The 119893-nt window shown below is 40.6% G+C and overlaps 4 protein-coding genes across 7 annotated transcripts; 2 read left to right on the top strand and 2 right to left on the bottom strand.

Moving 5' to 3' along the window:
- The first annotated feature begins 29182 nt into the window (after window positions 1-29182).
- On the top strand, window positions 29183-71789 carry DNMT1 (DNA methyltransferase 1). The gene is made up of 34 exons (XM_058170516.1): window positions 29183-29296; window positions 35423-35465; window positions 35606-35713; window positions 40276-40552; window positions 41359-41431; window positions 42645-42747; window positions 43492-43532; window positions 44857-44908; window positions 46536-46619; window positions 46702-46811; window positions 48241-48359; window positions 49897-49989; window positions 50418-50569; window positions 52009-52196; window positions 53753-53942; window positions 54371-54468; window positions 55267-55414; window positions 55877-55992; window positions 56403-56607; window positions 58129-58262; window positions 58820-58993; window positions 59509-59730; window positions 61187-61379; window positions 61815-61905; window positions 63038-63172; window positions 63373-63655; window positions 64713-64854; window positions 65731-65897; window positions 66146-66323; window positions 66938-67133; window positions 67813-67976; window positions 69766-69882; window positions 70756-70846; window positions 71285-71789. Exons 1-34 carry the CDS (start codon window positions 29250-29252, stop codon window positions 71320-71322), a joined length of 4572 nt encoding a protein of 1523 aa, XP_058026499.1. The 5' UTR covers window positions 29183-29249; the 3' UTR covers window positions 71323-71789.
- Window positions 71790-75146: 3357 nt separating this feature from the next.
- On the top strand, window positions 75147-87242 carry EIF3G (eukaryotic translation initiation factor 3 subunit G). 2 transcript variants are annotated; one of them, XM_058172449.1, is made up of 11 exons: window positions 75147-75257; window positions 78142-78188; window positions 81961-82065; window positions 82173-82261; window positions 82655-82714; window positions 85037-85141; window positions 85447-85636; window positions 85713-85820; window positions 85954-86090; window positions 86237-86343; window positions 87130-87242. In XM_058172449.1, the coding sequence occupies exons 1-11, from the start codon at window positions 75238-75240 to the stop codon at window positions 87143-87145; spliced, it is 984 nt and encodes a 327-aa protein (XP_058028432.1). In that variant the 5' UTR covers window positions 75147-75237; the 3' UTR covers window positions 87146-87242. The 2 variants fall into 2 exon arrangements, with proteins under 2 accessions (XP_058028432.1, XP_058028433.1); XM_058172450.1 differs by lacking the exon at window positions 75147-75257 and adding an exon at window positions 75516-75764.
- Window positions 87243-96102: 8860 nt separating this feature from the next.
- Window positions 96103-105554, bottom strand: P2RY11 (purinergic receptor P2Y11). Its single transcript, XM_058171241.1, has 2 exons — window positions 105339-105554; window positions 96103-97875 (listed from the first exon to the last, which is right to left on the bottom strand). Exon 2 carries the CDS (start codon window positions 97821-97823, stop codon window positions 96879-96881), a length of 945 nt encoding a protein of 314 aa, XP_058027224.1. The 5' UTR covers window positions 97824-97875; window positions 105339-105554; the 3' UTR covers window positions 96103-96878.
- Window positions 105555-108432: 2878 nt separating this feature from the next.
- On the bottom strand, window positions 108433-119601 carry PPAN (peter pan homolog). Of its 3 annotated transcripts, none has more exons than XM_058171237.1 (12): window positions 119509-119601; window positions 118568-118738; window positions 117945-118046; window positions 116709-116759; window positions 116043-116213; window positions 113838-113914; window positions 112056-112163; window positions 111611-111734; window positions 111074-111152; window positions 109777-109906; window positions 109476-109636; window positions 108433-108928 (listed from the first exon to the last, which is right to left on the bottom strand). In XM_058171237.1, exons 1-12 carry the CDS (start codon window positions 119524-119526, stop codon window positions 108504-108506), a joined length of 1617 nt encoding a protein of 538 aa, XP_058027220.1. In that variant the 5' UTR covers window positions 119527-119601; the 3' UTR covers window positions 108433-108503. The 3 variants fall into 3 exon arrangements, with proteins under 3 accessions (XP_058027220.1, XP_058027221.1, XP_058027223.1); XM_058171238.1 differs by lacking the exon at window positions 119509-119601 and adding an exon at window positions 119122-119444; XM_058171240.1 differs by lacking the exon at window positions 119509-119601 and adding an exon at window positions 119135-119444.
- Between the last annotated feature and the right edge of the window lie 292 nt (window positions 119602-119893).

Below are 119893 nucleotides of genomic sequence, written 5' to 3'. Positions count from 1 at the left end.
CTTAATGGATATACGTGTGTATTAAAATGTTCGCGACTAAATTGGGCCCTTGTGCATTTTTCTCCTTGTGCACATTAAAGAAGATACGCTCATATGGAAAAGCAATAAGGAATGGAGGGAGGAATTAGTGGGTCTAACAGATGATCCTTTTTCTTTTATTTGCTTATTTTATTTTTAGACCATCGCATTCCACTGTTCAAAGCACTGAACAGTGAAAACCAAATACAATAAATAATTGTTGCAGGCAGTTTAAATATAATAAACATAGTATTTATGATACGAATATAAGTATTCTCCATCATTGGCTGCACCGCCAGCTAAGATTACTAAGAACATCCAGAAGCGCATGCTGGCTGAGGAATTCTTGGAGTTGTTTTTTTTTCTTTGACTAACCAACGTTGTAACCTTTGCTATTTTCTGACTTTATTTATTCATGACTGTAAAGTCTACAGTGGAGAATCAGATTATCAGACAACCCAACTACTACACTGAGAGGATTGTGGACACCTTTGAAGAACTGCATCACACGGATTCTGGATAGCCCAACCTGGTTTCCATCAACAGAACTGTCATTTTCCATCATGACATCCCACACTTTAAACTTCTTAAGTAAGCCTTCCCAAGGAAAGGAAAGCACAGTTCTCAGCAGGATTTTTACTTAGATCTCTCTAGGGAGATGTGGGCAGTAGGATGTTTTTAAATAGAAAGAGTGACTTTTGCAATCATTTTGTCCCCCTGGATATAATTGTGTTTAGCTCCCACAACCTGAGCCAGACAGGGTTTGTAAGGGAAAAATGCAGCATTCCATTTGCTAAGAGCACTTATAAGGAAGGCTGTTTCTTCCCTTTTGTTACCCTGAGGAAGGAATAGGATGGAATCAAGGAAGGCAAAGGCCCAGATATACACTGCAACAATAGGATTCATAAGCTAACAGTAGAGTACACTTTCCAATTTCTGGGAGTTAAAACCCACCCATCTTAAAACTGTGTTTCAAAAACACTGTGGAATCCTTGGTGCTCTCTGAGCTTGGTTGTTTTGTTGGAGACGTTTTATTATCCAACTACTGTAAGTAACATCTTCAGGGGCCACTGCTCTAGAAGGCTTGTCCCTCGGCTTGAGTCAGCAGAAGGCAACTTTCTCTGTTTCTGTAGCATAAAGCACAACAACAATTCCTCAATGAACCATTCAAACCATTCAAAAAGCAAAGCTGAACACTGACTAAAGGTATGTTTAACATAGTTATACAGTCACATATTTTTGTTGTGAGTACATCAGCTAAAATTCTCAGATTTTGAATGAATAAGGCCATCATAGGCATACACATAGGTACCAACTTATTTTCAAGAAATTCAGATGGAAAATAAAACAGTCTCCCTCTGGACATCTGTGCAAGAACAAATAGCCCTTTAAGTACCATGAACCAAAAAATTCTGACTTCTCAAGGTATTATTGGCACTCATAAGATTATACAACATTAGCATAATATGCTCCATATAACTGCAATGACCACATCCATATTTTTCAGCAATAACTACAGCAGGGGTGTCAAACTCGATTTCATTGAGGGTTGCATTAGGGTTGTGTTTGACTTGGGACGGATGGATGTGGACCAGGTGGGCGTGGCTATATCAATGTCACTCTTGTCAGCGCCTGAGATAGCCCATGCGCTCTGCCAGCAAAAACAGGCTCCCAAGCTCCATTTTCGGCTGCCACAGCCTCCTGTAACCCTCTGCCAGTGAAAACAGAAGTCACTGAAATTTTCATATTCTTTAAATACTGATGTAAGACAAGGACTACTTGCATATACCGAAAAAGAGAGAGAGGCAAAGTCATATTCTAGTTCCCCCCCATGATTTGGCTCATTTAATGTTGTTGTTGTTGGTTATGAAGTCGTGTCCGACCCATCGTGACCCCATGGACAGCGTTCCTCCAAGGCCTTCTTGTCCTCTACCATCCTCTGGTATCCCCTAATATTGTTAGGAATTTTTAAAAGGTGTCCTCTACTTACTTTCTTTTTTTTTCTTTTTTCTTTTTTGAATATTTTGAATTTTACACATATGATTTTCGGCCCCAGCCATTTTTTTCTGTTAGTGAACATTTTCACCCAATTTACACTGTAAGTAATTTTAATTACATCAGCACCCATTGTTTGCATATATAGCAACGATTCTGCAAAATTATATTTAACCACTAAGCAAACGTGCTGGATCATGAAGGACATCGTTATTAGTTTTCATTTTTTTAATTGTTTGTCAGAAAACTTTTCAATTTTGGGACCCCCTAAAATTTGTCTCCCTTAGGCCTACAACCTGTTTGATCTTAGCCTAGAGCCATCTTGCTTAAGAATAGAATAGAATAGAATAGAATAGAATAGAATAGAATAGAATAGAATAGAATTTTATTGGCCAAGTGTGATTGGACACACAAGGAATTTGTCTTGGTGCATATGTAGCCTATTTTTTTTAAAAAAGCAGGTAGCACAAGGCACCACAAGGTATATCAAACACAGAGTCCTCTACTGAGTGTCAAGTGTTCTGTTTTCTGCTCATAACAGCTCTATGACCTCTGACAAAGGAAGCAGTCAACTAGAAGCCTCTGGTTTCATGTAAGGCCAAGTAAGCTAGCTAGGTCAGCATAGAGGCTGCTCTGGGCAGGAGCCACAGTGCCTGATGCTCTGATTTCTGCACAGAGAGAAGTTTATGATTACTTAGTTTTGAAAAGGAATGGACCTTTCAAGAAGTAGGCTGGGAGGAGGCAGGCAAGTGAAGAAAACTTGTAGGGTGCCGTCACATGTCCCACCAAATCCAAAAGTTGTCCTGTTTCTTCACAACATGTATTTGCAAGTCTTCTCCCCAAGCTTACATTTCAAGGGTGGCCTTTGAATGCCCACAGAATTCTCCATTTTTGTTATGTTCAGACTTCCCAAATAATCATCTTCCAGACATCTTTACTGTTCAAAGCCAAGAGGTGCGCCTGGATTTTGTGAAGGTTCACATATTGCTTTGTTTGTGGTGAGGAAAAATTCTTGATTGATATTTCTCATGCAAGAAATCTTTGTGGGCTTCCCTTTTCCTTGCTGCAGAAGGCCAGCACATTTGGGGCCGCAATAATGGAGCAATCTTTGTGGAGAGAATATTGATTAAACGGGACAAATTTTGTAAACGACAGTCCAACTTTTGCAGGCTGCCTCCTTTCAGCCCTCTCCCATCTCCTCTGCCTGACTGTGATGCTTGCACAAGAGGTCTTCACTCTTCAGTGCAGGAAGGCTATGTTGAAAATCAAGCCCCAAAGACAAACATTCCTGGGAAAGCTAGAAGGGTCACTGGCTTCTTCCTGATTGCGCAGATGGCTTAGACCAGCAAGACAGCTTGTTTGTCTTTCTCTGAACAACATAGTGTTTTTGTTTCTTTGTTTTATCTGGGCAGGGAGGGGACGTTTACCTGTTCATATCCCCCTCCCCAAACACATGTACTAATAACTGATAATGTTTATAAAAACATTTCATCTCACTTTTCAATATGTAACTGCTGATATGATAAACATGTCACTTTTTAAACCACCGATGATATGTCCTTGTAGCACCCAAGATTTGATCCTTTTTTAAGCTGCTTGCATGGATCATTCTCCCTGCTTTTAGCCCTCCCCAGGTTCCAGAACTCTGAGACCCCAGCCAAGGAATCTACCACCCAAAACTTTCCTAGGTTTTAAAAGAAAAAAGAGAAGGTTTATTTTATTTAAGTCTGCTGCTCCTTAATATTACAGAAAAATCTGACATGTTACTATATATGGGCCATTTTGCTTCCACCTGATGACTTAACTGATCACCTCTTTCTTGTTCAACGAGTTTATGAAAACTGCATCTATGCTTCACAATTGGACAAATGTTGTTCTTGCTCTATTAAGCAAAGGGAAAAGTAACAAAAGTAAATGCAGCAATTACAGCAGGATCAGTTTGTTCAGTGTGCTTGAGAAGTATTTGGCAAAATTCTGGTGAACAAAGTATAAGATTGCAATGAATAAAATTTGGAAAGGGCAGGCAGGGTGGCTTCATGCCAGGCTATGGATGTCCAGACCCATTTTTGGTTTTCAGCAGATAATTGAAAAATGTGTGCATGTGAGAAAAGGTATGAATGCCTGCCAATTTAGAAAAAAATGTGTGGTATAAGTGAGTAGGATTGAATAATGAAATGTTTTGCATGAATATGAAACTTGATTGTGGAATACAATAAAGATAGTATATACATCAGAGTTTTATTGTTTATACTGTTTAAATGGCTCAGCATTGAGCAAAGAATATGACAAAGATGAGTAAAGTCTTAGTTATTTGTTTAAAGTATTTATAGAGAAATAAATAAGAAACTCGTGGAGACATTACCGGTCTAATGTTTGGGGACATCCACTTTTGTATACAAATGATACCCTGGTTTTGGCTGAAAACAAAATGATTTACAATAAATGATGAATAGATTGTATCATGAGCCTTGGTGGTGCAGTGGTTAGAATGCAGTAATGCAGGCTACTTCTGCTGACTGCCATCTGACTGCAATTTGGCAGGCTCAAGGTTGACTCAGCCTTCCATCCTTCCGAGGTTGGTAAAATGAGGACCCAGATTGTTGGGGGAATATGTGGACTTTGTAAACCGCTTAGAGAAGGCTGTAAAGCACTGTAAAGCGGTATATAAGTCTAAGTGCTATTGCTATTGCTATCATGCAGTGAGAATTTTTAAAAATAGTTCTACTTGACAAGGAAAATGGAATAAACAATTGTATGTTATATATGAACTGTAGCAAAAATAGTTAGAGTACTGAAACAATTTGTTTGTGTATTATGGTAGAATGTTTACTAAAGTTGGGAAAATAAAGAAATTTTAAGATGTGCAAATGTTGGTTGTTTATCCTTAACATTTCTTGCCAAAAACACCAACCAATGTTGTTGCCTGCACCCAGCAGTGATTTCCTCTATTTTGTAGCTTAGTCAGTTTTAATCTATTCTCTCTGTGATCTTTTTTGCAATTGAGGGAGGTATTGCCTTTGTCGTTAATTTCATTCTCTCCTCTTCCTGCCTGTCTAGTGCTTTTTGCACAGGGAGAAAACCAGGAGGTGGATCAAGGAAAAGGCTGACCAGCATCTTACATGGAAGAATTTAAACTCTAGCAAAGCCTCTAAAAGGAATGCTGTTCTCATATGAGACCCAAGCTCAATATTCCCAAACAAAAAATGGAGGGAGGGAGGGAATGAAACTGTTGCTGGCAAAATTCTCTTCTTTCCTGGTGTTAGCCCTCTAAGGATATCAATGTCACAGGAAGGCTAAAACTAGTTTTATTAAGATTGTATATAATAACTGCCTATCTCTAATTGTTTCAGCCTGAGTAGAACATTCTGGCAGAGTGGGTGCCCTCCATATCCCTTATATTGTTAAATATTGTCATTATGTAGGACCAAAGAGGGTGCCTTCTTATCATGGCTCCTGCCCTCTGGATATAGCACACACACACACAGACCCAGATATATGGATGGTACCCCCTCTCCTTGGGTTCTAGAAACCACTTAAGACCTGACTCTGGTCTCAGATGTGGGTTAATGCATTTGTGAGGGCCCTGTTGTGGTTGCCTGTTAATTGTTATGACTGTTTTAGTTTGGGCTGTGTCTCTTGTTTTATATTTTATATATAATTTATATTTGAACTCACTAGTGTACATATAGCTTTTGCCATCCTCCCTGCTCACTTTTAATTCTTATTGGACATTTTGTTGTTAGATTTTAATGATGTATCACTAAAACAATTCCAAGCATCCAAATGAGTGCATTCAATAAATATACCAGTTTTACTAACACCATCAAATCTAGCCCCAAATCTGGGGATCTCAGTTCTATGTAGTATTTCCTTGTTCTTTCAAGCAACTACAATAAAGTAGATCTTGCAGATCGGTCACCTCAAAGCAATGCTAAATGTTGTAGGCAGGGAGGAGGAGTTATGCAGGTCAAAGGCAATTTCTTCACTTCATAGACCTTACCAGGCATGCTGGCTTTCAATCCCATTAGCTGCATGTTGCAAGAAGTCAAAAAACAGCAAGCCACCAAAGAGGTCGTCCCCTTTCAGTTTCACTAATTGCTTCATTTCATAATATGACTGGACTGCTTCCTATTTTAGTCTGCTCGGTGGCTGCTCCATTGCTCAGTGGGGTGAAAAATGGGGATGGAGAAAGAATGACTCATGAATGGAGAGCTGCCAATGTCGGTGTGGCAGCACCTGATGCAAATGATCAGGAAATGTCTTTGCCTAGAAGAAAAATACTGTGCCTCCAAGTCAAACAGTTTGACTTCTTTGTTGGCAAAGCCCTCAAACATTCGGTGTTTCTACTGAGCCAGGGTTTTCAATTGTTGAACGTTCTGGCTTTGAATCAAAGGTTACGCTCTGCCAGCTCATTTCAAAACACAGAACTATATCAAAGAATTGGGCAAGTTAGACTAAGAAGGGTTCCAGCCAGAATAACCAGGTTTCGAGTTCTACCATGTGATTGCACCCATGGACGGGCTCAGTCCACAAGCACGTTCTTTGCTGCAAGCCTCACAAAAATGATCAAGAGCCACTGGAGAGCATGGTTGGACACGTGCCTCGTGTTCATTAGCCAGGAGCAATGTGCCAGTTGGATTTCCCTCAGGTCCCAGCGTGTCTAGGGTTGGCCCTACATCATCTCTTCTTGAAGCCAATGTAGTCATGAATGGTGGAGGCTGGTGCTATCATTAGTGATTCATCAGACAACTAAGAGAAAGGCAGTTGCTAGTTCACCAAACTGGGAGTAGCTGGGACCCAGATGACAGCAGCAGAAAAGGAGACACAGCTATGATACTGGCAGCTACTGTAGTTACTAGAGATGGGGGAGACAGGGCAGAGCTTGCTGGTCACTTACTAAGAAATATAGCTAGTTGGCTGAGGGAGAAATCTACAGCAATATGCCATAGCAATTCCATCAAATTAATCTCCTTGGAAGGTCTTCCGGACTCTGTTGAACATCTCCCATCATCTTTCACTATTGGCCATGCTGAGGCTGCTGGGAGGTATAGGTCAGGACTATCTGGTTCCTCATTCCGCACTCCAAGGCTGTTTTAAAGTGGGGTACTCAAGAACCCATCCTCATAAATCATGCAATTCTTTCTTACAGGAGAAAATAATGCTTTGATAAAATGCAGCTGCTTATAGTTCATCTCCATTGCTATTGGCTGGGCCTCTCTTAATCGTTCTGTGGAGGCTTATAAAGGCTATTCATATGCACATGCACATCCATCAGAAATGTCTGTGTCTTTCACATCTGAATTAGAGGCCAGATTCTGAAGAATAACTAGCCTTGTTTCTGCTAAACACATCACGAGTTTCAGTGGGGGCTGTTTCCCCCTGTCTTTCACTGGAGCAGTGAGAGAAATGGGCTTAATTCAAATCTGGATAAGGTCAAAAAAAGAAGAAATTGTTTCTTCCTTTGCTATATCTAATCTGGCTTTTAAAGATTGCCTTTTTAATACTTGGAAGTCCTATAAGGCATCATGTATCACTAACAGTACATACCAGATGTTTCTTTAAATTCTGTGACTTGGTTTTGGACTGTAAATAAATAAAATAAATACCACACATAAAACGCATCTGTAATAATCGAAATAATGACACATGTGCCATGATGTCATCACACCAATGTCACAATTATGTAACAACATCTGATGCAGGTGCATAAGTCTCGTTCTTTGTATCGCATCAGGATGTGTATGTCACAATTTTCCCCCTGAAGACACCCATGCCAGCCATTTGTTTAATATTTTTTTCCAAGTCTTTGGCATCCTCCAGCTGTGTTAGTCTACAACTTTCATCACTCCCATGCTATTAGGAGGATGAGTGGGAGCTAACACTTGCGGAAAATGACAGATTGGCTGTCTACAAATGAGTTCAGATAATTTAGATGAATTAAGTGGAAGCAGCAAGAAAAATGAAGCATTTGGCCAGAAAGGTTATAAAAAAGACATGCATCAAGCAGTGTGTCAAGGTTTCCCTCCCCCCCCACCAGATTTTAAATTGATTTTACAGCTTTAATTCACACACACAAAAACATGTAAATAGAAAAGAGAAACAAAAAACAAAAAAAATATTTTTTAAAAAAAATCAAACTATTTAAGCTCATTTAAGTTTGATGAAGGAGCAAGGGTGATTTGTGGTTATGGCAATAATCAAGATTTAGATTTCAGTTCTGACTCTGAATTAAGAGCTAGAATCAGGACCTTTGCTGGAATTTCCCTTTCATTCCTGGACATGTTTTCTGACTCACAAATCAAACCAGGAAGAATGTTTTTAGAGTAGTTTACTAAATAAAGCTTCACCATGTGAAATGACTTATCAGAGACTAAAAAGAAGATCTATGTAGTTCAGACAAAGACAGGGGAGTTGCCAGGTACTTTTTATTTCTGAAAAACCCATCCCTTTTGTCAATGGCAATTTGTACAGCTTCATTCTCTGTCAAGCCAGGACCATGTTGTGCTCATGCTGAGGGATGTGGCCTGAACAGGACATAACATTCTAAACCAGCACACTCTGGACAAAGAAACCTTCAGAGTGAAATAAACTGTAAAACAACAAAGGGGGAAAAATAAACATAAATAAAACAAAGACTGAGGATGGCAAATGCAACTGATAAACACTAGGGTGGAAAACACAAACTAGTATCTAATCCCCAAACCTGATATCTTCAGATATATAATGTGGCTTCCATCCTTCTCAACCAGAGGCCAGACTGCCTGGATTTTCCAATACATCTGATGGTGTCAGGTTAGGGAAGGCTAGTTTAACACTGATAAAAATGTCAAAGGCATTAAAGAAGAATACACTTTTCTGTGAACAAATTGTTCATAGATGCCCAGTGCATAATGTTGATGATACATAACATAACATAACATAACATCAGAGTTGGAAGGGACCTTGGAGGCCTTCTAGTCCAACCCCCTGCCCAGGCAGGAAACCCTACACCATCTCAGTCAGATGGTTATCCAACATTTTCTTAAAAATTTCCAGTGTTGGAGCATTCACAACTTCTGAAGGCAAGTTGTTCCACTTATTAATTGTTCTAACTGTCAGGAAATTTCTCCTTAGTTCTAAGTTGCTTCTTTCCTTGATCAGTTTCCACCCATTGCTTCTTGTTCTACCCTCAGGTGCTCTGGAGAACAGCCCAACTCCCACTTCTCTGTGGCAGCCCCTGAGATATTGGAACACTGCTATCATGTCTCCCCTGGTCCTTCTTTTTGTTAAACTAGACATACCCAGTTCCTGCAACCGTTCTTCATATGTTTTATCCTCCAGTCCCCTAATCATCTTTGTTGCTCTTCTCTGCACTCTTTCTAGAGTCTCAACATCTTTTTTACATCGTGGCGACCAAAACTGGATGCAATATTCCAAGTGTGGCCTTACCAAGGCATTATAAAGTGGTACTAGCACTTCACGTGATCTTGATTCTATCCCTCTGTTTATGCAGCCCAGAACTGTGTTGGCTTTTTTAACAGCTGCTGCACACTGCTGGCTCATATCTAGATGGTTATCCACTAGGACTCCAAGATCCCTCTCACAGGTACTACTATTGAGCAAGGTACCACATATACGGTACTGGTGCATTTTGTTTTTGGCCTAAATGTAGAACCTTACTTTTTTCACTGTTGAATTTCATTTTGTTAGATAGCGCCCAATGTTCAAGTCTGTCAAGATCTTTCTGTAACTTGAGCCTATCTTCTGGAGTGTTGGCTATTCCTGCCAGCTTGGTGTCATCTGCAAATTTGATGAGTTCCCCATCTATCCCCTCGTCCAAGTCATTGATGAAGATGTTGAAGAGTACTGGGCCTAAAACAGAGCCTTGGGGTACTCCACTGCATACTTCCCTCCATGTGGATGTAGTTCCGTTGAGGACTACACGTTGAGTGCGGTTGGTCAGCCAGTTACGAATCCATCTGGTGGTGGTGCTGTCTAACCCACATTTCTCTACTTTATCTAATAGTAGGTTATGGTCTACTTTATCAAATGCTTTACTGAAGTCCAAGTAAATTATATCAACAGCATTCCTCTGGTCTACTAATTTTGTCATTTTGTCAAAGAATGCGATAAGATTAGTCTGGCATGATCTGTTTTTGACAAACCCATGTTGGCTTTTGGTTATTACTTTGTTTGCTTCTAGGTGTTCGGTGATTCGTTGCTTGATTATCTTTTCCAGAATCTTCCCGGTATTGAGGTCAGACTGATAGGTCTGTAGTTTCCTGGATCTGTTTTTCCCTTTTTTGAAGATGGGAACTACATCAGCTCTTTTCCAGTCCTCTGGCAGCTCCCCTGTGCTCCAGGATCTTTGAAAGATATAGTTCAGTGGTTCTGAGATCACGTCTGCCAGTTCCTTCAGAACCTTGGGGTGTAATCCATCCGGTCCTGGTGATTTGAACTCGTCTAGGGTAGACAGGTGTTCACTTACCATTTTCTTCCCTATTTTAACTTGTGTTTCTAATCTGTTTTTGTAGTGCTGTTTTGATAGGTTGGATTGTTTTTCCTTTTGTGTAAAGACAGATGCAAAATATGCGTTAAGTCGATCTGCTTTCTCCCTGTTGCTTGTCATCTTCTTGCCACTTTCTCCCAGCAATGGGCCAATTGTTTCCTTGACTTTTTTCTTGTTTTTAACATGTTGGAAGAAGCTTTTTATTATTTTTACTTTTGTCGCTAGCCTTTGTTCATTGTGAGCCTTAGCTTTCCTCACTTCATCTTTACAGGCTCGGGCTGTTGCTGATATTCTGCCTTAGTTATTTGCCCCTCTTTCCACTTTTTATATTTGTCCTTTTGTCTTTCAATTTGTCAGATAGTTCTTTATGCATCCATGCTGGTTTCTTTTGTGATCTACTATTTTTCTTCTTCATTGGTATTGTGTTAGACTGTGCTTTTATAATCTCACTTTTCAAAATTTCCCAAGCTTCTTGAGTTGTTTTCCCCCTGAGGATTCTCATCCATTGAATCCTTCTCAAGATCTCTCTAAGTTTATTGAAATTAGCTCTCTTAAAGTCCAAGACTCTAGTTTGACTTTGTTCTACTACTTGTATTTGCTTAATGTTGAATTCCAATATTGCGTGGTCACTTGCCCCAAGGTTCCTGTAGCTTCAACACCTTCTATCATTTCATCTCTGTTAGTGAGAATTAAGTCCAATATGGCTGACCCCTTGTCGCCTTCTCTATTTTTGGGAAACAAAGTTGTCTGCTAGGTTTGTTAGGAACCTGTTGGATCTTCCACTTGGTGCAGAGTTTGTTTCCCAGTTGATGTCAGGGTAGTTAAAATCCCCATTACTACTGTGATGTGCTTCCTACATACCTTAGTTAGCTGACTAGCAAAAGTTCATCTACTTCCTCTGTTTGGTTGGGTGGCCTATAGTATAGACCTATGGCAATATCGTTTTCACCCTTTTATATTGACCCAAATACATTCAAGATGATTTTCATCATTGTTGTGCTCTATTTCTGTAGAGATGTAGTTATTTCTTATATATAGTGCAACTCCACCTCCTCTTTTATTTGGTCTATTTCTTTTAAATAATTTATATCCCTCTAGTTGTATGTTCCATTTGTCAGTTTCATCCCACCAAGTTTCCGTAATGGCAACAATATCATATCTACCCTCATTTACTTGGATTTCTAATTCACCCTGTTTATTCCTCATACTCTGTGCATTGGTGTATAGACATTTGAGTCCATTTGGATTGATCTTGTGTTTACTGTCTACATAACCTGTGTTGACTGCCCCTACTTTCATGCCACCTGTTGGTTTAGTGCACATGGTATGGCACTCACTGTTAGAGGACCTTTGACTGATGTTCACAGCAATTCCTTGAATTGATCTGTTATTCTAGCAGGCTTGGTCATTTTCAGAAGTATCTGATAAATAGGGCAGCAGCACAGAGGGGGGTAGTCAGACAGGGCCATGTCATGCATGTGACTGGAGCTAGGATTAACTGTATTTTTCTGTTTGGGGGCGTGGGGTGGCCTTTATAGTGTGCTAAGCCTAGAGTTTACAGAACAGTTTAATGTATTTCCTGTCTCAAAATAGAGGAAATGGATGTTCAGCAATCCAGTGAACAGGATTTCTAGCTGGGGGACAGATACAAAAAAGGGGGTTGCATGTAGCTAAGGCTTTGAGTTGCCCATAATTGTTTTAATAGGAAAAACTACAGCTTGAAAAATCCTCTTAATGGCCATATGGCGATTTCTCAAAGACAGAAATTTGAGAATTTCTGGGACTTGAAAATTGGATTCTGAGAATTGCTGGGAATTCAGGCTTGCTGGCAGTACCTGTAAAATCGCCCATAGTCCTGGGAGTCAGGCAGTATACAAATTAAATAAATTGTTGTTGTTGTTGTTGTTGTTGTTATCAACCTCTGCAACCCAATACACTTGGGGAAATCTTGGCCATTGCCATATCTCTCAGGAAACAGTCAAATGTGTGAAAGCTCTTATTTTATAAACGATAACCTGAACATTTACATTTAGCAAATGAACATTTGCAAATCCTCCATTCCTAAGACTTGCCCATGCAACCAGCCAAGTTCAAGTAGGTTTTATAAGAGAAAAGAAAAAACAAACCCTAATCAAGGCAAAGAAATCAATATGCTCTTTTCTCTCAGATTTTGTGGTTGGTTTCAGCAATAGCAAACCTCAAGCTTCTCTTTGATTTCCTATGCCATTTCTTAGCTCTAGTAAGCATCCTGCTTGGATGGAATTATACAAGGCCATAAAACTCCATGTAGTAAACTCTAAGACAGGGGTGTCCAAACTTGGTCCCTTTAAGACTTTTGGACTTCAACTCCCAGAGTCCCTCAGCCAGCAAAGCTGGCTGAGGAACTCTGGGAATTGAAGTCCAAAAGTCTTAAAGGGACCAAGTTTGGACACCCCTGCTCTAAGACGTTCCTCACTTTCCCTCCAAAAGCGGAGTGTTTCTCAAAAAGCACATTACCTCATAACTCTGCTAGAAATATATGCTGCTTGAATGTTTAGCAAATCAAGGTTTTAAGATCAAGTTAATAGCCCCATCTTGTGATGGCACAGCAGTATTGCAAGTTTTTCAATTCTGGAGCCCACATATACTGACTGCATTATATCTATCTATTGGACCTGATGGACTATGTGCATACTTCTTAAAAAAGCTTTCCACTGCAATAGCAGAACCTCTAAGCATAATTTTTGAAAAATCTTTCAGTGCCAGCTCCTTGCCCTACCAGTAGTCACAAGCAGTAGTGAAATGTAAAATTTGTTACTACCAGTTCTGTGGGTGTGGCTTGGTGGGGGGTAAAGTGACTGGGTGAGCATGGCCAACTTTTTTTTTTTTACTTTTAAAAGCATTTTTTCTACAACCTCTTCAGCTGAAGAGGTTTTAAAATGCTTTTAAAAGGCTCCTCTGGCGATCCCAGCTGAGCCGCGCAATCATCAGAGGGTTTTTTTTTTACTTCTAAAAGCATTTTTTCAGCCGAAGAAAAAATGCTTTTAAAAGTAAAAAAAAAAACCCTCTGATAATCATGCAGCTCAGCTGGACATGGAGGGGGCAGGGATTTTTGCTACCAGTTCTCTGAACTACCTGCTGCCATCACTACCAAATTGGGCGATCCAGTCCGAACCGGGAGCATTTCACCACTGGTCATCCCTATCTTCAAAAAGGGAGACCCTAGCCTAGTTGAAAATTACAGACCAATCTCTTTATGTTGCGTCACCTGCAAAGTCTTTTTCCTTCTCTACCTTCTTCGACTTTCCACGACCATCCTCCCCTTCTCTTATCTACATCCTCTCCTCCTTCCTCCCTACTCCTTTCTTCTCCCTCTTCTATCCCTCTTCCTTCCTTTCCTCTTCCTCTTCTTCTCTTTCCTACCTCCTTCTCTCTTCTACTTCCTTCTTTCCCATCATTCTGAAATGGTAGCCAGGCAGCTCCGATCTTATATTAATTATACATCTTCAATCATCTTTGTACATTAACTATCAATCCATTTTCTACCCTCATCCCCCCTCCCTTCCCCTTCCTCCCCACACCCCCTGGGACTTCCCAGAACCGAATACAGGGTATAAAACTAACAACAAAAATTAAAATATAACACAAATCATAATCCATAGTCACTCCTTAAAACCTCAACTCCCCTTCCAGAAACAAAGAAAATACATTTCTTCCAATCCATTATATATCAGACCATTCCACTCCTAGAGTTCTCAGAAATTTCCGATTGAGTTAGTGTTTGTTCTTGAATAAAGTACATAGTTTTTAAGATCCAGCCTTCATCAATCAATACCAAAACAACGTTCCATCTTCCAATATTCACCAAGGGTTCTTCTAAAATGTCTTTCTTCCTTAAGCAGTCTCTCAAGATTGCAGAAAATATGACTTCTGTAACAGAATCATCAGTGCTTGGAATACTTTACCTGACTCTGTGGTCTCTTCCCATAATCCTAAAATCTTCAACCAAAAACTGTCTACTATTGACCTCACCCCATTCCTAAGGGGACCATAAGGGGCATGCATAAGCGCACAAAACGTGCCTACCGTTCCTGTCCTATTGTTTTTCTTTTCTTCTTCCTATATACATATATATGCTTAATAGTTCATATTTCCAACTTAATTTCTTAAATTTTTCTGTCCAACCTTCAAGAGTAATCCATCTTTTCATATCTTTGATATCATTTATATACATCAAATAATATTACAAATATCCAATATATCAATTGTAATAATTAAAATCTTCACTTTACCTTGCTTATATCAAATAACATTATTAAAATTACACCTATAACTTATCCAAAATATATCTGTTATAACAATTAAATTCTAGTTAGCCATATAACAACATTACATCCATCTCTTAAATATAATATTTAATCCAAATTCCTAAATTTTACTATCTATCCTCCAAAGTTAAACAATATTCCATCTTCCTATTCCTTTATACTTCAAATATATCAAATTGTACCCCTAAAATTACACATTTATATCCAAAATAAATCATTTACAAAAATTAACCATAATCATATATAATAGAATTAAACATTCTCCTCCTTCTTCTGTCTTACATTTTCCACCATCTATTCACCATTCAACTTAACATCTATTGATAAAGGGTTCCCAATCTTTAATACATTAGTGTAGAAATCTCGTGCTTTAAAAACTGTATTGAGAAAATACTTTCTTCCTTTATAATTCACTGTTAAACCAGCTGGAACCTCCCATCTAAAATATATCTGATGTTTCTTAAGCTCATCCACTAAAAAGGCAAATTCTTTTCTCTTTCTTAACATTTTAGGAGGAATTTCCTTCATCATTATTATATCTTGTCCTAATATTTGAAATTTATTTTTATAAAATGCTTGCAAAATTCCATACCTAATCTTCTTATTTGTAAAATAAATAACCACATCTCTCGGTAAACACTTCTGCCTTGCCAACCAAGAATTAACACGATAAATTTTTTCAATATTAACTTCAAAATCTTCTGGTTCCACTCCCTCTATCTGAGCAAAGGCCTGAATAAAAATCTCTTTCAAATTTTCCGCTTTACATTTTCTCAAACCCCTTACCCTTATAGCATATTCCATTAATTTATATTGTAATATAACCCTTTCTTCATCTGCCCTATCTACCTTAACCTGAATATCATCTATTTTATTTTCTAAATTCAAATTAATTTGAACTTCGTCTATTTTCCTTTGCAAATCTACATTAATTTGGTTAAGTTCATCCAGTCTTTCTTCTGTCTGAATACTAGATAACAATAATGGGGTAATTGATTCCTTTAATTTTTTCATCTCCCTCCTCTGCTCTTCCACCATATCTTTAAAATCCAGTATTTCTTTCTCCATTTCATTAAATTTTTGATCTATTTCTGAAAGATGAGCCTCCATAAGCTCCTGTAAAAAATTCCTTAGACTTTCTTTAATATCTTCTTTTAATTTCCGTATCTGAACTGAAGAAATTTCCAATATTTTAGAAGTGGTTAAATCTCTTTGCTTGAAGGCCATTTTTAAACTAAGTAATACCAAGAAGAAGAAGAAAAGAAAAAAAAATTCAGTAAGCTTTTCTTCTTAAACACTGTAAGAAAAAGATAATAAAAAAAAGAGATTTTAAAAAAATCCATTTTTTAAAAAATATCTTGTTATATTCTTCTTAAAGGTTCCACGCCAGCAATTATAATAAGCATTTCCTTAGCTTTCGCTTAGCTTAGCTTTCACTTCCAATACACAAAACGCCATTTCCTTTCATCATCTCCAATCTTGAATATGAATACCTTCTCTGTCAGGGAGTTAAAATCATCTTACAATCAAATGCCAACGCTCCTGTTTTCAGCTCTGTCCGCATTAGCAGTCCTTCAGTAATCCATTTCAGTCACGGAGATGGACGCTGCGTTTTGTTCTGCCATTTGGCAGAAGCGTTCTGTATTCGGAGCTTTTTTCGGGCTATAGAAGGAGCGTTCCCAACAAGCCACCAGAAATCTTCCTGGGGCTTTCCTTGGGGGCTCTACTTCAGCCCGAATGCTCACCTCCCCCTCCTTGCCCGAGGGAAGAGATTTACAAGCTGCTTGACAGCAGATTAACGCTGTCTAAACAGCTCTACAGAATCACACAGAACTGGCAGTCTGAAATAGCCCGCCATTAACGAAGCGGAGCCACCGGAAGTCCCGCGTCACAGGCAAAGTCATGGAATCAATCATTAACCAATCTATTACCCTCCACCTAGAGACAAACAACCTACTCGCCAACAAACAATTTGGTTTCAGAAAAAAATGATCCTGTAATCTACAACTTACTACATTGCAAAAACATATGGACTACACATCTTGATCAGGGCAAAGCAACAGAAGCAATCTATATAGACTTCTGTAAAGCTTTTGATTCAATCATACACAACAAATTATCTGACAAGTTGATTCTGGCCAGGAGCTGACAGGAACTATATCTTGTCATGAAAACTCTATTAGTATAACGTATAAATGCAGCATGCTTATATCAGTAAATGCTTTTATACCAAATGCTGAAAGGGCTCTTGATCCAGCATGCTATAGAAATAAAGTGACCAGATTTCAGCGATGGCAAAGCGGGACACCATTGACGGGGGGGGCTGCGCATGCGCACTGAGTCTTGCCACCTGCCTGAAGGAGGAGGAGCGGCTGCTGCTTCTCCGCTTTTCCAGGCAGGCTTGGCTCTCCTCGGCTCTCCTCTCCGCTCTTCTCTTCCTCTCGGGTGAAGTCAAGCGGCGTGTCTCCTCCCTCTCGCACCCTCTTCTCCACCACTCCCCCTTCTCCGCCTCCTCCTCTTGCATTGCCACCTCCCATTTTCAGAATGGGAGTGAAACAAAAAAAAAATTGGGACTTTTTGGAATTGCTGTGGGACAAGGGACAAATTAAAAAGCGGGACTGTCCCGCCAAAAGCGGGACGTCTGGTCACTATATATAGAAAGCACAAACTTACACAATTTCTGTAAAATTTGCATTCCCTCTTTTCTGATTTTTTAAAACGTATCTTATGAGAAATCCCAAAATCATGGTGCTAATCATTAAAAGTGGAAGTCTAAAGCAAAGTATAAACTCCAAAGTTTAGAAATAATTCTTATGCTGTTTAATTTATTCCACTTATCTCAGTTTATCTGATAAACACTAATGTTTTGACAATTTTATTAGGTTTTTTTTTAATCCTGCCTTTATTACTTGATGAGTAAGTCAAGGCAGCACACATACGTTATTTTTATTTATCTTATTTATTTATTTTTGTCATAACAATATATGTAGGTATCATACAAAAATATTATATAATATATAAACACATATATGGGTAAATATAAGGAGCTATAAGCATATATGTATATAGGAAGAAGAAAATAAATATTCCTTCTCCCCCTTATTTTCCCCATAATAGTTCATAGTTCCATCAGTAATGAACAAAATGAATAAATCTGTTCTCATCTATCTCCATTAACAAATGTTCAAAATCTGGCCCTTTCCCTGCTTGCAATTTAATGCATAGCACCTTACCAGCCATTTTTGTAAAATTTGAGATCAGGAAATCTGTGCAGGTGTGACAAAAACATGCCTTTATCAGGCTGTGAGATGCAAACTCTCCTTCTTTACTCAAAACATGGAAGAATTAGAAGAGCCTTAAATTTCATCTGCCATTGTCCACCAAGTATTTTTCTGGATTATGTACCAGCTTCCCTATTGGGAGTTGCATTCATATTTTGCCTGTTTCATTTAGCTAGCTTTTAGGGACAGCAGCAGCATCTCAAAGGAGCAAGCCTCTGATATTTTTTTCTCCTAGTGAGCATTTCCACATGTATCAAAATATACCTGTCCAAATAACAGGTTGTTTGGCTCAATTCAGTTACTTTAAAACCTTATTTAAACACATGCTTATGATTTGGAGTCATCAGAAGATGAGCCATATTATCTTGTTCTTGTTCAACAATGCCTAATCCGCCTCTTTCTCATTAAATTTCCCTGTTAAATAGGTTTTTCCATGCTGGCTGGTTGGGTGCCACAGGAGAGATGGGGACTAAAGCCAGAACTAGGAACCAATTTGGCAATCACTATGCCAAAAATGAACAGCACATTTGCAAAGCAGGATATGTCAATAGCCATAGGATGGGGCTTCGTAATGCACACATTCATTTTATAACCTGGTTTTGACCACATAGAAAGTGGAGAGTGACCAGAGAGTGCTGCATTAAACCATTGCAGAAATGGCCATAGTATTCTTTTCACATTGTGACTGTTTTAAGCTACAAGTTTTAAACTACCATTCTTCATGACACAGCCATCATATAACAAAATACCTCCTATATATGCCTCATAACTTTTTTTCCCTTAAGTTTTGTTCTTCAAACCACAGGCATTCTAATCTCTTGGAACCAGTGGGAAAATTAGGAATTTTGAATTTGTGTTCTGGGCATTCTTAAAACACTTGTTGGAGAAAGATACCTAGCTGGACTCAAATCACTCTCTTTCCAGAATCAAAGACTTAAAGACAAAGAATTTCCCCCCTAAACTCAGAGGATGGACTTGAACTTGAAACAGGATGGACCTGTTTCACAGAGACCCAATGATGCTCAAAGAAATGTAGATAAAATACGTAAAAGATCCGTATGTACTACATATCTCTACCAAGACAAATAAAAGCAGAGACACCATGATGCATCACATTACAAATGCAGATATATAACATATAGAATCTAGTTAAAACCAGTGTAACAGAAAAAGGGCAAAAGAAAAGATAGCATATGCCAGATATAGTCAAAATGTATTAAAAAAAACAAAAAGTAGCAAAACACAAACTGCAAAGACAGACAATGTCACTTCTGTTTCCAGGCATTTCCCCTTGAATACATTTTCCAGCATCTTAGGATATGGCCTAGTGCTATCTAGATATTATTATATTTTTTCCTGGGTAGCTGGATAAGCTTCAGAACAAGGGAGTGAGTTTTGCCAGAGCTTTTACAAGGTATCAGTTAAGTTCACATAATGTGCTTACTCACTGTTGCTTAATGACAGTTCATGAATAAACCACAATTAGTTGGGCTAAACTCAAAACCAAAGAAACCACATTATGGATTGAGCATTATGCCAAAACGTTAATTTGAGTTTTTTCCACCTACTTTCTTCTCATTGAATCATCTATCAATGTACCTTTTTTTTGCACTACTAGCATGAATGGTCAACAAGTGAAAGTTTGTGCGGGAAACCCCAAATACTGAAATTTATTGGGATTATATTTTGGTCAGTAACATTTATTAATTGAATTAACAGCCTTTTCAAATATGCAGCCACTCTTTCCATGGTCCTAAATCCCCTTCTCAAGACTATGGCTGCATCTGCCAATATGTGATCCTAAAGACATTCTTGGAAATAAAATTCAAGATTCATTAATCTGTGATGATGCCATGTTGTCCCAAGCTGCTGCTTGTTTAGTGAAGAGCCTTACAGATACTCACTGGTTACAGCAATGAAAGGCTGTTCAAATAAATAACAGGTTTTATAAAGAAACTCCAGAGGAGAAAAAAAATGTTACAAGTGGCCCTGAGATATAATAAGCATTTTTAAATAAGCATTTTGGAGACCCTGTCTGGTGTAGCAATTAAGGCACCAGGAGACCTCAATCTGTCTTAGGCACAAAGCCATCTGTGTGACCTTCGACCAGTCACACTCTTCCAGCCCTAAGAAGGAGGCAAGGGCAAGTCACTTCCAAAAATATAGGCAAGAAAACTTCAGGGACTTGTTCAGACAGTTGCCAAGAGTCAGCAGCGACTTGAAGGAACAAAAAGAATTGTTAAAAAGTGTTATATTAACTCCAGACCAGTAGGAGGCACTACATGTTTGGCTTCCTTCTTATACGGACTGTTCAGGCATAGGAAGCTTCCATACTATATCTTCTGTGTTCATCGCTTTAATGCACAGGTGTCATACTCGATCGCATCACGTAACCTATTGTGACATATCGCAACGGTTTTTGCCTTTGTGGAGCTGGGGCGGGTGTGGCCTGCCCGTGACACATCCAGTTTGACAGGCCTGCTTTAATGGGATTTGAGCCCATAGATCTTGCCCTAAATGTACAGGGCATTTACCTTTGGAGCCATCTTGCCCTGGCAGTCAGAAGCTGAAAATAAATACAAAACTCTCTATATGTAGAGTACAGGTAGTCCTCAAGTTACAACAGTTCATTTAGTGATCATTCAAAGTTACAACAGCACTGAAAAAAGTAACCTATGACTATTTTTCACATTTAAGACTTTTATAACATTCCCATGATCCTGTGATCAAAATTCAGATGCTTGGCAACTGGTTCATACCGATGATTGTTGTTGTTTCCCAAGAACATGTGATCACCTTTTGCAACCTTTTGACAAGCAAAATCAATGGGGAAGTCAGATTCACTTAACAACCATGTTACTAACGTATCAACTGCAGCAATTCATTTAACAGCTGTGGCAAGGAAGGTCATAAAATGGGGGGAATTCACTTAACAACTGTCTCACTTAACAACAGAAATCTTGGGCTCAATTGTGGACATAAGTCGAGGACTACCTGTATACATTTCCCCTATATAGTATATAGGGGAAAAAAGAAAGTGTATCTGCATAGCTTCTGTCATCATTTCCAATTTCAGCTAACTGGGAGTAATATTACTTACATTTAGTAAAAAGTGAACTCATTAAACCAACTGTCAAAGGAGTCACTGCCTTGAGTTATTTGTAAAAATAATGCAGGATAAAAATAAATAAATAAAAATCAAAACAACAAACAAAAAAAACCACGAATCTAAGTACCTGAGAGCAAAACCCAGTCAGCTTCACCATAAATAAAAGAAAATTCCACTACCATGGGGACAGACATTATCTCCATCGGGGAAAGAAAGAAAGAAAGAAAGAAAGAAAGAAAGAAAGAAAGAAAGAAAGAAAGAAAGAAAGAAAGAAAGAAACAAAGAAAGAAACAAAGAAAGAAAGAAAGAAACAAAGAGGAGAAAGCATGTTTCTGCAGCCCCTGTAGATGGTAATCCCTGAGCAAGATGGCACAGAGAATCCACTCCACCTGATCTTATTGGGAAGCAAATGTTATTAGGAGAAAGCAGTTCCACAGATGCCCTGAATCATGAAAGTTTCAGATATGACAACCAGCAATTTAAATAGCATCCAGAAGTAATGGTGTTTACTGTATACATGTAGACCGAGGAGCATGAAGACTACCTAAATTGGTGCATTCTGGTCCAAGTGTAGCTTTACTCAGTTGACTGCAAGATTCCCCCAAACATTGCCTATTGTGTGTTGTTGGTTGCTCTTTCATTTATATTCTTCTTAGCTCTTTTTAATGTGTAGCTTGGACAGAGATACAATCTTAAAAATGAGATTTTATCAGCTTCTTCTTATCATCATCATCATCATCATCTAACAACCCCATAATCCCTTGTGGGGTGGAGTCTGGACAACTGAATGGAGCGGAGTGTTTATTGGCCAGATGCCCTTCCTGTTGCCAATGCGGAGTTTTGTTCAGCAGATATATCCTTATTGTGCCTGGTGAGAGAAATATCTGCCTCTACCTAGGATCAAACTCACAGCCTCCTGATTGTGAAACAAGACCACACCACTTGTCAGCTTCTCCTTCTAAATAGTTTTATTGTCTGAATTTTAAAGAATGTTTTTTAATAGTTGGACAGCATCCATCTTTATATTATTTTAAGAAAGTTTCCCTGATTTTCCTTTCTAATTGATTATTTGTGAAGCACAATGGTATAGAATTACTTGGCCTATATGAAGTATATTTCTGAGACTATAGCATATATCCAGTTCATGTTCTGTCCTTTGCTTACTGATACTGTATACACGCCAAATTTATTTTGGTTCATGTGAATTTACACATAACTAAGCTTAATGATCCTAAGGAGGTTCTCTTCAGTTTGCTTTAGTGAAGATCTGAGAATGAAAAAGAAACATGTAGAAGATGGAAAAGAAGGATCAACCCATCAAGGAAGAAGATATACAAGTAACCTAAAATTGGAAAGAATATAAAAAAAGTGATAGGGTCTCATAATAAGGGATTTAAGTTGCAGGAAGGCAAGATTGCCTTAAACATCCCCAAAAACTTATTTATTTATTTATTTATTTATTTTGTCACAACAATATATGTAGGTATCATACAAAAAGATTATATAGTAAATAAACACATATATGAGTAAATATAAGGAGGTATAAGCATATATATAGGAAGAAGAAAGAAAAACAATAGGACAGGAACGGTAGACACGTTTGTGCGCTTATGCACGCCCCTTATGGTCCTCTTAGGAATGGGGTGAGGTCAATAGTAGAAAGTTTTTGGATAAAACTTTTAGGATTATGGGAAGAGATCACAGAGTCAGGCAAAGTATTCCAAGCACTGATGATTCTGTTACAGAAGTCATATTTTCTGCAATCTAGATTAAAGTGGTTGACATTAAGTTTAAATCTATTAGTTGCTCTAGTATTATTGCAATTGAAGCTGAAGTAATCTTTAACAGGAGGGACATTACAATAGATGATTCTGTGAGTTAAGCTTAGGTCTTGTCGAAAGCGACGGAGTTCCGAGTTTTCTAAGCCTAGGATTTCAAGTCTGGTGGGATAGGGTATTTTATTGCTTTCAGAGGAATGGAGAACTCTTCTTGTGAAATATTTCTGGACACGTTCAATTGTATTGATGTCAGAGATGTGGTGAGGGTTCCAAACAGGCGAGCTGTATTCTAGAATTGGTCTAGCAAATGTTTTATATGCTCTGGTTAGTAGTGTGGTGTTTTTGGAAAAGAAGCTACGCAAAATTAGGTTTACAACTCTTAGAGCTTTTTTTGCTATGTAGTTGCAGTGGGCTTTGGCACTTAGATCATTTGACATGAAAACTCCAAGGTCTTTAACGGGATGGGGGTCGTCTGTAAGGTAATGTCCATCTAGTATGTACTTAGTGTTTGGGTTCTTTTTTCCTATATGTAAGACTGAGCATTTGCTGGTTGAAATTTGGAGCTGCCAATTTTTAGACCAAGCGGTTAGATGATCAAGGTCGTTTTGAATGATAGAAGTATTGTCTGTGGTGTTAAATAGTTTGACATCATCAGCAAAGAGAACACAATTACTTGAGATGTGGTCACAGAGATCATTAATGTATAGTATAAAGAGTGTTGGTCCAAGGACGCTGCCTTGAGGAACTTCCCCAAACTAGAAATATTTTGACAGTGAAACGGAAGTAGTCAGCTCCCTTTCACGGGAGTTGTACAAGTGAAGGCTAGACAACCATTTCTCTGCATGCTTGAGTTTGGATTCTAGAATGGAGCAGGGGGTTGGACTCCGTGGCCTAGTGATCCCTTTCAATGCTTTCTTTCTTGTGTTACTCCATCTGATCAGAGTTAACCCATCCCATATAAACAAATAATTGCTAGCTTAGCATCTTTGGATTAAGTTACTTTTGTTACTTGATTCTTTGTAGGCCATGGAGGTTGGTGGGTAGAGAAATATTCTTCACATAAGAGCACTTGAGTTCTTTTGCCTACCCTCTCAGCAATCTCTGCGTCCATGAGTGGCCACCATACATAGCTTCTAGCTAACCCTTCATCCTTACGATCCCTGGGTGACCTCGTGGAGGAGGTCCAATACCTTTCCCCTTAACTTATCAGGAATTATTACACGATCACCCCATAACAGGCACCCCTTGAGCCGAGAGCTCATCTCGCTTTTTAACAAATTCTTTGAACTGCTCGCCCGCGCAGCGGGCCACCCTCTGTACCCAACCGAGTACAGTCCTTAACACAATGTCCCGGTATGATGCCCGAGCCACTTCCTTAGATGTGACTGGGCCAGAGTCCAACGAGTCAATAAGTAGGATGGGCGTCCCGGAGTGGGGTCTTCGGTCGCCCTGGTAGTGGGCATCGGCTTAACGCGCCTGCATGCCCCACTTCTTTTCCTGGTCGATGCTGCAGCTTGTACGAGTAAGCTGCCAAGAATATAGTCCAACGGGTCAAGCGTGGCGAAAGTGCCACAGGCGTTGGGCGGTCGCCAGCCAGTATCCCTAGTAGCGGTCTGTGGTCAGTCACGATTTCAAAATTCCGCCCAAAGACATACTCGTGGAATTTTTTGACCCCTGATACAATGGCTAGTGCTTCTTTGTCTAATTGGCTGTAGTTCCTCTCTGGGGAGGACATCGTTCTAGAGTAGAACGCTATAGGGGCTTCTGTGCCGCTTTGAAGTCTATGGCTGAGTACAGCCCCCACCCCATAAGGAGGCATCGCAAACCAGCACTAGGGTAATGAGTCGTGATATTGGATGAGCAGGCTATCACTTGAGAGCAGGTTCTTTACTGCTTCAAAAGCCCTATTTTCTGACTTTCCCCAAGACCAAACAGTATTTTTCCTAAGAGCCTATGCAGCGGTTCCAAGAACGGTTGCTTTGTTCTTTAAAAGACCGCGTAAAATTAACCAATCCCAGGAATGCCTGCAGCTCTGCTTTGTTTTTGGGCGCTGGAGCCTTCCTAATTGCCTTAACCTTGCTCTCAGTAGGGTGAATTCTTCTTGTCTATCCGTAGCCCAAGAAATCGACGGATTCGACCCTATCTGGCATTTGTTTGTCTTGACTTTTAATCCGCTGTCCGGAAAATGCTCAAGACCTTTCTTAACCGCCTCCCCAATTCCTCCATGTTTTCCCCTGAAATTAGGACATCATCGAAGTAGGGAACTACCCCTGGGAGCCCCTGCAGTAGTCGTTCCATTAGGTTTTGGAACTGCCCTGGTGCCACACTAACCCCAAATTGCAATCGGGTGCACTTAAAGGCCCCCCTGTGCGTTACAATCGTTTGGGCTTGGCTGTGCGGGCGTCACGGCAGTTGTTGGTAGGCTTGGGCCAAGTCTAACTTTGCAAAGACTTGCCCTTGCCCCAAAGAGTGCAATAAGTGTTGCACCACGGAACCGGTAAGCGCTTTTCTGTAAGGCTTTGTTAAGCCGCCGCCTTGTAGTCAGCGCAAATTCTAATTGACCCGTCCGGTTTTATTGGGTGACGATTGGCGCTCCCACTTTGCGTGATCGACTGGCACCAAAATCCCCTGATTTATGAGCTTGTCCAGCTCCTTATCGATTTTTGGTTTTAGGGCAAAAGGGACTCTCCTCGCCTTAAGCCTAATGGGGGCTACCTGGGGGTCTAAGTTGAAGGAAATAGGGGTCCCTTGTACTTCCCCAGGCAGTCCTTGAAGACATCTTCGAACTCGTTAAAGAGAATGTCTTTCAGGTTACAGTCACTTCTGTAGATGCCAGTCACTACCATGCCCAGGGCACGAAACCAGTCTAGTCCCAACAGACTGGGCAGAGTTCCTTCGACGATCGTGATGGGCAGAGTCTTCTTGTGAAATATTTCTGGACACGTTCAATTGTATTGATGTCAGAGATGTGGTGAGGGTTCCAAACAGGTGAGCTGTATTCTAGAATTGGTCTAGCAAATGTTTTATATGCTCTGGTTAGTAGTGTGGTGTTTTGGAAAAGAAGGATCAACCCATCAAGGAAGAAGATATACAAGTAACCTAAAATTGGAAAGAATATAAAAAGTGATAGGGTCTCATAATAAGGATTTAAGTTGCAGGAAGGCAAGATTGCCTTAAACATCCCCAAAAACTTATTTATTTATTTTGTCACAACAATATATGTAGGTATCATACAAAAGATTATATAGTAAATAAACACATATATGAGTAAATATAAGGAGGTATAAGCATATATATAGAAGCTTGGCCTACCAGTGTGGGTATGGTATGGTTGTTGCTTTGGTAGTTCCTTGATTAGGTATTGTTCTCTGATTGTCTGCTTGACTGTTTATCTACTTGGTAATTTCTTGATTAGGCTATTGTTTTCTGCCTGATGGTTTGTCTGGTGTTCATCCCTGCTTATCTGGATGTTGGCTGATGAAGAGGATGTGTTCTGATTTCTTAGTTTCCTTCTTAGCTTTTTATTCTCTTTTGAATGTTGCATAAATATAGTTTATCTCTATGTGCCTGTTAATGGACGATTTGTCTGAATGCCAAATTTTCAGGAATTCCCTAGAATTTAGCTTTGTTTTAGATGCTGATAGTTCCTGAGGTGAAACTGAAGTCTGTCCATGTGTTGTGAATTTTTTATCCAGTCTTTTGATTGCTAGTTGATGTTTATGGATGCATTCAGCTAGTCCTCTGCCTCTCTACCCTACTAGTGGCTGTTATCGTTCTTAAACTATATGTTGTAAATGGTTCGCTTTTTTCTTCTTCATTGGTATTGTGTTAGACTGTGCTTTTATAATCTCACTTTTCAAAATTTCCGCTACGGTTCTCCAGAACCTGTAAGAACCTGCTGAATTTTACCCCTGGATTTGCTGGGTTCGGGTCTATCGTGCTTCAGCTCGGTTCTGGTTCTCCTCAGCCTCGAGATCCCACCTTCGTCGCCAATGTTAAGTTCTGGAAGTAGCAGGCTGGAGACCAGGGTAGTGACAACAGCTCTTTAATATAGGGTGAACCCAGCAACAGGCTGGGGGAAAAACCTCTCCTTTTATACAGTTCTGCTGGAGGCTTCGTCCAATCAGCAACGTGCTGATTTCCCGCTCAAATATTTAAAGGTACAACCATGAATACATAACAATGACCCTGCCTTTCCTCTGCCAGATGTCACATAAATGGAAGGGTGGGAGAGATACAAAGAGAGGCCTAAAGAAAAATTTAAATGCTGGCAGACCCAGGAAAGCCTTCCGCTTTTCTGTCTTGGGATACGTTGTAAAGGTCAAATCCAAGTTGTTTGGATTGTATGAGAAATTAACTTGGAGCTCATGCCTTGGCAAAGAACAAATCTGATGCACTCAGAATGGTGAATTCCTGTCTCACTGTTGATCCAAGGCAGTATCAAATTTTTGGTGCTCTCTGATCTTGATTTTTCTTTGCAGGCATTTAATTACCTGATTAGGTAACGTCATCAATGCTAGTGAGTGCTCTGTTTATATATAGAAGCTTGGCCTACCAGTGTGGGTATGGTATGGTTGTTGCTTTGGTAGTTCCTTGATTAGGGTATTGTTCTCTGATTGTCTGCTTGACTGTTTATCTACTTGGTAATTTCTTGATTAGGCTATTGTTTTCTGCCTGATGGTTTGTCTGGTATTAATCCCTGCTTATCTGGATGTTGGCTGCTGGAGAGGATGTGTTCTGATCTTTTGTTTCCTTCTTAGCTTTTTATTCTCTTTTGAATGTTGCATAAATATAGTTTATCTCTATGTGCCTGTTAATGGACGATTTGTCTGAATGCCAAATTTTCAGGAATTCCCTAGAATTTAGCTTTGTTTTAGATGCTGATAGTTCCTGAGGTGAAACTGAAGTCTGTCCATGTGTTGTGAATTTTTTATCCAGTCTTTTGATTGCTAGTTGATGTTTATGGATGCATTCAGCTAGTCCTCTGCCTCTCTACCCTACTAGTGGCTGTTATCGTTCTTAAACTATATGTTGTAAATGGTTCGCTTTTTTTCTTCTTGACCTGCTGGGTCTTATGGTTTATTTAAAATGTTCTGGAGGGCTTTGTTGGTTTGTGTGCTATGGTGGATTGTTACTTTGGTAATGGAGCACTTGGTTAGTGTGGGTCATTTTCAATAGTATTTCTGATCTGCTGCCATTTCCTCTGCTGATGAGGATATCCATAGAGTAGTATTGTGTTTTCTTTTCTTATGAATTTTATTCCTTTAAAAATATTGATTGTTCCATGTGTTTTCTGTTCTTTTTTTATTATGACAAAGGTGTTGGATCCATGCGTTTGGTTCTATGTGGGGGAATAGTTTAATTTCTAGACATTGCATTACAGTCTCTGATATGAGTCCCAAGAGTGGTGATCCCAATGAGTGTTCCTCTGATTTGTTGGTATATTTGTCTATCACACTGAAAATACGTAGCAAGGCAAAGATTGATGAGGTCCATAATTCAGGGTATTTTGATCTAGTAATGAAATACCTGTAAGTAAATAACCAAGCTCAGAGAGCACAAAAAATTCCACAGTTCAGCCCTGAGATACAGATTTTTTTTTAGTCAAATAGTCGAAATATGTATTACGAATATTAGCACAATATGGATCACTGAGCCTAAGATAGCTCTATGCATCAAGAAAACACGAATGATCTGAATGGCGACATGTTTGGAATATCCAAATACTGTGGGAACAAGCTGTAGGGAAAGGTCTTTTTTATTTGAAATTTCCAGGTGGTCAGGGGAAGCAAGGAAACTGCCGGACCGAACTGAGCCAGCCAAATTTCCTGCGCTATTATCTGTAACGAGTTTCTATGGGCAAAGGCGATCTATCCTCGCTGCTTGAAATAATATCGGAGGGGTGCGTGGGGGGGAGAAAGATGAACTGTTGTTCTCCCGCGCCCTGCAGCCTGACTTTCCCGGTAGCACCGAAACCAGAAACCCGAAAATAACGAGCCCCGGCTTTGCACAGCGAAGCTCCTGCGCGCGGTCCTCGCTCGGCCGTCCTCTTCTCCCTCTCCCTCCGCTCCCCCTCCACAAGCCGCCGTTTGGTTTCTCCCTCTGCCTGAATGGCGACTTGTTAAGTTCCGCCCTTTCCTCCCTCCCCTCTCCTCCTCCTCCTCCCCCCCCCTTTGCAGGATGGTCTATCCCGAAGCCGCTCCGCCCCCTCCCTCCCCGGTGCGCGCCAAATCGGCTCCCGTCGGATCCTTGCCTGCTGTCCTGCCGGTCCCGATGCCCGCCCAGGCCGCTCCGCTGACCCCGGAGGAGCTGCGCAGGCGGTGAGTAGTCGGCGGCAGGGGGGGCTCGGCCGGCGGATCCCCGGGCGAAGGTTATTCGCTCCCCCGTCCTGTCCCGAGGGCACGTTGACCTAACCCCCCCTCCCCCGTGCGCACAGCTCCTGCAGTGGCCGGGGCTGCTCTTCGGGCACCCTCCTAAATCTGGGGCGGGGAGAGGGGTTTCCCCCCTTCGTAGTCCCCGCAGTCTCCCCCCGTCCTTGCATTTCGGGACAAGGGGAGCGGGACCCCCTCGTGCTTCCTATCCTCTTCCTGTTTGATGGCGAGCCTCTCTGTTCTCCAAACTGACAATCCCGGTTTTGATATTCCGCTTCCCCAAAGGTATCCCTCTGCCGTTGGGTTACGCAGGGAGGCGAAAAAGTTCCCGAAGGGGGGAAGTGAGACAAGGGAGCCCGGAACTATATGGAGAGAAGTAAAGGAAGGCACTAGGTCTCTCTCCCTTCCCTCCCCCCCCCCCACAACTCCCCACGTTTAATAGCCTGCAGTGGATTTTTGAGTCACTTAGGTGCCCTTGGGACTGGGGGGGGGGGGGTGGCGACTAAGAGAAAAGCATTTTGGTGGTTCCCTAGTTTGAAAAAAAAAAGGATATATCCTTAATTGGGGAGTTTCACCACTTTGGGGGCAGAGATAGTGACCCGAAGTGCAAGGCCTTTGAAATTCTTTACATAATACGCTTTTTTTTTTAAACCCCCTTGGAGGGAGAAGATGATATTTACTTGGATGAAAGGAAGGGGGAATCTATCTTGTGTCTTGTTCATAGGATTGTTTGACCACTGCACTATTTTCCTGCTTTCCTCGCCCCCCCCACAAATACTTGTCAAGTGACAAAAATTAGTTCCGTTAAGATAGTTCCTAAAATCCTAAAATCAATTAAGATAATTATGTTATCAGGTTTTTAGGGCCTTTAGGCTTGGGATTTCTTGAATAGAACTGCCTCTCTCCAACGCAACGATTAAAAAAGGGGGGGGGGAAGAGGAATCGGAAGTGAGAGGATTGTTAATCTTTACTAAAAACATTCAAAGGTGGCAGCTTTTTTCTGAGTGGGAGTGGGAATGTAAGGAATATGAACCACTGCATCAGATATTAATTAGCCACTTTATATCTCACAAGGACACGGGCCTCATCTTTCCCCTGGCCTTCCTTTTTTCTCCATATGCCACCCCTTGCCATCTGGGACAGGAAGTGAAAACGAATTTCTTTTCCAGTTGAAAGCGCATCTTGGCGGGAACATTTGTTTGTGTTTAGGGCAAGGATTAACGCAGGCGCACACACTCGGTTCAGGAAGCATTGGTTAACATGCCCTGACTTCTGCATAAAAATAAAGGGGGGGGGCTGACATGGGTTGGGTTGTTGGCAATCGTGAGCTTGCAGGATGGGGTGGTGGCTTTCTGCTCTTCGGCACTTCCAGCAGCGTGCTGCATTTCAATAGAACCTGGCTTTTTCTGAAGGAGGTGGGTTTTTCGTTGGACCTCTTTCCCTGGGCAGAATTATTACTGACAATTGCTCCAAATAATCAGTGCTGTGCACATTATCACGTTGGCTCAAAACAAGTTGTCTTTTTCTAAGTCCTTTTAGCTTCCTCTCTTTTACTGGAATGGATAGCTATCCTCCACCAGAGAAACATGGGAAGCACTCTTCCTCTTTCCCCAACCCAGCCTCTTCACTCCAATAGTGTTGCTACGGACATCTGTCAGTTTCTTTGCACTATGGGAAAGCATTTGATTTTTACCATTCATCAGCTTTAGGTTTTAAGTTCTATAAGCCCCTTTAATGTTGTTAGAAAATAGATTATAAATACAACTATTTTTTTTTCTCAGCAGAAAAATAAATTTGGAGACAAACGTTCTCTCCTGCTTCTTTAGTTTAGTATCTGCTAAATCTTTGAGTCCTAGCTCTCAAGTCTACTTTATGTGGTTCTTCAGGTCTGCCTGCAGAATGGAGCCCAAAAATGAGTGCTTAATGGGAATGAGTTTTGTGTAACTTGGAAGAAGGAAAGTGTTCCTTCTCTTTCTTTTTCAGTTTCTCATTAAATTGCCTGCAAGCTAGACTGCTACCTTTAAGGATATCATATGTAAGCCTTCCTTACTATGACTGTTGTGAGCGAGCACACTAGCTTATAGCACCTGGTACATCTATTTGTGTATCTCCTTCCTTCTGAGAGAGTCTGTGTTGCTGTTGTCTGGAGTCAGCAGTGGGCGGGAACTTGCTCGCCTGCCCTTCAGACAGAACTTCAGCAGTGGGATTTTTCTTAACTCATTTATTCTCTTGCCCCCATTTTCTTGACAGTTGTATGTATTGCCATTCTTGACAGGATGGTAATGAAATCCCAAATCTCTTTAGCTTCTTTCTAATTTCTATTATCGTCCTTGGTTTTGACATGGTTTCTGTGGTCATAAGAGAAAATTTATAAGACCTTGTATTAGCAAAGTCCTTTAAATTTTCCTCACGTCTTGGAGTGCTCCCTTGCTCGGTCTTGACAGTGCAGAGCAATGAGTCCACTATAGAGAAATACAGTCACACAGTAAAATTTTGAACAGCTTTGGTTGAATGTTTTAAAATGAAACCTCAACTAGTTTGCTTTGGCAGGAAACTTACAAATTGCATGATTAACCAAGAAGCAATGTGAAGCTGAAGGTTTTCTGTTATTCTGACGGGTCAGTGGTCCAGGAGGTTGCTTTCATTTAAAAATGTTTTTTGCAATGATGGGGAAACAGAAAAGTCAGAAAGAAACTTAAATTTATTCTTTTTTTTTTACAATTGCTGCAGTAATTGTTTGCAGCATATTGATTTTGTAGAATGAAAATGATTCTCATTTCTGAGAATTATTTAAATAACTTATTTTAACAATGGAGCAAAGGATGGTTCAAGGTTTGCCTTCATTATTATTTTTTCTGCTGACTGACCCTAAACAAATCTTATATTCAGGCTACAACAGTGAAGGAGAACTTATATTGGAGTGATTGTACAGGTGATCAAGAACATAAACAAACTAGCTTTGTAGCAAGTTTAACCATAGTGGCTAAAGATGAGAGGAAGAGTGTGCACAGAGGGATAATTCTATTATTATATATTTTATTATTATATATTATATAATATATAGTGAATATAATATAATATATAATATATAGTTGTAGTACTAGTGGAAACTCTTATGACTATGGCCCAATTGTCAAATGCATGAAGCTGAAATAATTTAATTACACATGAGATGAAGGTGGGGATGGTTTTATAAAGTAAAGCAGCATTATGAAGAATATGAATGAAAAGTTAAAAGGTAAATATGTTAATTGGAGTAAGTATGGCCCACTTTAAATGGTGATGAATATTGTACTTAAAATGCTATAATAATAACAGCTGACATCCTTTTTTGATGACCTAGTCTGTATTAGTTCTAGGATGTAGTGTTAAATGTGGAAATTCTAACCTGAAACATATCTGGAGTCTCCAGAGATATTTTTCTCCATCAGGGCAGTAGGCAAAGAAAAAAAGCCAGTTTTTGAACGAAGAGGTCTTTGTAAAAGAGCAGTATAGCCATATAGCTTGCTAAATTATATAAATTAGTACTTGCAGAATATATATGGAGAGGAAAGTTCCCTGGTATGCTTCCACAGGAAAGTATTTGCCTTCACTGGAGTAGTAGAAATACTTTGTTCTCTGGTATTGCTGTTGACATTTTGGTCATGTTTCTGACTTACTTTTACTCATGGGAGTAAATGAAATATAATCCAAAGAGGGTCTTAACACTGTTGTCTCATGGGCACCAGTCTCTTGTATGGCTACAAACACAGTTGAATGATGAGATCCAGGAGAAAATATTAATATATTCTTCAATAACTGTCTACCTTTACTAGAAGGTATACCACTGTTTTGTTTTGAAAGAAGATAGGAAATCTTTGGCCCTGAATCTACCTATAATTCCCTTTTACCTGTTTGCATGTCATTGTCTCGGGCAGTGTGCTCACTCTGAACTATGAAGTCCGTACTACAAAGAGTCCTTTGAGCCACAAGAAAACTCTTTTCCCATGATACCCATATCTTGTGTTCTGTTTCTCACACTTCCAATTTATGATACAGCTTTAGGTGAAAGCAGATGGAGAGCTAGGCATTCAGTTTGTCCTGTTTTACTAGTGAATCTAGTGAAATGGTTATTTTAACTGGCACTACAATAAAGTCTGGATCAAAGGAAGTCAGGTAATTACACAAATACAGTATTTCCTGTAAAAAACGTTGAAGCCCTAAGGCACGTTTTTCAGTTTATGAATAGATTTTGTGTTTGTGTTTGGAAATCATTATCTGTGCTTTTAATCGCTACCTCTTCCTTTATGTTGGCAGCTATAGATTTCGATCTGAAGTATGAGATGAGGCTTTGGGGTCCTTCTATGGGCTCCATTGCATAGAAATTAAGAGAACTATTCTTGGTTGTGGAATTACTCTTGTCAATTGGAAGCTTCCTCCAAGACAATATTAATAAAGGGATGGATTGGATATTTTCTCTATGAATTGAACTTTAATACCATCTCATTTTTGAGATATATATTAATTGATGTAGACTTTTCCTCCTTTAATTTTGATTACTCTTATTGGAATTACTCTTATTGGAATGTTAAACTAGCTTTCCCCAGTATGGGGGGCCCCTAGATAAATTGGATTGCAGCCTCCTTCAAGCCCTTTGATTGCTTGAGGTAGCTGGGCATGGCAGGATTTGTAGCCCAAAAGATCTCATCAAGTTTAGAAAAGATGGTTTAAATCAAGCTAGTTTTTCCTTTTTTGCCTTGTCTGGCCTTGGGTTACTTTTATTTCATTAGTATTTACTGCTAGCTGAACTGCTTTACTCATACTAGGACAATGGGACAGGAGCTAAGTAGTTTTTCCAGTCAGCCAGAGAAGGCCTATTACTTCCTGTTACAGGTCTTTCCTTTGGTCTAACCTAAGGGATTTGCAGGTGCTCTGAATAAAGGAAGCTGTGCATATGAACGTGAGGGGTGCCCATTAGAATCTGGTAGATGCAATATCAGAGGAATAATGTTAACAAAACTTATTGGTTTGTGGGTTTCTTGGATGTCAGATTGATCAGCCTATTCTCAATGCAAGAAGTACCTTTTGCCTGATTTTAAAACACAAATTGAGTTTACTGCTTTTTTTCAAGTTGATGGTTCAAATATTTTAATGGGGAAGAGAAATATATGGATTCCTTGTTTACCTAGAATGAAGAGTGGGTCACCTATCTTATACCCTGGCATTTTATCCTTAGCTTATGCCTGACAGGTGGCTGCCAAACCATACTTTACACTAGACCTATCGATATATGAGGATTAAATTCTCAATCACCAGTTTTAATTAGGCTCAGTGCAAGTACTTCAGGTAGTTTATCTTCTAAAAATGTGAGAATTCTTTCCTCAACCAAAACACCATCTGAATTGCTTTTAGCAAGATGGCCAATCAAAATATATTTAAATTATGCATGCAGGGATTAAAGTGTAACACAAATGCTGTTCCTGACTGTCAGATATTTCCACTGATCTTAGTGCTAATGGCTTCAGGCTTCATTTACTTTAGAAGCTATCCCCCACCCCCACCCCCGGGCACAACATGACAAATATTGTTGCAGTTCTAAAGGATATTTTTAATATGATCCTTTATTTCTTGGATTCTAACAGAGATCCAGAGGAAGCCTCAAGTTTTACATACTCTCTTGCTGTTCTTTCCATGATGGAATCTTCATTCAATGAATGATTGCCTTTGATTGCCCACAACAGTCTGGTTCACATGTATTGTACTATGCCAAACTGAGATTTGGCAGTTCATGGATTTGTGTTCTTATGTCTATCAAGCCAACGTATAAACTGTTCAACAAACCATACTTAAACCTTTGCTTGGCACAATATGACAGTGTCAGTGAGCCTTTTCTGAATTTGTTCTAGCAGGAACTATATCTTACTGTGATTCATTCTGTGACAAAAGTCACAGAAAATCAAAGGACTTATGTATATCTAAATCAGTTGTTGATCCTCTAACTTGGCTTTCATTTCAGAGGTGAAATTTCCTCCAAAACTCAAGAGGGCAAAACAGAAGACTAATTTGTGATGTCTTTGTGTTTTGATTTAAAAACAGGCTGAAAGATCTCGAGAGGGATGAAGATGGTCTTGGTGAAAGAGTAAGTCACAAATGTCTCACTACACCCTTCCCATGATGAATTACGAAATATCCTTCTTCTTCTATAGCTTGGCAAGCTTCTGCAGACCTGGGTTGCTAGCTGTGGTACTCACCTAGTCTTTTCCGTCTTCTGGCTTTTAGGAATGTGTTAAAGAAAAACTGAATTTGATACATGGCTTCTTACAAGTAGATGCTCAAAATCAGTTGAAAGATCTGGAGACCAAGTTGCGCAAAGAGGAACTTTCTGAGGTGGGTAATCAGGATAAATAGTTTCATCCCATTGTGTTCAACTATTGTTTGCTTTGCCTGCCTTACAATTAATGTTCAGAATGCTAACAGTGATTTCAGAATGAGTGGATGCATGGTGGCTGGAAGTTTAATATTGTTGCTGCAAGGGTGTTTTTGCAGCTCTCAACTTGCACATATGATCAAGGCACACTGCTAGAGAAAACGAATTCTTTTACTTTGTGATTTAAGCATATCTGAAAATTTATCATATATACCAGTAATCTATAGGAAGCAAGATATGACCTGAGATTTGCTGTCAATTTATGTAGACATTTTCAAAGTAAGTCTGGAAATCAAAATACAAACTTACGCTACTAATCCATGTATAATTGGCTCTGTTATAGAAACAAGACCTGATCATTCAGAACCCCCAGAGCCTCAGTTTTAAAAGAGATTATTTTTGAGCATCTTAATTTGCTGGTGTTGCTGCATATCTATGAAGTCTTTGAACTTCTTAAACTGAATAGGGAAATACATCCCTCAGTTCTTTTTGCTCTTTTAGTTGGAAGAACTTCCAAACATGGCATATTGAAATTTGAATCCATTAAAGCATTTACTTCGCCAAGGACTTCATTACAAGAAAATTCTCTATTGCTTGTAGAATTGTGTTATTTCAAACAACATTCATTTTTTGCTCCTGGAATTTAAAACTTTTTGCATTCTTCCACTGATCAAAGAGCAATATTGCAAAATCATTTTTTAAAGTAAAAGATAAAATGTCAATACATGTAGTCCTCAACTTCTGACCACAATTGAAGCCAGCATTTCTGTTGTTAAGTGAGACATCTGTTAAGTGAGTTTTGCCCCATTTTACAGCATTTCTTGCCACAGTTGTTAAGTGAATCACTGCTGTTGATAAGTTAGTAACACGGTTGCTAAATGAATCTGGCTTCCCCATTGACTTTGCTTGTTGAAAGGTTGCAAAAGGCGATCACATGACCCTCGGACACTGCAATGGTCATAAGTATGAACTAGTTGCCAAACATCTGGATTTTAATCACATGATCATGGGGATGCTACAAAGGTCGAAAATGTGAAAAATGGTCATAGGTCACTTTTTCCATTGCTACTTTGAATGGTCACTAAGTGAACTGTTGTAAGTGAAGGACTACCTATATACAATTTCTCGTATTTTACGAGAAGAGTTCACTCCTCCGTAACCAATAAAATACCTTATTCCACCAGACTTGATATCCTGGGTCTAGATAACTTGGAACTTCGTCGCCTTTGACAGGACCTGGGTTTAGCTCATAGAATCATCCGTTGTAATGTCCTTCCTGCCAATGACTACTTCAGTTTCAACTACAATTAAATAATACGTGACGTCTCGCCTGGATTACTGCAACGCTCTCTACATGGGGCTCCCCTTGAAGGGCATCCGGAGGCTACAGTTAGTCCAGAATGCGGCTGCGCGGGTGATAGATGGAGCCCCTCGTGGCTCCCGCATAACACCCATCCTGCGCAGGCTGCACTGGCTACCTGTGGCCTTCCGGGTGCGCTTCAAGGTTTTGGTGACCACCTTTAAAGCGCTCCATGGCATAGGGCGGGTTATCTGGGACCGCCTACTGCGACCAGATACCTCTCACCGACCCGTGCGCTCTCACAGGAGGGACTCCTCAGGGTGCCGTCAGCTAGGCAGTGTCGTCTGGCGGCGCCCAGGAAGGGCCTTCTCTGTGGGGGCTCCCGCCCTCTGGAACGAGCTCCCCCCAGGACTCCGTCAACTTCCGGACCTTCGTACCTTCCGTCGCGAGCTTAAGACACATTTATTCATCTGTGCAGGACTGGCTTAGATTTTAAATTTTATAGGGGTTTTTAAATTGATTTTAATATTTATATTTCTATTTTTAATGATAGGGCATTGGAATAAGTTTTTTAAAGATTATTTTAATTTTGTGTATCGATGTTTTATATGCCTGTGAACCGCCCTGAGTCCTTTGGGAGATAGGGCGGTATATAAATTTAAATAATAAATAAATAAATAAATAATACCAAGAGATTTAAACTTAATGTCAACCGCTCCAGTTTAGATTGCAGAAAACCCGATTTCTGTAACAGAATTATCTATGCTTGGAATGCATTACCTGACTGTCTGGTCTCTTCTTATAACCCCAAAAGCTTTATTCAAAATCTATCCACTGTTGACCTCACCACATTCCTAAGAGGACTCTAAGGGGCATGCATAAGAGCACAAACGTGCTTACCGTGCCTGTCCTATTGTTTCTTCCGCTATATATATAGATATGCTTATACTACCTTGTTTCTCCTCATATATATGTTTATATATTATATAATCTTTTGTGTTATGCTTGTGTATATTGTTATGACAAAATTAATTAAATAAATAAAATAAAATAAACAATTTCCCACTAAAGCTAAATTTTAAAATTCCAGAATTATGCAGGGAGATTGAAATCTGTCTTTTCAATGACTAATTTAGATTTCAGATATTAAATAATATTAAATTATTTTCTAAATAATTAAATATGCTACTTAAATAATGGAACTCTAAAAATATAACTAGGGATTTACTAATAAAAAGTTATGATCTTAAGTAGTTAGCCTACTTAAGTGGAATGTCAAAGTAAGAGATGTCTTTTACAATCTTTACGCACACAGACTGATAGACACAATGTGTGTGATGGAGTGTGCAAACATACATGTTATCAGCATAGTGAGAACCTGCTTGTAAATTTCCTAAATACAGTTTCTCGTATTTTACGAGAAGAGTTCTCCACTCCTCCGTAACCAATAAAATACCTTATTCCACCAGACTTGATATCCTGGGTCTAGATAACTTGGAACTTCGTCGCCTTTGACAGGACCTGGGTTTAGCTCATAGAATCATCCGTTGTAATGTCCTTCCTGCCAAAGACTACTTCAGTTTCAACTACAATAAAATAATACGTGACGTCTCGCCTGGATTTCTGCAACGCCTCTACATGGGGCTCCCTTGAAGGGCATCCGGAGGCTACAGTTAGTCAGAATGCGGCTGCGGGTGATAGATGGAGCCTCGTGGCTCCCGCATAACACCCATCCTGCGCAGGCTGCACTGGCTACCTGTGGCCTTCGGTGCGCTTCAAGGTTTTGGTGACCACCTTTAAAGCGCTCCATGGCATAGGGCGGGTTATCTGGGACCGCCTACTGCGACCAGATACCTCTCACCGACCCGTGCGCTCTCACAGGGAGGGACTCCTCAGGGTGCCGTCAGCTAGGCAGTGTCGTCTGGCGACGCCCAGGGGAAGGGCCTTCTCTGTGGGGGCTCCCGCCCTCTGGAACGGGCTCCCCAGGACTCCGTCAACTTCCGGACCTTCGTACCTTCCGTCGCGAGCTTAAGACACATTTATTCATCTGTGCAGGACTGGCTTAGATTTTAAATTTTATAGGGGTTTTTAAATTGATTTTAATATTTATATTTCTATTTTTAATGATAGGGCATTGGAATAAGTTTTTTAAAGATTATTTTAATTTTGTGTATCGATGTTTTATATGCCTGTGAACCGCCCTGAGTCCTTTGGGAGATAGGGCGGTATATAAATTTAAATAATAAATAAATAAATAAATAATACCAACAGATTTAAACTTAATGTCAACCGCTCCAGTTTAGATTGCAGAAAACCCGATTTCTGTAACAGAATTATCTATGCTTGGAATGCATTACCTGACTGTCTGGTCTCTTCTTATAACCCCAAAAGCTTTATTCAAAATCTATCCACTGTTGACCTCACCACATTCCTAAGAGGACTCTAAGGGGCATGCATAAGAGCACAAACGTGCTTACCGTTCCTGTCCTATTGTTTCTTCCGCTATATATATAGATATGCTTATACTACCTTGTTTCTCCTCATATATATGTTTATATATTATATAATCTTTTGTGTTATGCTTGTGTATATTGTTATGACAAAATTAATTAAATAAATAAAATAAAATAAACAATTTCCCACTAAAGCTAAATTTTAAAATTCCAGAATTATGCAGGGAGATTGAAATCTGTCTTTTCAATGACTAATTTAGATTTCAGATATTAAATAATATTAAATTATTTTCTAAATAATTAAATATGCTACTTAAATAATGGAACTCTAAAAATATAACTAGGGATTTACTAATAAAAAGTTATGATCTTAAGTAGTTAGCCTACTTAAGTGGAATGTCAAAGTAAGAGATGTCTTTTACAATCTTTACGCACACAGACTGATAGACACAATGTGTGTGATGGAGTGTGCAAACATACATGTTATCAGCATAGTGAGAACCTGCTTGTAAATTTCCTAAATCAATTCTTTTATTAGTTATTGGCAAACTAGCTATTTCCATGAGTCATGGAAATGGCTGGCCTTATTTCTTTTTTTGAGTGGAAATATGAACATTCATAATTTAAGAGTTGAAACCTATAGAATTAAAATGGATTATGCTTAAGAGATGTTCCTGGTAAGCTAGGAGGCAGCGTCTCATGGAATCACAAATGAGATCTCCTCATATACAAATATATTCAACCTGCTAGTCTTTCCCTTCTCCCACAGGAACTCTACCTGGCCAGAGTCAAAGCCCTACTCCATAGAGAACTGTCTTTAGAAAATGGAGACAACTTGGCATTTGGCCAGAAGCTCAATGGATGCTCAGAAAATGGTGGCTATGGCAGTGATGAAGACTCAGAGAGAGCGGAGAACAAGGAGAAGGAGGAAAGCAACATGGAAGTTGAAGAAGCTGCCTCATCTTCCTCTTCAACACCATTATCTTCACCATTTGTTCCAAAAGCTCGGAGAGGCAGAAAGAGCAAGTCCAATAGTGAGAACAGAAGTAAGATATGTATTATCTGCTTAACAAATAATATTTGCCTGGGGGGAGAGAGGGGGTTAGTTGTAAATTTGGGCCTTAAAGGGATACCATCCTAAATTGTCTCTAAACAAGAAAGCTTAACATTGAACCAAATTTAAATGTTAATTCAAACATTATTTTAATATGTTTAATAATAAACATATTATTAAATAATATGGTTATTTCCCCCCCTCACTAGGTCTCAACTGGCCAACATAATGTTGTATGAATAAATGGACTAGTAAAATAGTTCTCAAGCTCAAAACCAATTTTATTAAATAACTTGAGTATGTTGAAATTGTATAGGATCGTCTTACCATGTTTTGGAGGTCTTTATCCATATTTTTCCCTTGTTTTAGTATCTGGAAATTATGTACTTTTATTGAAACTTCCATTTAATTTTAGCATAATTTTATTGCAATTTTCAGAAGTTCAGAAGTCCCAAAGAAAACTTTGTTTTGAAAGGGAATAAACATTTTAAAAGAAAATACAATAAATAAGAATCTAAGAAGGGAAGTAAGCAAACATCTCCCATAGCAACAAAATTGTTGAGGGCCTCCTTTTGTGCACTAGTGATGTCTAGATTTTTGCATTCCCTCACATATACACAGCACATAAATTCCTATCGCAGCCTAAAAAATCCCTGCAATATTGCAATAGACAACTAGTGCATAATACATGGGGATTAGATGTGTTCCTTTAAATCATGAATGTATAGCCTACTTTAAGCACTTTTAAAACGACAGCCATAATTTCTGCCTGGCAACATTTTTAAAATGAATTTGCAGGAACCTCAACCAGCTCCAGGATCACCCGTAGTTCTGGCAAGCAGCCAACCATAATGGCTCTATTTTCCAAAGGGTGAGTAAGTTTTGTGAAATCCTGGTATTTTTCTACTTTCTTCTGTTTGTGCCGCATCTGATTCTTTATTGACACCCATAAGCACTTTTCCTTTTTTTTTCTTTGCTCCAATTGTGACATGACTACCTTAATTGAAATGTTTAATGTCAAAGAGCAGGCAGTGATAAACACAGGCAGTGATAAACACTGATATTTCCAAAGAGGAATAAACACAGTAGACTGTCCTCAAGCAAAGAATTAGGAGTCAGCTTTTAATGACAATTGCTGGCTCCTAATCGGAGATTTCAGTAACAATATAGGTAGTCCTCATTTAACAATCACGATTGGGACTGGCAACTCCGTTGCTAATGAACAATCATGTGACTCTGACTATGCTTACAGTTTTACTTCAGCTTTCCTTTTCCCCATTCCCCTACTCTTTGGAATGCTAACCCCGGCACTGGGATAATTAGCAAGAAGGGAATTAATGTTTTTATTTAAGTTCATTGGAGAGGAAGGGATTACAAGAGAGTAAGCAAACACACAATGGGGAATATACATTGAAAGGACGCATGTGCTGGCTGTTTGCCTAGCGCACTCACAGCCTTGAACATGCTAGGCAAATAGCTGGCACTAGCACATTCCTTTCAATGTACATTCCCCATTGTCTGCCTGCTTATTCGTAATCACTTCTTCCCCAATCTCTCCATTTTTGTGAGGTGGGGGGAATGAAAAACTAATTCAGACACAAAGTGTACTGGCTGTAATGGTGAACGAGTGACAGAGAGATGCTGCAAAGGTTGCAAATGCAGGTCTTGATTGCAAAGTTATTTTTTCAGCACTATTGTAACTTTGAATGGTCACTGCATGAGGCAGTTAGTAAGGGAATTCTTCCTGTAAATAATGTGTTCCAAGTATGGTACAACTCTGATTGAAAGCAGGCCTTGTTATGGTATCAAGAGCATATTATTACAGATAAAATATTAGACCCAGACGGGGAGCCAAAGTACAGGCATGCCTTTAGCTATATGTTACACTCAGCCATAAAGAGACAGACTGATTTTTTAGAAAAAGGACTGGTTTGGGGAGGATGCAACAAAGAAGTTGGGAGAAGGATGGAACGGATCTCATTTCCCTAGGCTTTGTTTTTCTCTTATTAATATATACCATACTATGAACAGATCCTTTGATTAATTTATATTTTATGGATCCATTTTATGGTTAATCATAATAGATCCAACAAACGCAAATCAGATGAGGTGAATGGAGAGCTAAAACAAGAAAGTAATGCAGAAAATGAGGAGGAAGAAGAGGAGGAGGAACTGCCTGGAGAAAAGGTATGTTTGCAACTTAGTTTTCTCCTATTTGGCATGGCATGGCTAGAATTTAACCCATCTGACAGTTGAGAAGGCTTATGAAATTCTTTGAAAGTTTAGTCCTCCTCTTCCCCTAAAAGGCACCTGAATACCTCACTGTGCAATTGGTATCATCCAGGACAAATTAATTTTGGATTGAATATTAACAGAGTTATCCTTTTGTGAGGGAGATTTTTATTGATGCTAACTAGATCGAGCTTCGGCATGTGAGCTGCATCTTTCTCCAGTGCAGGTAGTCTCAACTTACAGCCGTAATTGAGCCAAGAATTACGGTCATAAGTTATTGCAGTTGTTAAGGTGATGATCATGTCACCATGCCCAATTTTACAAACTTTTTGCGGTGGTCATCAAGTGAACATGGCAGTCATTAAGCAAATGTGGTCATTAAGTGAAACCTTTTATCCAATGGCCAGTTTTTTGCTGGAAACTGGAAGTAAATGTCAGAAACAAGCAAAAAACGTCATGATTATGGTCATGTGACACTGCAAATGGACGTAAATATGAACTAGTTGCCAAATGCCTAATATGTATGGGCATGACCATGGGGGGAGGAGGTTGTGCAGCTGCCATAACATCAGAATTCAATCATAAGTAACTTTTGGGGATTCTGGCATAACTTCAAGTGTCTGCTAAGTGAGGACTACTTGTAATTTAAAAAGTATGTAAACATTTTACCCTTTTTTTGTTTTCCATTTCCCTGTCAAGGAACAAGATGAGAAAAGAATCAAAACTGAAGCCAAAGAAGGGTAAGTACTGTTAACTGGACACTTAAAATTTAAAGTACTTTCCTCTCCACGGCTTAGTAGCAGTTACCTAAAACAGTGACTCCAAAGATGAATAAGCTTAAAAGCGAGTTGCCTTCTTTACCGAGAGTGACTCATCAGGCAGAATTCAGTGTTAATTAAATGCAGCTTCCATGGAAAAAGGGTCAGATGCAAATGGGGTCAGATATTTCTGATTTTTTTAAGGCAGGCAGCATTTAAAATATTGCTTGTTCTGCATTCTGTGTCTTGGTGATCTCTAAGTTTATAAACCCGCATTTCCTAGAATTGTTTGTCCTGTTAGAAAGGAATTATTGGAGTTTTTGGCCCAATCTCATTGAGATTCTTGATTACAAAGGCTGCTGAATTTTCTCTTTTTCATATCAAGATGCAAGAGATATATCATTTTTGTATGTGATCCACCCAGCAGTCCGCTAGTCCCTGTCAGATCTATAATAACCTACTACAGGGTTGTACTGTTGTTGCAGAGCTACAGTTCTAAGCAAGTTTGGTCAGACTGGCATGGAGTGCTGGCTGTTTCATCTTAGCAACATCAGAAGGCCAACTTTAATCTTGCATAACTTACTGAAGTATGAAGGAGACTTGGCTGTTCTGTTTTTGTAACAGCCTTCTCCATTTGAATAGAGAAAGGGAAAAGAATAATAAAAACAGTTCTTAACATTTTTTTTAAAACTTTGGTAATCTTGACTGAGTAAAAGTGGCCCTTTAAATAACTTAGGTTCCATTATTTATGTTGATGTGATACTCTAGGAAGTTAGCTAGGAAAAGGAAATGGAGGGGGAATTTTTATTTGAGTGGTAGAAAGCACCAGCGGAAGAAAGCATGGAGTTTACAAAGATTAAAAAAAAATGGGGATGTTATGTTTCCATCAGAACAGAAAAGGCTTCTTCAAGTTTAATAAAAATTCAGCATTTGCCCAGTGCTTTATTATATTACTATAGAGATTGAAAATAATAATTATAAAACTGGAGCAGACACCAGTCTCTTCAGTTTCCATAATAGTGGAAATTTACTATAATATAACCAATTATCTACCTCCTTGGCAAACTTCGCTTTTAATGTGCTTATTTGTACAAAGAATTACAATGCAGGTGCATTTAGATTTATATTCCTCCTTTTGATTATAGGATTCTAATAAGCAATCTTGCAATAAAAGGCGCCATATTAATAATACCATAAGTGTGCTAGTGTTTGTTATTGGGATACAAACACTTTACAAGATTACCAAATGTCTTAAACTTGTTATAATAGCTTGTAATATGTCATTGTGTGTGTCCGTTCTCCTCAGGTCTGAGATAAAAGAAGAAGTAAATCAGGTTAAAACTGTGACTCCTGTTAAAGTAAGTAGATATTTTGTTTGCGTGGTTTTGTTTGTTTAATGAATAAAAAACATCATCTACACTATATCTGATAAAATGAAGCTGAGTGTTGAAAGTAATTTGGTGCAGATGAACCCTTCCCTCTTGGGTGGCAAATCATATCATGTTTATGTACACAATTTGGCTGAGAAGTATGTTTTAATTAGCTGTGTCTGCCATTGTTTTGGTGAAAGCTAGTAAATATTACTATGGCCAAACATTCTAAAGCACTCCATATACATAATACATAAACTTTATGAGATATGGTCGTCTCTAGCTACTGACAATTCAGAATCAGAATCTTTGAATAAGAAGAGAAGAAAGGTAACAATCAACTGCATGGTAAGTGGCTGTAGGTAATCATGCTGCTATTTGCTAATGGTTGTTTTATTGTGTGCTTAGCAATGTTTCTTTGTAAATTACTCTGGAAATGTTTGGCATTACCTCCTGCCTGTCATGGGTAAACATTGAACTCTTTCCAACTTGATGCCTTTTAACACCTGCAATTCTTCAGCCAACATGAACACTGTAGTGCAATGTATCTGAAAAGCACCAACTTGAAGAAGCTTGAAATAATCTGCAGCTAACTGAAACTAAACAATAACATAAGTTATAAAGTGGTTTGGTTACATTAAGCGAAAGCCAATGCATAAATTCAGCTGCAGTGCTTATTTACTATAGCTTGTGGCTTGCTAACCATTCATAGCATTAAAAAGCTATAGATTCACATAATATATAAATCTAGTATCATGCATTAAAATGTTATATAGTTAGAGTTCCTGGAATGTAGCCTCTCTGAGCAGCAATAATTCTATGGACTCTGTAAAATTTTTGAATCTATGAAAGAATTATTACTTTTTTTATTTTTTTAAAAAATACATTCCTGGGTTGTCTTCTGGCTTTGTGGATGGGTATGCTTTTAAATACCATTGCCCTTTGCTTGCATAAAGTAATAATTACGTACTATTTGAAAATAGCATTATCTTATTATAAAATATCCAGGTTCCTGGTTACCTAAATTCAGTATTCTAGCTGTGTACTTTTTCTAGGACATTTTACATAAGGCTCCTTTCAGAATGCTAGTACCACATCTCTAATTCACTTCCTCATGAGCTTTTCAATTCAAGGTGAGACATTTTTGTAAAATGGTAAACTTCTTTATTTATAAAAGAAGCTCATAGGGCGGCATAGGAATTTGAAAAGTTGTTTGATTTTACTGTCTTTTCTCTATAAGTGGACCTATGGTCTACTTTAATTTGGAGGTGACCAAAACAGAGCAAGCTGGCAACTAAATGCATAAATACAGTAGTTAAAGTCATCTTAGATTTCTTCATTAAAGCAAGGTTGGGAAAACACATGTAGCCCCTCAAGTGAGAGCTGGAATGGCCTGTATCTGCCATTGAACTTCAGCAGCATGCAAAGACCCATCCCTAAATTAAGAACTGAAAAAGCAGAGTTTGTGCATTCATGTAAACTGTAATATGTTGATTCCGTATTCCAATATATTGTTTTCAAAATTAGATTCCGAGATTCCTGAATTAATTACACATTTCTGATGTCGTTGGTTTTGGTCCAAGTGAAGTTTTTCAGTCATGCATTTTTCTTCCAGACGACTCCTCCCAAGTGCATGGAATGCAGGCAGTACTTGGATGACCCTGATCTGAAGTTCTTTCAGGGGGATCCAGATGATGCAGTAAGTCAGCCCACTTTTGCAGCTGAAAAACTTCCCCATTTGAACGTTGTCAGAGTGAAAACCAAATGTTCTTTACTCCTAGCTGGATGAACCAGAGATGTTGACAGATGAACGCTTGTCCATTTTTGATGCCAACGAAGATGGATTTGAAAGCTATGATGACCTGCCGCAGCACAAAGTAACATTTTTTAGGTAAAACTTCATTCTGATTCATTGTAAAGTGTAAATTTGAAGGTGATCTGCTTTGGAGAGATTTAAAATCTCATGGAGATTTTTCTCTTTCTTATGAAGTAGGCTTCCTCTACCCACAAGTTTGGGTTTTTAATAGTAATTTTATTAAAGATTATACTTCATAACAACAAAAACTAATGCAAACTTTAAAAGAAAATAATAAGAACAACAGAAGATACAGAAAATAGAAAAAGGAAAGAAAAATAAAGAATATAGCAAAGAAAGAGAAAATAAATATAGAGTGACTACCTCTTCATAACAAACAAGTATCAATAATTTTAATAAACTACCACCTTATCTTAGAATACAACAAATGATTTCTTCATTCCATATTACATCTCTTATCTATAATCAAATCCATAAAACCTATCATCTCAATCTTGAGGTCAGCAAAAGTCATTAAGTGAAGTAGTGTGGTGCGTTGATAATTTTGGTTGTCACTTTCCAGATTTACAACAACCTTTCTGTGGTGTAGTGATCATGTACGGTGTGTACAGAAACGTGATTGGAATATATTCTTACAATTCTTATCATAGTGGAGATTTGATATCCTTTTCCCAGTCCTCTTGGACATCTGATTTAATAATCATGATATTTTTCTTGAGCAAACCCCAATGTGAATTTGAATGGATGGATTTGACCTAGGATATATTAATTTAAATTTGCTTAGATTAAGTTGAACTTGCCATTTGTTCTTCCTGTTACTATAGATGGATAATTCTAATCCCCAAGATTTCTTTTGGCCGCCCTTCTAAGCCCCTCTACGTGCTCAAAATTGTCTGCAGTTTTATTCTCCAAAATCATGTCCCAAAAAAACACATTTCTTTTTTAATATTTGAGATTGTGAAATTACACAATGGTACCTGCTCCATAAAAATAGCACAAACTTAAAAGTAATGCAGGAAATGTTTGTAGCCTGAAATTCCATTTGTGTTAGCAGTGGCAAATGATGTTTTTCTGGGTGGTGTAAGACCTGGTTCTTCCGGTGGAAAGGACCTACTCTGCTAATACAAGGCTGCATTCTTGGAACAAAACCAGAGTTTGCAGCCGAGTCTGGTCTCTTCCTAGCTGCCCAATGTATATTTTTCAAGCTGCTTATATTTGTTGTGGTGAAAGTGACAAAAGACCTTGTAAATAAGCACACACACATAATATGCTGTCCTCATGGCCATCATTCACTTTCCCTAACTTATTCCACCACGGCTTTACTATCACCGCTTCCCTTGAGCTTTTTCATTGCAAAAGCACAAGTCTTTTATGTGTATTGCCTTGTTATAGGGGAACTGTTCTGTGAATATTACTCCTAGGCTGTAGGTTTGTATTTTTCTAAAATAAATAGCAAATGTACAATTGATCAAAAAAATCTACAACCGTCACATTCTCTTTTCAGCGTATATGATCGAAAAGGTCATCTATGTCCATTTGATACCGGTCTCATAGAAAGGAATATTGAACTCTACTTCAGTGGTGCTGTGAAGCCAATATATGATGATAACCCTTGCCTGGATGGTAAGAGAAACAGGGGCTTGTTTTAGTGCAAGGCTAAGGAAATTTGAATCTTAGATCTTTATCAGTGACCATTCTGCAGCCTGTGGTTTGTGTAAAACCTATCTAGAATATTCAGAATGGTGATCAGGCAAAGAGTTTCTTGGCTCTACGTTCCTGGCTCCAGAACTTCTTGCTGGCTATTGTTAACAGATATTATAAGAGTGATGATGAATATAGCTATTGTGAAGTTATTTCTTTGTGTTTACTAAACATTTACTTAGTGGCTAGGGCAGTGATGGCGAACCTTTTCGGCACCAAGTGCCTGAACTGGAACTTGCACCCACGTGCGCTGGAAACCTGAAGACCAGCTGGCCAGCACGTGCATGCTCTGTGGGTACACGCGCTATTGCCAGCTGCTTTTTGGGTTTCTGGGGCAGTCAACTGGTCTTCGCACACCCTGGAGCATGGGAAACCCAAAGACCAGCTTACTGGTGCTCATGCGCACACTGAAAACCCAAAGAGCAGCTGGTGATGGCGCACATGCCTACAGAGAGGGTTCTGTGTGCCACCTCTGGCACGTATGCCATAGGTTCACCATCACAGGGCTAGGGCATCAGGCTAGAAACTGGGAGACAATAAGGCACAAAGCTAGTCACTCTCTCTCACCCCTTGAAAGTGGGCAAGGGCAAACCACTTGTGAAAAACCTTGCCAAGAAAACTGCAGGGAGTAGTCTAGGCATTCACCAGGAGTCAACCCTGTCTTGAAGGCACCAAACAAAAACAATCTTCATGCCAACAAAATGTGAAGACTTCCAAATTTTATAAGACATTAAAGATTTGGGCCTTTTAGTTTCATAAATAGATAATTGGAAAAGAAGGTTAGGGACTATTGCCATTTTATGCCACAAAAAGGCAAAGTGACACTGTAATATGCATTGTTTATGTTATTTGGGACAAAAATTCAGAAGTTTTTGTTCCACTTAAAAGTTAAGATTTCAGACTTTTCAAGAGCCAGCCAGAGACAAAATTCACACTAAAGTCAAGAATATATATTTGGAGACTAAATTGAAAAACTGATAACTGCCAGGTAGACAAAGAAGTATTTTCAGACTTCTAAGGCAAGTATATGCAACCTCTTTTGGACCAAGGGTATAGTTGCACTTTGATCGCTCTCCTAGTTCCCTGTTCCAAAGAGTGGGTGAAACCACTTGTGAATTTCAGCTACGTACAGTTCACATCATTTCCCATGTGTTTCATCATTTGTACCACATTAAAAATTACAGTGTGGTGGCAACAGTTTCAGGAACCATGTGGCATAGTTAGATTGTGCACTTTTTGTCCTTAAAAAAAAGCAAAGACTGAGAAAATAGCAAGGTTATTTGCATACACAAAGTTATATTTGGTGATACACATATATCTGATTTGATAATTAAGTTACAAAAATTCAGAAATGTTATTAATATTCAAGGGACGTGGCATAAATATTAAAACAACATTAATAGTCAGGAAAACTATGGCAATGGGTTAAATCTCCTTTATATTTCTGTTACTGTTGTAGGTGGTGTCCGAGCCAAAAAAATGGGCCCCATCAATGCTTGGTGGATCACTGGTTTTGATGGAGGGGAGAAAGCTTTAATTGGCTTCACCACAGGTAAGGTCAATTTGGCAGAGATTAATTCACAGAAGTGTCAATTGTGTTTCTCTTACGTGCTGGGTTCAGAGTGCACTAAAATGCAATCAGGCAGACAAAATTGAGTCTGGTTGAACCAAAACATTCTTTTACATTCTGTTGCCCTTCCCCAACACACATTCCACTCTGAGATCTGTTTAAATGCTATATATTAAAAAACTGCAAGTCCTTCACAATGATTTTGCTACACTGCACTTGTTTTATCTGATGAAGGTACAGTACGTGCTACCAGGCGTGATATGTATGATCTTTGAGAAAGGTACAAAGCAACTGATCGCAATCCATGGTTATGTGCTTAGGATTTTTAAAATAATAGGCTACGTTCCTAGTTATGTGTATGTTCCCACCCAGGTCCCATTAACTGGACATGCATTTGCACTGTGTTCTAGCCTTTGCAGATTACATTCTGATGGAACCCAGTGATGAATATGCCCCCATCTTTGCACTGATGCAAGAGAAGATTTACATGAGCAAGATTGTTGTTGAATTCTTGCAGAACAATCCTGATGTCAGCTATGAGGACTTGCTGAATAAGATAGAGGTTAGTCTGACTAAGCAGGGAAGCTTCCTTTTTTTTATGCAGTGTAAAAGAAAATGCCAATATATTGCTTGTTCTCAGAAGGCATAAACCAGGCTATGATACTATAGATATTATACAAGATTCAGCTTATCGGATTGTTGCTTCAAAATGTAGAAAGAGAGACCTTGACAGAAATATGCTACCTGGGCAAAGAGGGCTAAAGATTGATGTGAGCATCACTAGGTAAACCTGTTTAGAAAATCAACTCTATAGAAAAACTAAAACTATAATTTATTGCAACAGCCTGTAATAGCAGAATCTTACAAGTCTGGTTGAAGTTTCTCCTAATTATACACCAGTGAATCGGGGAAACATTTGCCTGAGCCACTTCCGTATATTATTTTGATTCCCATGACTTAAAGAATGTTTCAGCCTCAGATCATGGAATGCTGTGTCATCAATTAGGAAAAAAAAGCAAATGAATAGTATATGCTCCTTGTTTCAAAACTCTTTTGATATCCCATAAATCTGGAGTAGGAAGGTTGTTTCCCTTCAGATTTTACTGAACTACAGTAAAGTTTCTGCTTCCTGCAGCCTCAGCCCATATGGTTAACAAGGAGTGCTTGGAATATGATTTCAGTAATATTTGATGGGCCTCTGTTCCCTAATAAACATTTACAAAAACTGTTTGGTGCATTTGGTAAGGCACCAACTTAAGACAAGAAATCAAGAGACCGTAAATTCTAGTCCTGCTTAGGCACAAATCCAGATGGGTGACCTTGGGCCATTCATTCTCTCAGCCCTAGGAAAAATGATAGGACAAACCACTTCTTAAAATGTTGTCAATAAAGTTTCATGGTCTTGTCCAATCAGTCAAAAATAGTCAAGGTTAACTCAAAGGGACCCCTCAAAAAAGTATACCTGTACATCATAATGACTTGGAGTAGGTGTTTTTTTAATCACTGAATTTTGGAACAATAATAGTCTATTTCTAAAAGTTTACTTTCATTATATAGTTGAAGATTCCATTGTGTTGCTAATTGAATTGGGTGGTTGCAAAACGGTATCGAGCTTATTTTTTCCTGATAACTGTAGTTTAAAAGCATAAGTATTTGGGATCACAAAGTTACCGAATGCAAATATCCTGCTTTTTCTCTAAGGAATTAAAGGCAGTATATTTCTGCTTATGTCTTACAACATTCCCATGTGTTGGACACACCTCAGGAAAAAAACACCTGGGAAAATGGGGATTTGAACCTGAGTTTCTTCAATCCTGGTTCAGTAATGCATCCCCTTCTCCAAGCTGCCTTCCCAAGGCCTTTGAAGATCAGGAACCTTAGAAAATAGATGGAACCTCTGATGGGAGGGGGAGGTTGGTAGGAGGCAGCTCATGTATGCCATTTCTCCTGCATAGCCTATCTGAAAACCATAGTTAGGCTCTTGCTTCTGATTTTCTTCAGACCACAGTTCCTCCTGCTGGATTGAACTTCAACCGTTTCACGGAAGATTCCCTTCTGCGACATGCCCAGTTTGTAGTGGAACAGGTGGAGAGCTACGATGAGGCTGGGGATAGTGATGAGCCTCCAGTCCTTATCACACCTTGCATGAGGGACCTGATTAAGCTGGCAGGAGTCACCTTGGGGAAAAGGTAGGAGGGCAATTGGGCTGTGTGTAGGTTTGCTGGCTCCAGGAAAATGTCTGTCTTGCAACCAAATACATTCTCTGCCTTGGTCTGGCTTTAAGTGATGGCAAACTCTTTACCACGAACTGCAAGGTTTTACTGGTAGTCTTACAACCATTATTAGTGACCATTCAAAGTTACAATGGCACTGAAAAAAGTGACTTATGATTGTTTTTCACACGACCATTGCAGCATCTCCTGGTCATGTGACCAAAATTCAGCCGCTTGGCAACTGACTCACATTTATGACGGTTGCAGTGTCCCGGGGTGATGCAATCACTTTTTCAATCTTTCCGACAAGCAAAGTCAGTGAGGAAGCCAGATTCACTTAACAACCATGTTACTAATTTAGCAATTGCAGTGGTTCACTTAACAACTGTGGCAAGAAAGGTCGTAAAATGGGGCAAAATTCAACAATTGTCTTGCTTGGCAATGGAAATTGGGGCTAAATTGTGGTTGTAAGTCGAGGACCAGCTATATTACGCTGAAACAATTTACGTAATTTATTCAAAACTAACTCTTGTTTGGGAAGAGCAAGAATTCTTTATGGCCAGGTAAAGATCCATCTTCCCACTGATCAGCTGTATGGTAGCTGGGAAAATACTTGTAAAATGACTGGACAACATTTTTGCCTTCCTATCCTCAAAAGGGGGGGAAATGGAATTATGGAATACTTGTAAAAATGTTTTAAATGATACGTGAAATGGCCAACATGTATATTGGTCAACATTTGAAAATAGATCATGTCATGAAGTGAACTAATTTATGAAAAGAAAAGCTTATCTCAGAAAAACCTTCAGTTTTCAGAAGTCTGCAAAAAGGATAAAGTAAAAAAAAGTATGGAAAGAAGGGTAGTAATACAGTGCTTTTGATTGAGGATAATGCAGTTTGAGCTAGCGTTTTGTTATGGAAAAATGCATAAATTGAATTTTGCTTCCTCCATTCCCTTTTTTTCAAATACAGAAAATTATGGCTCTTTGTAGCTATTTCATACTCTAAAGGATAAAATCCAAAACATGTAATTCTTTTCTCTATATTGATGGTTTCTTCTGTTTCAGCATAAACCTCTTGTCTGTCTGCTTTGACTAAGACAGACAAAAATGAAGAGCCGGCTATAACGTTTTTTAGTCCAAAATTTGAAATCATTCAACCAATTTTCAGTCAATGAGTTTACAATTCTGTGCAAATAGTATGTTTTACTTAATACTCCCAAATACTTTAACAAGCAAATTAAACTATATGTAGTGTTACAAAGTAACAACGTAGTGATAAAAGATGCTGAAATGTAAATATTGTTTATTGTATATTTTAATATTCTAAATATATTTATTTTTAAGAAATAACTCCTTTCCCCCCTTGCTTCAAAATTTCTAGAAATGTTGCATGTCCAGTGAGGACAGGGTCTTCCAACCATTTTGAAACAGTGTTTCTAGTGTTTCATTTTGTCCCTGTGCTGCCCAATATATTGTACCCAGATAAGTCCGGCAAGGACCTAATTCTTCCCTGTTGTTTCCTCTCTGCAGACGAGCTGCAAGGAGACAGGCTATCAGGCATCCCACCAAAATTGACAAAGATAAAGGGCCTACCAAGGCCACCACAACCAAGTTGGTCTATTTGATCTTTGACACTTTCTTCTCTGAACAAATTGAGAAGAATGAAAAAGAAGAAGACAAGGAGAACGCTGCAAAGCGGAGGCGCTGTGGAGTCTGCGAGGTAGGCGGGGTTAGGTGGATGAGGCCGGCATTCAGATGAAAAAGTCTTTATATCTTCCACTCCTTTCTGATGCTTTTTTTGGTGGGAGCTATTAAGCACATTTACATTTTGGTGTCAGATAATTTATTTTATATTTTACCGCTGCGTTCCTTCTAGCCAGAATGTCCCAAATTCTGCCAGCATTCAGTGGTCACGTTCACAATAGAGTCCACATATTAAGGTCATCTTTTTTGGAATTTTCCTTATATGTTGCGCGAATTTGAAGCATGATGGTTGATTTGGATCGTGAGATTTTATTCAGTCCTCAAAGCATGCAGTAGTACTTATTCAACAATGGTTTCCATGTGAAGGAAGTTAGGCCATCCTCAGAACGTTTCCTCCTTTATCCAGTTGCATGCTTTTCTTTTCTTTTTTCTTTCTTTTTCCAGGTTTGCCAGCAGCCAGAGTGTGGTAAATGCAAAGCTTGCCAAGATATGATTAAGTTTGGAGGGAGTGGAAAGTCAAGACAAGCCTGCCTGCATCGGAGGTAATTATTATTTTTATTTTCATGAGCCAATATTGAGGGCAGAGTAGCTGCTAGCTCCTCTGCCCTCAATATTGGCTCATGAAAATAAAAACAAGTGTTAATAAGCAAGGGGAAGGCAGTCTGAGAAGCCTTCCATTAATTGGTTTACTAATAAGTTTGTTTCTGGACTTCATAGCTATACTTCATAGCTATAACTACTTTTAAGAAGAACAGTAAGAACAGTAGCCTGCAATTACTGCAGGTTCGAGCCCGGCCCAAGGTTGACTCAGCCTTCCATCCTTTATAAGGTAGGTAAAATGAGGACTCAGATTGTTGGGGGGGCAATAAGTTGACTTTGTAAAAATATACAAATAGAATGAGACTATTGCCTTATACACTGTAAGCCGCCCTGAGTCTTCGGAGAAGGGCGGGGTATAAATGTAAACAAACAAAAAAAAAAGAAGAAGACAGGTTCTGGAATTCTGAGACCCCCCCACCCCCGAGAAGCCTGATTACACTGAATCATTGGGGCTGGTAGGGAAGCAGAATATATTCTGTTTCACCAGGCTCTTGGCAACAGATGGCTTATGAACATTTTTCCCACCTTCCAGACATTTATGATTACGAGACTCAGAATGGGAGCAGTCCTTGCTCATCTAAAGCAGTGTTCCTCAACTTTGGCAACCTTAAAATGTATGGACTTTAACTCTCAACCAGCAAATGTATAGAACTTGGTGGCTCTTCTTTTGGGAGAGTAGAGGCTAAATTGCTGGGCTTTTTAGTTGCCAATTTCATGTACATTTTTGTCTTTAACTTCAGGTGTCCCAACCTAGCTGTGAAAGAAGCCGATGAGGATGAAGAAGTAGATGATAACATTCCTGAAATGCCCTCCCCAAAAAAGATGTTGCAAAGCAGGAAAAAAAAGCAAAACAAGAATCGAATTTCCTGGGTGGGAGACCTTATCAAGGTATGGTCTCTGTATGAGAAATAGCAATTAGAATTTAGTTCAACGTTGAGCTGAACCTGGGGAAAGATCCTTTTCAGTTTCACAGCTGTTATCCCAGTTTTGTGTAAGTGGATAGAGAAGTAGACAACATGTATAAGGGGGCTGATAGTCCTAGGTAGTTATCCACATTGTTTGCAGTTGAGGTCCAATTTTTGCCTTTAAAAAAAAAGTAGTAGTAGCAGCAGGAGTAGTATTTCCATGAAAGCCAGAGGCCTTACAAAAATTTTATCTGAGCTGTTCAGAAAAATGAAGGCCTTTACTTCTGATCAGATTTTTTTTCCCCATTTGTAATACAATAATACCAAGGCAAACTCATAATTCCTTTTCTGCTGAGATATAGAGATAGCGAGAGAGCAAGTATGGCTGAAGTCTTACGGTGCTTTCGTTTTCCTGTTACCACTTTTGGTTTGTTGTTACCTGCAGAGCGATGGCAAGAAAGATTATTACCAGAAAGTGTGCATCGATTCAGAGACTCTGCAAATTGGTGATTGTGTTTCTGTGAGCCCCGATGACCCCACAAAGCCTCTCTATCTTGCAAGGTATGTCTGCGTGGAGATAAATGACTGTGCTTCTGAACCAAGATGGACCTTTAGGGAAAGGCTTTAGACCTGGGCTGATTTCAGACTTTAGGTTTTGTTTTTTTTATAAAAGCTATCCAAAGATTGTGGTGCTTGTTTATAATTGGGGCAGGGGGGAGGCTGTAATCCTACATACCTGGAATGAAGCCCTAATGGGCACACTTACTTCTGAGGAAGTACTGTATGCACAAATAAAGCATATTACATAGATTAAAAAAACCTGAGGAACTGATTGCTTGTATGTTTTGTATTATATTCCGTTTCTTCATATGTCGTATGATCTGATTCCCAAACAATGGGAAATCTTTCAAGTACATTTTGACATTTGTATTCTTCTTGAATTAATGTCCTACCCCATCTCCTTCCCCTAGAATCACGGCCATGTGGGAAGACCCCAGCGCTGGACCAATGTTCCATGTTCACTGGTTTTGCCGTGGCACCGACACTGTATTGGGAGCCACGTCTGACCCGCTGGAACTTTTCTTGGTGGACGAATGCGAAGATATGCAGCTGTCTTACATCCATGGCAAAGTCAATGTTCTTTATAAGGCTCCTCCAGAGAACTGGTCTTTGGAGGTGTGTTGAATCATCTCACTACTTGGGCATCTATTTATTCACAGTGTTTAATTGTTTCATACAGCAGTTCAAAGTAGCATATAGAGCAGGAGTCTCCAGCCTTGGCAACTTTAAGGCTTGTGGACTTCAACTCTCAGAATTCCTCAGCCAGTTTTGCTGGCTGAGGAATTCTGGGAGCTGAAGTCCACAAATCTTAAAGCTGCCAAGGTTGGAGACCTCTGATATAGAGCACACCCTTCTCCCTTCCTCCCCCTCCCCCACTCCCCACAGTAAAAGAAGGACTGTCTTTCTGAGTTCGTGGCTTTTCTTTGTAAATGTGTTTCTTTCTTTTTCTTTCTTTTTCAGTCAGTTATATGGGGAGGGTGATAATGCTATGATAGCAGTGGAAGAAACAGATTTCACTTTTCCTTTTCATAAAATCATGTTGTAGGGATGATGAACAGAGTAAAGGAAGCATATGAAGGCTTTCTGAAGATTGCACTGTGTTTGATACCTGGGTGCTTAATTCTGAGAATGTGATTCAGGAGTTGTACTGATAAACTTCGGTGCAGGGTAGTGATGGCGTTTTGGAGACTGTATCTTTCCTGGTCTGATTCAGTAGCAAGTCACAGCCCAAGGAACTGACTGACCTCTTCTATACATCTCTTCTTCTGTAGCCTGGCTCCAGTCTTTTAAGGCAGAGCTTGGCAGGCTTCCTTTGCTTGCAACCCCTGACATCACAGCCATTGCAATTTGGACCCCTGCCCCTCCTATGGATGAGTACAGCTACTGACAGCAGTTACCTCTGCCCCTTTTTTTAGCCCACAAATTGGCCTTATCCTGCGGCATTCTTCTTTGGAATTGCTGTTGGGATAAGTTCAAAGCGGATGCAAATGGGAGCTGATAGCTACAGTCAGTAAGAGAACAAAATACTTACAAGTCCTGGCAGAGGAATCAGATATGGAAGTGGATTTAGTGAGCTTTGCTGGGCTGTGCACTGACTCTTGAGTTGCTCGTTCTGATTCAATGCAGAAATCAATTAATTCTAATACAAGTAGTCTTTGACTTATGACTGGTTGCTTAGTGAGCATTCAGAGTTACAACAGAACATCCAAAGTATGACCTGGCTCTGACGCCCAGCAGTCTCATTCTGGGTGCTAAGCAGCTGAGTCACATTTATAGCTGTTTGCGACTCCTTTGCTCACAGCGATTTACATTTTTGCTGAAAACCAGCATTCATTTCTGGTTTTCTGCAAAAATTCCCCATAGCAAACACTGGGTTTTTCTTAGTGACTGTGACATTCATTTAAAGACAGCTGATTCATTTAATGAACATGTTTGATTCACTTAACAACCACAGCAAAAAAAAAAAAAGATTGTAAAATTGGATGAATCACACAAGGCTCCAGACCTCTACCTCACTTCTGGAACTTTTCTCTTAACCGCGGTAGTTCTGTGTCTCTGTAATAATTGAATAACCAGTATGTATTTTTTCTTTCCTTCTTTCTCCTCCTCTTCCTTCTGCCTCAAATATTCTCATAGGGAGGACTTGATGTGGAGATCAAAATAGTGGAAGATGATGGCAGGACCTATTTTTACCAAATGTGGTATGATCAAGAGTATGCTAGGTTTGAGACTCCACCAAAGATCCAGCCCACAGAAGACAACAAACACAAGTTAGTGCACATGACCAAGTGGCATGGGAGCCTGAAGATAAAGTAGAAAATCAATAAATGTGCAGATTTCTACCTAATCTTAAATCTTGGGATTGTCTGCATTAGGCTCAGCTCAGGAGTTGCAAAATAGCGTGCAGGCATTCAATCTCAAGAACAGTAATCCGATTACGCTCAGTTTTCTCTCAAAGATAGCAGGGATGAAGAAATGAGCATTTATATTTTTGAAAATATACACATGATTCCATTTTTAAGCTCCTTGTGAAACACATAACAAAAAAAAGTAAAACACAGTTTTTTATGAGATTATTTGAAGTATTAGAAAGCAAAAAGAGCAATTGGTAGTAAATCAAGTAGCATTATCAAGAGGTGAAGATACATAGATTTTAAAAATGCTCATGTACTGCATGATATCAGTTGGTGGTGGTGCTTTAGATGCTTTGAATTGCTTGCACAGACTCAAATGCAGGGGATGGGGAGAGGGCTGGGAGGTAGTGAGGTGATTTGATGATATTACAGTTTCCCCAATCCGAAACAGGCCTCTGCTTCTTCTCTCCCAGGTTTTGCATGAGTTGCGCTCATTTGGATGAGGCAAGGCAGAAGGAGATCCCCAAAGTCTCTGAGTCTCTGGAGGAATCAGAAGGAAAAATGTTCTACGGCATGGCAACAAAAAATGGGGTGCAGTACCGATTGGGAGATGGAGTTTTCCTTCTACCAGATGCCTTCCATTTCAGGTTGGTTTGTAAGTTGATTTCAGCTGGAACAAGAGGGGGCTTCGTTTTGGGAGGGCTGGGACACCAACTCAAGAAAAGGATCAGTGATGCCCAAAGAGGCAAACACATTTTAAAATAGTGTATAATTTGGGGCTTAATAGTTCAAATGTTATGTCATAAGGAGAGTTAAATTTATTTCATGAGGAGAATTAAATTGATATTCACATAAAGATCCACCATTGTAGCAGGATATATTTATCAGAAAATTGTTAGAGAATTTTCAGGTAAGCGGGGTGGATCTAAGTTGTCAGTTGAATAGCAAACTGATGGGGCATTTCCATATTTAAAGTAATTCAAGAATGCAGTTAGTCTGGCTAAAGAAGGAGATGATAGAAGAATTGATTTACCAATCAACTGTCTTGAAAATCAGTTATCTGCTTCCAGATATATGCATAAATCATTTGAGTAGATGTCCATGTTCACAGATGTTCACAGTTCACAGAATCTTTTCCGTTCTGATTTTTCCCTCTCACTAGCCTGAGGCTGACCAGCCCGACCAAACGTCAAAAGAAGGAAGCAGTGAATGAAGAGCTTTATCCTGAACATTACCGAAAATATTCTGAGTATATCAAAGGGAGCAACCAAGATGCACCTGAACCATACCGCATTGGCAGAATCAAGGCAATCTACTGCAACATCCGCAGCAGTGGCAGGCCTAACGAAGCTGAAATTAAACTGCAAGTGTACAAACTTTACAGGTAAGTGGCCATTAGATTCTTGTTGGCACCTGAGTAGAAAATAATTTCCCGTTGGCCTCCTTGTGTCAAGAATAGTACCAGAAAACAGAATGATACACTTAAGTAGATGCATGATCCACACAGAACTGGGTTTCTGTATGCATATCATTAGATGGAACTATGTGTCAGTAACGCAGGGCAAAGACTTAGCAGAATATTACCAAGCATTTTCCTCCTCTTTCTCTGTCTCATTTCAGGAATTTTGAGCTGGACTGGGAGAGAGTTTAGCTCCACCTACCCAAGTCCGCCCTTTGATTCTAAGCAAACAGTAGGCTTATAGAATGAGCGTGCAATCTGAGGTCCCAGGTCTTCGGCCAACTTCCCTTTTTTTTTTTTTAAGCCTCCAAAGCTGAGCAGTTACCCCCCAAAAAATGGGGTTGTAGTTTCCTGCCAGTTGGGTTAATGCATAGATATGTCCTAGAGCCTGTTTTTTAGGGACTGTCTGAAAATGGGCTTAATATAATATTTTGAAACAACAGCCACATGAAACTAATTAATAATATTTTAAAATCCTGTCTTCATTACTTTGCATCATCACCCTTAATTGGTGTAGCTCTTCAGGACACACAAATAGTTAAATGAGTCTCAATCTCTTTGTTATATACAAATAGGAGGGAAATAATCTGAAATGCAATGTATTCTTCAGTGATTATATATCTTAACCCTGAACCCTACTTCTATCACCATAGTTTTGAATTGAATTGAATTGAATTGAATTTTTTATTGGCCAAGTGTGATTGGACAGACAAGGAATTTGTCTTTGGTGCATATGCTCTCAGTGTACATAAAGAAAAAATAAAATATATTTGTCAAGAATCAATAAGATAAAACACTTAGTGATATAGGATACTAAAAAGCAATCAAATCATACTAGGAAACAATAAAAACAATATAAGTTGTAAAGATACAAGCAACATGGATATAGCCATAAGTGGGAAGAGATGGTACTAGTAAGGATGAGAAGAACTACAGTGTTAGTAGTTAATTTGACAGTGTTGTGGGAATTAGATGTGTAGCAAAGTGATGGCATTCAAGAAAAAACTTTCCTTTTGTTTTGTTGTTCTGGTATGCAGTCCCAGTTAGAAGGTAGAAGGTAGAAGTTGAAACACTTTATGTCCAGGATGTGAGGGGTCTGTAAATATTTTCACAGCCTTCTTTTTGACTTATGCAGTATACAAGTCCTCAATGGAAGGCAGATTGGTAGCAATTGTTTTTTCTGCAGTTCTAATTATCCTCTGAAGTCTGTGTCTGTCTTGTTTGGTTGCAGAGTCAAGCCAGACAGTTGTGGAGGTGCAGATGACAGACTCAATAATTCCTCTGTTTAACGGAGAAAAACTCATTCCTTTCCCATTGTGTAGGTGTTCCTGGGTTTGATGCCTTATCTCCCTCAATGCAAGTGTCTCTATTGTCTTTCTAGGCCAGAAAACACACACAAATCTGTCAAAGCCAGCTACCATGCAGATATCAACTTGCTCTATTGGAGTGATGAAGAAGCAACGGTGGAGTTTAAAGACGTGCAGGGCCGCTGCACAGTGGTGTATGGGGAGGACTTGACAGGAAACATCCAAGATTACTCTGCCAGTGGCTCCGATCGGTTCTACTTTTTAGAGGTAGCTTTTTCCACTATGTCATTGGCCCTGTGCAATTTGTCACCAATATATTCTCCAACACACTGGAGGTTTTTAAGAAGAGATTGGACAACCATTTATCTGAAATGATATAGGGTTTCCTGCTTGAGCAGGGGGTTGGACTAGAAGATCTACGAGGTCCCTTCTAATTCTGTTATTTGCAAGTGGGTGTCGTATCAGCAAGTGTTGCTATAGATGTGACTGGCTGATATTTGAACTTTAGATTACCTCCTCCTGCTTTGGAAGAAGAACATTAATGAAAGCCCAGTTGCCCTCTCACAATAGAAATTCACTCCAGCCTACAGGTCATCCTATAAATGCTGCCTAAACTTCCTATCAGTGGTTTCTGAAATCTATAAGAAAATATTAGAACTGTCTTGGATGTGAATTAAGGTTTTTTTTCCTTTTAATTTCCAGGCATATAATGCAAAAACAAAAAGCTTTGAAGACCCACCTTATCATGCCCGTAGTTCTGGAAATAAAGGGAAGGGGAAAGGGAAAGGGAAAGGTAAGTGATTAGTTGTTAAATGGTTTAAATCTTTGGTGTATTTCCCAAGGCCAGCAATATCTTCCCTGTAAAGAAAAATAAGATGCTGAACCAGGTCAGTGCAAATCCTGCAGAACAAAGAACTTGGGCTTTGATAGGCTTTTGAGCGCAGTTCAAGATGCACGTTACTTTGGCATTGGGCCTGGCTGTCTGAAGAACCGTCTGTCTCCCATCTTTTTTGCCCATTCTGTACAATCAGACAGGCCGAGCACACTCTGGGCCCCATCAATCAAACAGATATAAGGCTGGAAGTGGGCAATCTCTGCTATAGGACTTGCCTTCTCAAACAACATCCTCCAAGAGATCCATATGGCCCCTACACCCTGACTGCCTTCAAAATGTCTTTGAAAATTTGGGTTTTGCCAAGACATTGGGTTAAGACATTTGATGAACCCTCTTTAGGATTTCATATAGTGGTTGAATGTTGTCTTCTGGGAAGAACTTCATACTCTTCTCCTTTTTGTTTTATTTTCTTTTGTTTCTACAGGGTGGGTGGGTGGGTATATGTATGTACATACATACAACTATATTTTAATGCTTTTCACAGTAGTGAACGGAGCAAAGAGCAGTATCTCTTGATTACTGAGAACTGGATATTTTCATATTGTGAGCATGTTGAAGATAGTTTGCTGATTTCTTCCATTTTATACATATGCCCACATCCCACTCAGAACAGATTTGTCATACTTTAGAAAGATATCCATCCAAACAGACTTTTCTAAAGAGGAACTAATCGTAGCAATATTGAATGGAAAAGATTTCTTTCTCTTGCTCTCCTTCCCATAGTTCCAAGTTAATATACTTAGATTACTTAGAAAGTTCATTTTTATTCCTAAAACATACAAATACTGAGAGGAATACTTGCAGACATATTAGGTCCTGTTTGGTTCATTAATTGTAAACAAGTCTTTGCTGTTGCTGATAGAATCTACTAGCAATAGCATTGACTTGTTTGCAGTTAAGCTATCATAGACTTAAATAGCTAATATTCTAATTTTAAAAAAATATAATCCTGGTATGCTTACTTTGGAAACAAGGCAGCAATTCTTAATGCAAAAGGCACACGTAGACATACCTTTTCCTCCTCATGCAGGTAAGAGCAAAGGGAAATCTTCAGGAGCATCTGAATACAGCGAGTCTGAAGCTGCTGCGATGAAGCCCCCCAAACTTCGAAGCCTGGATGTCTTCTCTGGTTGTGGAGGCTTGTCAGAAGGGTTCCACCAAGCAGGCAAGGCAGTTTGGAAGGATGGTTGGGTGCATGGGAAAGGGGCATGAGCATATGACTTTTACAGCCAAAAAAGTAGCGCCACTGAGGGTTTCCAGTCCTGTTTTATGGGATGGAAAGAATTTTTTGTGTACTTTTGAGGCTTGGAAGCAAACCATCTAATATGAATTGTTGTTCTGTTTTCATCATCATGTTGTCTTCAGGAATCTCAGACACTCTCTGGGCCATTGAGATGTGGGAACCAGCTGCGCAGGCCTTCCGTCTGAACAATCCAAGCACCACAGTGTTCACTGAGGATTGCAATGTCCTGCTTAAGCTTGTAATGTCGGGTGAGAAGATTAACTCCCTGGGCCAGAAGCTGCCACAGAAGGGAGACGTGGAGATGCTCTGTGGTGGCCCCCCTTGTCAAGGCTTCAGTGGGATGAACCGCTTCAATTCTCGCACCTACTCGAAGTTCAAGAACTCTCTGGTTGTTTCCTTTCTCAGGTGACTGAAGTCAACGGTTGCATTTTCTCAACTCTCCTTAAGCCAATCCTTATTCTATTGCATGTCCTATCTCCCAGCCTGTTGCCTTCCAACTGTGTTGGGACCACAACTCATGGGGGATATGGTTGGGTAAAGCTACTGTCAACTGGTCTCTAAATCAGAGCTACAGTTTAACAGAATAGTAGAAACATAGACTGTGACGGTAGATGCTGTATCTGCATGTATTACGATGGCAAAGATAATGTTCTGTCCCCCCCCCACAATCAATTAGAAATGCAAACTGACTAGATGTGCCAGCAATTTATTCTTGCCAAGTCCTCTTATCTATCAGAGCAACTGCAGTCCGAGCTGGAACTATCCCAAAGTTCAGAAGGAAACGAAACAGAATCCAGGAGCCAAAGTACAGCCAACATTTTCAACAGTCAATTGTTCGTCACAAGAACTATAGGGCAGCCCCTCCTGCTTTTATATCCTGTGGGGTGTGGCTCCGTGACTCAGCACTCTCTAGGCCTGCCCCACCCTTTCTTTTGATGTTGCCGTCTCTCCTGTCTGCGATACCAGGGGTCCAGCTACGACTGATTGTCAGCAGCTGGGTCTTGAGGCATGGCCTGAGAGGGAGGAGATGCAGGAGACAGGCCTCATCATCTCCTCCACCTGGCCTGCCTCTGAGACTTGGAGCAGAGCCAGAGAAGGAGGCTCCGCAGAGGGAAGCCATGTCGGCTCTTCCCCCTCGCTCTCTGAGTCACTTTCTGCCAGGAGGCCCGGTTCGGGGGGAGGGGGCGAAGACACAACAGATAATGTGTAATGTGCCCTCCAGAAATTTCGTATCCTGTGGGCAACAATGGGTTGAGATACTGGAAAATATTTTCCTATAGATCTAGAGGACACCAGCATGGGAAAAGACTCCTTGAGAGAATGTATGAGATCAGATCTATGTTGGGGTTCTCTTGGGATATGGACTGGGTTTTTTGCCACGAGTTCTTGAGCAAGGACTGTGTGCCTGCTGTTGGAATCAAGAGAAAACGTAGCTGACCTTCAGTGCTTTTATCTTTTGCAGTTACTGCGACTACTACAGGCCAAGATTCTTCCTCCTTGAAAATGTTAGGAACTTTGTCTCATTCAAGCGTTCTATGGTGCTAAAGCTCACCCTGCGGTGCCTTGTCCGGATGGGTTACCAGTGCACTTTTGGAGTGCTGCAGGTATGATAGTCAGCCTTTTTTTTTTTAACTAAGGTTGGGATTGTACTGAACCATATTTGTGTGCTTTGCAGATGAAGGCAAAGATTCCACTGGATTTAGAGCTAAAAAGTTACTACCTGTATTTTCTCTATAATATACTGATTCTTGGGTAGATAACTTTCATGTATCTGGACAGTGCCAAGTTGAGAAAGCTGATCTAGGAAATTTCTAGTGGTTGTCATGATTTCTATAGTCAATTTTGACTCCCAAGTGACATCAGGTTCATGTTGTTTTCTTGGCAAAAATTTGGAAGTGTTTGGAGGGACCTTCCTCCAAGATGTTTTTAAACTTTCCAATCTAAAATTGTGAGGGAATGGCAGCCACCCAGTTGGCTTTTATGTCTAAAGGAGAACAAGAACTCTCCCTGCTTCTAACCTAGCATTTTCAACCACTATACAGACTAGCTCTCAAGCTGTTTTTAGGGGTTGGTTTATAGACTGTGCTCAATTATAACAAGCTGCAAAAGATAAGCCAAAGAAAGCTGATTCCATTGCTGGGATTATGTCTCCCCTGAGACATCTGGCTGTTGTCTGTTGACAGTATTTGATCTAGTCTGCTCTTTGTCTGAAATGTCTTTCCCCAAGTAGCATGTCTAGCATGTACAATATATCACAGTCTTTTTGATGCCAGATGAAGACCTTTCTTTTTTCCCAAAGTGGATTGGAAATGTCAGTGTTTTCCTTTTTTACTAGTGTTTTATGGAACAAGGAACAGCGATTACCATGCTAATTTAGTACCAAAAGTTAGAAAGGGTTGGTTTGTTAAGAAAAATATATCCACTTCATCAAATAACTGTATTTTCTTCTCCCTCAATTCTTCTCTTCCTCCATCATCTAGGCTGGGCAGTATGGAGTAGCTCAGACACGCAGAAGAGCAATTGTATTGGCTGCAGCTCCTGGAGAGAAACTCCCCTTGTTTCCTGAACCCCTGCATGTTTTTGCTCCCCGAGCCTGCCAGCTCAGCGTGGTGGTGGATGATAAGAAGTTTGTTAGCAATATAACAAGGTAATTACCTTCTCCCAGATCTTGATAGTGTTGCTTTCGTTGAGGGCTGGAGAATGGGGCCAACAATCTTACAAGAAAAGGAAGTGCATGACTATGGTCTATTTTTCATACAAATGAAAGATAATCCTGAATAGTCCCAACCTATATGGAAAGCTTTTGTGATGTTGTGGAATTGCATCATATTTTAGAAAAAGAGGAGAGTCCAATAACAATCAGCCTTTAAGTTATGTTCTTTCAATGTACTCTAGGACTTATTCGGGCCCATTCCGAACCATCACGGTCCGGGACACTATGTCTGACCTTCCTGAAATCAGGAACGGAGCGTCAGCACTTGAAATCTCCTATAATGGAGAGCCACAATCCTGGTTCCAGAGGCAAATTCGGGGTTCCCAGTATCAGCCCATCCTCAGAGATCATATCTGCAAGGTATCTATTCTTACACTGTTTATCTGGTTTGCTGGGGCAAGGTGGGTGGGTAAGAGACATCTTTAATATGAAACTGAAAGCAGAATTTCCTAAAATGAAGCACTGTTGGAAGCAACAGTTATTTGCATCCAGGAAACCCAAGGAAAAAAATTCCAATCTTTAGCTATATAGAGAAATAATTCTGCTCCAACACTTGGAAAATTACATAGAGTGAGATGCCAAGAACAATTATTGTCTGTCTGCGCAAAACTTAGGAGAATTGTGTTATTGAATAATTCCATATTGGTCTGTAACCCCTCACCTGCTGGGTGGTAGAAAGATCATTTTCACTCTAACCTGCAAGAAAAATTGTAGGAAAACTTTCAGAGTTTTATCACAAAAACTGGCACAAAATAATCGTCGGGCAGTTTTTCCCCCCAAAAAACCACTACCAGGTATCTTGTGTTCTCCCTGCCTTTTCCCCTCTTTTTAAAAATTTAATCACATTTGTGCCCTTCTGGGAAATGCACTAAGTAGTACATTTAATATATTGTCAGACATAGGCACTCCATACAACAGAGGTAGGAAGGTGACATCCAAAATGTTAAGGGTAACTCTGTGCTTTGTCATACTAGGATATGAGTGCATTGGTAGCTGCAAGGATGAGGCACATCCCACTGGCCCCAGGTTCCGATTGGCGTGATCTGCCCAACATTGAAGTGCGCCTTTCTGATGGCATAACCACCCGCAAGCTACGCTATACACACCATGAGAAGAAAAATGGGCGGAGCAGCACAGGATCTTTGCGGGGGGTCTGTTCCTGTGCTGAAGGTACAACATCTGGCTTTTCTGGTTAGAAAGGATGGTTTGACAGGTCATCCAAAGAATAGCGGCCATTAGCTGTTCAAAATAGAATAATACCTTAAGGCTTAAGCCATTCTTAAAAGAATCCAAATGGTCAGAATCTCACTGGATCTCTGTTCTCCCATGCAGCTTCATGAAATTTACATCTATGGAGTCTGCTGACCCTTTTCTAGTCAACACAGATTTAGAAGTTGGATCTCAGCAGGACATCCAGTCCAACAATTTGTTTTAAAAGAGGCTATTAATCCTAGCATACTTTTTGTTGCTAAGAAACATTGCATAGCCAAAATGAAGTAAGTGCTACTCAGTGAGAACAGAGAGGGAGATTCTTACTTCCCAAATACTTATCCTTTTCAAGTTCTTGCTACATTCCAATTTGGTTCTATTTTGTATCTAATGACTTGATGTAAAGTCTGGGGAAGTTTTTTGAAGCAAGGGGAATTAGCCGGTGTTTGACTTAGGTTTACCTGGGATGCTACTGCAACCCTCCTCTGCTCCTTCCTTCAGCTTGGGTGCGGGAAGAATTCCCCAGTGCTAGTACTCCTACTCCGGTTTCTGATGGAGCAAAGCAGGCCAAAATGTCAAAGGAAATCCCTAGCCATACTTTCAGTGAAAAGTAAGCCGAATCCTTTTCAATCTCCTCCAGGCAAGGCATGTGACCCTGCAGACCGGCAGTTCAACACCTTGATCCCTTGGTGTCTGCCTCACACGGGGAACCGGCACAACCATTGGGCAGGCTTGTATGGAAGGCTAGAGTGGGATGGATTCTTCAGCACGACAGTCACCAACCCTGAGCCCATGGGGAAACAGGTAAGTGAAGGGAAGGGGCCTGGAAGGAACCCAGTGGCTCATCTTCATACTGATATTCCAGTGTATTCCCTAGCCTCCTATTCTTTTTGCATTTACTTTCTTGCTTGTAGCTTCTCTGGCTTTATAGGGAGGTTATATTGAATGCTATTAAGAAAGGCAGAAAGCACCAGCATTTAAGGGTTGTTGCTGTCATTTGGACTATAAGGAGAAATTTGCAGAACTGTTATGAACTTTGCATTGTGCGTCGGTTGAGCCCTTTCATGGATCATGAGGCTCTGCGTTCAGTCAGGACATGGTGATCTTGTGTTTGGACTACTGCAATACACTCTAAATGGGGCTACCCTTGAAGAGTATTCAGAAACTACAACTGGAACAGAACGCAGCAGTGTGGACTGTTTTAGGAGCTCCTAGATTCATCCATGTAACATCACTGTTGCCTGAACTGCATCGGTTGCTGACTTGGTTCCAGGTCCAATTTAAGGCATTGGTTAACACTTCTAAAGTCTTTTGGCATGGGTCCAAACTACCTTAGGAACTATCTCACTCCAATGGGATTGCCCTACTCCTTTTGGCCCAGAAAAAGAGACATGTTCTGATCTCATCGACCAAGGAATTTTGGCCGGCAAGGTCCAAAAGAACCTTTTCTGCTGTGGCGCCCACTCTATGCAACATCATGCCCCTTGAGATGAGTGCCCACCCTGTTGACCTTCTGAGAGGGCTTGAAAACCTGCTTCTGTCAACTGGCTTGGGGCCCCAATGGGAGTGCCCCATTCTTTTTCAACTGTGGACAGTTTACAGCATAAAACATTAAAATCATAACATAAATCTCTCAAAAACAATCCAGGTAGTAGATTAGAAAAAGATCCCAGCTCCACCCTGCTTACATAGAGGCCCTTTTTTATCCAGTTTGTTGTTAATTCTAATGTTTTAATTTTTAATGTTCAATATTTTTAATGCTTTTAATATTCGAATTGTTTTCTATAAAGCTTTCTTTCCTAGTGGGCTGAGGGCAGTTAGAAGATGATGTGGTATTTCTGTGCTTGAGAAATAAGTGGCTCATATTCATTGTGGAGGAACCTGGTTAGGTGACTCAACCATACAGTAGCTCCAAATATAGTATTATTATTTATTTATTTTATTTTATTTATTCGTATTTTTATACCGCCCTATCTCCCTAGGGACTCAGGGCGGTTAACAACCAGATAAAAATATACATATAAATACAAATAAAAACATCCATTAAAAAACTTATTATAATTGGCTGAATAATTAAAATGATGATAACAAAAATAATAAAATCCCCATTAAAACCAATTCAAATTTAAAATCTAGTCCAGTCCTGCGCAAATAAATAGATGTGTCTTAAGCTCGCGGCGAAAGGTTCGGAGGTCAGGAAGTTGGCGAAGTCCTGGGTGAAGCTCGTTCCAGAGGGTGGGAGCCCCCACAGAGAAGGCCCTTCCCCTGGGTGTCGCCAGCCGGCACTGTTTGGCCGATGGCACCCTAAGGAGTCCCTCTCTGTGAGAGCGCACGGGTCGGTGAGAGGTATTCGGTAGCAGCAGGCGGTCCCGTAAGTATCCCGGCCCTATGCCATGGAGCGCTTTGAAGATAGTCACCAAAACCTTGAAGCGCACCCGGAAGACCACAGGTAGCCAGTGCAGTCTGCGCAGGAGAGGTGTCACATGGGAGCCACAAGGGGCTCCCTCTATCACCCGCGCAGCCGCATAGTAGTTTAGTAGTTAACTAAATCTCAACACAAAGGTGCCAATGACTCTGCTCTCCCTTTTTCCAGGGCCGTGTGCTTCACCCTGAACAGCATAGAGTAGTGAGTGTGCGAGAGTGTGCACGGTCCCAGGGATTCCCTGATACTTACAGGCTCTTTGGAAATGTACTGGACAAGCACAGGCAGGTAAGTGGCTGCGGAACCTTCCTAGAGAAGATTTCTATATGTAAATGTTTACTAGAGTTTTTTAGAATCTGAACACACTCTTGTTCTGTTACTCTATCTCTTAATAACATTTGAAGAGGACAGCTTTCCTCCTGTAACAATTTTGAAAATGCTTTTCTGTTATTGTTTATAGTTGTTTGCAAGTTAGCACTAAAAAATAACCTTGGGAAAAAATAATAAAGGATTTTCTTCTAGGGATAAACTCTTTATTTCAATTGGCTGAACATAATATTTTCTTAGACACCTCAAAAATGCGGAAAGATCCTTAGTTGGATGATAACTTTATTAAGATCAACCAACAGTGTGGAATTCTTCATTAGGAAACACTTAAAAACAGAAAAATAAAAAGTACAAAAGCGGCTTTCTGGAATGTATTGGGATAAATTGACAATGGTTTTTTTATATGAAAGAAGCAATTATCAATGCATCCCTCAAGGATGAATATATTTGCCAGGGAAGATATATAAATTACAATGTTAACATTTGAGATTAGACAAAGAAGGCTTTCCTATATTTTTGTACTCTTGATACCCAAGGCTAAGACACCTCTGATAAAATGTAGTACATTATCATATAATACTGTATAAGCGTCTCTCTGTGGGTTGGTTCTCAATTAACGGTAGGTCTTTGCACATATACCAGGGCTTTGATACAATGAAGGGAAGAGAGATGTTTCTTACCTTCCTCAGGACCAGCTTTGTTCACAGTATAGACTCCTTCCATTTAGTGGCCCTGCAGCCACAGCAGGGCTTTGTCATATGAGGCCTCTTACTTTTCAGGCAGAAATGGTACATGTGCCAACTCTTCATCCTGGCTTGTGCTCTCTTTGTGCAGGTGGGAAACGCAGTCCCTCCACCTCTGGCAAAAGCCATTGGGCTAGAAATCAAACTCTGTGTGTTGGCAAAAATGAAAGAGGATGCCACAGGTATGTTATTGGATTCTCGTTGGGCTTATTTGAAAAGGGACCTTAGATGTCTGTGTTTCAAGAGCTCAAGCAGTTTTGCACTAGCTGTGAACCAGGTAACACAACTCAATTTGGTCTTCTGTAAATTAGGATTATAGTTCTTTTGCGCACCCTATGGAGGCCACCAGATAGAATGGCTCAGTGAACTTTGTCCAGTGTTTGTTTACTGTCTTAGAGGGGTTGGCATGGAGACCAGAAACATGGTGGCCCTCATCTGAAATGCAGTAACAGTTTGAAAGTACTGTAGATACAAAGTCTGTAGGCAAGAAGCCATTTTCTTTCCAAGCCAGAAGAGAGTGAGAAGCTGATCTGTACCTTTCAGACAACTGTATTCTCTGTACACAAGAGCTTTAGTGTGGCTTTGTTTTCTGAATATCTAGCTGTTTTGTTTCTTTACAGATGCCATCAAACAGGAAAAGATGGACACTTCAAATTAATTTGTAAATTGCCCATCTGCTGCACCTCAGCTCCAGCACCTGAACACCCAAACATGCACTGATAATTTTTAATGTTCTTCTGTTATTTTCCTGGTTTATTTTCTTACCTCTGGACTCACTGAAAATTGTTGGAGGTTTTGGTTTGTTCAGGGTTTTAGTTTTTTTGTGCGTGTATGTGTTTTGTCTCTCTCCTTTCAAGCCTGTATTTGTGAACAGTGTTTGTCTACTTGGTTGACATTCTGAAACTGTTTCAATGTTCCCGCTGCCATTCTCAAACGATCAACTGTGCAGTGCCTATCCATGTGTGTAAGTGTGTGCGTGTGTGTGTGTATGAGTTGGGGGAGTGGAGAATGTTTTTATTATGCATTGTATTGAAAACTAATCAGCCACTTTATACAAGTGGAAATAATACTTTATGTAGTTTTTATATGTTGTAATATTTCTTCAAATAAATCTCCTATAAATTATTAGAGGGCCATTGTTGATTTTTTTCCCCAAATGATTGTCCCCTGTTGCATTTCATTTGGCTAATATTACCACTGGGATCTACCACTATTATACCAATCTTCTGATTATTAAGTACCTACTCATTTAATCTATTCACAGTGACAACTCTGATCCTTGTACACCTATTACCTTAACTAAGACATTAGAGCAGTTTTTTCATTAGAGCCGTTTTCTGTTGCTCCTAGAAAGACAGTAATTTATAATCTGATTTGCATAGCATGCTAAACCATATTTAATCATGGGATAGACTCGGACTAGGACAGCATCTTAATCAGGGGGCTATAATCGTAACAGTTTTGATTAATTTATCAGAGTCATAATTTGGCCTGATATCTGGACCTGAACACTTGTCTAGGTTACAGTGAAGTTGCTGTTACTGTTATTTTTTAAATCACATGTAGATGTGGGCATACAGTAAATTGAATACAAAAGGAGGTGTGTATCATTAGTGCAACCCAGACATCCAAGTTATCTCATAAAGTTTAGACATTTCTTGTCAAACAATCCCAAAGTGAACAGAAGCTGCCTTTTACATGGGTTTAGAAGTTAAATGCAGCTCTTTTTCAAACAATTGAAAGCATTTGAAAAAAAATCTAAAACCAAACTCTAAAGTTTCTTAACTGACCACAGGAAATATTTAAAAACCAGCATTTCCTCAAAAGCCATTACAGAGTACCTATTGGAAAGATGTCCCATGCCCACCACATTTACAGTTTTCTTATTTTGAGTCTGGTAAATAACTGTACTTAGTAATAAGTATGCATTCTGAATTGCCCATTTCATTGAATGCCTTATGTTTTTATGGGCTGATCTCACAGTCTAGTACAAAATAATAACAGAGTTAGGTGTGGGAGACCAAAATGTTTGGGCTGTCTGGACATCAAGGGAAACAATGTTCCCTAGGGCAGTGGCTTGAAAGAGAAAACACATCCCTTGGATGCTTCTAGATGCCATGGTTTACGGAAGAAACTCGAAGCAGGTAGATCTCGTTGACCAAACCGTGTGATCATTAAGTGAGACATAAAGGGTTGCATCTTTGCAACTTTCTGTCGACTTCACCATTTATTTTGCTGGTCGGAAGCTTGCTGGGATGGTTACAAATGAAGATCATGTGACCCTGGAAAATTCCAACTGCTACAAATGTGAGCTGGTTGCCAAATGCCCAGATCACAATCACGTTACCCCAGGGATGCTATGACAGTTGTGCGATGACCGGTCATAAGTCACTTTTTCAGTGCTGTTATAATTTCAAATAAATGGTGGTAAATCGAGGATTACCTATAATGGGTTCAAACTCATGCCAGGCAACCATTCTAGATCACAACTTAGTCTCAAAGGAAATTGCACAACTGGAGTCTGAAGAAATCCAAGCACCTTTATCCCACAGAGGTTTAGCGTTGCAGCTTTGGTGCCCCTTCCTTGGAAGAAGTTAGGACGTTCAAAGACTGTTGCACAGCGATCTCTGCATGTAATAAGAGCAGAAAAATATCTTTTAAAAACCTAACAGGGTCCATCAGATATGGGATAGACCTATGTAACAGATACTTCTACCCTGCCACAAGAAGTGATTGCAGAATTAACAGAGTGATCAACCATAACAAAGGATAGATCTTCCAAATCTTCCACTATTCTGAGGGGGGGGAAATGCAATGTGTGTAATGGTTTGGTATAATGGTTAAGGAACCAACCTAGAAACCAGAAAACATGAGTTCTCATCCAGACTTAGGCACAAAGCCAGCTGGGTGACTTTGGGTCAGTTACTGTCTCAGCCCTAGGAAGAAGGTAATGTCAAACCACTTGTGAAATGTTGCCAAGAAAACCGAAGAGACACTTCTAAGCAGTCACCAGGTATCAACACTGACTCAAAGGCATACAAACCCCTCAAAATGTGTGACCACTACTTTAAATTGTCCCCAGAAACTCTCTGGATCAGGTTCAAATTTCGGCAGCCATGAATTACTGAGCCATGTCCAAATCTATGCCCAGAGAAGGCAGATTATAAATCCTCCACTAGTACTAGTTTGGGAAAATCCAGCGTCCTGGAGGAACTCGGGTAGGAATGTTGCTATGAAGCAAGAAGGCCGATATAGTGGCAATAATCCCATATATTCCCAGGGCATAATCTCACCAGTAGATTCTCAACCAGCTATGTATAGAACAGCATTTCTGAAAGTCACCATCCTTTTGGTTGCATCCTCCAAATCCAGGGCACGTTTCTGAAAGAAGAATCACCACTCTGTACTCAGCCAGTCTTGGTAATGTACACTAGATCAGGGGTCTCCAACCTTGGCAACTTTAAGGCTTGTGGACTTCAACTCCCAGAATCCCTCAGCCAGCAAAGCTAGATCACCCCTCTCATGGCACTGGAGTAAGCATAGGAATCTGAAGATTGGAATTGGGATTAAGGAAATATAGTTTATGCATCGTGTTGAGTCAGCTTACTATTGGCATACTTATTAAACTACAACTGGCTAGGTCTACACAACATAGTAAACCCTAACCCATGGTTAATATACCAAATTCACCAACCTGGCTAAACCAAAACTAATTAAATTGCACTATGATTAAGTTCAGTGTGAATCCAGTCACTGAGACCACATATATACCTCCTTATTCAGGAACCAAAAAATGAGCAATGGGCAAATGTTAACTCATATAGAGGATTTTGTAATTCAGTGGTAATGCCAGAATTTTCTATTCATATATTAAAAGCAGCCCCAATGGATTTAGTATGTTCTTTCAATCACATGGGGGAAAATAGTATGTGCTCATTTGAAATAAATATCAAAAGTATGCATAAATAAGTATGCAAAATTATCAATGCAGGGAACAATTTCCTGATTGCTTATTTGTAGCCTATGACAATCATTAAGCGTTGTATCATTAAGTGTTAAATTTGTACCCTATGACTCTCATTAAGTGTTGTAAGTGTTGTACCTTGATGAAGATATCTTTTCTTTTATGTACACTGAGAGCATATGCACCAAGACAAAATTCCTTGTGTGTCCAATCACACATGGCCAATAAAAAATTATATTCTACTCTATACTAACAAATAATTTGAGTGATTCTCAGAGAACTGAGATGGTACACATTTAGACTGCAAATGACAACTGCTATTTGGAGAAGAAAAAAAGGAGAAACCTCGCTGAATAGCTTTTTTTTTTTTGGTAAAGTAGAACGGCATCCAAATACGAAGCCTGCAATCTTCTCTCCAGCCACGTGTCAGAACTGTCACGCAGGCGAAGAACAGCACAATTCCACTTGTGTCGAGCAGCAGAACTACATCTCCCAGGATGCCTCTTGGCACTTGCGGCGCTCTATTGTGCGTCACTCTTATGCGTTGCAGCGCCCACTTCCTGCTCTGGAGTCAGGCCTGAGTTGCTCCGATCGTTTCCATCGGCGACGATGCCGACCGGCGACTACGAGTAAGAAAAGCAAGCGGGGGGGAGGGGGAGGGGGGTTGGTAGGGGGCCTAACGGGAAGGGGGCACGTAGCTGCGTGGGCATGACGAGAGGGGAGGCACCGGGGAAGGCGCACACGTGTCGTCCCGGTTATCCGACAGGCATGCTGACGCGCCCAGAAGTCCCGTATATCGGTGTGGATTCACACACGTGCGCGTACGTGCATCGGGCGTGTTCTTGCTTTGCGTGCATGAAAGGCTGGGGTGCGAACTCTCGGCCGAGTCGGCCTTCCAGCCTTTCGGCGCCATTGCGCAGCTGTCCAGACGAGAGGAACAACAACAACAACAACAGCAAAAATCAACCCGAGGTGTTCGGGGAAGACTTTCTCTCGTATTTAATGCTGCATCTACGCTGAACGTTTCCTGAAGGCTTTTGCGCTTGTCATTTCAGTAATCCAAACACAAATTAAAGGGTGGGAGAAGAAGGTAGCGACCTAAAAGCTTGCCGTGAATTCCCACCGATGCACCCTGGGTAGGAAGAGCAGTCCTTGAGGGGAAGTCCCGTTGGGAAAAGGGGGTGAAGCGCCGAACCCCGTTTTCATGGAGGGGAGCTAAACCTTTGCCTGGGTGACTCCACTTCGTTTGTGGAGTGGCGGTTCCCATGATGGAACTGAGGGATCACCAGAAAAACGCCGCCACCTCCCTCTTCTAATGTAGGAACTAAAGTGGAAGCCTCTTTCCAACCCAACTAGTTGTTTGTTTTTTCCTGTACAGGTTGTCCTCAACTTACCATCACAATTGAGCCCAAAATTTATGTTGCTAAGTGAGAAATTTGTTAAGTGAGTTTGCTCCATTTTATGACTTTTCTCGCCACATTTGTTAAGTGAATCACTGCAGTTCTTAAATTAGTAACACGGTTGTTAAGGGAATCTGGTTACCCCATTGATTTTACTGGTCCAAAGGTCACAAAAGGGGATCACATGACTCTGGGACCACTGCAATCATCATAAATGTGAGTCAGTTGTCAAGCATCCAAATGTAAATCATGTGACCGTGGGGGGAGATGCGGCAACGGCTATAAGTATGAAAGATGGGTCCTAAGTCACTTTTTTCAATGCTGCTGTAACTTCAGACAGCCACTAAATGAACTGTTGTAAGTCGAGGACTACCTGTACACTCTTACACAATAGCATAATCTCCACATGTAAGGGATAGGTAGTCCATCCCAAATTAGGCACTGAAAAGTATTTTTGTACAGTGTACAAGTAGTCCTCGACTTGCAACAGTTGATTTAGTGACCGTTCAAAGTTGCAACAGCATTGAAAACAGTAAATTATGAGCATTTTTCACATTGACGACCATTGCAGCATCTCCATGGTCACGTGATCAAAATTCAGACACTTGGCAACCGACTCATATTTATGACAGTCGCAGTGCCCTGGGCTCATGTGATCCCTTTTGTGGCCTTCTGATAAGCAAAGTCAATGGGGAAGCCAGATTCACTTAACAGCCATGTTACTAATTTAACAGCTGCAGTGATTCACTTAACAACTGCAGCAAAAAAGGTTGTAAAAGGAGGGAAAATTCACTTAAATGTTTCGCTTAGCAGCTGAAATTTTGGACTCAATTGTGGTCATAAGTCGAGGAATACTTGTATTGGCATCTGATCTGAATAAAATGAGTTTTCAGAAGTAAGGAAACAAGTACAATGGGAATAGAAAACTTAAGTGGTAATTGTGTGAATGAATTGGAGGATATGGAAGCTGGCATTTTAGAAGATCCACTGACAATGGTTTATATTATTGTACTAGATTTTTATCCCACCTTTTTTATTTAGTTATTTATTTATTTATTTTATTTTATTTATTTAAATAAATAAATAAATATATTATTGTACTAGATTTTTATCCCACCTTTTTTGTATATAGGTCAATGTGGTGAATTTACCTAACACTCCTGTATCTTATTTTTCTTCAGAATAAAAACCCTGTGAATTGCGTTGGGTTGAGAGAGAGTGACTGGCCCAAAGTCACCAAACTGGCTTTCATACCTAAGGCGGGACTAGAACTCACATTCCCGAGTTCTAGGCTAATGGTTAAACCACTACAGCAAACTGGCTCTGTGACGGAATTATAGTTTGAGGATAAAGGAAACAGGCTTGGGAGGCACAGCAGATGACTCTGAAATTAGGAAAATTTGGTAGATGGTGGAGGAGGAGACTTAGATGTTTTATGGGCAAAACTTTGGTGACTTGTCCTGAGCATGTAAGCAGACAAACTCACCAGATGGTAAAATTAACCCATGATTTTAGCTCTACATTTTATAATTTACTGTTAGCTGGTTGGCTTCTCCACCAGAAATTATAGAAAAAGATAAAATAACAGCTGTTCACCAAAATAAAGACTTTGATTAAACCTCTAAAAAAATATTTAAACTGTTATTTTACTCCAGACTAAAATATGATTGGAAATAAAACTATTTCTTTCTATCCGAAGAAGGAAGTGTGCATTTTATGAAAATGAGTTAGAATGGAATCCAGAGCATATTGTAATATTGTGTAATAGAATAAATACTACATATGAGAGACCAATCCTAGAATTATGAAATTGAGGGAGGACATATATTTATGGGATTTGATAATAAGTTCCGTGTTTTCCCGAAAATAAGACAGTGTCTTATATTAATTTTTGCTCCAAAAGATCATTCAGGCTTTTTTTCTGGTTAGGTCTTATTTTGGGGAAAATACAGTATTAAATGCATCCATCTGGCTGACAATCTTAACTGGAGCTTATTTTGGGGGTAGGGCTTATATTATGAGCATCCCGAAAAATCATGCTAGGCTTATTTTTTGGTTGGGTCTTATTTTCAGTGAAACAGGGTACCTAACATGATATTTTTCTTTCTTTTAGCTCCAAGCCCAGTTGGGCAGATCAAGTTGAAGAAGAAGGAGATGATGGTGAGAGATTTAATGTGCTATTATTATTATTATTATTATTATTATTATTATTATTATTATTATTGTTGTTGTTGTTGTTGTTGTTGTTGTTGTTGTTGTTTATTTGATTTTTATACCGCCCTTCTCCCGAAGGACTCAGGGCGGTGTACAGGCAAGATAAAACATACAATGTACAAATTAAAATACAATTTAAAAAACTTATTTTAAAATTAACCTGAAAAAATTAAAATATACCAAGAACTAAAAACCCCATTTAAAATTAATCAAATTTACAAAATTTAAAATTAAAATTCAATTCAAGCTAGCCCCGCGTGAATAAAAAGGTGTGTCTTCAGTTCGCGACGGAATGTCCGAAGGTCAGGTATTTGGCGTAAGCCCGGGGGAAGCTCGTTCCAGAGTGTGGGAGCCCCCACAGAGAAGGCCCTTCCCCTGGGGGCCGCCAGCCGACATTGTTTGGCGGACGGCACCCTGAGAAGTCCCTCTCTGTGAGAGCGTACGGGTCGGTGGGAGGCATGTGGTAACAGCAGGCGGTCCCGTAAGTACCCAGGCCCTAAGCCATGGAGCGCTTTAAAGGTCGTAACCAACACCTTAAAGTGCACTCGAAAGGCCACAGGTAGCCAGTGCAGTCTGCGCAGGAGCGGTGTTACATGGGAGCTCCCTCTATCACCCGCGCAGCTGCATTCTGGACTAACTGAAGCCTCCGAGTGCACTTCAAGGGGAGCCCCATGTAGAGAGCATTACAATAATCCAAGCGAGAGGTAACGAGCGCATGAGTGACCGTGCACAAGGCATCCCGATCAAGGAAGGGGCGCAACTGCCGAACCAGGCGAACCTGGTGGAAGGCCCTCCTGGAGACGGCCGTCAAATGATCTTCAAGCGACAGCCGATCATCCAGGAGGACACCTAAGTTGCGCACCCTATCCTTTGGGGCCAGTAACTCGCCTCCAACAGTCAGCCGCGGCTGCAGCTGACTGAATCGGGATGCCGGCATCCACAGCCACTCCGTCTTGGAGGGATTAAGCTTGAGCCTGTTTCTCCCCATCCAGACCCGTACGGCTTCCAAACACCGGGACAGCACTTCAACAACTTCATTGGGGTGGCCCGGGGTGGAAAAGTACAGCTGGGTGTCATCAGCGTACTGCTGGTATCTCACCCCGAAGCCACTGATGATCTCACCCAACGGCTTCATATAGATGTTGAACAGCAGGGGCGAGAGAATCGACCCCTGCGGGACCCCACAAGTGAGGCACCTCGCGGTCGACCTCTGCCCCCCTGTCAACACCGTCTGCGACCGGTCGGAGAGATAGGAGGAGAACCACCGATACGGTGCCTCCCACTCCCAATCCCCCCAACCGGCGCAGCAAGATACCATGGTCGATGGTATCAAAAGCCGCTGAGAGGTCTAATAGGACCAGGGCAGAGGAATAACCCCTGTCCCTGGCCCTCCAGAGATCATCCACCAATGCGACCAAAGCTGTCTCCGTGCTGTATCCGGGTCGGAAGCCGGACTGGAACGGGTCTAGATAGACATCTTCATCCAGGTATTGGGGTAGCTGTCGCGCCACAGCACTCTCTACAACCTTCGCAACAAAGCGAAGGTTGGAGACTGGACGATAATTACCCAAAATAGCTGGGTCAAGGGAGGGCTTCTTGAGGAGGGGTCTCACCACCGCCTCTTTCAAGGCGGCAGGGAAAACCCCTTCCAACAAAGAAGCGTTGATAATCCTCTGGAGCCAGCCTCGTGTCACCTCCTGAGTGGCCAGTACCAGCCAGGAAGGACACGGGTCCAGTAAACATGTCGTGGCGTGAAGCCTCCCCAACAACCTGTCCACGTCCTCAGGAGCCACAGGGTCAAACTCATCCCAAATAGACTCAACAAGAGGTGCCTCCTCTCCCTCGCTTGGATCATCCCAATTTCGGTCCAGACCATCCCGGAGCTGAGCGATTTTATCGTATAGATAACCACTAAACTCCTCGGCTCGTCCCTGCAAAGGGTCATCCCGCACCTCCTGATGAAGGAGGGGGCGGGTCACCCGAAACAGGGCGGCCGGGCGGGTATCTGCCGGCGCAATGGGGGGGGGGGGGTAAGGACGCCTCGCCTCCCTCCTTGCCACTAGGGTGGTCCTACAATAGGACCTAACTAGTGTCGATCAACCGGGCGACTGGACCTCCAGGTGCTCTCTAGGCGTCTTCTCCGGCGTTTCATCTCCCTCAGCCCCTCGGAGAACCAAGGGGCCGGACGAGATCTACGCCGGGTCAGAGGCCGCAAAGGCGCGACACGGTCCAAGGCCCCGGCCGCGGCCTGTTCCCAGGCCACGACCAGTTCCTCAGTCGTGCCGTGGGCCAGATCTCAGGGAATGGCCCAAGGTCCGTCAGGAACCTCTCAGGGTCCATCAGGCGCCTGGGACGGAACCAACGATAGGTTCCGTCTCCCTGCGATGGTGAGTGGCGGTTCGGAAGTCTAGGCGAAGGAGAAAATGATCGGACCATGACATTGGTTCTGTTACTAAATCATCTAATACCAGATCATTTAACCACTGTCCAGAGATATAAATCAGATCCAGCGTGCCTCCCCCCATGTGCGTAGGGCCATCATTTACTCGAATCAGGTCCAAGGCCGTCATGGAAGCCTGGAACTCCCGAGCTGCCGTCGATAACAAGCCAACTGATGGCAGATTGAAATCCCCCATGACTATAAGTCTGGGGGTCTCAATCGCCACAGCAGCAAGTACCTCCAACAGCTCAGGCAGGGCTGTGGTCATGCAGCAAGGAGCCAGGTACGCGATCACCAAGCCCAACTGATTCCTATGGCCCCACCGCACATAGAGGGATTCACAGCCGGCAATCTGAGGAACAGTGGCTTCCCTCGGCTCTAGATCTTCCTTAATAACAACCGCCACCCCTCCACCCCTACCTTGGGCCCTCGGCTGATGAAATGCTCGGAAACCTGGAGGGCACAACTCAACAAGGGGGACCCCCCCCTCTGGGCCCAACCAGGTCTCCGTAATGCCCATAAGGTCCGCGGACTCCCCCTGAATAAGGTCGCAAATCAGGGGAGCCTTATTAACCACGGACCGGGCATTACATAACATCAGCCGAAGATCCAAGCTCTGAGGATCATGGCCGCCCGAGGAATTTAATTGGCTCTTTGCTTAGCCAAGAGTAACTCTTTGTTTCCATGGTGGATTTTATCTCATAATCCCTCCATCTGTCCCTTTTGAAATCTTATACCCATATCTCAGGAAGAAGCAATGTCAAGAAAACCTCCCTAGTATTAATTTCCTTTGAAAGCTGCCTGATTTTGTTTATCAAGTTACAATCCCAATGTTTGTCAGTCCTTTATAATCTCAGTCTCCTTGCATATTTCCATTACTATTGTGGGAGGTTTTTTGTTTTGTACATTTGCATTTGCATTCAGTAGACAGTTTATATAGACATTTCTCCTTATTTTATTCTCTAACAACATTGTAAGGCTGATATTGATATTTTCTTTCTGGATAAGTTAAATTGACAAATTAGTTAACTGAAGTTGAACAGTAGGAAATATCAGCTCAAATACACATTTAGTCCTGAAGTACGCATGGTTAAATGGCTATATTTTGATCTTTTAAAATATTGTAGAACAATATACTTCTATGCACTTAGAGTATTATCCTATTTAGTTTGAATGAATCTACTTTGCTTCCAAATTGATAAATCTTCAACTGTCTAATTTTGCCAGAGAATTTTGTGCGCATATAACTGCTGGCCTCCCTATACTTTTCCATCACAGATAAATGCATTACCAGTGACCTACTCAAAGATATTCCCCTGACTGATGTGTTGAGCGAAAATGGAGCCGTAACTGTGACCATCGAGCCAGAACTTATAAAAGGAGGTAGGAGCTACATTTGTATCTATCTGAATGTCGGGAGGAAGCAAAGCATGAAATGTCTCCAGTTCCCCCAATGCCAATCTTTGTAACTTCCCGTACTCCTTTTACAGAGCCCCTCCCACCTCCCAAAGAAGTTGTGAATGGAAACATTAAGACGGTGACTGAGTACAGAGAAGAGGAAGATGGCCATAAGGTGAAGGTGAGTGGAGACCAAGATTGAGGGGTGTCTCCATCTTCCTCACTCCGGGTCTCACAGTCCTCTCTTGTTTCACTGTTTGCTATTTAGTAGGGCCTCTGCCCGTGACCCCCATTTCCATTGCTAGTTGCCTTTCTTTAGTGAAGTTCTTCCCCGATGCAACATTTTTAATTTTGTCAGCTGAAAGTGAACTATCCTTGCTTGCTGCTTATTCTCGCCTGGTTTGAAGATGCTGATGCTGCTTCATCTCTTTCCTTTCCTCCTGGTCCTGTTCTGCAGACTCAGAGAAGTAGGCTTCTGAAGCTTAGCAATTGTGTGATGAAACATAAGAAAGTCATATGCAGAATTACTAATTCCCACCTGAGCACTTTGTGATCAATTGCTGTCCTTTCACAGATCATCCGCACCTTTAGAATTGAGACTCGAAAGGCCTCCAAGGCTGTGGCAAGGCGAAAGGTGAGTCCTCTGGCAGATAAACGGGGCTTTTGCTTCCTTGATTCTTCAGGATGGAGTGCTAAAATACACGTTAAGTGAGCCAGGCCCAATTTTATGACCCTTTTTTTGCTGTGTTTCTTAAGTGAGTCACTGGTGTTAAGTGAATCAAACGGTTGTTAAAAGAATCTGGTGTCTTCCATTGACTTTGTTTATTGGAAAACAGCTGGGAAGGTTGCAAATGGTGATCACATGATCCCAGGACGCTGTAGCCGTCATAAATACATGATGGTTGCCAAGTGCCCGAAGGTTGATCACATGATTGTGGGGATGCTGCAACTGTTGTTAAGTGTGTGAAATAATTGTAAGTCACTTTTTTCAGTGCCATTGTAACTTTGAACAATCACTAAACAAATGATTGTAAGTTGAGGACTACCTGTATTTTATTTTATTAAATTTATATAGCTCCCCATCTCACATACATTACTGTAGGCGGAATACAATAAAACAAACAGTATAAAACAATATAATAAAACAATTAAATCTACATTATGAAGTTATTTGGCTATTCTTTTGTTATGGGATGTTCTCATATTAGTTTGATTTGTTTATTTTATTTATAAATAGTTTGATTTCAGTGATCCCACTCAGTTACAGACCATTTGCTCTGAAAATTGAATCTGCTTGCTGAGGCATCAAGAATGCCGTCTATGGACCCTTCAAGTCCTTTCATGGTTCTTATATTTTGGGGGCACCAAAATAAGCACTAGGGCTTATTTTGGGAGATGTCCCTTTTTTTTTCACGTACAGGAGGCTCCGAGTGCGGGGCAGAAGGCCGCGCAGTATATCGGGATCGCCTCCTCCCCCCTGGCCTCTGACCAGCTGCTGGACCTGCTGCTGTTAGCCTCGCAGGGGCTCTTCACCCTCCTGGCCGTACTACTCTCAGCTGCCCTGCTGGGCTGCTCCTGCATGGTGTAGGGCAAATCGGTCCAGATCTATAGCTTCCAGAACGCACACACACCCCGCCTCCAGTCTGCCAGGGCCCCTGCACTGCAGGGCACTACAGTTCTGGTGCTGGCTATCAAGATGGATGTGGGGATGCCCATGGCCACCTTCGGCTTTTACCTCACCTGCAGATGCTCTGCTGCCTTGCCTTCTGCCCACTCCAGCCGGTGGGCCAGTGCTGCCACCATGAGATGAGGTGAGGCAGGTGGCAGGAGGGTGGAGCTGCCTCCCTCCACCTGCTGAAGTAGTGCAGGGCAGAGGAGGAGCACACTACCCAGCCTGCAGAATGCATGGGGTAGCTCCAACGGAAGGAACGGTAGAGGAGATTGCTGGGTAGCAACTTGGGCTTGGCAGTGGACTGGGCCAAAGGTGTGCCGGTGGCAGGTGAGGTAGAGCCCAAAGGTGGCCATGGGCAGCCCTATGCCTGTCTCACACAGCTGGCATGAGAGCTGCAGTGCCCATCCGGGCCAAGGCCTGAAGAGTGCCAGGCTCAGCCTGTAGCCCAGCGCCTGCATTACCAAGTAGGTGTGCAGTTACTTAGCACCCCAAAGGCAACAGCAGGCAAGATAGCGCAGGTGGCATGGCTTCACCGGTGACCAATGGCGAAGGGGCCCTGCAGGCCAGCGGCAACTCCAGAGGTTATAAATCTGGCCAACTCACTCCATGCCAGGTAGGAGCAGCCCACTAGGGTGACGGAGAGCAGTGCAGCCAGGTGGGCAAAGAGCCCCTGTGAAACCAGCAGGTGCAGCAGGCCCAGCTGCCAGACAGAGGCACGGTGGGAAAGGCAATCCCGATGCGCTGCACGGCCTGCTGCATCCCAGTCATGGGCAAGCCGAGAGCAAGTAGGCCAGATTGACACCCTATTTAATGGAGGCAGGCGATTCTGACGAGTGGCGACACTGGTAGCAGGCAAAGGCACAGGAGGAGGGAGGCGATCCCAACATGCCACAAGGCCTTCTGCCTCGTTGTAGCATCAGCCTGAGCAGGACCCAAGCTCCATGCCTGGCAGAGCGCAAACCATGTTTGGACGATTTACACAGCTGTCATTTTACATTCCGTCCACCATCTCTCTGCTTGCCCATGGCTGCTGCCAGATACTGTCAGACCCCACTCACTCGCTGCCTCCTACGCTGGCCATCCCCACCCCCTGCCTGGACTGATGTTGATCTTCACTAGGGCTTATTTTGGGGGATAGGGCTTACATTAGGCGCACACTTAAAATAAGGCTTGGCCTTATTTTCAGGATAGGTCTTATTTTGGGGGAAACACAGTTTCTCCCATCTTTTCAGGATTACCAATGAAGGAGAAAGCATTATTCAACCTTTTTATTCTTCTCCTTAGAACTGGAAAAAATTTGGCAATTCTGAATTTGATGCCCCTGGCCCAAATGTGGCTACTACCACCGTGAGCGATGATGTCTTTATGACTTTCATAACCAGCAAGGAGGTGAGTGGCGGCATGCAGGACATCAATCATTCTGTAATTATTTTTCCCTGGAATTCTGGCAGTTGCTGTTACGGTATCTCTTGAGAATGCCAGATTGCATTCAAAATTAGTGGCTGGATGGTTAGGGAAAAGGATGCATTCCTTTTGCATTGTTCCACAGAGGTTGTACTAGCTATGCTTTTTCACATTTTGGCATATGTGAAAAGGATAAGGAGACATTTGCATGGATTCAGGAGAGGGAAGGAAAGAGAGTCAGATAAGCTTTTACTCATTCATCTATGCCTGCCATCATTTCCCTTTTCTAGGACTTGAATTGCCAGGAGGAGGAAGACCCTATGAACAAGCTAAAAGGGCAGAAGATTGTCTCATGCCGTATCTGCAAGGGTGATCACTGGACCACTCGCTGCCCTTATAAGGACACACTGGGGCCCATGCAGAAGGAATTAGCTGAGCAGCTGGGTCTTTCCACAGGCGAAAAAGAGAAACTCCCTGGAGGTGAGAGCTGGAGAAGTCAGGGACAGTGGAGGGCATCTGTGCTCAGCCTTTTGCTTAAGCCACATTTTGTTTCCAGAACCAGAACCTGTTCAGGCTCAGCAGAGCAAGACTGGAAAGTACGTCCCACCCAGCCTGAGAGATGGAGCCAGTCGCAGAGGGGAATCCATGCAGCCAAATCGCAGAGGTGAGTTTCTGCAAAGGGAAGCTGGCTCTACATCTGTGTCTTAAACAGTGGCATGTTTTGGCATCTGTACCAGCATCCAGTCCTTCAACTTCTGCCAGGACTCATCTCTTTGCATTTGCACTCCCACTCATAGCTGATGACAATGCCACCATCCGTGTCACCAACCTGTCTGAGGACACCCGAGAGACTGACCTTCAAGAGCTCTTCCGTCCTTTTGGATCTATCTCCCGCATTTATCTGGCCAAGGACAAAACTACTGGTCAATCCAAGGTAAGGGGTGGATAAGTGAGGTGGGAGGGAAAAAAACACTTTCCACAGGCGAAAAGGAGAAGTTCCCTGGAGGTGAGAGTTGGAAAGGTCAGCAATGTTCTCTCCCTTGCTTCCTTCTAATCGTTCTTCATGTTACTTTCCCTCAGGGCTTTGCCTTCATCAGCTTCCACCGCCGTGAGGATGCTGCCAGGGCTATTGCAGGCGTGTCTGGCTTTGGCTATGATCACCTGATCCTAAATGTGGAATGGGCCAAGTAAGTAAATGTCTGATTCCCTGAGCACATTTGCTCTTAGTTTTTATTTTTAAAGTCTCTGTATAGCAGAAGACTTCAAACTTGGCAGCTTTAAGACTGAGGAGAATTCTGGAAGTTGAAGTCCACAAGTCTTAAAGCTGCCAAATTTAGGGACCCCTGCTCTACAGAAACAAGTTAGTTTTTCAAAGTTAGTTAGTTTTTATTATGTTATGCTTGGTCCAGTGATCCATTACACTTCAAAATTTAGGACAGCAGCCCCCAACTATTTTATTGGGAAATTTCTCTTGTCCAATTTTTGCAGAGAGTCATAGATGCTGCTGCAAAACCGTGCCTATGTTACTCCTCATATCCCCAGGTAGCATCTACAGGACTCTAGAATTAAATAAAAAATTAATGTTTAAAAATATAACAAAGATGGAAAGATCAAAATCTCATTCGATTTTAAGTAAGACTGTCCACATTCTCTGAATCTTCAGTCCTCTTTTTAAAAAGTACAATGACATCCATATCAACTCTCACTTGTGGATCACAATTTGATCTTAAAATGGGGATTGCAGCTCCAACGTTTTCTCGGGGGACCTCTAATTGCATGGGGTTTTTTCCTGCAAAATTAATTCGATGCTGCTGTGATCTGCCTCCCCTCTTCTCAGGATACGTTTATGCCCTTGCCAAAGATAGAAAGTAGTTTTAATTCAATATATTGAAAATTATTCATTTCAGTGAGTGTTATATTTTCAGGATTTTTTTCATCAGAGACCAAGCTAAAACACTTTTCTTTCCCCACAGACCTTCCACCAACTGAAGTCTTCTGCCTTGATTTTGTTTTCGGCTTTGGAAATGATCAGGTTCTGTTGTTAACTGGAGATACTAGTCTCTAATAAAAATTCATTGCAGCCTTGTATGTTGTGTCAGTTGTATCATGATGAAGAAAGTCCCGTTAAGTCAGAATACCATTCTTGAATCCCCAGTCTTATTAATCACCAAAACTCCCTTTTTACTCCTTATCTGTAAAATAGGGTCTGGTTTATTTTATTTGCTGCATATGTTAATAAATACTCATTGGATTACGAGCTCCTACACTGCTTAACAGTGTATGACTGCAGCTGTATTACTTTGTTTCAGCCAACCAACCAACCCCCCCAAAATTAGAGTTACATGGGAGCTTAGCAAACAACTTTTCAAAGAGTGCAGTGCCATGTCCTCCTAAAATAATCAATGAACATGTCGCCCCGTCTTCCAGGGGACAAAACTAATGATCTCGTTGGGAGTAAGGATTGAGCAAGGAATAAATCGTTAATCAATGCATATTAATCAATGCAAATTAATTAATTCTTCTTACGATAAAGAAGGTACAGATTTTTGCAAAATGTAGGAAGAAAAATAAAAAGTCACCACCACTGAAATGAGTGTTTCCACTTTGCATGTGTTTCTGCATCGGAATGCTGCTATTGAGATGGGTTGCGTAAATAATGACCCCATAAGACACACTGATCACATTGCACGGCAATCCAATCCAGAACCAAAACCCCATTGGAATGAACTGTAAGGCCAATAGATGGAGCTGCTGCTCATCAGATTGCTTGCTATGGAATGGGGGTTTTTTGTTTTGTTTTGTTTTATTTGTGCCTTTAAGTCAGTGTTGATTCCTGATGTCTTCCTGGACAAGTCTCTGCAGTTTTTTGGACAAGATTTCAGAAGTGGTTTGTCATTGCTTCCTAGGGCTGAGGGTGTGACTGAATTAAGGCTTTGAGCCTAAGAAGGGTGTACTGGTTTCTAATTGGTACCTTAATCATGATATAAAACTGGCTCTTATTCTTTTAAGATGAAGTTCAATGTGGAGAAATTGGACCAGAGTTGAGATGGTCATATATCAGAATAACAAGAGTTGAAAGGGGCCCTGGTGGTCTCCTAGTCGAACTCAAGCAGGAAACCCTATATTCTTAAATATCTCTTCTTAAAAATCCCTAGTGTTGGAGCACTCAGGACTTCTGGAGGCAAGTCATTCCACTTATCAGCCCCACTACAGTATCCCACTCAGAAGTTGGGTGTGTGGTGAATGAAGAAAGCAACAACAAAAATTCAGGCTGATGCGTGCAGTGAAAAAAATGACTTGTACAACTTGCAGAAGAAGAAATGGACAAAAGCATAGAGAATGGAGCCATATGTCCAATCTTTTGATGAGAAGTAATAGGTGGTCCAGGAGAGCCAGGAAAAGGCATAGAGGGAGTCACTGATTGCAAGGTTGAAGGAGTAGGCAGTGCCTACATTCCACTTGCCTTCAAAAGCCCCAGTGCAGTAGATTGTGATGCCCTTCCCAGCAGTAGCCAGAAAGGATTTGTATTAACAGGATGACCAAGATTTGTTCCTGGAAGGAGTGCAAATCATTCTGACAGAAATCCGTTCCATTTCCCTGCTTCGCTAGTCTGATTGTGTTCACAAATCCCGATAATCCCATGAGTTTCTCAGCAAATACTACCCAGATAGACCTTGCTTAGCAGCACAGTCGGGACTGGCAAATGGTCATCAAGCAAAATGGTTGCTAAGTAAAAGTGCTTATGATCTTCAGCTTTCTTTTGCATTACAGACCTGTTGAAGGTCATAAATGCAAAGGTTGGGCGCAAAGTTCCTGTTTCATCACCATTATAACTGAAGTGTTCCCAAATGACTGGCTAAAATGGTTAAAATCTTTGCTGTGCAGTCAAGGTACTGTGCACTCAAGGTACAGCAAGGTACATAATTATTATTATGACCTATAATAATGAGTTTTAATTTTTAATTTTTTTAAATTTTTAAATTATTTTATACCCTACACGTTTTATAAAAACAATATTTTTAATACCAGAGGGATCAAATTTTTAATTCCCTTCTGGCAGCTAGAATATTTTATTTACAATTCTCAACCCTGTTTCATTCCCATGTAAACCGTGAGGGAACTACAAAAAAATGCAGTACATATTAGAAAGTATAGAAAATATTGGACTAGTGGATCAAATGGGCAAAGGCTTTGGTCCCCCAAAGCTGTTATTCAGATAATGGGGTATCTTTTTCAGTAAAGCTTTGGTCTCATGTTGCTTGTGAGCAGCTCAGGGGGCACTGGCTCAGGAATATAGAACTGGACTACAGAGGCCTTGTTCACAGCACAGGATTCAGATAATTCCAACACTGGCTTCATAATAGTTTTTTATATAAGGGGGAAAATACTTTTAACTGACATGAGGATTTGCAAAGCTAAAACAGAAGTTTTGATCCCTCTGGTATTAAAAATATTGTTTTTATAAAACGTGTAGGGTATAAAATGTATAAAACAACAACTTTGGGTGGCTTAGAACAATGAAAATAATACAGAAACTAAATAATAAAACATACAATGCACATTGTATAATCTTATAACAGGTCTGCAATCTTAAATACTCAAAGAGCCATTTGGACCCGTTTCCCACAGAAAAGAAAACACCGGGAGCCACAAAATCTTTCCCATGCCTGACTATTTCTTGAGCGGCCACAAAACTAGCATATGTAGCTGAATTATATGTTCTGTTTTCTTCTGAAACTTTTTTTTTCTTGGATTTATCCAGGGTTGGCCTACCGGGGGTTGAAAAGCTCAATAAATCACATGCTGGCTCCAGAGCCTCAGGTTGCTGACCCCTGTCTTATAAGAAGCTTCCCACCCACCCTAATGCACAGAGGTGCCATATTTAAAACAACTTTTTAGGTGAGCTCCAAATAGGAGCCATCTGGCGAGATGTTCCAGCAGGTACATAGTGACTGTTTTCTGGGTAAGGAAAGCCCTCTCTCAAGGGTGCAGTGACAGGAGCATGTATCACATCTTATAGCCAAGCTGCATTGACATCCAGTTGCTTTCTGAAACCAATTCAGTGATTTAGTATTACATGTACAGTATATCCACATAGAGCTAAGCCTCTTCCTGCTTAGAGTAAACTGCCCCAGCAAGAAATTCACTTAGGAACTGACCTGGAGATATTTCACCTTGTCAGTCTAGTCACCAAAAGGCAAAACAAGAAACAATGGATGGAAACTAAAGAAGGAAAGAAGCAACATAAAACTAAGGAGAAATTTCCTAACAGCGAACAATTAACCAGTGGAAAGGCTTCCCTTCAGAAGTTGTGGGTGTTCCAACACTGGAGGTTTGTAAGAAGAGATTGAACAACCATTTGTCTAAAATGATATAGGGTCTCCTACTTGAGCAGGGAGTCGGACTAAGGGACCTCCAAGATCCTTTCCCACTCGGTTACTCTGTATAATGTTCTGTAACAATCTCATCCTTTCAGTGTTATCATTTGTTCTCCACACTGCCTTTTCAGACATCTGCTCTAGAATCTTGCAAGATGGTTATCAGTGAAAAAATATACATTTCTAAGATACAATCGTATTTCTTTCATGTGGTTTTGGTAAGGCTGAAAGAGAACTAGGTAAAGTGTATTTCAATCCCAATCTTTCTAACTCACAATCTCTCCCATCCTCAGCTTTTGGCATCCAACCTTTTGAGAATGTTCTGAGGCACTTCTCTCCTTTAAAAAAAGATGCTCAAAATGCATGTCTTAAGGAACAATATACACCTAAAGGACAAAAATAAAAAACTGTCAGATTCATCCAACCTTTAGAGCTTCCTTCCTTCCTTCCTTCCTTCCTTCCTTCCTTCCTTCCTTCCTTCCTTCCTTCCTTCCTTCCTTCTTCAACACTGTCAGTTGGGAAATATTTCATAGAGGGCTTCAGAAAATGATAAAGGTACTCCAGAACTTGTGCAACTGCAACATTTCCCTGTGACTCATTAAACAGCTGTTTCCTTTGGCTCCAAGGCATAGGCAGATAACTTACCTCAGCCTGCAAATCTCTGCATTACACTTTGGGATCATTTTCCTATCCAAAGCATTAAGTCCAGGGAAGAAGGGTTGACAATCACACGGAACAGAATATAATCCCGGAGTTGGATGAACAGCCCTGCACAACTGCCTGGCCTTTCAGCCCAGTTGTGGCTCAGGCTGTAAGAAGCCTGTTATTAAAACACAGCTGCCTGCAATTACTGCAGGTTCTAGTCCCACCAGGTCCAAGGTTGACTCAGCCTTCCATCCTTTATAAGGTAGGTAAAATGAGGACCCAGATTGTTGGGGGGGGCAATAAGTTGACTTTGTAAATATACAAATAGAATGCGACTATTGCCTTACACACTGTAAGCCCTGAGTCTTCGGAAAAGGGCGGGATATAAATGTAAACAAAAAAAAAAAAAGTTGCTCTCTGAGTTCCATTGTTGAACTACTCTGTATGGGTTTTAGATCATTAATCATAACCTAAAGGAACAGTTAAACCCCTGCATCTCAATCTGCCAGAGGACAATTATGCTAAAGTGCTCTTGCCAACTCTTCAAAAATAGCTGGGACATTGAGACCATCCTGCCTGTAAAGCCTGCCCTGGGAAATCTTGTTACTATCATTTTAGCTGCCACCACCATCACTCAGAAAAGTTTTCACTTGATTTACCTGGAGCAAGCTGGTGCACAGGATTGGTACACATTTTCCAAGTTCCAGGGAATGCAGAAAGCCTACAAGAAAGTGTTTTCCAATCATCTTCTTTGGAAGCAATGAGATCTGCTTAACTTTCCCCCACTTGAAACAGGTTAGAATTTCACTTTCACAGGTGCCAGCATTTGGCAAGCATTGATTCAGGACAATGCTGATCTAGGAGCAACTGAAAAAAAATCAACTGTAACCTGACCTAAGGTGGCCACTAAGCAGTGGCTCAGTGGCTAAGACCCTGAGCTTGTTGATCAAAAGGTCAGCAGTTCAGCGGTTCAAATCCCTAGTGCCGCGTAATGGGGTGAGCTCTCTAGCAGTTCGAAAGCACATAAAAAATGCAAGTAGAAAAATAGGGACCACCTTTGGTGGGAAGGTAACTGCATTCTGTGTGCCTTTGGCATTCAGTCGTGCCGGTCACATGACCACGGAGACGTCTTCGGACAGTGCTGGCTCTTCGGCTTTGAAACGGAGATGAGCACTGCCCCCTAGAGTCGGGAACAACTAGCACATATGTGCGAGGGGAACCTTTATCTTTACCTTTATTCTGATCTATTTTGCACCTGCCCAAAGCTCACCTTTGTAGAGCCTCTCACAACAGTGCTTTGAGGGATTGCCTCCCCTCGCATACCTGCAATCTGCGTCAGCATCAAACTTGTTGTGGCCCAAACCTGGCTCACCTAAGACAGCCAAATCACTTCAAAGATGACAGATCATATATTAGATGAAAACAGTAAAACAGCATATACCAAACTCCCAGCAAAGCATTGGCAGCTTGCTGAGAGCCTTGTTGAAAAGGAGAACCACAACTTATACACCTTTGGCCTACTACATTTCAAAGAGAAGTCAAAGGAAAAAGGCAGACACAGTGGAAATTACAGCATGACGTTGGGATGTTTTGATAAACCCATTGGATGAAATTATTATTTATCCCTTCCTACTAAATCATCATGCAAGCCATACCATGACCCCATAGATCTGGTAGCGAATGCAGTTCACATGCGTATTGGGGGGTGGGGGGGGGACACTTACCACCATATAGGACAAATGGTACTTGACTTTTGCCTGTTAGTCAGATGCCATGTTATATCTGTTGGTGAGCATGTCAAACATCTGTTCAGTATTTCCTGGCATGTTAACAAATCTGCTCGGAGGGCCTGCCTTCACATTCCACTAATTGCAGCAGAAATATGCCTCATTAGCTGTGTTTCATGTCCTCAAAGTGTCACCTTTGCTCATCTGTAGCCCTCACAGCAACAGCCCAATTAATTTTTAGCTAGGCCACTTTTAAAATAGCATCTCACTCAGTGGTGGGATCCAAATAATTTAACAACTGGTTCTCTGCCAATAATGACCAGCTGGGTAGTCATGGCTCACTGGTCATGTGACCGTGTGGGCATGACCAACTCAATGTCACGTTGATGGGCGCTTTCTATTTAGCTGTTACAATGTAATAAGGGTTAACCAGAGAGGCAATTTCTGTAAGCAGGGCATTAAAGATTAGGCTAGAAAGAACACCAGAATGTTTCCTTCCTGCCTTCCTTACAGGATTAGCCCTATAAGGTTGAAAAAAATAAAAGGAGATTTCTTCCAACAACTGGTTAGAAAGTTAACAACCGGTTCTCTCGAATAGGTGCGAACTCGCTGAATCCCACCACTGATCTCACTCTTCTCCCAGTACAAGCCTTGCTGTGCAATCTATGATGCCTAATTGATGATGGTGATGATGTACAGAGGTTGGCATCTTCCTAGCTCCCACTGACTATTTGAGGTTACTGTAGGCATGCCCACTCCAGGAACATTCTTGCTTCAGCTTTAGATTAGAGTAATAACCTGCCTCAGCACCCACCACAATTATAATGTTGGGCTGTGGGGTGGATAGCAATATACTGTATATGTGCCACTTTACAGTGCATTACTGCCCTCTCTAAGCAGTTTATAGAGTCATCATATTGCCCCCAACAATCTGGGTCCTCATTTTACCCCCCTCGGAAGGATGGAAGGCTGAGTCAACCTTGAGCCTGGTGAGATTTGAAATGCCAAATTGCAGACAGCCGGCAATCAGCAGACGTAGCCTGAAGTACTGCACTCTAACCACTGCACCACCATGGCTCAAGATACTCAACATCCCCACCATATCCATCATGGAGATAGAACAATATATTACATTTTTCAGAGTGTAAGATGCACTTTCCCTCCACCCCTAAAACTGGCTGAAAATTTTGGTGCCTCTTATACAGCGAATGTTGCATTGGGGGGGAGTGGGGTTGGTGCAGTGCCGATCAGCTGTTCTAGAAGGGGCTGCAGGGGAGTTGGCAAATGGGCTGCGGCAATGGCAAATGGGACGTGCTGAATGGGCCATGGCAGCGACAAACAGGCGCTGACGAATGGGCCATGCCCAATGGGTCACGGAGGCGGCAAATGGGCTGCACCAAACGGGCCAGATGAATACCGGATAGATGCTGGGAGGCAGAGGCAGATTTTTTTTTCTTGTTTTCTTCCCAAAAAAGCAAGTCCGGAGTGTCTTATACTCCGAAAAATATGGTATGTTTATAATCAAAAGAGACAGATGGCCAGGTGGAAGGTTCACCTACAAGAGTTAACCCTAATCTTTAGGAACAACCGTTACCTCCCCTCACCATATGGCAATTATCAAAAGTAAATTATTAACCTAACATACTTCTGGAACTGAGGACACTTATTCATTTAGCTCCAATTATGCATGTCTCGGGTAATAGGTCTAATCATTCTCATAGAACTACAGAGACAGCAGGAGACATGAAAGCCAAGAAGACTTTGGACATAGCAGTGGAAGGATAAGATGGAGAGGAGAGTTTGGGCTTGGAAATGATCTTCAAAATTGGCATCACCCACCTAAACATCTTTTGATGCCTTTTTAGTCATATAGGGATAACCTGACTTAATACTAGTTCCTTTTTCCCCTCAGGGGAAAACTCTACAGCAGTTGAAAGACTGGAAATGGGATTGAGGTATGGACATACAATGGGGATAATTTTTTTTAATGCCTTTGAGTCAGTGTTGACTCCTGGCGACTCTTAGTCAAGTCCCTGCAGTTTTCTTGGCAAAGTTTTTCAGAAGTGGCTTGCCATTGCTTCCTTCCTAGGGCTGAGAGAGACTGACTGGCCCAAAATCACCCAGCTGGCTTTGAGCCTAAGTTGGGACTAGAATTCAAGGTCCTCTGGTTTCTAGCCTAATGCCTTAACCGCTACTCCAAACTGGCTGATACTAGGTGAGATGCAAAGTTATTACTCCGAATTTGTGAAATAAACAGTTTCTCATCCAGATGCTTTTCAAATGTGTTGGATTATAGTCCCAACAAAAGTGTGTGTGTGTGTGTGTGTGTAGTTCCACATACAAGGTAGTGTGGTGAGAAAAAGTAGTATATTGTCCATGGTCCTTTTCAAGTGGTTTAAACAAGACATGTGCATGGAGGGCGGAGCTGACGTCACGACGACATGACGGGCGACCTGGAAGCTCCAGGACCGTTTCTTTTCTCTCATCTTGTAGTCATACAGTAATGAAGATTTCCACCCCCCTAAAATCTCTTAAAAATCCAAAAGGGAAGCATGTCCCCACACTCTACTGACCCTTTTTCTGCATAAGGGCTTGCAAGAATTCTGGCATGGAAAACCATTTCCTTCCTGGGAAAGCCATGTTTGGCTTTTCTCTCTAACAGACACCTAGTGAAAGCATCCTCATCACCAGGGCCCTCTTTGAAAACCAGAAGTGCTGCTGACTGTTTTCCTTTTGTATGACCAGATAGCTGATCCTTTGACTCAAGTCTCCATATACTGTAGAGTTGCAAAATGTTGTTAAGACTTAGCAGCATCTGAAGGCTTTGAGAGCTCATAACTACAATTATACTACAAAAGGCCAAATTTTCTGTAGTCTGTGGGCATTTCCTCACAGTTATTTTAATGAGTTGCCAGAAAAATGTGTTGACATAATTGTGCTAGTGATGAAATGTGCCCACCTTCAATCTGTAAGGACAGTATCACTCCTTGCCATGTTTGCCAAGGCTCAGTGCATTTTGGTAGAGACATGAGCAAGAGACTGAGAAAGTCACTGCCTTAATCTGGGGATGAGACACAAGTGATATCGTGAAGCAAGTCTCTTAAAAATAGCTAGCAATTTTGTCATGGGGAAGACAAAATAAAATCAAGAGAATAACTGACGAGAGAAGGACAGATTTGTAAATAGTTTTATTATAAAAATTTTAAATAATTATTGAATCTTGTAAGTGTGAAATTTGTACACATTATTTGTGTACAAATAATGAACATGTGCTTGTTAAAATATATAAACATTTATTGACATTTGAAATGTAACGAGTGTATGATAAAGTGGAATTAAAATATGGTTATAATATACAGAGGGAAGAGTGGGAAAATATGTGGTTGAAAGGACTGAAATTTGCACTATGTTATAATGTTAAAGAAAACTCATATTCAGCTATGCACTACTCCATTTAGCCTAATAGCACAAGTCAGGGGTTCCACATAAATATCAAAAAGCAGGAGTTAAAGTGCACACCCTTGTCTGGTTCCTTTAAATAATGGGAAAGTAGTAGAAAATAGCAGGGGGCATGATGGCTCAGCAGTTAAAGATGCTGAGCTTGTCAGCTAGAGAGCTGACATCCTGAGTTCAATACCCGAGCTCTGTGCAATGGGATGAGCTCCCATTACTTGTCCAAGCTCCTGCCCATCTACCAGTTTGAAAGCATACAAATGCAAGTAGATAAATAGGTATCACTTCGGTGGGAAGGTAACAATGTTCTTCAGCGTATAGTCATGCTAGCCACATGACCACAGAAATTGTCTTCAGATAATGCTGGCTCCTTCAGCCAAGAAATGGAGATTACAGTGACCTAGAGCTAACATGACTGACAGGGAAACCTTTACCTTCAGCAGAAAATATACTGCAGTGGACAGCTTGTCAGTAAATAGCAAAACTAACTAGTAGACAAATGTATTTTTATCATTGGTTTCAGTGGCCATAGGAGGGAACTGGTTGCAATTCCATATTCTTCCCTTTCTCTTGCAGCTCTTTCTGTCGCTGTAATCCTTTACAGCAACATTTGGGCATGTTCTTAGCTAGAGATGCATAGATGAATGGGTGGATGCAAACATGAAAGTTAACTAGGATCTTAGTTATTTGGTAGGTGATGTAAATGGTCACGTTACCCGTCACACGATAATAAAAATTCATGTTGCGAAAGACATGAAAAGGCAAGTAAAAGAGGGCATAAAGGAGCACAACTGTAGAAATCAGTATCTTCACTTTACACTTTTCCTCCCTGGTGGTACCGTGACTGCGTCTAACAGCGCAAACAATGGCCACACATGAAAAGAGAGTCAGGAGAAAAGGCAGTCCACAGCCCACAGTTAGGAGGAACCAGCTGTATGGCCAATAAGCAGGCAATTCTGACGTAGAAGCACTTCCTACGCAAACTGTTGCATTGCCTTTAGATTCCACAATGGAGAAATGAAGGACAGGAGCTGAGATGGCTATCGCGAGAAACCACATCACTCCGCTAGCCACTTTGGCATGGAAGGGTTCGATGCGCTCATGGGCAAAGAAGGGATGGACGATGGCAACATAGCGGTTCAGGCTGATGCAAGCAATGAAAAAGGTGCTGCCGTATAAGTTGACAAAAAAGCTAAAACGATCCAATTTGCACAAAAGGGAGCCGTACCTCCAGTCCTTGGGGGGGGAATAGTAAGCAGCCAAGGGCAACAAGGAGATGGCATAGAACAGGTCACAGAGTGCCAGATTGAAGGAGTAGATGATGCCAGGATGCCAGGTGCGTTCCCAAGCCACAAAGTGGTAGATTGTAAAGCCATTTCCCACAACAGCGAAAACGAACTGCAGAACTATGATGACCCACAGTTTTTCTTGGAAGTGGTTCAGGTCTTCTGTCCCAGTCTTCATCTTGGACAAAGCAGGATGAATGAGATGAGAGGCTTCCAAGACTACCTGTTGTCTATAGACAGAGAACATGAAGGAGCATATTATCAGAAATGCTGACACCTATCACTTCAACTGCAGCTCTCTTAAAAAAATAAGTTACTTACTTCAGCTTTTTTTTTTTTTTTTGCCCTCTTGGAATAGATGCTTACTTGATAAACATAATTTCCAGTAAGTCTAATACAATATGATTATGATAGTTATGGATTATGGAAAATAGGGAAAGTCACAAAACAACTCTCGTATACTATACAATCATGATCTGCTATGCAAATTAATATATACAGTAAATCAATTTGTTGACCGTTAAAAAAATGAGAAAGTCAGCATCTAAACAATAGATATTTAAAATATGGAAAAGTCCTCTACCTGGGACTTCTACAGGTAGAATCAGGGGTGAAATGCTACCAGTTTGCTTGGGTTCGGGTGGCGGTGGCACATGGTTCAGCGAACCAGTAGCAAGGCTCCACCCACCCACCCGGAAGCTGTTACTTTCTGGTTTTAACCAGAAAGTAACCTGTTTTTGACCCTCTGTGCATTGCAGAAGGCTTTGAGCATCCGCAGAGGGTTTAAAATCGGACATGAAGATGGTACGCGCACTTCCGAACCAATAGGGAAGGTAAGTAGATTTCACCCCTGGGTAGAATCCTTTTTTAGGCCCAACAAACCAAGTTGTACAATGCATGAATGGATGATGGATATCCCTTAGGATCCATTTGCGGGATAGGCAATATTTATTATTAGTATCTGCCAGTTGGTTTCCAGAGTAAATTTTAAAAACGCATTTACACAAACAAATGAGTCCTCCAGAACAAATTAATAATGGAATAACATTTGCCTCAAGGTACAGATACAGACTTCAACAGCAATAATTTGGACCAGAATTTCTTTTCTTTTCTTTTTTTTGCCAATTTTTTTAAAAAAATTTTTACAAACATAATAAAAAAGAATCATTGTGAACAAATAATTGGTCAGGTAAATCTTTAAACATATCAAGTTTCACCTAAGTTATAATCTAATGTAATGTATTTTCCTTCTTCTTCTTTAAATTCAATTATTTATTTGCACACAATCTAATTATAGAAATAAATAAAATTCAACTCATTCAGGAAAATATTTAAATGAAGTCTAGTTCCCTTCTGCTTAGTTCCCTTCAACATCATTAATAAATTCTATTTACGTTTTAAAATTTCACCACTCTCAGCTTTATATCTACATTACTAATCAGAAGTCATCCTATCTAAAATCTCTTTCTTAAAACTGCCCAGAGATCACATAGACAATTTCATCTTCCCTTTGTGCCTCTAAACCAATAACATATATTTAAAGTTTTCCATCTAATTCATTTTAATATCAAACAAAAAATTTAACATTTGCAAGGGTAGTCACTAATTATTTCCCCCAGTTATTCCCCAAAAATATTAACTGTTTCCTTAGAAGTTTTATCAAATCCTTTCATTACCTTACTTATTTGTAAAAACAAAAAAGAGAATTTTTTCCTCAGTATAATAACACTCATTTCCCTCTTATCCCAATTTATTCTAGTATTTTTCCCTCCATTTCCCAAAACCTCAATTATTTTTATCATAGTTGTCACTCATATTTTAATATAGATATTAACATTTTCTAAAATAAATTTCTTAACATAACTCTAAAAGCAGCCATTAGTTCTTTTCAAAAAAATGTTGTGTTTCTACATCAGCAGCGCCTTCTCGTGGGAATAGTCCACTATTCCATTCTTACTTTCTTTCTTTGCCTCTGAGTTCTTCTTAAGTAGGGAATTCTCCGTTTAAATCAATAATCCAAAGACACACCATCTAAAAATCTCTTCTAAAACTGTTGTGTGGTCCCAACGACATCAATCGTCATGAGAATAGTCACAAGAAAGCTATTCGACTCTTACTATTTTCCTCTGCCTCTAATTGTAAAGGCAGCCATAAGTTCCTTAAAAAAAATGTCGTGTCTACATCAGCAGCGCCTTCTCTGTGGGAATAGTCCACTATTCCATTCTTACTTTCTTTGCCTCTGAGTTCTTCTTAAGTAGGGAATTCTCCGTTTAAATCAATAATCCAAAGACACACCATCTAAAAATCTCTTCTAAAACTGTTGTGTGGTCCCAACGACATCAATCGTCATGAGAATAGTCACAAGAAAGCTATTCGACTCTTACTATTTTCCTCTGCCTCTAATTGTAAAGGCAGCCATAAGTTCCTTAAAAAAAATGTCGTGTGACCACACCCATAGAACTTTCTCCGTGGGGAATAGTCTGCTATTCCATTCTTACATACTTTCTTTGCCTCTGGGTTCTTGTTTAAATAGGGAATTCAATTTCTATAGTTCAAAGACACGCCATCTGAAACTCTCTTCTGAAGCTGTTGTGTAGTCCCAGCAACACCAATCCTCTAGCTGTCTTTCTCTGCCTCTAGATGTCTCCTTTTGAAACAGTTACTGCTCACAAATAATAAGTAGCCATTTTGGTGATAAAGTTCCTTTATTCTCCAATGCTTTGGAACGTGGAGGTCAATTTTCCAAGATTTTCCCTTAATTGTATTTATTTATCTTCCAAATTCTTATGTCGTATTGATATCTTTAATATTCCATAAATTTAAAACAGACGGATTTGAGATATTCACATAAAAAACAGTTCAATAGCTTCTTTTACTTTTTCCTCCTATTTCTTTAATTTCCAATATAATTCGTTAAAACTTCCAAGAATCTTTAAACCGTTGTTTAGTTGGAAAAAATTTATTTTCCTTTTCTTTATTTAAATGGGGCTCTGCTTCCATTCCAAGCCCTATCTTCTCTCTTTCACTTCCTGAATGTGTATTCTCCAAATTGACTTTCACTTTCACTTGTTATTCAATTAGCCGCCAATCTACAAGTTCTCCCCAAGGCTTGTGCCTATTTTAAATTCTTATTTTTTCTTTGTGAGATCATCACTCACCCGACTTCAACAATTTGTTTCTTGATGCTTCTTCCTCCTGCCTGCTCTTGTAGCCACTGCGGCTTTGGTGCAGCTGCCATGATGGACTATGGCGCTGCATTCCTCCCTGCTGGGTCAGGGGAAAAGATCCAGAGCTATGGGGAATTTGCCATCTCCCCGTTCACTTCGGCGGCTCCCCCATTCTTTGCTGCCCCTTCAAGGCAGCTATGGTCCGATCCAAAGTTCGGACGGACCCCCTAGGCGGGGGGATATCAGCGCAAACCCCGGAGACATCGGGGTTTGCGACTGTCTCACCCACGGCGCTGGCCACGCCTTAATTTGGACCAGAATTTCTGTAGCTAAGTGATGCAATTGTAAATTACAATGTCACATGACCGTGCACTTAGCAATGGCAGTCCCAGGTTACTGGCCTTAAGAAAGGTCCATGCATGATGTCAAGTGAGGAGTTCACATGATTGTATCTTCCAACTTCCTGCTGGCTTCTTCACTGACTTTGTTTGAAACCAGCAGGGACAGTTGCAAATCAAAACTGTGAATGACCATGGGATGCTGCAAAAATTGGAAATCTGAGTGTCTTCCTGAGCACACAGATCATGATTGCAGGACTATGAGAGTGCTTGACTAGCTGGAACTTTGAGGACCAGTCAGGGGTACTTTTCTGTTCAGTGCTTTTGCAAGTTTGAACAATTGCTGAAAGACTGGTTGTTAAACAAGAACCACCTGTAAGCTGTTATAACACAAGAGCCAAGCCTAATTCTACACTTTGACATCACATCTCCAACCATTAACTGAACTGATCAGTTTCTTCCAGAAAAAAAAAGTATAATCCAAGAGACACAAAATAATATTTTTATTGTAAATTGTATGCAACTGGCATGCCTCTATGGAAATATATAGATGCCAAAGTAGTCTTCCATCAATGTTCATGAAATACATATTCCAATTCTTATTTGGTGCCTCCCTAAACTTTCAAACATATAATTTAGTGTATTTTAACAATAATTTATAAATAATGACAACTTTTTATTTCACACAGGATATGCTAAATGTTTTAGTTGTAGAAGCATTCGAAGACACACAGGATTCTTGGCCTTTAGCCTAAAAATGCTTTAGCTGAACAAATGAAGTGGTTTGCCCTTGTCTCTTTCCCGGGGCTGAGAGTGAATGACTGCCCCAAGGTTGCCAGGTTGGCTTTGAGCCAAAGGCAGGATTAGAAGTCACAATCTTCCAATTTCTAGCTTGGTGCCTTTTACTACTAACTATACCAATTTATTACAAATAACAAATAATAATAATAATAATCGACATTTCAGTATTCATAGATCTCAAATATGTACTCCATACACCACAGGAGTTCCACAAGGTAACCAAATGCCCCAACAAAGAGCTATTTAGAAATTTTGAAAAGACACTCTCCTTCTTATCTTAGAGGTTATTATTCCATTTTTAAATTGGTCTTGTTGAGAGGAAAAGTATTGTTATTCCTAATGCTTGCTTTGCTCAACTTCAAAGGTTTATTCCAATGTTTTAAATATAGTTTGATGTTCGTTGTTTCTGGTGTGTATTTTAAAATTGACCATTCATCCCCAATCACAAACAATTTATTAATAATAGCCCATACATTCTTAACTTCCCCCACCCCACCATTTCCTGTATTCACAAGCAATTATTCTTCCTACTAGTTTCATCAAAGCACCTCTCTTATCTTCCCCCCCCCCCCACATTTGATCTTCTATTCTAATGTTTTAACCATCTACTGTATTCATTTTGAATTCTAGCATAATGAGAGACTATGCAGTTTTCTTTGTAATTTCCCAGAATTTATTATTTCTTTTCTGATTAGAAGCAAGTTCTGGATCTTAGCTTTGCCAAAAACTGTATTAGGCACTTTTGTTTAATAGTTTTAATACATTAATGCATCTAATGTATTCATTATAACTTTTGTGCTGTGGCAGTTAGTTTAAATTTGACCTGTGTTCACTAAAACCACTTCAATATTGATTTGTTATGTTATGTTTAGTTTGTATTTGTCACTGAACCAAAGTATTTGATTATTTTCCATTTTTCCTTGAACTTATGCAAATAGTTGTCTGATTATACTTTCTGCAAACAATGTATTCTACTGAAACTGTAGCTGGAAAATTTCTATTGTTGTTCAGTTCAATAGGCTTAATGACATGGGATATGTGGGGTCTGAGCTTGAAGGCAAATAAAATCGAATTGAATCCAGATTTTTGTTTTCTGATACCTAATTGACATAAATTTACCAGATTAAAGCTATAACCTTCTAACTTAATACCATGTTAACCTGAAAATGCAACCTACCCCAAAAACAAGCCCTAGCCCGATTTTCATGCCTGAACCGAATATAAGGCCTACCCCTAAAATAAGCCAGACTTGAGTCTGTGCAGCCGCCCGGCTGCCCATTCTGTCTGGCTGCTGCCGACATAAGGCAGAGGTGTGTGCTGAGGCCACTAAGCAAGGCAGTGGGGGGGGGGGTGGAGGACGAAACGAGGTGGGGGCGTGGAGGATGAAGCCTCTTCTTGCTCAACACCACAACAAAGCAGAAGGCTGAACAATGCAGTGGTGCTGTGGCCACTAAGCGAGGTGGTGGGGGCAGGTGGAGGATGAAATGAGGTGGGGGTAGTGGAGAACAAAGCCCCAACAGTATTCTTGGCCACCTGGCCTGTAGAGTTCTGAAGTTGGTGGAGTGAGGCTGCGGCAGCAAGAGTAGCCCCTTCTTCATTTCACTCCGCGATGGCAGTGGCCCCTGGGGCACTGCCTGCGGCCACTCTTGTTCCACCACTGCTTGCTTGGAACCCTTGGGGGTTTTGCCTTGCCACCTGCTTTCCAGCTCCCCCCCCTCCAGTTCCCCTTGCTTCCCCAAAGCATCCCTTCACTAACTGCTTTCCAGCTCCGTTCTCCACTGCCGCATGCAGGGCAACAAAAGACTATGGGACTTCTGGTAAAAAAAAAAAGTTCAATCAGTTCTTCCAACTTTGCGAGATCTTTTTTTTTCATGAGAAGTTGGGAGGTCTGAGTGACTGCAACCCTGAATCTTTTCCTCCCGCCCTCCCTCATCCAGTTCAATCTCTTATTACGGGCCCCTCTTTTGAAAATGTGTTATCTCCTCCCTGAGAAGCCACTGTGCAATTGCCACGATTCCCACCGCCCGTTCTCCAACTGTACACTCTAGCACATTATACTTACAAATACCCCAAAGGGTCAGACACACACACACCCCAAAAAATTCTAAGCTATTCCACCTTCAAAGACTCACTTGCAGCATTGGCAAGGAGCAATAAAGTCAAGGAGACAAGGAAACCTAGGAAATAAAGGGCACTTTGACTAACAGAAGTCAGAAACTTTTTGAGACTTTGGAAAACATGCAGAGAAGAACAACAAACATGATTAGGGGTCTGGAGACTAAAACATATGATGAACAGTTGCAGGAATTGGTTATGGCTAGTGTAGTAAAAAGAAGGATCGGGGAGACATGATAGCGATGTTCCAATATTTGAAAGGCTGCCACAAAGAAGAGGGGCGTCTACCAATTTTCCAAAGCACCTGAGGGCAGGACAAGAAGCAATGAATGGAAACTAATCAAGGAAAGAAGCAACCCAGAACTAGGGAGAAATTTCCTGACAGTGAGAACAATCAACTTCAGAAGCTGTGGGTGCTCCATCACTAAAGGCTTTCAAAAAGAGTCTGCACACCCATGAAACCACCCATGAATGTTGCAAAGAGACTCTTATCCTCAACACTTGTGCCCGCTTCTTTGGTTTATCTCTATTTTCATAATTGTAAAAAAAATTACTTTGGTTCTTATATGTTATATCTCATGTCCAATAAAATGACTATAAAAACATTTTTTAAAAAAATAGAATAGAATAGAATAGAATAGAATAGAATAGAATAGAATAGATTTTTTAATTGGTCAAGTGTGATTGGACACACAAGGAATTTGTCTTGGTGCATATGCTCCAAGAGAGACTATACAGACACTTGTCTGAAATGGTACGGGGTCCTCTACTTAATCCAACCAGGGGTTGGATTAGAAGACCTCCAAGGTCCCTTCCAACTCTTGACATTTTGAAAACCTTGAGTTGGTCGTAGTATCTAGGGTATATCATCTGATGACAAAGTTTAAGCAGTAGAAACGGACTTCCTGCATTATTCTGGTTGTCATCTCTCCCAACTTATCCAGTCTCAGAGTTTAATAAAATATATTCTTCAATACTTCAGATACTGGGTGCAGAGTTAAAAGACATGGAACAAGGTGAAACAAAATGAAAGGAATAAAATGAAAGCAAAAAAAAGGAAGCGAAGAAAAAGAAAGCTAAGAAAAGAAAATAGGCAGCATCACATCAATGTTCTCTGACTTGCCCTTTATAAAACTCTAGTTTTGTAAAATCACAGTTCTCATACTCTCCAGCCAATGTTGGAAATAGTGGGGGATGTAAATAAATACATCTGGAGAACACTAAGATAGAGAGCACAGTAGCTATTTAAATATTATCACAATGCACATATACCTAATTCAGCTTCCAGTCGATTCCACGCAGAAGGGAGTCTGTTGTATTTTCCCCTTCTGCAAAGAAGTTGTGAAGTCTGAGTTCTAAATGTGGTAGTGTATTGCCATGTAGATTCTGAAACTGCACGAGGAAGTAGATGAATCATGCATGATTCAAAGCTGAAAAGAACCTGTGTTACACAATGGAAAGGCTTTTTATGGCTCTTTTGCATGTGACCATAATATGCTGGAAAAATATATCTTGATGAACATATCTTTTCTTTTATGTACACTGAGAGCATATGCACCAAGACAAATTCCTTGTGTGTCCAATCACATTTGGCCAATAAAAAATTCTATTCTATTCTATTCTTTTCTTTTCTATTCTATTCTAAAAGAGCAAGCATACAAGACAGAATGAGGTGGAGGGATCCTAGAATGACAATACGACTGACCATCTAACAATGAGTAAATTCCAGAGCTGAAATGGACTTTTTCTGAAATCCTTGTTGTTGTTAGTCACGAAGTTGTGTCCACCCATTATGACCCCATGGACAAAGTTCCTCCAGGCCTTCCTATCCTCTACCATCCCCTGGAGTCCATTTAAGCTCACGCCAACTGCTTTAGAGACTCCATCCAGCCACTTCATTCTCTGTCGTCCCTTTCTTCTTTTGCCCTCAATCTTTCCCAGGATTAGGCTATTCTCCAGTGAATCCTTCCTTCTCATTAGGTGGCCAAAGTATTTTGAGTTTCATCTTCAGGATCTGGCCTTTTAAAGAGGTTGATCTCCTCTAGGACTGACTGGTTTGATCGCCTTGCAGTCCAAAGGACTCGCAGGAGTCTTCTCCAGCACCATAATTCAAAGGCCTCAATTCTTTGGCGCTCAGCCTTTCTTATGGTCCAAATTTTATAATTTTAAGCTCCATGGATAACTTAGGAGAATGTGAGATAAGATAGAATGAAACTACTGAGAAATATAATTAAGCAGCTGAGATCTTAGCTCCGAGATCTTCGAAGTCATTCCATATCAGACTTTTGAATATAACTACCATACAAAAAGCAGGGGTGTTTTTTATAATTATAGAGAAGAAAAACTTATGGACATCTGCTACCATTGCATTTAGCCAAGCAAGACTGAGAGGCCTTTTTTGCTTTAAAAAAAAAAGCCCACTAAAACGCTATTTGAAATTATAGAATTCTGAAAAGATGCTTTAGCTGATCTAATTTGCAAATTCAGCCCACCTCAAAGAACCAGAGATAAGCAGAGGCATGTATTATTTGGACCCTGTTCCACCACCAATCTCATGTCATTTTTGAATACACCACAGCAATCATCACTCAAAACAGAAATGGGGTTCTTAGTGTGAAAACAGTTACAGCAATGGAAAAACATCCTGCTTTCCAATTAACTTTAAAGTTGATTAGTGTTGCTAGAGTCTACAGAACAACATAATCAGTTCGGAAAACGCCATGTTGGGTATGTATGCTATCTAGATTTGCAGTCATCTTTATGATAACGATGCTAAAATTCAAAATTCAGAGTCATGGCAATCTCTGGATTTTTTTCTTTTACATCACATTGCTTTGCTCACAAGCCGTTGCTAAAAATTCTTTTTGTTTGAGGGATAAGTTTCGCGTTGTTCATTTTATTGATTCTATTTTTTATTGATCAATGACTAAAATATGGTACTGTCATTGTTTTAAATCATGTTGAAAGTAACATGTTTTACATCTCAGAAATTGTAATAATTTTTCTAATAGTAAAATATTCCTCCTGTATTTTTTCATAAATTAGATGTATTAGCAGGTCTGATTTGTTTGTTTGTTTAATTTAGTCCTAGAAAACTGCATTCTATAGGTGTATCAATCTTTATTAATCATGGCTTGATTTACTAACTTAAAACTGTCTAAAATTCAATCTAAAAGCTTAAGTTATTACATCAGATGTCAATTTGCCATATCTAAACTATGAAGTTTAATAATGCTAGAGGGCCAATTTAGGGCAGTGGTTCAGGCAACAGGTTATAAACCAGGCAATTGTGAGTTCTAGTCCCACCTTAGGCACAAGGCCAACTGGAGTCTTTGGGCCAGTCACTCTCACTCTGCCTAGGAAAGAGGAAATGGTAAACCACTTGCAAATTCTTGTTAAGAAAATTGTAGGAACTTTTATCCAGTCAGTCACCAGGAGTAAACCCTGACTACCCCCAAAAAAATCCTTCTATAGGTAGTGCTCGTCTTATGACAATTGAGCCCAAAATTTATGTTGCCAAGATAGTTAAATGAGTTTTGCCTCCTTAACCACCTTCCTTACCACAGTTGTTAAATAAATCATGCAGCTGTTAGCAGAGTTGTAAAGTGAACCTCGTTTCCCCATTGACTTTGATTGACAGGTCACAAAATGTGATCACATGACCCCAGGACACGGCAATGCTCATAAATATGAGCCAGTTGCCAAGTATCTGAATTTTGATCAGGTGACCATGGGGATGCTACCAGTCGTAAGTGTGAAAAACAGTCATAAGTCACTTTCTTCAGTGCCATCGTAACTTCAGTCACTAAACAAATGGCTGCAAGTCAAGGACCACCTGTATTTACTTCCACTGATTGAATCATGTAGAATCAATCTCTGAATACAACTAGTATGTATTTCTGCAAACCTGCCCCTACATTTTGGATGAGTAACAGTTTAGCCAGGGATAATAATTTTACAAATTATTCTTTTTATAGCCGCTGAAAGCTGCAGCTGCCCACAAGGAAGCCAAATATATTTGGTATCTTTTGAAAACCTCTGTGGGAGAACCAGGAATTTAAAAGTGGAGTACTATTGCTAAAGAAAAGAATCCTGTGGATTAAAATCGGCAGGTATAGGTATATCCATTTTTGCCACTTTTGTTCTACATTATCAAACGAAAACTATTTTCCTAGAAACCTGCTGCATTGCAGCAGAGAAATTTTAACCCTCAAAAGAAATGGCCGTCTGCTCCTTATTTCATCTCCTTCCAAGGTGCTCAAGTTCTCTTAAAAAAAGTTTGACCAACTGCCCTTTCCTTTCCTGGCACTTCCAACCAATCCCACATCAAAGCGTATACAAGTCCAACCCAAAAAAAAGGAGGCGGTTTGTGGAAGTCAATATATATTTTATAAAACCACCAGTTTATCACAAAGACTACACAAGTGTTTCAGGACATTATGCTGACTTTTGCTTCCTTGAATGCCTTGCTTTTCGGAAGGTGCTTTTTCCTTTGAAGGCCTGCTTCTGCCCCACTCTAGATTTTCCCTGCCATTGTGATCTTGGAGGCCTAAAGCCAGTCTGACTTTTGCCTCTTGGCTGCCCTGCAGCCTGCGATTGCTTCTGCTTTACATTCTGTTGCTTCCTGTGCTGCCTTGTATTCCTCTGCTGCTGGCTCAGCTTCCCTTGGCGGTGTTGAGGAGTGCCTCTTTGTGGCAGCCTCTGACCACCGGGCTGTGAAGCTTTCTTGTGTTTCATTGTGGTTTTGGGCCCTGTATGCTCTTGACTCTGATCTTGCACTGAATGCATGTATTTGCGTTTTTTCTTGGGCACGGTGGGTTGGCTGAGCCTTCGTTTTCTCTTTGTGCTTTGTGGGAATAAGTCTGGAAAGAGTGGAGCACAATAAAAGCAGCAGTTAAGAAGAATCGTTTTTATACTCAGCACTTTTTTTTTTTAAAAAAAGAATGATCTTAAGGCAGTAACAACCATTTAGATCATAAGGTCTTCAAGTAGGAAGTCACAGCCCACCCAGAAAGAAAAACAGCTTCAGAAAAAAAGACACAGCTTTTAGCATTATGAGAACCAAGAGGAAAGCTTGGTATGGGATTATTGGAAAATCTAGCCCTCCCCAAATTTTCCCTCCTGCACCTGTATTTGCCCCCTAAGAGAAGAGAAAGGATTGGAAACATACAGTTACAAGTGCCTTGGGAGCAGCACTTGCTGTGAATTTGCCAAAAGAATGAATGATGCAGCTTCTTGGCTCAGACTTGAACAATGACTGCTAGTCCCAACTAAGCCGAGAAAGCACATGCTTCTTCTCCAGGACAGGTGCATCAAAGGGTTTCTTTGGAGAACCAGGGTTCAGGTTGTGAGCAACTATGCCCACCTCCAAATTGTTCTAAATTAAAAGCCTATTAAGTAGGCACTGACCTTCATCCGGTTTCTCCCCAACTTCCTGACGGTAGTATTCCACATCATCATCCGAGGGCTCATCTACATTTTGCTGCCCCTGCATTCCAGGGTCCTCAGCATCACTGTCCCCTCCTACCGCTTGGTCCATCTTCCTCTTCATCCCTGCCAGACTCTTCTTCCTGTAGCCAAGGATAATTTCCATGAGTGCCCCGAGAGCCAATCTTCTCAACCCAAAGGGACATTCCCTGCTCCCACTTAGGTTCTGGGAGAAACATACACCTGGAAAAGAAGCTTTCCTGGCTTAAGTGCCTACTCTTACCGATGAGCTTGCTTTAGTGCTTTTTTGTGGGCCACATCTGCCTCTTGCTTCTGGCGCCGTTGAGCCTTGAGTTGCAGTTTTTCTTCTTTTCTGGCCAGGGCTTCTTGGATCTCTTCTTCAGTCTTATGAACTGGGAGAAGGCACAGGACATTAACCAATGGGAATGCACCAATGCACAGGGAAGAGTCACTAAGGTCAGGCCATTAGTTTTCCCCTTCATTCACTTATGTGGGCCTTGAGGCACCCAAGGGGGCAGGTAAAATCGATTTGCCATGATGAGCAGCAACACACACAGCAATAACTGAGTTAAGTCTCAGAAATGTTTTGGCTGCTGAAAGACAGGATCTAGTTATAGGAAGACAGGGAGCTATTTTGCAATGGTAATCATTACATTGACTGATAGTACACTGACTCTGTAGTGTTTCAGGAAGTTTTATTTGCCCAACCTGGAAATGACACAGCAAATGCTCTTTATAGAGTAGCTCAACAGAGGAACCATCTAGCCAGGAAGGTGGTAATGGACCCCCCTTCAGTATCTATATACAAACAGAGGTTAGAAATGATCTGTCTGGGATTGTTTAATCAGGATACCGTTGCTGAGCACTGCAAATTGATCTTGATGGCCTAAATCACTCTCTCCAACGCTAGGATTTGATGAATGTACTTGCATAAAACTAGCTGTGCCTCAGACCAATGGTATTTTCTTAAAGATATAGTATACATTGACAACATACACACCCCACCTGGATCTGCCTAAAACTTTACAACCCTTTAACTTTCACTTTCTTCCAGGTTGGAAGTGATGTGTTTTAAACTACAAAGCAGTGGATGTGTTTTAAACTACAAAGTGCAGGGGGGCTACAACACTGAATTTGGCCTTGGATCTTTTGGAGGCCTAGGTTATTAGATCCAGGGATTCAAGAGGTAGTTGAGCTGTTCTTAACCGGTGGGTTCAGTTCTCTCTCATATGCACAGCTTTGAAAAGTGCAAAAATCCAAGGCTAGACCTCTTAGGTTTCTTAAAACAGGTGCATGATATATGTTCATCAGTTCCTCCAAAGCACAACACTGATCTCCCCAAAACTTTTGCTCCAGTTGAAAGAATCTTGCAAAAAAAAAGAGAGAGAGAGAGAGAAATATTTGAAACAGTACTGGAACAGTAGCTGCACTATCCTCCAATTATCCTCTAAATCATACAGTACACCACCATAGGAGAGGTGTTCTTCAATATGCCTCCATCAATACTCTGGTTCTGCTCCTCAACGGAAGAACTAAAACAGAAGAGCCCCAATACTTACTGAAGCTATGGTAGAGTACATTGCCTTGACCTACTCCTTCTTCCACCTTGATGAGCTGCAATGTCATGCGAGGGCCAATCTGGACATGGAGACAACACACGAGCGACACAGAAATTCAAATTCAGGCATTTTGAGCAGAAAGGAAGAAAGGTGGCAGCTTTCGGGTGGGTGGGGCATTCCAAAGCCAGATGATCAGAGCACATCATCTGGAGGATCAGAAGAGCTCTGTTTTCTGCTATACCTGAGCCCATGCTACATCCTTGTTGACCCAACTTTTTTTTAGTAGAATCATTAAGAATTTTTACATAAGTAAAAGACTAATGTAAAGGAAAAAAATACAAAGAGCAAAAAGCAAAACAAATTCATCATCCCTTTGGTTTTACAAAAAAAATCCCTTCAGTTTTTTACTTAGTCTTTTTTCAGACACATCCTTTTATTATCCCTTTACTCTTTTCTATTTTCAGTGAAAAGTCCATAAAGCGTTTCCAGTCTTTTAATACTCTCACCCAACTCTCAAGTACCACATTCCTCACTGACCTCAGTGAGCCGGACTGCACTCTGCTGGGCCTTCATGTTCCCACGGCCAGCGCAGGCCTGAGGCAGCTCTGTGATATTGTGACTGCCATCTTGCTCAGCTTCACTCTCAGAGAGATTGATGTCTCTGCAGGTCAGGGCAACAAAACAACACATTTTTGTTCTTTCTAGCATGACTATCATCAGCACTCAAAAAAACATTCCCACTCTGGGATGTATTAGACTACAAACCCTACCAATCTCAGTTAGCATGGTACTGACTGGATTTGGGAGGGGAAGGGGTAGGATTGGTTGAGCGAATGAATACACATACTGTAAAATGAAGACCCGACCCCAGCCCTGCCTTCAAACCATCCCCCTTCTCACACCTCTGCAGAATTCCCCCAGGATTCAAAAGGAAGCTAAATTCTAGATGGAAGGAGCAGGTAAACAGCTTTCTCTTTCTCACCTGACCAACAATTCACTGATGTCATCCAGGCGGTTCATGTTAGGAAATCTCTCTTGCAGGAGCTTCTTCAACCCTTTGCTCATGCCCACTGGCACTACTTTCAGGCTGCTACAAAATACAGGAAATGAGCAGATTTCATCGGGGGGGAAAAAGCACATTTCACCACAACTGTGTTGAGGCAGCGGGGGGCAGGATGGGAGAAGAGGTAGCCCTGGTATCACTTCAAATGAAGGTTCCATGGTATCAGGCCTGAGAAAGTCCATTCTTCTAGCCAAGGAGCTTGAGAACCATGATTAGAGTAGCTCCCCAAACTGATGTGGATGTTAGACGTGTTGTTCTACAATTGCTAATAGCCATGCCATCTGGAAATTCTGGGAGTTACAATCCAACACATCTAGTGTATAAGGCTGGGAAAGGTAATCAATATTAAATTAATGGTTTAATTACCAGCATTATGCAAGACAAGAGAGGATTACATAGCATATCAGGAAGGTCTATTCTTGTCCTCATATTAACAAGAAACAATGTATGCACAAACTCTGAAATAAACGAGACCCTTTATTGTCAGGAGATGTAACATATTTTTTGGAGTATAAGCCACACCAGAGCATAAGACGCAGCTTAGTTTTTGGGGAGGAAAATAGGAAAAAAAATCTGCCTACCAGGTATTCCTCTGGCTGGCGTCCTTAGTCTGGTCAGCTTCAGCACATTAGTTTGCTGGTTTTGAGCACGTGCGTGCACTTTTTATCCCCTGCTTTGGAATAAAAAACAGCTTCTAAAGCACAGCTGACTGTCAGAGACAGAAGCAATGAGAAAAGCAGGCAAAGCTCAGAAGATGCTTCACTTGCTAGTGCCCCATTAGGGCTGAAAAAAGGCTTCCAAAGCACAGCTGAGAGTTGGAGGGATCAGGCAAAGCTTTGCTTAGGGCTGAAAAAAAGCTTAAAAAAAGCTACATTCGGAGTATAAGCACCCAAATTTTCAGCCTCTTTTGAGGGGGGGGGGTTGTGCATCTTATACTCCAAAAAATACGGTAATTAGAGGATTACTTGAAAATTTGCATAGTTTTGTATCTAATTTCCCATTTTGCCTTAAGTGTTAAGGAACAGGTACTAGTTAGTAAATCAGACACGATTATTTTGATGAGTTTCCTTCTTTGTTTTGTTGACTTTTTAGGGGAATTCTGGGTTTGTATGATAAAAAGAGGAAAGATTTCTGAGCTCATTGGAAAAAACATCGCACCCACCATCATTAAAAAAAAATCCATTTCTAACTGGCTTGGACACATCAGAGCGTTTACTGAAATATAAGATCAGAGACACATCAGCAGACTATACTCTCATCACCTGCATCCAGCTTAGACAGGACCTTGTTCATGTTTGCAATGGAATCTGCAGTCATGTTAGAGCCACTTTGGACAGCAGGAAAGCCGTGCCACCATACACTGATCTGTAACTTCCATCTCCCCCTACCCACAGCTGGCAGAGGATGATGGGGACTGGAATCCAATTCATCTAGAGAAACCAAGTTAGGGAGAGCTGGTGTAGGCCAGGGACCCAGAGCTAGCATGAAATTAACAAAGAACACATAGGTTCCCCTCAGCTTCCAGATTACCAAATAGTACTGAAGACCCTGCAAAGTCCTCTTTTCTCATGTTGCACCGTAGAATTGTGAGCATTTTAATGAATATGAATACAACGTATTTCACATCAGGAATCCCTATGCAGTCTATTTCAAACCAGCAGAAACAAGAGGGGCACAGAGCAGAAATTAAAACCTACTTACTAGTGACGGAATTCCATTATCTGGGTGTCAGGATTGTAATTGACCAGGACACAGCGTTTGATGGTATTTAAACTGACCTGATAGGTAGGGAAAAAGAAAGGCGCACATGGTGAGGATCAGGGGTAGGTTCCAATTTTTTTTTACCATCGGTTCTGTGAGTGTGGCTTGGTGGTCATGTAACTGAGTGGTCGTGGCCAACTTGAAATCACTCAGGGTAAGGTGGGGCGGCACCTTGCTGTGAGTGATGTCAAGTTGGCCACGCCCACTCAGTCACATGACCAATGCTGCAGAGACAGGGCGCTTTCTCCTAGGGGACACCCAGGGCTTTGCCATCTCTTTTCCTCAGAGGAGCTGCCTTCAAGTCCTTGTGAAGGGATACACACACACACACAACACAACTGACTCACACACAAAATGCCACATACAGCTTTGTGAGATTCTGTGTGTTTGTGTAGTTAGAGTAAAACACTACAGAAACATACCAAATCTCAGAAAGCTGCACAAATATTTTATTTTATTTTATTATTTTATTTTATTTATATTTTTTAGATCAGGGGTCTCCAACCTTAGTAACTTTCAGGTTTGTGGACTTCAACTCGCAGAGTTCCTCAGCCAGCAAAGGCACTGAGGAGATGGATTGCAGGCAGGCAGGCAGATTCAGTTGCTAGCTGATGCAACTGATTGCAAAAGCCAAAGGAAAGCGAACCCGAAAACAGCAGTAATTATGTAAGTGAGGAGGGTGAATGGGATGGGCCAGAGGAAGAAAATATTTTAAAAGGCTCCTCTGACGATCCCAGCTGAAGTTGCCTAATAGCAGCCCAGAACCTCTTAACTCAGCTGGGGATCACCAGAGGAGCCTTTTAAAACCTTTTGTTTTAACAACCTCTTCGGCGGAAAAGGTTGTTAAAAAAAAACTTTTAAAGGGTTCTGATGATCCCTGCTCAGCCACGCAATCATCAGATGTTTTTGTTTTTGTTTTAACAACCTCTTCGGCGGAAAAGGTTGTTAAAAAAAAACTTTTAAAGGGTTCTGATGATCCCTGCTCAGCCACGCAATCATCAGATGTTTTTGTTTTTGTTTTACTTTTAAAAGCCTTTTTTTTGGCTGAAGAAAAGATGCTTTTAAAAGTTTAAAAAAAACACCAAACCTCTGATGATCAGGGAATCGGTTCAGGGGCATGGTCAGCCAGCCATTACTACCGGATCTCCGAACGCCAGCAGATTTTTACTACCGGCTCTCCAGAACCAGAACGAACCGGGAGCAACCTACCACTGGTGAAGATTCAAGACTAGGGCTCCAGCCCTTTCTTGAAAAGCAACCCGAGGTTAAGATTTTCCAGCTGCCAACAACCAGTACTCAAACTACTTCCCAATGATCGAAGTTCCAAGCTCAAGAGTTCCTATATCCAATTCTAGAATATCACTGATTTAAAAATTTCTCGGAGGGGGATAGAGGAAAACTTGAAAATCCCTATTTTTTTCACTGAACATTTTTGAAAATGTTTCTGGAGCATCTTATCTCCACAGTTTCCAACTCCAGGTTCTCAAAAAGCAAATTTATTTCCATGTTGACTAAAACCGTATTTAATCCAAGCAGTGGGAATGAGCTTTATCCTATGTCTCCCCTCTCTCACCTACAGTTAGAGACGACCACTAGTTATATTTGAACAATATCTGTGCAACTCAAAGGGGGAACTATATTCAACTGAGGAGGAGGAGGAGGAGGAGGAGGAGGAGGAGGAGGAGGAGGAGGAGGAGGAGGAGGAAGACTCAAAACTAAATAACCCTCTTCCATTTCTGCATTTATAAAACTTGCACTCCGAAGTTAACAAGGATTCAGTGGTAGAAACACTAAACTTCCAGCAAAATGGGTGATAAAGGGTTGATGCATCAGTGCGTTTACTTTAAAAGGAAATCACAGAGAACTGTCATCCAAGATACGCTATCATCACATGCATCTGGATCAAAATTATCACCAAGAAGTTGTACCACATCTTAAATAATTATGCAAAAATTTAGGTTTCACCTACCACTGCTCTATGCCTATTAGAGGGATGAGGTCCTTCTGGATGAGATTTAGCTCTATCCCCAGCGTCAATTTTTAGGCAGTAAAGTTATCACAAGGGCAGGAATCAGACCAGAGGAGTCTGAGCAGCAAACTAGTCATCTAATTAGCTTCCCAATCTCCAAGCTTGAATATACTTACTTTGTGAACATTGATGGAGGGAAACATATTCTGGAACATAGTGGCCATGACTTTGATGTGCATGCCTTCAATACCAAAGTTGTTCAGCACTAGGAGAGGAGGATGGGTAAACTGTTGTTCATGCATCCGATGCCGCTTCAGAGATGACACAACATCTTTGATGAGTGAATACTGTTGCAAACAACACACACAGACAAGTGAGGCATACATTCTATTTAGAGGGAATGTCAGTATTTTGAGGACTGCCTCAGATCTCAGCTTTTATTTAAAACAACCTACATAAAGTCTGGATTCTTCATGCTAGTAAGTGGGAGTTTGAAAATATATGGGCTACTCTTAGAAACCAGATAATGACAATGTGCAGCAATGGCTAGAACAATTTATAGAATATAAATTATGCAAGGTCATTCTATATGAATACACAAAGCTTTCAAATTTCAATTATTTTGTTACAAATTAAGGGGAGGAGGAAGAAAAGAATAAAAACTACTCTGCACCCAAGTACACAACAAACATACTAAGGAACAATCTGCGATTCTGTATATTATCCATAGGAACTGCAAGCAATTAAAATAATAAACATAGCATCTCCTTTCATGACAAATTTGAGACAGTTCTAAATCTACCCAGCCTATTCCACTGTAGATAATATAATCCTTCTGGTACCTGAGTGACTCTGAAGGTCAGTGTTGGTCCACCAGGAAGGCGGATGAGTCTCTAAGAGAGAAATCACCAGGAAGGAGCATTAATTCACAAGTACTAATATTGCAGAATCCAGCAGCTTAAAGCAGGCCCTAACACTAATAGTTTATAGATCTTACTTCTGTTTAATTTCCAATAGTATGGAAATTCTTTAAACAGATGCATCAGTGCGTTTACTTTGAAATAAGAATCACAGAATTAAATCAGCAAGACAATTGTCATCATTTGCACCTGATAAGCAGACAGAATTAAGATAACTCACTGGGCAAAGAAATTTAAAAACTATTTGTTCCGGGAAGAAACATGCTTAACATTCAACCACTGTAAAAAGCAGGAGCATTCAAACAATGTAATAGTGATTGTAAAAATTTGTTTGGTTCAACAATTTTATTTCTTCACCACTGTTGCCATCTGAATGTTTTAGGAAGCCCCAAAGCAGAAAAATGAGCAGTATCTTCCTGCTCATATTTCGCCATATACAGCATTTCCTCGAATATTACTATGATTACAGATAGTTCTCACCAACTGCTGACTCAGCAACTGTTCAAAGTTATGACAATGCTGAAAAGAAGGATTTACAAGCAGTCCTTCCAGTTGTGGCTGGTGCAGCATCCCAATTTAATGGATTAAAGACCTAGTGTAACTTGTGACTTCAAAATCATTTGCTCATTAGATTATGTATGAATGTATATAATAAAATAATGTGCATTTGGTATGTTTAATTAAATAACGGCCAATTTCTTTTTATTGCAAGTCACCGATTATTTGCCTTTTTTAAAAGCAAAGTCCCAAATGTTGCATATATCCTCATGTACATACTTGTCATGAAACTATTTCACCACAGCTCCGATGTCTTTTTCCTGCTCATTTATCAGAAGCTATAAAATTTTATCCTGATTGATTCAAGATGATTAGTGACAGTGAAGCTTTCCTATTTTTACTATTTTACCTAGATATAATAGGGCTGATTTGCCACACCAAAAAGGGAGATGGCCATCTTCTAGGTGTATCTCCTCTTCACACTGGGTGACAACAAGATGTAACAGTATTGCATGAAAAATGAACCTATGTGCCAGGTCAGAACATGCTCCAAATCCTCTCCAAAATACATAATTGAACAGAGGCCCAAATTGGACCAGTTAGCCTAGACAACTAGGGTCATAGGTTCTTAAAAGAACATTTCCTTAATATATCACTTACAAGGTTGATGCTGGTGGGGTTTTTTGTGAAGACCAGGAAATGAGTCACTCCTAGAGGTCCAGCTATTGTCACAAAATCTTTCAATGAATTCTTCTTCCGTACCTAAAAAAGATACAACTGTGACTAGGGCCATTCCACTGTCAGGCATGCTTTAGGGACAAAATCTAGGATAAAATATATTTAAATTTTACTTTATTAATAGAATTAAATAGCACTGACAAAATGGACTGAAGATTAGATTGGTCTGCATAGTTGCCTTTGTGATGTTACACTATTTAGCCAAATTGTTTTCCTCCTTTTGCTTACAGCCTCTCATGCTTTTAACTGCTGTCCCAACCTCATTTTATAGTCTGCTTTGAAAATAAAATGCAAGCACTAGTAATTATAACTTGAATAAAGCGTGAAAATGTTTTGTACAACACAATTGTTTCCATAAACATGTAAATCTATGTAATTAATATTTGCTTTTGGAAATATTATTTTCAACTGTTCAAGTGGAATTTAGAAAATGATTCCAATATCAACAATCGACATTCCAGTCCCAATTGTGGTTGTTAAGCAAGCACTACCTGTAAAGCAATTATTTCCATGAACCACTGTAGCCTGAAATTTAATAATTTCACCTTGAGGCTGGTAGCAGAAAAGGGCTCCATCACCCGCCGAACATCTTGGATGAGTTGCTGTATATTCTTGCCAATACGACCACGATGAAACACAAAGGAGTGAGGCACAGAGCCATATTCCTCCTGAGATCGATGCTGGGCAGATGCTCGCTCCTTCTTTTGATTCTTAGTCTGAAACGGAAAAATGAATTGAATGAAGAATAACACTAGTAGGGTTCAAGATATACAAAACAAATATCCCCCTCTGTATCAAATCTACTTTCTTATTGCAGGTTACTTTCCCATCGTCTCCTAGGATAAGTTTGCTCTGTTTTCCCCCTCTCTTCTTAACAATCTAAAAAAATACGCAATAACGGAATTAAAACCGTTACTAAAAACTCCACAGCAGCAAGGAATTTTAACTATTTCAAAACCAAGCTGGTCATAAAAGCAATTTTACACTATTATTTGCAGTTCATTTATTTGGAATTACCCAGGTATCAGGAAGAGTAAGCCAGCTGGGGGAAAAAAGATACTAGGTGAAACTAGAAATATTAAAATGCGTGGAAAAATACCTCAGAACCTCACATTAAGAAGCAGGACAACTTTATAACCAGGACGGATTTCATTCAAGGGCGAACAATTATTAGTTTCTCACAAAATAAGACACATCCATGTAATTTTCTTGGGCATAGATAAATGCATCGCAACAATCTCGCAGCAGGCCAATAATGAGTTTTCTAAATCTTTTATCACTCGCTAATCGGGCTTTCCCGATTAAGACTTCGAATCTTGTTTCGTCCTTCTAGCGTTCCCCAATGGGGCTGCAGTACCCATCCCGGCCTCCATTGCCTTTCGTTCTCCATTTTCACCACCCTGGATACCAAACCTGGATTTGGCCCCAAATCCAACCTCTCCCAAAGCCTTTCAAGGAACTCTCCACCCCCGTCTCCAGTCCTCACTTTGCTGGGCCTCCCCATAATATTCGCGCCCTCCTCGGGGTTCCTCTCGCCGCGACCACGCGGGACACGCTCACTTCCGGTCTCTAGTGCACCGAAATGCTTTCCCCCCACTCCGCCTCCCCAGATGAGGAGTTCCGATTTCCGATCGAGCGTTGTGTGCTACCAAAATAATCATCCGGCGGGTCTCTCGCGTAGCATATTAAGTGATGGGTGATCTCGGCAGATAACCCATGATATTCTCAGACGTCCTTTATAGCACCCATACTAAGTTAGAGAAAGGGGCTGTGGAAAATTAAGGGATGATGATAGCTATTTTTATTTATTTATTTATTTATTTATTTATTTATTTATTTATTTATTTATTTATTTATTTATTTTGTCGAGT

Source organism: Ahaetulla prasina, chromosome 2 (assembly GCF_028640845.1).
Source record: "Ahaetulla prasina isolate Xishuangbanna chromosome 2, ASM2864084v1, whole genome shotgun sequence".
NCBI lineage: Eukaryota > Metazoa > Chordata > Lepidosauria > Squamata > Colubridae > Ahaetulla > Ahaetulla prasina.
Note: the sequence above shows the minus strand (reverse complement) of the source record. Positions and strands in the feature narration are given on the sequence as shown.

Excerpts from the sequence above, each read along its gene's own strand:
- DNMT1 (XM_058170516.1), top strand. The coding sequence starts at position 29,250 with ATGCCCGCCCAGGCCGCTCCGCTGACCCCGGAGGAGCTGCGCAGGCG. Across the intron at positions 42,748-43,491 it reads AGGAACTGCCTGGAGAAAAG|GAACAAGATGAGAAAAGAAT; the intron begins GTATGTTTGCAA and ends TTCCCTGTCAAG. Across the intron at positions 52,197-53,752 it reads GGAGTCACCTTGGGGAAAAG|ACGAGCTGCAAGGAGACAGG; the intron begins GTAGGAGGGCAA and ends TCCTCTCTGCAG.
- EIF3G (XM_058172449.1), top strand. The coding sequence starts at position 75,238 with ATGCCGACCGGCGACTACGA. Across the intron at positions 75,258-78,141 it reads ATGCCGACCGGCGACTACGA|CTCCAAGCCCAGTTGGGCAG; the intron begins GTAAGAAAAGCA and ends TCTTTCTTTTAG. Across the intron at positions 82,262-82,654 it reads AAGATGGCCATAAGGTGAAG|ATCATCCGCACCTTTAGAAT; the intron begins GTGAGTGGAGAC and ends GTCCTTTCACAG.
- P2RY11 (XM_058171241.1), bottom strand. The coding sequence starts at position 97,823 with ATGAAGACTGGGACAGAAGACCTGAACCACTTCCAAGAAAAACTGTGG.
- PPAN (XM_058171237.1), bottom strand. Across the intron at positions 112,164-113,837 it reads ATAATGGAATTCCGTCACTA|CAGCCTGAAAGTAGTGCCAG; the intron begins GTAAGTAGGTTT and ends TGTATTTTGTAG. Across the intron at positions 108,929-109,475 it reads TGGGGAGAAACCGGATGAAG|ACTTATTCCCACAAAGCACA; the intron begins GTCAGTGCCTAC and ends CACTCTTTCCAG.